Here is a 144,179-nt window from a genome sequence, read left to right as displayed (position 1 = left end):
ATGTATTTCAGGTACCTACCTCTCTCTATCAAAGAGAAACCCACCTCTGACACCCCCCAAACTTTTCTGCACTCACCTTAAATGGGTGTTGGTCTTTGCCATCCTGGGATAAAGGGTTTGGCTGCCCACTCTCTCCATGCCTCTCATATTGTTATCAAGTCACCTCTCATCCTCCTTTGCTCTGAAGAGAAAAGGCAGCATCCTGGTAAATCTCCCTTCACCCTCCCCAAAGCTTCCACATCCTTCCTATACTGAAGTCACCACGACGGAGCACCATACCCTTAAGTGTGGTCTAACCTCAGTTTTAGAGATTTGCAACTAATCTGGAACACCACTAATTTGCAACTAATCTTGAACACGATCTCCCAACTAATGAAGGTCAATACACCTGCTTAACCACCCTATCAACTTGCACAGCAACTTTGAGGGGTCTATGGACGTGGACCCTAAGGTCCCTCTGTTTCCCCGTACTGCCATTAACCTTGCCCTGCACCTTTAAGTTCAATCTTCCAGAGTCTATTACTTCACACTTCTCTGGATTGAACTCCATCTGCCACTCTTCTGCCCAGCTCTGCATCCTGTCTATATCCCACCGTAGCCTACCACCCAAATACCTTTTAAATGTTTCTGAATCTGCCACCTAATGTGGCAGATCATTCCATATATTCACCACCCTTGTGTGAAAAATATCTTGCTCGGGTCTCCTTTAAATTCCTCCTGTGTCACTTTAACTCTGAGCCCTTTAGCTAGTTGCTCAGCTCTTAAAGGTACACTCCAGCTTTAAGTTCCTCGGCATAAATATCACCGAGGATCTCACATGGTCTGTACTTAACCGGCTGTGCGGTAAGAAAGCACAACAGCGCTCCTTTCACCTCAGATGGTTGAAGAAGTTTGGTATGAGCTCCCAAACCCTAAGAACTTTCTACAGGGGCAGTGCCTGAGAGCATCCTAACTGGCTGCATCACTGCCTGGTATGGGAACTGTACCTCCTTTAATCGCAGGACTCTGCAGAGAGTGGTGCGGACAGCCCAGCGCATCTGTAGATGTGAACCTCCCACGATTCAGGACATTTACAGAGACAAACGTGTAAAAAGGTCTCGAAGGATCACTGGGGACCCAAGTCAGCTCAACCACAAACTGCTCCAGCTGCTACCATCCGGGAAGCGGTGCCACAGCATAAAAGCCAGGACCAACAGGCTTCAGGACAGCTTCTTCTACCAGGCCATCGGACTGCTTAATTCATGCTGATACAACTGTATTTCTATGTTATATTGACTATTCTGTTATACAATATTATAAATTACTATAATTGCACATTTAGACAGAGGCGTAACGTAAGTATTTTTACTGCTCATGTATGTGAAGGATGTAAATGATGAAGTCACCATCCGTTACGACTGCCAGTCCAGCTCCCCCAGGAGCCTGGAGACCGGTGCCTCTTCGGAAGCTGTAAGGACTCAGTGACAGTCCTGTCACGGAGCTGACTGGCTCAGACGAGTGGAGGACGGAGGCTGTGCGTTCCACTGCACGAGCAGCTTGAAGCTCTTCAGGAACAGTAACAAACCATCAGTGCCTCCCTTCATTCTGGATCCATTTGCTTTGGTTCATTGCTACTCACGCACAGATTGCAGCCCTGTTTGTGAAGCAGGATGCTATGTGCGACCGCAACGCTCCTCCCAGTACATGCAGGGATAGAGCCCGTGGCTGCTCTCTGTTCCCACATGCACACGTTAGCAGGACACAAATCCAGCGTGAGCAAACCCTCACGCTCGATCAAAGATACAGCAACCAGTTACTATTTTAATTTACACCTCAGTGAATTATAATACACAGTGATGTACTCCCTTCCACCTCCATTCACACTTCTCTTCCTTGTGAGCAGTCACGCACAGATTGCACGAGCTGTCTCTAGTGAGCAGAGTCACGCATAGATTGCACAAGATGACTAGTGAGCAGAGTCACGCATAGAGTGCACGAGATGACTAGTGAGCAGAGTCACACGTAGATTGCATGAGATGACTCTAGTGGGCAGTCACACATAGATTGCACGAGCTGTCTCTAGTGATCAGAGTCACGTGTAGATTGCACGAGATGACTCTAGTGAGCAGAGTCACGTGTAGATTGCACGAGACATCTCTAGAAGGAACCGCCAAGATAGCAGGATCCAGATGAAGGGTCACACCAAAAGTAGTTGACTGCCCGTCTCCCTCCATAGGTGACAACATCTTGTGTCTCCAGGGACCAGACAGATACCTGTCAGGTGGCTCAGCCCTGGATGGTGAAACATCAGTAGGGCAGAGTGAGTGCCAACAGGATTGTCATCCAATCCCCAATGGAGTCACTCGGTGTCCACATTCAGGACCTCGATGCATCTTCCTTGAGGGCACCATTTCACCTCCCACAGCTCTCAAGCAGCACCATCGCTCAGGCTACACAAGGTTTCTCCTTCAACTGGCCCAGGGCAGCTCCCTGAGGTTGTCAAGATTTTGTGGGTCATCAAGGATATCTGCTCGGACACAAAGTGAATGGAAGTAGCCGGACTGCGGGAGACCCTGGGATTCAGACATCAAAACCACAATTAAGGTCGTGAAGTGGTGTCAATGTTTTGGAGAAATGCCAATATTTTCCATTTTTGTGTTTTCCAAAATAGAGGGAGCAGGACTGGGCTCTATTTCTGTGGTGTAACATTGCAACAGTCACCCTATAGCCTATATAGCTGTGTCACCAGTACTAGGGCAGTTGAACTGATCTCTTTGAATTTATCACTGCAGCAGGTGGAAGTAGGGAAAGCTTGGCTCTGCAGCTGCAGTTTTTATCAGAAGTAGACAACTGTTGCAATGTATGATCGGCCAAAGGACTCAACTGATTGATTGCTTAGTTACTGGTGTGTGGGCAGTAAGCACGTCAGCTTGCTTGAAGTCAACAAGGCTGATTATTCCAGGCAGGAAGCCAAGAACAACTCTCATAAATTGTAACAAGAAACCTTTACTTTTTCTTCTCCAATACATTGGGAAGGAATGGATTATTGAATATGTTCACTACTTATTAAAGTTACCCCAATTTAACCCTAGCCTAGTGACCAATTAGCTTATCAACTGGCACGGCTTTGGACTGCAAGAGGAAACCGGAGCACTTGGAGGAAATTCTCATGTTTAAGGGGAGAACCTGCAAACTCCTTACAAACAGCATCCAGAGTGTTGCTGGGTTCAAGTCCCTCCGTGCTCTCGCGCCTCCATCGTCCATCATCAATGCTCCCTCTAAGCTGTGCGTGTGTGTGCGCGTGCACACCTCTTTTGCTACCGGCGCACAAGGGAATTTAAACCGCGCGCAACAGTTTGTCACCCTCTTCCTCATCGGCGCGCTGAGTGCATCTCATAATCGTACACAATCACATTTCCTTTTCCTGATGCAGATGGTGTGTTGACAACGTGGAGTCTGTGAGGATTTGTCTGCAGATTTTAGAACTGGCTTATTTATTTTAGAATAAATGTAGAATAGAACAAACAGATTTTTGAACTGGCTTTTTATTGAAGAAATTTATTCAGTGTGCACAAAAAATTGCACAGCACAAGATTTTGTGCTCAGGCTTCAGGCTCCTGAACTAAAGGGGCTAACGACACTCGTTAGAGGACTCTTTATCTTGTTTCATGCTCAATATTTATTTCTATTTATTTACATCTGAATTTGTTGTTCATTGATCCTGTTTACAGTTACTGCTCTGCAAATTTGCTAAGTATGCCTGCAGGAAGAAGAATCTCAGGGTTTTACATACAGTAAAATATTATTGAAAATAAATATTATTTTCAACTTGTGAACTTTGAACCACACTGGCTCCAAAGCTGCCTACGTATCCAGATTTTTGCATCTTCCCTTGTCCAGCCTCTTGGGATTCCTGATTTTGATTGCTGTACCTTCTCCTAGTTGGGCCTTAAGATCTGGATTTTCAAATGCCTTCTACCCCTTTTATATCTCTGCCCTTTTTTATGAACTTGTTTTTTTTTAAACCCAGAACCTTGCTCCTGCGAGATGTTTCCCAGCAGCTTCCTATGTTAAGAACGTGATACAATACTGCTAAGCTTGAAGTGAAATGTTGTGGAAAGTTACTGCAGTAACTCAACCCTCCAGAACCCTCTATTGAAACTGGCTGCCTGCCAAAGCAGCTTGTGACTGGAACTGCAATAAAATCAGAAATGAAACAATGATTCAGCACAAAGTCAAAGCCAAAGGTTAGTCAGCAGTTTCCTGTTGACAGGACTTTGGTCCATCGTGACTCAGCAAAGTTTGCTCAGCCGCTATTGACTCAGCAGAGCAAGGTTTGGATTTGTATCGTGTTCAGCAAAGAGTGATACAGCAAAAATAACGCCTAGTAATCTTTGCTAAATAAAGTGGCTGAAACAGTGAAGCAATCAGATATCATCGTATATGGGAGTGTTCTTGAACATTGCATGTGAACATATTTATCAGTGTATTGTCGAATGATATGCGTGACAGGGTGCATATGTGTATGTGTGTACATCTACATGTCTGATTCTCCCTTTGTGTGTCGATGCCTAATTTTCACTGTACGTCCCTGTGTCCACATGTTTTTTTTCCTCCAGATGTTTCTGTGTAAGTGAGGGAATGAGGCAGTCCAAGTAATTGAGGGGGCAATTGGGGAGAGGCGGTCCACAGGAGACTTTTTGGAGATCAGACAGGATCTAGTTAGAGCAGACCGGATGACTCCGTCTAATAATAACAATAATAACTTATTTATAGAGAACTTTCCACACAGAAGATGCAGTTCAAAGTGCTTTACAACCAGATAAACATAAAAACATGAAAATAAAATTAAAGAGATAAAAATGAACGTGAAACTAAAAGGCAAGATGTTGGTTAAAAGCAAAGGTTAAATAAATAGGTCTTGAGCTGGCGTTTAAAAGAGTCAACTGAGTCTGCGTCCTTTGTAATTTTAGGCATTGAATTCCACAGTTTAGGGGTGTTATTCAAACAAAAAGGCTGACCGGCCAATTATCTTTTAGGGGAGATTGTTTAAATTTGATAGACCGGCGAAGGAGATCTCGAGCAGGATTACAAAACAAAAAAAAATGTACTCCTGTCCCAGACCATTAAGAGCTTTAAAAACAAGTTAGAGAACTTTAAAACCAATTCTGAAAGATACAAGAAGCCAAAGCAGAGTAGCTAGGAGGGGAGTGATAGGTTCCCCCATCCTGGTTTTGGTTAAAAGTCTGGCAGCGGCGTTCTAAATGTGTTGCAGTTTGTCAATAGTTTGCTTTGGAAGGCCAGTACAAAGTGCATTGCTGTAATCTAATCTATTTGATATATGGGCATAAATTAGCCAATCAGCACCATTATAAGACCATAAGATCATTAGACAAAGGAGCAGAAGTCAGCCATTCGGCCCATCAAGTCTGCTCCGCCATCTCATCATGAGCTGATCCATTCTCCCCTTTAGTCCCACTCCCCCGCCTTCTCACCATAACCTTTGATGCCCTGGCTACTCAGATAAATCTCTACCTTAAATACACCCAATGACCCGGCCTCCACTGCCGCCCGTGGCAACAAATTCCACACATTCACCACCCTCTGGCTAAAAAGATTTCTTCGCATCTCTGTTCTGAATGGGCACCCTGCAATCCTTAAGTCATGCCCTCTCGCACTAGACTCCCCCACCATGGGAAACAACTTTGCCACATCCACTCTGTCCATGCCTTTCAACATTCAAAATGTTTCTATGAGGTCCCCCCTTGTTCTTCTAAACTCCAAGGAGTACAGTCCAAGAGCAGTCAAACGTTCCTCATATGTTAACCCTCTCATTCCTGGAATCATTCTAGTGAATCTTCTCTGAACCCTGTCCAATGTCAGCACATCCTTCCTTAAATAAGGAGCCCAAAACTGCACACAGTATTCCAAGTGAGGTCTTACCATTGCCTTATAGAGCCTCAACATCACATCCCTGCTCTTATATTCTATTCCTCTAGAAATGAATGCCAATATTGCATTCACCTTCTTCACTACCGAATCAGCCTGGAGGTTAACCTTGAGGGTATCCTGCACGAGGACTCCCAAGTCCCATTGCATCTCAGAACTTAGAATTCTCTCCCCATTTAAGTAATAGTCTGCCCGTTTATTATGTGATAGAAACTGATATACCTTTGCGACACTTAAGTGTAGAAATTTGTTCTGGTCACTATCTTTATATGTGGCATTTAAAATTCAAATCTGAATCAAGGATAACACCCAGGATAATCACTTCTGAATTTTACAAGTGGAGCCAAATTCCTAAGTTTATCAAGAAGTTTATCTCTTTTGGCTTTAGGGCCAACCAAAATTATTTAAGCTTTATCTTCATTTAGTTTTAGGACAATATTACTCATGCATTTGTTTATTGCAGCCATTTCAGAAGTCAGAGGAGATAGGATGGTATCATCATCAGGCACAATTGAGATATACAATTGTGTGTCATCTGAACGACTGCGAATCAAGTTTATGCTCTCTAAAGGTAACATGTATCAGGGTAAGAGTAGGGGACCAAACAGCTTCTCTGAGCACACTAGACAGTACATCATATCTCCCAATAGGTTAGTCCACCAAGACGGATAAAAAAATTTGTCTCTAAGATATCTGAGCGAAACCAATTATAGGCACTACCAGAGACGCCAATCCAGTTCTCAACGCAGTCTGGAAGATTGTTGTGGCCAATCATGTCGAAGTCAGCACTTAGATCTAGAAGGATTAGAATTGAGTACCAGTTGGTACCAGTGCTGAGCCCGATGACACTGACAGTTTTAGTAAGGGTTGTCTCTATGCTGTGGTTTGCTCTAAGACCTGACTGAAACTTCTCCAGAACTTTCTTTCTCATTCAGAATGTTGTTGAGCTAGTTGAAGGTAACTTTCTCGAGAATCTTGCTCAGGAGAGGAAGATTTGACTAGCTGGTCCCTCGCTATCAAGGTTTGACTGCTGCAGCTTTGAAGGCTGCTGGAAAAACCCCAGTTTCTAGGGACAACAGAATTGAAAACATTTTTGAAAGAGTTCTTAAGAAGTGTGGTAGGGACAGTGTTTACTCTTTACAGTATTTCAATGTTATAGAGTACTTAATCAGAAATACTTGACCTGCTTGCCATCTTCTTATGAGGTTGGCTGCAGAGGTTACCAGAATCTGTAGCTATTCTCTCCCTAATGGAAGCAATTTTCTTGATATAGAAAATATTGCTAATTCCTCACATTTTGTGGCAGATTCTTGACTGAGAACATAATAGGTTGGGGCAGGTTTCAACAGTAACAAGATTCTTAGATCACCTCTATTTCCTGTAATACTCTTGGGAAAAAGAGTTTTCTTTCAAAGCATGTTGCAATGTTAAAGGAAAGTGGCTTTTCTTTGAAAATATACTACTCGTCCAGTTTTTCTCCATTTTCTCTCAACCACTCTTCATGATCTCAAGAATTCACAGATAGGATTGTTTAACTTTATTACTAAGTGATTCTTTTGTTTCTAAGTGAGGCCACTGTGTTTAATATACTTTTCAAGTCATTGTTGAAAGAATCAACTATTTCATTTACCAAGTAGTTGAAGTCACATGGGTCAGATAGCCTAGCCAGCTCAGAGAATTTAAGTTGCATAAAACAGCACCTTTTGTGGTCTTGGTTACAAGCAGGAGGGCATCAGAAAGTACTGTACACAAAAATGAATTGGGTTAGTGCTGTCAGGCATAAGTTGTCGTGACTAAGTCAAGTGCATTTTCAAGTCAAAGGGTGGGCTCAGTGACATGCTGGGTAAGATCTAGGCTATCTAGAAAGCTCACGAACTAGCTGCCACAGAGTTCACAGTTGAGAAATCATTCATACAAATATTGAAATCGTCAGCAATGAAAATCCTGTCGTAGTTCAATAAAATAGAGGATAAGAATTCCAAAAGAAAGCTGGCGTTGGATTTAGAAGGGTGATAAATTACATATAACAATTACAGCATGGAAGCAGGCCATCTCGGCCCTTCTAGTCCGTGCCGAACGCCTATTCTCACCTAGTCCCACCGACCTGCTCTCAGCCCATAACCCTCCATTCCTTTCCTGTCCATATACTTATCCAATTTTTTTTAAACTGACAATATCGAACCTGCCTCTACCACTTCTACTGAAAGCTCATTCTACACAGCTACCACTCCCTGAGTAAAGAAGTTCCCCCTCATGTTACCGCTAAACTTTTGCCCCCTAACTCTCAACTGATGTCCTCTTGTTTGAATCTCCCCTACTCTCAATGGAAAAAGCCTATCCACGTTAACTCTATCTATCCCCCTCATAATTTTAAATACCTCCATCAAGTCCCCCCTCAACCTTCTACACTCCAAAGAATAAAGACTTAACTTGTGCAATCTTTCCCTGTAACTTAGGTGCTGAAACCCAGGTAACAGTCTAGTAAATCTCCTCTGTACTCTCTCTATTTTGCTGACATCTTTCCTATTATTCGGTGACCAGAACTGTAACTGTACACAATACTCCAAATTATAATGCAAAGGACTACAAATTTTAAACAAGTGTACCTCAAAACTTGAAGTAAATTGTTGGCAGACAGTAGGTTGCACCTAAAATGCTTTGTGAACATGGTGGCAAGCCTGCCACCTCATTTTGTAGGCCATGGGAGGGGGAATACAGTTCAGATAACTGGCTGCATCAAGGTCTGCAAGGGTAATAAAATGACTTAAGATAAAAGCCTTATTTGAAAGGGATCGCACATTTAGAAGAGGTAGCTCGGAGAGGTACAACAGAGAGGTACATTTAAATTTAAGACTAGGAGTTTACCTCTGCTAACACCTTTAATAGGATAGCTCAATCTGGAACACCCTTCCAGTGACAGTGGTCTGAATAGGATGGGTAACGTTTACAGAATGGAGGAAGTCATTGGGGATGGTAAATAGTCAGTAATGCTAGAGTGCAGGGGAATATATCTGTCGACAGCATCCACGAGCCCAGACTGTCTGGGTGAAGAGCATCAGGTTTGGAAAATGTGGCGTGTTCCCAAGGTAAATAAAATAGTCAACAAAGCCAAGGTTCAGCACTCTACATCGCCTCTGAAGCCAATCGCGCAGACCGAGGGGCCCGGGGAACCGCCCAGGGCTGCAACTCCGTGGGGGACTGGTCCGGAGATTTAAAACATACCTTTACCACGGATCTTTGGACATTCAGAGAGACTGCTAGAGTCGCGTTTCAGCAGCTCCGATCATTGCTGAACCAATGCAGACAACGATCCTCTTCACAGCGGGGTAGTCAGTTAGCCGGCAAGGGAGTTTGTCCATTGTATCAGAGATTTTAGTGCCGGGAAAACACAGAGTCATGCTCAGCTTTGACTTGCCCATGATGGACCACTAGTCTCCGTAGGATCCAGGACATCTTCAAAGAGCGAGGCCTCAAAAAGGCGGCGTCCATCATTAAGGACCCCCACCAACCTAGGACATGCCCTTTTCTCATTGCTACCATCAGGGAGGAGGTACAGGAGCCTGAAGGCTCACACTCAACAATTCATGAACAACTTCTTCCCCTCTGCCATCCCATTTCTAAATGGACATTGAACCCATGAACACTAATCACTACTTTTTTATTTCTGTCTTTGCACTACTTATTAAGTTGAAGTATATTTTACTGTAATTCAGTTTTTTCTATATTATCATGCATTGCATTGTACTGGTGCTGAGTTAACTAATTTCATGACAAATGTAGGTGTTATTAAACCTGATTCTTATTCTGAGTTTCCTAACGACGGAGTTGCTAAATATCAGCATTGTTGGAGGCAGGGGAGAAGACTTTAAAGACAGTGGAACAGCTGGCAAATGTGAGGCTTTTAAAAGGGTCCTATCAAGAGTTCTGGACAGTATATTCCTGAATAAAGGGAAACTATACCAAGTACATGAAACCCCGGCTGATGAGAGATGTGGAAACTCTAGCAAGGAACAAGAAGGAAACATTCATCACGTCGAGCACAGGGTGCGAATGAATCCTTCAACAAGTACTGTATAAAAGACGAGGCTTGAGGGAAATCAAGAGGGGGGAAAGAAAAGGGGTATCCAGGCAGGCAGTGTTAAAGATAATCCCAAGAGGCGGTTCAGTTACTTGAACAGTAAATTGGGTGCCTAGGGAAAGACCAGATCCTCTTAGTGACTTCCAGGTGAGGCAACACTTCACTTGTGAGTCTGTTGGGGTCATCTATTGCATCCGGTGCTCCCGGTGCGGCCTCCTCTACATCGGCGAGACCCGATACAGATTGGGGGACCACTTCATCAAGCACCTCCGCTCCGTCTGCCACAACAGACAGGATCTCCCGGTTGCCACCCACTTCAACTCTGCTTCACATTCCCATTCGGATATGTCCATACATGGCCTCCTCTACTGCCATGATGAGGCCAAACTCAGGTCAGAGGAGCTACACCCCCCCACCCCCATTCCTGATGAAGGGTCTCGGCCCGAAACATTGGCTACTCTTTTCTCAAAGATGCTGCCTGACCTGCTGAGTTCTTCCAGCATTGTGTACGTATTCTTTGATCCACAGCATCTGCAGTTGTATTTTTGTGTTTTGACCTCATATACCATCTGGGTAGTCTCCAGCTCCTTGGTATGAACATCGAATTCTCCAACTCCCGGTAATACCCTCCCCCTCCCTTCGCCCATCCCGGTTTCACTCTGCCTCCTCCTCCAGCTGCCTATCACCTCCCTTATGGTTCCGTCGCCTTCTTCTACACACAGTGCTTTCCCCTTACATTCCTTCTTCACCTTTCCTGCCTATCCCCTCCCTGCTTCCTCTCCCTCACCCCTTGATCTTTCCCCTTACTGGTTTTTCACCTGGCACCCACCAGCCTTCTCCTTCCTGCCCCTTCCCTCTTCAGTCCTGACGAAGGGTCTTGGCCTGAAACGTTGACTGTTCGTTTCTACAGATGCTGCCCGACCTGCTGAGTTCCTCCAGCGTGTTGTGCGTGTCCCTCTTAATGACCAGGAGGTCATGTATGACACTGTTTGGAGTTTTTTGAAGCTGTATCTAAGGGAATAGATAAAAGAAGAGCAGTGGATGTTGTCTTACATGGACTTTACTGTAGCCTTCGACAAGGTCCAACATGGCAGGTTGATCTGGAGGTTAGGTCTCATGGGATTCAGAATAGGCTGAATGATAGGAAACAGAGGATGGTGGCTGATGGTCAACTGAAAACCTGTGACAACTGGGGCGCCCCAGGGGTCAGGATTGGGACCTCTGTTATTCATGGGATTGGATGAGAATGCCCAAGGCACGAGGCGCAGTTTGCTGATGGATACTAAATCAGGGGAACTTACTGACAGTGAAGCAGGTTACAATGAATTAAAAGTACAAAGTAAATTTATTCTCAAAGTAATATATGACACCTGATATGACCCAGAGGTTCATTTTCTTGCAAGCATACACAGTAAGTATAAGAAACTGCACCCAACAGGATATGGAACAGTTCAGTGATGGGGAAAGTGAAGTTATCCCCTGTGGTTCAAGAGTCTGATGGCTGAGGGGTAATAAATGCTCCTGAACCTGGCGGTGTGGGTCCTGAGGCTCCTGTACCTCCTTCCTGATGGCAGCAGCAAGGAAAGAAGATGACCTGGATGGTGGAGGCCCTTGACGATGGACGCTGCTTTCCTGCGACAGTGTTCTTTGCAGATGCGCTCAAAGTTGGAGAGGGGATATACCCGTGAAGGACTGGGCCGTATCCACTACGTTTTGTAGGCTCTTCCATTCGCGGGCTTTGGTGACCCCATACCAGGCATGATGCAACACCAATGCCCTTGAATAGAAAGCCTACAAAACGTAGTGGATACGGCCTAGTCTATGCCGGAATCATTGGATGTTGGTTAGTTAAGGAGATGTGCAAAGTAATGGCAAATGTATTTCAACTTACGTATGAGGTAATGCTATGTGATTGGTCAAAGACAGGGGGTGGCTTATACAGTGAGTGGCAGGGCTCTGATAAGTGTTGTGGAACAGGGGGAGCTGGGAGTACACGCACAGTTCCCTGAAAGTGGCCACATATGCAGACAGGGCGGTGAAGAAGGCATTTAGCATTCTGGCCTTCTTCAGTCGGGGTATCAAGTTTAGGAGCAGGGTTTAAAGTTGCAGTCGTATAAAAGATTTACACGGATGCTGCCTGGACCGGAGAGACTGAGTTATAGGGAGAGGTGCCATGTTGTATCTTTATTCAGTGTAGAAGATAAAGAGGGGAACTCATAGCAGTTAAAAAGATTTACAGGATCAGGTTGACAGTCAAGGCCTTTTCTCCAGAGTTGGGGAGTCCAAAACTAGAGGGCACAGAGAAAGAAAGACCTGAGAGGTAATTTCTTTACACAGAGGGTAGTGTGTTCCTGGAATAAGCTGCCAGAGGATGTGGTTGAGGTAGGTACTTTTTTGGAGGCCCCCCTTTCGTTGAGGTTGACCATGAATGTTGCGTCCTACGTGATACGCAAGCCAGGGCTGTACGGTACAGAGAGCAAGCTGTTGCCCTTGTAGCAGGCTCCCCCTCCCCACACAGCTGATGAACCCAAGCGAACAGCCGAGACCCATACAGTCTGGCACCAGCAGGAGCTGACGGTCAACTTGAACCCAACGTCGGACTGCCTTAGGCACTCCAGCTCCGGATTTTCCCTCGGGGTTTACTCCCGAATCCTTCGCTGTGAGCGGGTAGAGTCGCAAGCAGTGGAGGTTTGAGATCAGAGTTTACCTTCTCCGAGATCAGCTGCCAACGGCTGATCAAGTCAAGTCAAGTCATTTTTATTGTCATTTCGACCATAACTGCTGGTACAGTACTTAGTAAAATGAGACAACATTTTTCAGGGCCATGGTGTTTCATGACACAGTATAAAAACTAGACTGAACCACGTAAAAAACAACATAGAGAAATCTACACTAGACTACAGACCTACACAGGACTGCATAAAGTGCACAAAAACAGTGCCGGCATTACAATAAATAATGAACAAGACAATAGGGCAGTAAGGTGTCAGTCCAGGCTCTGGGTATTGAGGAGTCTGATAGCCTGGGGGAAGAAACTGTTACATAGTCTGGTCGTGAGAGCCCGAATGCTTCGGAGCCTCTACTCTAGATCAACCTCCCCCTAGATTTTCCCACTCACCTGCCTTTCGGTCCAATAAAGCTGCCAACCTACATGTTGTTTGGGAAAGTGAGAGTAACTCGGAGCGCGCAGGGCAAAACCATGTGATCGTAGGGAGAGCGATCAGACTCCACATAGACAGTGCCCAAGGTCAGGATTGAACCCAGGTTACCGGAGCAGCGCTGCTCACCACGGCATTGTACCGTCCTAAAGTTCTTAGTGCACCGGGGTCGAGTTCCAAGCGCTTCACGTTCCCCGGTGTCAACGTCACCAACAGCTTGTCCCGACCCAACCATATGGATGTCACGGCCAAGAGAGCACACTGGCGCCTCTTCTTCCTCAGGAGGCTGAGAAAATTCGGCATGTCCCCCTCCACCCTCACAATTTTTATTGGTCGATCGTTCATTATGTGCCGTGATGCGGGCGATCAGTGGTCTTTCCATGATCATGATTGCTCTTGGCAGATTTTTCTACAGAAGTAGATTGCTCTTCCTCCTCCTGGCCAGTGGTCTGCCTCCCCACTTCCTGCCCGGTGCAATTGCTCTGCCCAAGATCACAAGAAACTGTAGAGAGTTGTGGACACCACAAATAAAAAAGCCTCCTTTCTGTCTTCACGTCTCACTGCCAATAACTAAAGACCCCTGCCGTCCTGCACCTCTTATTTCTCCCCACCCCTCCGGGCAGAAGATACAGAAGTCTAAAAGCTCACACTACTGGGCTCCAAGACAGCTCCTATCCCACAATTATAAGACCATTGAATGGGCCTCATACAACAAAATGACTCTTGACCTCACTATTTACCTCAACGTGGCCTCGCGCTTTGTTATCGGCCCGCCATGCACTTTTTCTGTAGCTGTGGCACTGTAATTTGCGACACGCACAAAGTGCTGGAGAACCTCAGCGGGTCATTTGCACCCTGTTACTACTTGCCCCCTTGCACTATCTCAAAGACGCGATGAAACGGTCTGTATGGAAGGTGTGCAAAGCAAAGCTTAATGCACGCGATAATAATAAACCGATTACTAGGGCAACCCGCACAATGTGCCGGAGGAACTCAGCAGGCCAGGCAGCATTTATGGAAGTGAATAAACCGTCGACGTTTCGGGCCGACACCCATCGTAAGGACTGGAAATGAAGGGGGAAGACACCAGAATAAAAAGCTGGAGAGGGGAAGGAGGGTGGCTGGAAGGTGACAGGTGAAGCCAGGTGGGTGGGAAAGGTAAAGGGCTGGAGAGGGAGGAATCTGATAGGAGAGGTGAGTGGACCTTATTATGGCCTTTGATCTCTCTACCAAGTACTTTCTCTGTCTTTAGACAGTTCCCGGATCTTCTGGAGTGCAGGCTCTTCCTCGGTCCACCAGAACCTTGCGGTCAGCATCCATGATTTACGCCTGTCCTACCAGAGGTTCTGCCGATCCCCTCGCTGCCCATGACTTCCAGTGGGAATCAGATTCACGGTTCTCATCCCTTCCGTGTGGGTGACCTCAGTTGCTACTGGTCAGTTTTGGCGGCTGCGCAGGATCATGAGCTGGCTTAGCTTCTGACACGGTCCTGGAAAAGGAATGGTGTTGGAAGATGATAGAAACATAGAAAACCTACAGCATCGTACAGGCCCTTCAGCCCACAATGCTGTGCCGAACAGGTATTTACTTTAGAAATTACCTAGGGTGGCGTAGGAGTGACACTGGCCGATCAGGGAAGTACGGCGGAGATTCGTTCACTGGGAGGTCTAACCTAGCCGTGAAGGTGATGTTCCACTGGTGTACTACTAGACTAGATCTGGTAGCAGGATCATGGCTGGCTAAGTCAAGGAGGTAAGCATGCCTTTGCTACTTTGTAGGTTATGCCACTTCGGGCAAAGACTGCACCCAACGAGGACGCCGGCAGCAGGGTGTCTGTGGCAGATGAATCCGAAAGGGTCAACGGTACAGCCACCTTGGTGGCACGCGGAGGAACCAGAGTGTTGGTCAACGGATGGCATCGCCAGACTGGTCAGTTGTCACTGCGGGGCAGCTTCCTTATCCGCTAAGTCTGTTACACTCCTGTGCACCACTTAGCGTCAGATTTGGAAGCCCAGAGGGACTGTATGGTGGGGACACGACACCGTCTGTCTTATCACTGTACAAGGTGTGTTGGAGTAGAGTTTCTGACGGTGTCGATCCAGTGCTGGTCTTGTGGCGCATAGACGTCCCTGCAGAGACTAAACTCTCAGCACAGTCAACATCGAAATCTTTTGTTATGTCACTCAAAATAGATCATCTCGTCATCATCCTGTTGCTAATTCTGAAACGGCACCAAGTCCAAAACCAGCTGATAAATATCCTGTGTTGCAATAATCCTTCCAGAATAGTTTTCAACCTTGTTGTGTACCACCTACTTAACACCAACTCATTTACTGTTGACACCCTTGCAAAATTCATCTCCCCAAGTAGCTCCCCAAAATCACTGGCACTCTCTGCACCCGATTATGGACCCTTATGTTGCACCACCCGAGTTACCCATCTTCCTCATGTCGTAGACAAACCCCACACTCTCTGGCCCATTCTCAACAAGACCTCTGCGGTGATAATGGGGGCGGCAATGTCAGGGAGGGGAGCCAGTCATGTGCAACACCAGCCTGGACTCTTGTGCACGCCAGGAGCGGTCAGCAACCCATTCTCCCCGTGCTCTGTCCTGCAGAGCCGTCGTCCTGTTCCATAAAGTGGTGGCACTGGCATGGCACTGGCACTGGCACTGGCACTGGCCTGCCAGCTTGACTCTGCTCGAACCTTGCAAGATTGTTTCATGTCATTTCCAGAAGTGTAAAGGAGAACAAAATAATTCTCACTCTAACTCCAAAGCAGCACCAAAAAAGAACATAATGAGATTTAAAAAATGCAATAATAAAATACACAATAAACATAAATTCAAAAGACAGCCTGTATAGGTAGATTGATTATATGCCCATAAAGTGACACTAGACACAGGAGCTTTTATATATAAGGTGACTCTGTCAGGAGGTGATAAAGTGATGGTGGTGAGGGGTGTGTTGGGGTGGGTTAGTGGGCGGAGGTACTGATCAACTTTACCACTTTCCAGCCAATCACAGCACTTCACGAAGACTGGCAAGCTTGCCTCCGGGCGGTGGTCACTTAGTTCCGAAGGTGTAGACTGCTTTGGTACCGGGATGATGGCGGCTGGTTTGAAGCACGTGGGGACAGCAGCCTGGATGAGTGAAGCGCTGACGATGAAGAGCTGGCGTTCACCCCATCTTCTTCATTTTCCTCTCCCTCCGTCATTCCAAAGGTCCAAAGCACTGAGGGTGGAGATCTCTCCTCTAGTTGAAAATGTGTAGAAATCAGAGAGCAGTGAATTTTTGGGGAATTCTCCACCCTGTTGGGCTGCGGAGGCTCAGCGATTCATAACTGAGATAGGTTTCAGGAGGTTAAGGGAATAGAGGGTTAAGGGGAAAGGGCAGGAAAGTGATGCGGAGGTACAAAATCAGCCATGGTGAATTGATGTTGCAGTTTTGAACCTCCTCCCTCTCTTTTAATTGGTTTATTTATTGGCAGGTGTACCAAGATATAGTTAAAAGTTTTGTTTTGAATTCCATCCAGACAGATCACTCTAACTAAAAGACAGCACAAAAGAAGATAAGAAACAGGAGCAGGAGTTGGCCATCTGGCCCGTCGATCCTGCTCCGCCATTCAATAAGATCATGGCTGATCCGGCCATGGGCTCATCTCCACCTACCTGCCTTTTCCCCATAACTCCTACTATGCAAAAATCTATCCAAGCTTGTCTTAAATATATTTACTGAGGTAGCCTCCGCTGCTTCATTGGGCAAAGAATTCCACAGATTCACCACTCTCTGGGAAATGCAGTTTCCTCTTCATCTCTGTCCTAAATTTACTCCCCCAAATCTTGAGGCTATGCCGCCTAATTCTAGTCTCACCTACCAGTGGAAACAACTTTCCTGCCTCTACCATATCTATCCCTTTCAGAATTGTATACATTTCCATAATATCTCTTCTCACCCTCCTGAATTCCAGTGAGTACAGTCCCAGGAAACTCCATGGTCTAACCCTCATCTCTGGAATCAACCTGGTGAACCTCCTCTGCACCGCCTCCAAAGCCAGTATATCCTTCCTCAAGTAAGGACACCATTCTAGCTCCCCCCTTACTCTTCTTCTTCTCACCTGCCTAACCCCTCCCTCTAGTGACCCTCCTCCTTCCCTTTCTCCTCTCCTATCAGATTCCTTTCGTCTTCAGCCATTTACCTTTTCCACCTATCACTTTCCAGCTTCTCGCTTTGCTCCCCCTCCCCAACCCACCCCCTTGTCTGGCTTCACCTATCACCTTTCACCCTGAACCTTCCCCTTCCCCCTACCACCTAATTCTCGGTTCTACCCCCTTTCCTTTCCAGCCCCGATGAAGGGACTCGGACCGAAAGGCCGACACTTTATTCCTTTCCACAGAAGCTGCTGACCTGCTGAGTTCTTCCAGCATTCTGTATGTGTCCCTGAAGAATCTAGCGTTACAATTACAGAAAAGGTGCTGTGAAAGTAGACAGTAAGGCAGTGATGTCAAACTCAAGGCCCACGGGCCATATCCGGCCCGGCGTACAATTCTATCCGGCCCACAAGATCATTTTAGATAGATCTATTATTTTAATTATTAATGGCCCGGCGATATGAAGCCTATGATTGTAAGTTAATACCAATCATAAAAATAATGCTTGCTCAGCAGTCTTCTTCATAAGAAACGGAATTTGTGAAGTGAAACACTTTGTAGTTATAGCAGAGACTGAGACACATGAGAACAGGCTGAAAAAATGGAGGCAATGAAAGCTGCGTTCGCACGCGCCCGACTGATCCGGCCCACATGAAGCTGCATTTTGCCCAATCCGGCCCGTGACCTAAAATGAGTTTGACACCCCCTGCAGTAAGGTATATGAGGTCACGGCGAAGAAATTCGAGTGATTGGGAGTTCATTTCTGTCGTACAAGAGGGCTTGTGTCCCTTTGCTTTCATTTCTAAAGTACTTTGTAAAGCCTGTTCAGTGCTCTACAGAGTCATATTTCCTGTCTCTGCCAGTAGACTAGCTTACAGCTGCTAGGTTCTTAATAGGTTAATGATAAATGAGTCCTGCTGGGGGATAGCACTGTGACTTTTGCTTTATATGTGGAAAATTAGCCTTCTAGGACCTTCTGGTATATCCTCTACCCTACTTGAGTCATGGTTAAGCTTACTGAGTTCCTCTTTCTCTTCATCTCATGCTGAGACCATTTTTGGAGAACTGCCAGGCTGTTGTCCTTTCAAAGTGACTCAGAGCTTCGTACCTCATGCACACGCCTGACTCTGGCGTGGTGCCCACAGTCCCCTGTTGTCCTGTGACTACTGAAGAAAAAGTTGGGAAGAGCTGAGTAATACTTCAGTTTTATCGCTGACTCGCCTCTGGCTCTCCCCACCAAGCTGACAAAGGATTCCAGCCCGAGGCACACCGGACACGTTCCACGTTTAACAAACTCGCTCTGTGAGAGCACTGCCCTGCTGAGCTTTGAACTACAAACAGAAGCAAGGGTTTATTTACCAAAGCGCCGCTGCTCCCATTATGGTACAGTGAACTATGTGAGTTCTGTTGCCTTTTTGATCCTTCAAATTATTAATTTTCAATTTCATAATCCCTCCAAGAGGATCACAAACTTACATAGAAACATAGAAAATAGGTGCAGGAATAGGCCATTCAGCCCTATGAGCCTGCACCGCCATTCAGTATGATCATGGCTGATCATCCAACTCAGAACCCTGTACCTGCTTTCTCTCCATACCCCCTGATCCCTTTAGCCACAAGGGCCATATCTAACTTCCTCTTAAATATAACCAATGAACCGGCCTCAACTGTTTCCTGTGGCAGAGAATTCCACAGATTCACCACTCTCTGTGTGAAGAAGCTTTTCCTCATCTCGGTCCTAAAAGGCTTCTCCTTTTTCCTTAAACTGTGACCCCTCATTCTGGACTTCCCCAACATTGGAAACAATCTTCCTGCATCTAGCCTGTCCAATCCCTTTAGAATTTTATACGTTTCAATAAGATCCCCACTCAATCTTCTAAATTCCAGTTTATATAAGCCTATTCGATCCAGTCTTTCTTCATATGAAAGTCCTGCCATCCCAGGAATCAATCTGGTGAACCTTCTCTGTACTCCCTGTATGGCAAGAATGTCTTTCCTCAGATTAGGGGACCAAAACTGCACACAATATTCTAGGTGCGGTCTCACCAAGGCCTTGTACAACTGCAGTAGAACCTCCCTGCTCCTGTACTCAAATCCTTTTGCTATGAATGCCAACATACCATTTGTGTTTTTCACCGCCTGCTGTACCTGCATGCCCACCTTCAATGACTGGTGTACAATGACACCCAGGTCTCGTTGCATCACTTGTCGTTAGATTTAAAGGCTTGTGTGCCTCAATGACCCAGAGAGCCATGTTGCCTTGGCTCTTGGTAGGGTCATCCATGCCAAACAGTTCAAAGGGTAAAGGCCAGACTAAAAGTGGTCCACCGCTCCTCCAGTTCGGTGGGGGGGGGGGGGGGGGGCGGGGAGGTTAACAACCCTGACTTGCAAAAGAGCAATGACGAACCCTTCTACATCTGAGTGTGACGGTATTCCTGAGTCTCCACCAGGGACTTGTGTGACTGACAGTAGAGGAAGATACTGACATAATGGAGGAACTCTGAACCAGAGGATCTTCATTGCTGCCCGAAACACCAGTGGCATAATGGGCAGTAAGTAATTTCATAATTAGACACGTTTCCTCAGGTTTAAACAAATCTTTATATCTTGAGCAAATGCACCTGTTTGTTTTAATAAATGACCTCAAAGGAAACGGAACTGATAAGAAGACAGGATGCGTGGAAAATGAAACCAATGGCTGAGAGCTCCAGCTGGCATGGCGCACATGTAGTGGCCTATTGACTGGGACAGCTCACTAACGATGGGTGGTGTGGGTGTAGGGCAGGCAGGAGAGACTCCAATTCTCAGACAGTCCCCTGGGATGACACTTCTACTCCAGTTCTAAAGATGCCTGGGTGTGAATCCTGGCAACTCTGAGTGACCTTTACACACCTGACTGGCTGCATCACTGCCTGGTATGGGAACTGTACTTCCCTCAGTCGCAGGACTCTGCAGAGAACGGTGCCAGGCAGGCTGTTTGGTGGATCCCAGTTCAAGATTTCCCAGCTTGATTCATCTTGTAGAAGGGGGAACAGCTTGTTAGGTGCTGGGGATTAAAGCAAGTGGGCCATTATTCTGGCAGGGCTGAAGTGAATGGGACATTAGGTTGATGGGGTTAGAGTGAATGGGGCATTATTCTAGTGGGGTTAGAGTGAGTAGGATGTTAGGTTGATGTGGGACAATCAGTGTCTGACAGTCACAGCAGGCCATTTTGCTCACATCACATTTACCTGTCTCTTTCCGTTTTGCTGTGACCATGAAGTAGTTGAAACCCCAACCAGACCTATCAGGCAGATTATGCATTGTTCAGCAAATATCAGTGGCACTATGGGGGATAATTCATTCCCCATGCAACCACAGCCCAGGGATGTCAGCTGTACAACCACATCACTGATCATCTGCTTGTGGAACAGTGAGGTCATCGTCCACACAACATTTGCTGGTACGAAACCTGTCATAATGGAAGGGTCTACTGTAAGTGCAAGTTCACTCCAACTTCAGGGTCTTCACAGGTTACAGTAGGGTTTCGTTCCTGTGAAGTGTTTGTAACCCAGAGTTTGAAATGCAGCTAGAAGGTGCCTGTAGCTTGCAGTAGCTGGCAAAGTCATCCCACCGGGCTCGCTGGCGCTAAATCATATGCTCGGGCTTTTCACACGCCAAGCAGGGGGAAAGCTGAAATCAGATTTTCTACATCTAAGGTGCTGTGGAGATGCAGGTTCTGATAAGCATCACGTTTTTCAGTTCTGCCTTCTTCTTCGGGGAGGTTTGTGTTTCTCAGCCGGTTAATCCAGTGACATGAAAGATAATGTGGAAAGCTGAGCTCAGCTCTCACTGGGGCTTTTGGGGAAACAAGTTAAATCCGCTATTTCGATTAAAATAGTTGTTTCACATGTCCCTTTTTTAGGGGGAAGGAAGACCGTGTTCTGTGATGAGCTGGCTCCCATGTGACTGAGTGGAAGACTTCCTGCTGTCCTTGTCCGAACTACGATTTCATACACATGAGGCCCGGTATGGATATTTCTCTGAGGAAACAAGCAGAGTGTGGACAGGTGTCTTTAATGACTGCCCATCAAGATAGATGGTCGGTGGCCTCGGGATTCAATTCTTGGAACTTTAGTAGTTTTTTTTTGGGAGGAATGATAGATTGGTTCATTCTGTTCTCTTCTTTTTTTTAATCTATAGCACATTACAGACCCTTCGGCCCACAATGTTGTGCTGACCATGTAACTTTTACTCTAGAAACTGCCTAGAATTTGCCCTCTATTTTTCCAAGCTCTGTGTACCTATCCAAGAAGCTCTTAAAAGACCCTATTGTATCCGCCTCCATCACCACTGCCCGCAGTGCATTCCACCACTCGCTGTGTAAAAAACTTACCCCTGACATCCCCTCAGTGCCTATTTCCAAGCACCTTCAAACTCCTGTTAGCCACTTCAGCTCTGGGAAAAAGCTTCTGACCACCCACACGATCAATGCCCCCCATCATCTTATACACCTCTATCAGGTCGCCTCTCATTCCCTGTTGCTCCAAGGAGAAAAGACCAAGTTCTCTCAGCCTATTCTCATAAGGTGCATCCTCCAATGCAGGCAACATCCTTGTCAATCTCCTCTGCACACTCTCTGTAGTATCCGCATCCTTCCTGTAGTGAGGTGACCAGAACTGAACTCTGTACTCCAAATGGGGGCTAACTAAGGTCTTATATAGCTGTAACATTACCTCATGGCTCTTGAACGCAATGCCACATTTGGTGAATGCCAACACACCACACGCCTTCTTAACAACACTGTCAACAGTTTTTAACAATGTTTTCAACAGTAGGTTACGGTAGGTTTTCAGTTGTTAATCTCCCAAGAACAAATCAGCTATCCAAACTTAGAGAAGTAGGACTAGTTTCAGCAAAGGAGAGCTTAAAGCTGCACGATTGCGGCAAAAAAGTACAGCCGGTTCCTTTGAGTCCTCAAGTTTAAAATCCATTTTCCTCACCCAGTTTGGCCTGTTTGTCTCTCTTGTCCTACAAGGAGCAACCGCCCTCCTAAAGCGGCTTCAAGAAGTCAGCCCTCAGTCATTTGGGGGACGGGATTGGTAACATTCACAGCCAATTAATGATTATTTTTTTTAATAATTATTTTAAAATTATTTTTTCAGATACACAGCACTTCCGGAGACGCAGGAGGATGCAGATGCTGGTATGTGGAGCAAAAGATCCCAGAGGGGGTAGCCGACATTCCCCTCGGCTCCACTGATGCTGCCAGACCTGCTGAGTTTCTCCAGCAGTGTGGTTTTGCAGGTAGTCATAATGCCCAGGCTGAGGGCAGAGTTTTAAAAGCGTTCCACAGCGGCACCCAGTGGCCAGAGGCTGGGAATGCAGGTACGTTAGTCTCAGCATCTGACTGCCAGCAGGACAGCAAACGGGACCCGAACTGATGAAAGTGCACATGGCCTATCTGACTGCAGATGTGAGACCTTGGCTGCACCATTCAAAAGTCCCCCGACACCTTTGAAAGCTGTCAATCTAAAAAAAAAAGTAATTCTCTTTTTTTTAATTTTTAAATTAATTTTTTATGAGTTTCTACAATACAACTACAAAAAAAATCAACAAAATGCAGATTAATAGTTGAAAACAAACGTGTCTAATATATAATTCATAACAATAAAGAAAAAGCACCCAAAATAAAATCATATAAAGTTAGTATCCTCCCCACCCTCCCACTACAAAACTCCAGGCCAACCATTACAATATGTTATAGAAAAATGAATTGGAGCGTTCGACCCCACAGAGCTGTAAGTATATATATAAAATATATAATATAATTAAAATATAATAATATGTAATATATATAATGTAGCGAATATTATAATAAAACTAAAATATAACAATATAATATATATAATTTATAATATAGCAAATATTATAATACAACTAAACATAATAATGTATAATATATAATTAAAGTATAATATAAAATACATAAAAAGTAATTCAAAATGAAACTTAAGATTTTAAATCCTTATAATTTTTTAAAAGATAAAATAGCAAATCAGTTTAAAAGTTTTAAATAACTAAAAACAGAAAATCAAAAACAAATAACCAGAAAAACAAAACAGAAAAGGATCTTCTTGCCTTTACCCCTGTCTGCTACAGGGTCTGAGAACCCATTCCTCGGCAATGAATCACAGCAAAAACTCCACCAAATACGGCAGTCCACAAGTGGGGCTTATTGAAACACAACACAGCAGGTTTGGCTCGGTAGTGCCCATGACCTGGACTTAGTTTTTAAATAAGTGGAGGCCAACCCTACCCAGATTTCACCGGGAATGTCAAATCCGAAAGCATCCAGCGGATGGGGGATTTATTTCCTTGCTAATAGGAAGGCTGAGCAATGCTGAAATAGCTCAACAAGTGAGGCAGATCTGTGGAGGGGAATAAACAGTCGATGTTTTGGCCCAATGCCCTTCATCAGGACTAAAAGGGAAGCGGGCAAAAGACAGAATAAGAAGATGGGGGTAGGGGAAGGAGTACAAACTGGTCGGTGATAGATGAGACCAGCTGAGGGGCAAAGTGCCTCTCACCTATCACCTGCAAGCTTGTACTCCTTCCCCTCCCTCCACCTTCTTCTTTCTTCCTTCTCAGTCCTGATGGAGGACCCTGACCCTAAAGGTCAACTGTTTATACCCCTCCATGGATGCCTGCCTGACCAGCTGAGTTCCTCCGGCAGTTTGTGTGCGTCACTCAAGATTTCTAGCATCTGCAAAATCCCTTGTGCCCACTTCTCACATAGATTTGTTCTTCAATCATTGCTTCATCAGCTGACTGCCATGTGCAGGGCCTTGCTGTGCATAGACTGCTTCCTTGACCACAGCATCTCCTACAAGCCACATTTCACTTCTGCTTCATCTCCCATGAAAGGCCACCTAACTGCAACTTCCCTCCTTACGGCAATCTCCACTTTTTATGCAATCTCTAGAGGAGGAATATTTTCATTCAGTTGGCTTACGGTCTGAGGCCAGTGGGACTGGTTCAGCCTAAATCCCGGTTGCAAAGGGTTAATGCACCCATGGATTGGAGTGGGAGTAGGATGGAGAATTAAAGTGACGGGCAATGGAAGCATTAATTCACATGCATTTCTTCCAGTTGATGTGGTCTTCCCTACACCGATGAAGCCGAGCAGTGACCTCCATCGAGAACGCAGCGCGAGCTTGACCTTCCAATCGTCAGGGTCTCTGCTATTTTCTTCAGCTCTGCCTTACACCGTGTATTTGGCCCAATGTGTTGGGACTCTCAGCTGGTACAAACAAAACAATCAACACAGCCTTCCCACTGCAAGCCCATACGTTCTTGGCAGACAACGTAGGGCAGATCAGACTGAGGTGACCTGAGAAATCGACCCGTGGTTGGCACGCTCTCAAATACTTGCACTAACGGCACTTTGTGCATTACTGTGATATTCTGGTGCTGCTGCAACTTATTTTCTGCTACTTATCTATTTAATACTGTTTTTCTATATTACTGTCTTGTTTTTATCTGCCGCTTTGTTTGATTGCCTGAGAGGAAACCAAACGGAGTCTCATTGTACCTGTGTATAATGACAATGAAGATCATTCAATTCAATTCAGCAAGCTGCATGCTCAGCCAAAGAAAACAGATTCAAATCGTTAGTCCAAGCTCAGTTTTATCTACTTTCTCCCATTGGGGGGGGGGCACAGTAGGGTAGCGGTTTGCACCACGCTTCACAGTACCGGTGGCTCGGGTTCAATTCCCACTGCTGCATGTGAGGAGCACCTGGAGTTTCCTCCCACGGTCCAAAGACATTCTGGATGGTCGGTTAATTGGTCATTGTAAATTGTCCCAGGGTGAAATTGGGGGATTGCTGGGCAGCTTGGCTTGAAGGGTCTATTCTGCACCGTATCTCAATCAATCATTAATTCAAATAAATAAATTGATAGATAAATAGACAAATAAATAAACATATACATACTTAAATCTGAAAGCACATACCACCGGATTTAAGGGCAGCACTGTTATAAGACTATTGTAATGTTTCCCTTGGACAATAAAATGGACTCTTGACATCATAATTTACCCTATCATGACTTATTATCCAAGCCCCTAACTTGTATAATAGTAGGTCTTTTCCTAGGATAATGGGATCTCAAAGAACTTTAAAACAGAAGGCCATTCAACCCTTCAACTCTTTAAAATAGCTGTCTCACTCTCCTGCTCTTCACTCCATAACCTGCAAAAATTTTCCTTCCAAGAATTTCTGTTTGAAAGTCACACCTTGATCTTCTTATCTCTCTCTGCAGGGAGCCAGTCAGAACTCGCTGCAGATCGCAGAAACAATGTGTGGAACCAGAGGTTGACACGGCACACGGAGGGTTAAGCCGTGGCTTGTAAAGGTTTCGAATTACCATTGAAGCTTTTTCATCAGTTTCCCAATAGTGTTGGCTGTGTTCTCGTTCATTGTGTCAGAACTCCCTATCTCATTTTAATACATACGACAAAGGAGCAGAATTAGGCCATTCAGCCCATCAAGACTGCTCTGCCATTCCATCACAGCTCCTTTACTTTCCCCCTCAACCCCATTCTCCTGCCTTTTCCCTCTAGCCTTTGATGCCCTTGCTAATCAAGGACTTTAACTATACATTTTTTTGCCTTGGGGGTTGGGTGGGACTACAACTAGAGGCCATGCGTTAAACGTAAAAGGTAAAATCTTTAAGGGGAACAAGGGAGAACTCCTTTGCTCCAAAGGGCGTGAGAGTGTGGAATGAGTAAGTGGTGCATGCGAGCTTGATTTCAACGTTTAAGAGGAGTTTGGAGAGGTACGTGGATGGCAGGGGTACGGAGGGCTATGCTCCGAGAGCAGGTCGATGGGAGTAGACAGTTTAAATAGCTCAGTATGGACTAGAGGGGCCAAAGGGCCTGTCTCTGTGCTGTACTTTTCTATGACTGACGCAGTGACTAGGCCTCCACAACTGTCTGTGGCAATGAATTCCACAGATATACCCCACTCTGGCTAAAGAAATTCCTCCTTATGACAGACACCAGAGACAGAGGCAGTGAGATTGAGAAAGGGGCGGGAGGTGTCGGAAATGGACCCGGTAAATTTGAGGGCAGGGTGGAAGTTAGGAGGCAAAGTCGATGAAGAAGTCAACGAGCTGGGTACGGGTGCAGGAAGCAACACCAATACATTTGTTAATGTAGTGTAGGAAGACTGGGGGACAGACACCAGTGTAGGCTTGGAACGTAGACTGTCCAACGTAGCCAACAAAATGGCAGGCCGAGCTGTAACCCTTGTGAGTGCCCGTGGCTACACCTATTGTTTGAGGGAAGTGGGAGGAGCCAAAGGAGAAATTATTGAGAGTGAGGACAAGTTCCAGTAGACGGAGGTGAGTGGTGGTGGAGAGGAACTGGTTGGGTCTGGTCCGAACAATTATGTGCTGGACGGGAGGCTGGTGGGGTGATAGGTGAGGAGGAGAGGAACTTCAGAGAATTATAGATAGATAGATACTTTATTGATATCGAGGTAATTTACAATGTCACAGTAGCATTACACGTGCGCGGATATACGAACACACACAACTGGATCATCCTTAAACCCTGGTTTCATTCCAGTGCTAATTCCACAAGTACTTCATTCTCAAATTCAGTATAATGAAGCGAACTGCAGATGTGGGAAGTTGCACATGGGAAACTAATGTCACTCCAGGTTTGTAAGTACTTTGATTCTGGCTCTTGTGCTGATGGGTAACCGGATCACACTGGATTGAGAAAAGCTGCAGACCGTTGTAAACTTAACCAGTTCTACCACGGGCGCTCGCCTCCCCACTGTCGAGGACATCTTCAATAGGCGCTGCCTCAAGAAGACAGCCTCCATTATTAAGGACCCTCGTCATCTAGGACATGCCCCCTTCTCATTACCACCACCCAGGAGGAGGTTCAGAAGCCTGACGACCCACACTCAAAGTTTTAGGAATAGCTTCTTACACTCTGCCGTCAGATTTCTGAACAGTCCGTGAACCCACGTACACTACCTCACTATTTTGCTCTTTGTCAAGGTAAATTTTATTATCAAAGTACTTACAATGACATGCAAACGTTTGGGCATCCCTGGTCAAAATTCCTGTTACTGTGAATAGCTAAGCAAGTAAAAGATGATTTGATTTCTGAAAGACATGAAGTTAAAGATGACACATTTCTTTAATATTTTAAGCAAGATTACTTTTTTATTTCCCTCTTTTACAGTTTCAAAATAATAAAAAAGGAAAAGGGCCCGCAGCAAACGTTTGGGCACCTTGCATGGTCAGTACTTAGTAACACCCCCTTTGGCAAGTATCACAGCTTGTAAACACTTTCTGAAGCCAGCTAAGAGTCTTTCAATTCTTGTTTGGGGGATTTTCACCCATTCTTCCTTGCAAAAGTTCTGTGAGATTATTGGGCCATCTTACATGCACTGCTCCTTTGAGGTCTATCCACAGATTTTTGATGATGTTTAGGTCGGGGGACTGTGAGGGCCATGGCAAAACCTTCAGCTTGCGCCTCTTGAGGTAGTCCATTGTGGATTTTGAGGTGTGTTTGGGATCATTATCCTGTTGTAGAAGCCATCCTCTTTTCATCTTCAGCTTTTTTTTACAGACGGTGTGATATTTGCTGGTATTTAATTGAATTCATTCTTCCCTCTACCAGCGAAATGTTCCCCGTGCCACTGGCTGCAACACAAGCCCAAAGCATTATCGATCCACCCCGGTGCTTAACAGTTGGAGAGGTGTTCTTTTCATGAAATTCTGCACCCTTTACTCATTGCGGCCAAAATTCAGCGTCAGAAGTTTCCAAAGGAACATCTAAACAAGCCTGATGCATTCTGGAAACAAGTCCTGTGGACATGAAGTTAAAATAGACGATATAATTGATTCTGATGCTAAATGGGTTTGCTCTGCGCTGCCGCGCTCCCTGCTGTTCTCCCTCCAGCCTGTAGAGGGAGCGCTAAGGCAATGTCCGTTCGGATTCCCCCCCCCACTCAGCGCCCACCCCTTCTCGCCCCAACCCCGTCACACCCCCTCACGCCGGCCGGCGACGGAAGTGACGTCTGACGCAACCGGGGACGGCGCGGAGGCTGGAGCCGCGACGGGGGTCGGTCCGATGGCAGCAGGTCGGTCCGGGGCGGCGGGAGACGCGGGTCGTTTGAAATGCCTTTGCCCCCTAACACCCGAGAGGAACGGCGCAGCGCCGTGACTTTGCACCTGGGAGTTAGGAGACCGAGTGGTGACCCCGGGGGCCGTCTTCGCCAGACACCGACACCCCGTCACATTTCCCCCGCGCCCTGCTTTGTCCTTTTCCCGATTCCCCACAGTCCTCATCCCGTTCGATCATGCCTGCTGTAAACGTCCACGCCAGATCGTCCCCCGACATTGGGGTCGTGGGTTCCCGTTCCAAATGATTCTCAGTACATTCCCCATCAACTAACTCCCTTTCCATTAACCCATTCTACCCGACTGGTTGATCTGTCAGTAAGTCTTGGACAGCATCAACAGGGGCAGTGTAACTGCAAGCATGTCCGAGAGCAGCACCCCCACAAACCACGGCCACATTTCTTTCTTTTTTTCTGGATATAAATTGAATTTACGTAAGTGAATTGTTTCCTTTAAATAATTTGATACCAACCGATATTAACCTTCCTTTGTAAGAAAACAATTTACATATTTGGGTGTAACAATCACTGAGAATTATTATAAAGATCTATTCCGAGAAAGATTTCTAACCTTAATGAATTATGTGAAAAAGACACTTTCTAATTGGTCGCCTTTCTCTTTATCATTGATTGGTCAAATCAATTCTATTAAAATGAATATTTTACCTAAATTTATATGCCTTTTTCAAGCTGTCCCTGTTTTTATTTCCAATTCTTTTTTTCTGTCAGTCCTGTTTTGGTCACATGAGGTTGCATTATGATGCTGCATGGCCAACCCAGTGGGGTGGGGGTACTGTGGGAGTGGTGGGTAATGGTGTGCGGGTTCTGAACTGCCCCCTCTCCAAGTTGGAGAGGGTAACAACAGGGAAGTGAGGCAGCACAGAAAAAGCCCATTCAGAATCAGGATTAATTTTATTATCACTGACATAGCTCATGAAATTTGTTTCTTTGTGGCAGTGAAATTCATAAAATATTACTATAAGTTACAATAAGAAATACAAAATAAAAATAATGTGCAAAAAGAGAGCAAATTAGTGAGGCAGTGTTCATGGATTCTCAGACTATTCAGAAATCTGACGTACCCTGAAATATTGGCATGGAATGTCTTTTACGTGAGTCTGCTGTCAACAATGTGGTCTGCCCCACTGAGCACAGTTAGTGTAATGGAGACTATGACGCTGGTTTGGAAGAGGACACTGATACTGGTTGACCATCCTTATGTGTATTTGGAGAATTTTACACTGGTGGTGTTTTAGTTATACGTTGTGCCTGCTGTAGGTTGTCCAGCCCTCAGAAGGTTTATTGGATGGCAAGGGTCACTGCTGCCTTGAGTTTTGAGCCCATTTGAGACCTTGACCTGCACACACCCTTTTCAGATGTAGGCTGTCCTGGTGAGTGGAAATTGATAGTGAACGTCCGCCTTCATCTGGAGATGTTGGAAAGGATCCCAGAACGCCACCACGATTCTTTATTGTCTTTATAGAGCAGCACTGTACGGCAAAGATCTTGTGGATGTTGACTGTAAAGTCCACCCTCGCACACTTCGGTCAATGAGCGGACAATGTTTGGGCCTTGCTGCACAAAAGCACGTCATCTGCATACTGCAGCTAGACTATTGAGATTTGTGTGACCTTTATCCTGAAGTGAAGTAAAATGTGGTTTTAACAGTTTCCCACTAGTTGCGAAGAACAGCTCCGTTTCCAGTGGGCAGCTTCTTGGAGGTGTACTGTGGCACTGTGGTGAGAAAGACTGAAAAAGTGTCAAAGCAACGACACATCCATGTGGGGCACCATGAAGCAAGAGTAAGGAGGAGACAAACTTTTGCAGGAAGCCGAATTTGAGGAAAGTCCCTACTGATTCATGAGGTGAAAGGGTTTAGTGAGGTCGAGCAAGGCCATGTGTAGTGTCAGACGCTGCTCCTGTTTTATTTACTGGAGTTGTCATGTGGTGAAGAGCACGTCCATTATGCTTAACTGGGTTCCACACCTTGCTTTGAGGAGCAGCTGGTTGGTCACTGGAAGGAGAGGTTGAGGACAACCCTCATCATTAGCTCCACTAATGTCTATAGTTTTGGCCATGAAACTATCTCCTGTGTGTTATGAAGTTAGGCAGGGTGCAGAGAAGATTTATTGCAGTGAAGCTAGGGTTGGAGAACTGTAGTTACACAGGGAGAGCTACCATGGTATGTTTTACTTAGGAACAGAGGAAATCATGGCTGATTTTCATTGACGTCTTTTATGGGAAGCCTAGACAAGATAAACCCAAAGGATCTATTAAAAGGCTAGTAACTGTGAACACACATTTGTCAATTGGTTAAGATGTTGGAGGGGAGTTGAGAAAAGATTTATTTCACTCAAGGAATATTTTGGAGTCTCGGTTTTACTACCTGAAAGAATAGTGGAGGCAGAACAATATTTTAGATGACCCTGGAAAAGCACCTTCAGAGTCAGCGACTACAAGGTTATGGGCTAGAAGTTGGGAAGTGGTATTGTTCAAAAGACCGTTCTTGGCTGACCATGGACCAAGTGGCTGCTTTCTGTCCATACTGGGCTTTGGGGAGAATCCATTCAGTCGGTGGAAGAAGGTTGATTGTGAAGAATCTTCAATGTTCGATAAACTCTATAGAGACAAACATATGTATTAAATACCAGTAATCAGGCTTTCAAGCTCAAGCTCCAGGGTCTGCCATGAAAATATTTTGATAAATTTCCTTTGTTCTTTCAGCAACAAGAGGCATCCGCAAAGGAGACACTGTACACTTATTCAAGGATATAATAAATTACTCTATTATAGAGTAACTTGAAAAAACACAAAAAGAAAGAAAAATTATTAATAAGCTAGTAAAAGAAACAAAATAATACTTACCAATCAATCACTAAGCAGTGCACTGCTGGAGGGAACTGCAAGTGTCGACATTTTCCCCCCATCCACCTTCCCCTCCCTCTCCCCTCCCCCCTCCTCCCGCCCTCTTCCCCTCCCCTCTCACCTTGTGTTTCTTCCTCCCCTTCCACCCCTCCTCCTAACTCTGACTCCTCATCTTTATTTCTTTAGTCCTGATGAAGGGTCTCGGCCCGAAATGTCGACTGTGCTCTTTTCCACAGATGCCGCCTGACCTGCTAAGTTCCTCAGGCATTTTGTGTGCGTCGCTCGGATTTCCAGCATCTGCAGACGTTCTCTTGTTCATCGTAGCGGTGTGGTTGGTTATTCCAGAGTGACCATTCTTTATGAGTGAGCCTAAAGCAGATGGATGTGAATTGAGGAGATCTCCAGTGTTGGGGGACAAGCTTTGAGAATCAGAGGCTTCCGATGAACTACAGGCCAGCAGTCTCAAATAACCAAAGCTTGAATAATTACCTAGCTTGATTTCTAATACGATTTTGCAAAACAAACTAGTGGACAGACTGAGTCAGACTGCGGGAGATATTCAGTCAGTGTTTGGGGCAGAGACCCTTCATATGGACTGGAAAATAGCCAGTATGGTGAAGTAAGAGGAGGGGGTGGAGCAGGAGCTGGCAAATGATAGGTGGATGTGGATGAGAAGGGAAAAGTGGAAATAGGGCAGAGGCTGTGAGGTGCTCGGTGAGGGCAACAAAGGGCTGCAGATGAAGGATGCTGATAATGAGGAAGATGGAGCAGGAGTCAAGGGAGGTGGGATGGCCGATGGGAACAGTGGAGGGAGGGAAAAGTGGGAGAGGGTGGGTGACGAGCAGATAGAATGGGAAGAGGAGGGGGAAGATACAAGCTGTTTGGAGGCAGAGGGGTGCTCAGCTGTCAGCTGCTGCTGGGAAGTTATCAGCAGTGAAAGTTGCACCCTGGACTTCCCGAAACTCACTGGTGTTGTCCAGGCTGAGGCTGTAAACTGCTTTGTGGTGGAGGGCCACGTGCTGAGGGTTGTGTTGAAGCTGGTTGCAGTCACAGCAAGGGACTCTGTGGGGATGGGCTTCAGTTGAGGCCTCTTCCACCATTGCACATTGAGGGGCTGCAATCGGCGTTGGAGCATAGAACAGTACAGCACAAGAACAGGCCTTCAGGCCAGTGATGATGTGCTGAATTAACTAAAAAGCTTACTAAATTAATCCCTTCTACCTACACAATTTCCGTATGCCTCCATTCTCTCCACATTTTGTGTGCTATCTAAAAGCTGTCTGAACACCTCTATCGCAATTGCTTCTGCCATTACCGCTGGCAACGGATTCCTAGTGACTGTGTATGAAAAACTGCACCACGCATCTCCCCAAACTCACTGGTCTCACCTGAAAAGTATATCCTCCAGTATCAGATACTTCAGTCCTGGGGAAAAAAATACCAACTGTCTACCTATGCCTCTCATCACCCCATAAACCTCCACCAGGTCTCCCACATGGACTATTTCTCAACAGTTGTGTGTCAGTGATTACTAATGAAAACAGCCCTTTCAGCCCACAGTGGCTTGCCTGTTTAAGTGTCTGCTCATGTTGTAATAATCGGGTGAACCAGACTTGTGATGAAAATGTGGACTTGAACTCACGTGATTGTGACTTAGTTGGAAGTGCCCCTGACCAGTGCCTGACATTAAGTCTCAAGGTGAATGTCTTTCTCTTTCATTTCCAGTTGGACGTTGATGGAGTGGGAGCAGCATGTCAGCATCATGGATAAGATGTATGCTTGGCACACTTGTGGCATTCATTGCCTTTTCCTCTTGGAGTGGAGCTGTACCATCAAACTACCTCCACCTTGATTACTGTGTGATAGGGGCAGGTCCTGGTGGCTTGCAGATTGGTTACTTTCTCCATCAGTCCCAAAGGCGATATCTGATCTTTGAACGTAGTAACATCTCTGGGAGCTTTTTTATACATTATCCTCGCCATCGGAAGCTCATCAGCATCAACAAGCGTTACACTGGCAAACAGAACAGAGAGTTTAACCTCCGCCATGACTGGAACTCACTGCTCAGTCATGATGACAATCTCCTCTTCAAGCACTACTCCAAAGATTTCTTCCCTCATGCTGACACCATGCTCCAATACTTAAATGACTTCACTAAAACGTTGAAACTGAAAGTTCAGTACAACACAGACATAAAGTGGATTGAAGCGGAAAGCGATCCCCAGGCCTGGAATGGGCATTATTTCTTTCTGACAGATCAGAATAACCATCATTACAGGTGCAGGTATGGTAGAGCATTGTAACCTTGGTCGGTTTCATGTTATGCTGAGGATAACGGGTGGTTTTGCTTATCCTTGGTCAAGGGTGCATGTAAAAACTTTGCTATTTCCTACCAGAATGTTTGGGTATTTCTCCAATTAGTCTCAATGGAGATATCAGTCCATTTCTCTTACAACAGTATAATCTACTCAGTGGGGATTTCTGTAGTTTTTATTAAGCGATCTATTATCTTCATGGATTTTTTTGTAGAGAGGTTCTTGTAATGAGATTTAAAGAAAGCAAACTGTTGGAAATAACCCAGCAGTTCTTTTTGTTGTAATTTTCTTAGTGTGCTGCTTACTTTCTGAGTAAATAGACTTTAAAGAAACAAGGAGACCATTTGAGTGAATCTGCAGATGCTGGAAATAAATAAAAACACAACTTCAATTCCACAGACCACTCCCACTCCAATATGTCTGCCCATGGCCTCCTTTACCGTCAAGATGAGGCCACACGCAGGTCGATGGAGCAATACCTTATCTCCCGCCTAGGTAGCCTCCTGCCTGCCGGCATGAACATTCAACTCACAGACCTCAGTTGATACCCCTGCCCCCCCCCACCCCATCCCTATCTATAAATTTAGTCTGGTTCTCTTTTTTCCCCCCTCACTACAATCTCCCCCCAGATCCTACCTTTCTTTCTCTTTTATTTCCCATAATTCTCCACCTTCCCCCTAGCCCATTTCCCTCCAGCCTATCACTTCCCAGCTCTCTATTTCATCCCTCCCCCAACTTCTTATTCCCCCTCGACCATCCCATGTTACTTCACTCCTGATGAAGGGTTTCGGCCCGAAACGTCGTCATTACCTCCTCCCATAGATGCTGTCTGGCCTGCTGAGTTCTGCCAGCATTTTGTGTTTTTAAGGAGACCATTTGGACTGTTTGCCTTGTCAGACTCTAAGAGCAGTTTTACTGAGTTCCTAAACCAAAGTATTCATCCTAAACTCTTGTTCTTTATCTTCAAATACCTGTCCAATTCTCTTCTAAAATTATTTCAAGGAGAGCGTAACAAGTTCCAAAACTTTGATTGGAATTTTGCCCCATTTAATCTTTTGCCAATGATTTCAAATCCTTGACCTCTGGTTACTGACCCATACAGTAGATGAAATATTTTTTTCATTTTTTTTCTTTTTAATAACCAACTTCATCATCTGAAATCTGCTCATCACATTGTTTAACCTTTCTTTGTTCCGGTGAGAATAATCCAAGTATTTTCAATTCATTCTCAAGTCATGCATCTCTGGTAATGTCTTTTTAATTTCTTAGGAACTGAATGTTACAGACAAATTGCCTGCTCTTAATTGCTCTTCAGAAGGCGGTGGTGACACGTTACCTTGAACTGCTGCATCCCACTGAAGGTGCTCCATAGTGAGGTTAGAGAGTGAGTTCAGGATTGATAAGCAAGTGATGAAAGAATGGAAATATTAAAGTCAGGATGGAGCGCAGTTTGGAGAGGAACCTGATTAAGTTGATGTTCCCTTCTACCTCTTGCCTCCATCCTTGGTGCTTGAGACCAGGTTTTGGAAGGTGCTGTTGGAATAAGCTAAACGAGTAAATAATGCATTTAGTAGATGGTGCAGCCACTTTGCTCAAGGTCTTGAGAATAAATGCTTGGAGCATTAGAGTGTCAAATCTGTGGCCTCTGCCTGGATAGTGTTGTGCTTCTTGAGAGTTGTTGGTGGTACAGTCATTCAAACATTTGGATGATATTCCATCGCGCTTCGGACGTACCTGAGGGACAGTGGAAAGGCGTTGGGGTTGCAGAGATGAGAACCTGAGTATGCAGGGATACTCAGGTTCTGCTTGCTCTTGTAGCCATGTCATTTATTTGTTAATGTCATTGAATGTCAGGGGTAGGCAGTTAGTTTTGCTCCCTTTGGAGACAGTAGTTGTCTGGCGCTTCTTTTGTCCAAATGTAACTTGTCACTTATTAGTCAAGTCTGAATATTGGCTTGGGTTTAATGTGTACAAGCATGAACTGTTCATTTGTTGATAAGTAACAAATGGGATGGAACATTGTAGAAACATTAGCAAATATCTCCACTTTTGCACTTATATTGGAAAGAAGGTAATTGATGAAGCACCTGAAGTCTAGGACATTATCCTGAGGAACTTCTGCAGTGATGTCTTGAGGTTAGAATGATTGGTCTCCAAGAACTACAGTCAGCATTGTTTATGTGAGGCATGACTCCACTGGAGTGTTTTCTCCTTGTTGCCAGCTGATTTTCAGTTTTGTTTGGGCTTCTTGCTGCTGTAGAGGTCAAATGTCACCTTGGTGTCACGGGCAGTTACTCTTGCCTCACTCCTGGAATGATGTTTGGGTCAAGACTGTGATGAAGGTTGGAGCTGGTTTGTCCTTTCAAAACCCAAACGGATCACCGTTGAGCAAATTATTAATGAGTAGATGCAGTTTGATATCACAAATGGTGGTACTTTTCATCAACCTGCTGATTGATTATTGTTCTTTATGTGAACAGGACAATTAGACAATTTCTTTCCACGTCTGATGTTTTAACTATGTTGGAACAGATTAACAGTACAGCTGACTTTAGAACTTGTGTCTTTGGCTGTGATGTTATTTGGTCCCAAAGCCTTTCCTCTGTCTCGTTCTCTCAGCTTTTTGTTGACATCACATGTAATAAATTGAATTGACTGAAGACTGGCACTTGTGATGGAAGGATTCTTAAGATGAAGGCAAGTTCAGCACTTCCAGCTGAACACATTGCAAATGCTTCAGCCATTTCCTTAGCAGTTGTACGCTGGACTTGGTCACTGCCGTTCTTGGTGCTTTTATCCTCTCTGGCCGTTTAAATGCCCATGACTATTCACAGCTAAACACAACAGGAGTGTGGAGCTTCCATCTGTTCAGTTGGATTTTGATTGCTTGGCTTTGCTGTGTTTTGTTTTCCTGTTCATCGAAAAAAAGCAGTCCAGTGTTGAGCTTCAGCTGGCTGGCATCTCATTATATGTACTCCTCTGCTACTCCAGGCTTGTGCTCTGTTCTCCTCACTTGTTTGTGTCCTGGATTCATAGTGTGGTAGAATGAGGGAAGCACCAGGCAATGAGATCACGGATCCTATCTCCATATGGAATTGTTATTCTACCACTTCTGTTCTAATAGACCCTCTGTGTTGAACATAGAAACCTACAGGCCCTTTGGTGCAGAAGGTTGTGCTGACAGTGTAACCTACTCTAGAAACTGCTTAGATTTACCCTACCACATAGCCCACTATTATTCTAAGCTCCATGTACCTATCTAGGAGTCTCTTAAAAGACCCTATTGTATCCGCCTCCACCACTGTTGCTGGCAGCCCATTCCATGCACTCACCACTCTCTGTGAAAAACTTACCCCTGACATCTCCTCTGTACCTACTTCCAAGCAGCTTAAAACTATGCCCCCTCGTATTAGCCTTTTCAGCCCTGGGAAAAATCCTCTGGCTATCCTCACGATCAATGCCTCTCATCTGCCTTTACTAAGGCCATCATCTGCCAGAGATGCAGTATCCAGAATTGTCTGGAATATTCCATCAAAGAGTGATAAAATTCTAATAAGATTTCTTTGTCTTTATTTCTGTTCTTCTGTTTATAAACCCAAATAATCCTTATGCTTGATAAACCGATGTATCCATGTGGTTTGTCTCCTCTGGGGATGTAGATGCCAAGGTTTGTCTCCCCACTTCAAAAATCATTCCATTGTCACACATGGACGTTACCGAATGTTTTCTTCCCCAAGGTGAATTACTTCACACTTCTCTTCTGAACATTGGTGAAACTTGAACCCAGTTTCCATCTCAAACCTCATCCTCATTGCTGTCTTGCTCTGTTAGTTTCTGTATCATTTGCGAAGTTTATAATGATAACAATATATACCAGTTAGTTGGTGTCATAGTAACAACCTTTAACGTTAGTAAGAGCTGATAGTGGACTTCAGTAAGGATAAGACGAGGGAACACAAACCAATCCTTTATAGAGGGATCAGAAATGGAGAAGTGGGCGTAAAAAATCTCTGAGGATCTAACCTGGTCACAACATATCGATGCAGCTATAAAGGAGGCAAGACAGCGGCTGTATTTCATCAGGAGTTTGAGGAGTTTTGGTTTGTCACCTAAAACACTCGAAACCTTCTACATATGTACTGTGGAGAGCATTCTGAATGGCTACATCACCGTCTGGTGTGGGATGGAGCTGTGGGGTACTGCACAGGATCAAAGTAAGTTGCAGAGAGTTGTAAATTTAGTCGGCTCCATCATGGGTACGAGCATCATCAAGGAGCAGTGCTTCAGAAAGATGCCGTCCATCATTAAGGACTCCGACCACCCAGACATGCCCTCTTCTCATTATTACCATCGGGAAGGAGGGACAGGAGCTTGAAGGTACACACTCAGTGATTCAGGAACAGCTTCATCTCTGCCAACCGATTTCTATATAGATATTAAATGCATGAACACTACCTTATTACTGTTTTAAAATTTGTTTCTGTTTTTGCATTACTTCTTCTCAATTTATCATGCATTGCATTGTGCTGCTGCCACAAGGTTAACTATTTTCACAACACGACATGTGCCTGATTCTGCTTCTGAAGAACCACGTCCCAGTTGTTTATAAAGGTTGAAAAGACTAATGAACCTTACAAATGAGATCTGGGAAACTGCATATCGTATTAGTCCGAAAAACATCTATCCAATATCATCCTCTGTTTTCTACAGATTCCTTTCCTGTTATTGCAAAAGCAACAGTTTTCCTTGTAAGTTAAAGAACATAAGTATTAACCAGGACATCAAAGAGGACTTAACTAGTCATCTTATAAAATAGTCAGATTTGATCTTTAATTCACCTGAGAGAGCAGAGAGCGTTGCACGATTGGAGTGAGTCAAGTCTTGTTCGAAAAGCACCACTCCAGTTGTACAGCTGTCGATTAGTATTGTACTGGAGAGTCAGTTTGGTTATCTTCCCATCTTATGGCTTTCTGTTGCAAATAAAAGCTTTACCAGTGATCCACTGCCAGTAAGTTGACAGAAGACTGCACGTTTTAGGGTCCCACTTGTGGTTGCTTTGGTAATAGGGGTGGGTGAGACTTAATTCCATAACAGTGAGGATAGAAGAGAGGAGCTTGGATCTGGAGTTTAGGAAAGGGGGTTTACAAATAAATTGGATGCTAGATTTAAGGACTGGACAGCTAAAGGAATAACAGTTCTTTGCAACATAATGAAAGAAGGAACACTGTTCAGTTTTGAAATGCTTAAGGAGAAACACTTATCAGAAAAACAAGATTTTTATCTGTATTTACAGATGCGACAATATGTTAATAAGACTCTTAAAAATGTAACCAAGGCAAGTACATGCTTGATAGAGCTATTTAGAAAAGCATATAATTCAGATAATGGTAGTAGAGTCATTTCAAGCATGTATAAGGGGTTAAAATCTTAAAACACATTCGACTTCATACATTAAAACAAAATGGGAGAAGGAAGGAGGGATAATTATATCTGAGGAAGAATGGACAACAATATGGAGATATCAAAGGAAGTGTACCAGTTCACAGAAATGGAGGGAGTTTGGATGGAAAAACTTGATAAGATATTTTATTATGATAGTAACCTCCCCGTTTGCTGGAGAAATTGTGGAAATCAAAATGTAAATCATTATCATATTTTTTGGGACTGCCCTGTTATCATAAACTATTGGAGGGGGATACACAATGCCCTACAAGACATCTTTAAATGTGAAATACCCTTGGAGTGTAAGACCATATATTTTGGATATATACCTCAAGAATGGTTGAAAAGAGATAAATATTTAATGAATATACTGTTGGTGGCTGCTAAAAAAACTCTTACTAGGAAATGGTTATCACAGGAGAGCCCAACCTTAAATGCATGGATGGAAATTACAATAGACATTTACAAAATGGAGAAGATAACAGCATCTGTTAATCATAAGTTGGAACAATTTGATTCATACTGGGGAAAATGGTTTAACTACATAATGCCTCATAGGCCTGATTTTATTCTCACAAATCAATGAATCTGTTGTTAAAAAAAAGATCACTCCCTACTTGTACATAGTTCTTTCCTTTTGCTTGTTTTTTCTTTCCACTCTTCTATAAGTGTATACCCCAGATAAATACTTTGTGGAGATTTGTGATATATATGATATATGTGTACAATGTCTGAAATACGTCTTACGGAAATGTTTGATGATGAACTTCAATAAAAAAGTTAATTACAAAAAAGGGTAGGGGATTTAAACTAAGCAAAGTTGCACGAGGGATTCGGAAATCTTAGAGAAGGATCAGTAATCAGCTGAGAAATAATATCTGCTTCGAAGTTGCATGAGGTATTACTCCTTACCCCAACGAGACATCATTTTAAAATCTCTTTGTTTACACAAAGAGACCTCACAACGTTTATGTTGCACTGAACTTCTGCTGCTTGCCGCAGGTCACCGATGTGCTGGTCTTTGGCATTAAAGGGACCATTGACCTGACAGCATCAGGAGCTTTCCTCCAGGCAGACAAGAGCTACGAGACATGTTAAAGTGTTCTGTCAAATTCTGGGAACTGGCGGGTACACTCGCGTGTCTTCTACTGTTACTAATGCCATGCTGTTATCTTTCTTGTTTCCCCTTCTCCCTCCAGCGTCCTGTTGGTAGCAACTGGATTAGGGGTGCCCCATGTGCCCAATTTTCCAGGCTCTGAATACATTGAGGGCTACGAGAGTGTTTCCGTGGACCCGGCTGACTTTGTTGGGCAATCGGTCCTCATCCTAGGTCGGGGCAATTCGGCATTTGAGACGGCCGACAACATTGCTGGAGTAACTAACTTTATCCACGCGTTGAGTCGGTCCCGAATACGGCTCGCCTGGGCTACTCATTATGTTGGAGATCTCCGGTGAGTCAAATAGGACACTTCATTCAGGGCCTTGCTTGGTGGGGAATGATCTGACTTATTCCTCCTGCACACGCTTTCAGAATTTCAAAGCTTTATGTTCTCATCATTACCATGAAGAATAGTTCATTTGATTGCAGCTAGAACTTCAGTAAAATAACAAATTGTATGAATGTTATTATACGTGTAATATTTACACATATAATTACTCTCTGCTTTCCAGTTTTGGCAACTTATGCATTCCCTGCAACGTTGATAAGAAGGCCTTCTGCTGCTTCATTCCCAAGACTTGGGATCTCTTCACTAAATTTCTTTTGTAGTGTATTTACTGTATTAAAACTCAGAACTTTGGCCACTTGTCCTAATATTTCTTGAAGTGGTTCAGTGTTGGGTTGTGTGCATACAATTCTTGTGACGTGCATTGAAATGTTTTACTGTGTTTAAGGTCCCAGGTCATTGAAAACAAGAGCTGAGAGTGGAGGTGGGAGATGCTCTTCGATAGCATAATTTCTGCTGGACGAGCTTTAAGATTGTGAAAGGGGAGAAAGCAAGAATAAGAAACTATTTGTGGAAAGTAAGCTTTATGTTTAGGTCACACACGAAGTGCTGGAGGGACTCAGCAGGTCAAGTGGCAAAATCTGAGGAGGATACACAGTAGATGTTCTGGATAGTAGAACTAGGCCACCTGGCCTGTTGGGTCTGCTCTGCCATTCCATTATGGCTGGTGGGGAGAGTGGGGCACGGCTTCAACTCCACCCACCTTTCTCCTCACCTGGTTTCACCTATCACCTGCTACCTTCCCTACCGAACCCTCTACCCTCTTTCTGGCTTCTGCCCCTTTCCTTTTCAGACTTGAGGTAGGGTCTTGGCACAAAATGTTGATTACTTATCCCCCTTTGTAGACGCTGCCTGACTTGCTGAGTTCTTCCGGTGTTTTGTCTGTGTTGCTCAAGATTTCCCGCATCTGCAGCATCTATTGTGTAAATGACAATTACTAATAAATCACACTGGGAATTCAGGGAGCAGTTCCAATGCAGCATTCACTATGTCAGAGAGTAGTTGATCAGGAAGGTATAGGTGCAAGTATTGAGGTAGCCAAATGGCCTATTATAGTGTTGTGTTTTTAATTTGACCCTTATGCTGTGCGATGCCTCAGTCTTAGGAGGGTATTTTTGTAATTGCATGTCAACTGTATCCTACACCCAAGATGGACAGAGGATGAAAGGCATTTGACTGTCAGCTGTGATAATCCTGGTGAGTTCCTGTTCACCTGACTTGGAATATCTGACAGTGACATGCCATCTTTCATACATCTCACAGGAGGTTACTTTAGCTATCCTGACATAGCCTACGTCCCATCCCAGGCAGGCGTGAAGCCTGCAATTAATGAACTATAATCCTTGGTCAAGAGCATTGAAATGGAATACCCTGAAGTCCTCTCTGTTATAGCTGGTGACTTCATCCAGGCCAATTTCAAGGGTGTGTTACCATAATACTACCAACATATATGTTCTCTCTGTTTCTACATGGACCCTCCAGATGATCCAGTTTTCCTCCCTTGTTCCAAAGATGTATGGTCAGGGCTAGGGTTAGTAAACTGTGGGCACGCTATGTGGTGCTGGAATATGACGATGCTTCAGGCTCCCCCAGCACATCCTTAATGCTTTGATTTGATGCAAATGATGTATTCCACTTATTTATTAATTTGTTAGTTTATTTTCTTTTTTTTTCTCTTTCGATATTATCACGTATTGCATTGTACTGCTGCTGCTAAGTTAACAAATTTCGAGACATATGCCGGTGATAATGAAGCTGATTCTGATTTCACTGTATGATTTCAGGTTTTGATAACATTTGACAAGTAAAGCTAATCTTTCCTCAACCTTAGTGCATTTCAATTTGCCACCCTCCCTGACAGATGCCATCTCCTTGGCCCTGCACTCAGCTCTGGAGACCTGGGACTGAACACTTCCCTTTTTCCCTTTGCAGCGAGATCCTTGACTTCCTCACTGACATTACAATCAGTAAGAACAGGCAACAACACCTCTGCCATGTTATCCTCAATAATCGTGCTTTATAAGACGGTGCCACAAACCTTTACTCCTTATACACGCAATACTGCATGTCAGATTCTGCTCTAATTCCATCCACAAATTTGTAGGTTACACCACCATAGTCCGTCAATTCTCAAATAACAAAGAGTCAGAGTACAGGAAGGAGATACAGAGCTTAGAAACATGGTGTCTCGCCTATTTCACCTGTCACACCTGGTCTCACCTATCACCTGCCAGCTGAACTCCTTCCCTATCCCTCTCACCTTCTTGTTGTGTCTTCTGATCCTTCCTTTCCAGCCCTGATGGTTCAAAACATGGATTGTTTATTGCCTTCTGTAGATGCTGCCTGACTTGCTGAGTTCCTCCAGCATTTTGTACATTAATATATATATGCCATCATTTGTCTGTTTTGTTCAGTCATTAAGTCGAGTCCGACTCTCCGTGACCTCATGGACCATAGGGTCCGTAGGGTTTTCATGGCAAAATATGGAAGTGAATTGCTAGGCTTTTCTTCCTCACAGATACTGCTGTTGCCCAGGTTAGAGCCCGGCTGGGTTTGAACTCAGGATCGTCGGCCTTGTGCTGAATTCAAGTCCACTGTACCATCAGTCCTATCTAGTTATCACTATTCCCTCTCAGCTGCGTGGTGCATGGTTGAGCAGTAACCAAAGTGCTCCCGCGACATAGTCTTTGTTGCTGTGCAGCTGGAATTAACTAATGTCACAGACTTTGATGTTGTGACATTTCAACCACGAAACAAAATAAGATGGCTGTCAAGATATTTTGCCATCACGGTTTTAATGGGAATGGTGAAGTTTTGATCCATTATTGCAAAGAGCAAGTTAATGAATGTAATGATCCTATCAGCAACCACTGCCTGAAGATTTTGATCAATTCATAATATCAAGTAGCATTAATTGTCTTTAATGATGTTTTAGAAGATCTGGCATCTCTTTGTAAATTTCTTCAGAAAGGTGGTGTGAATACAATTAAAGCAAGAGCAAAAAATTAACAAGTTTTAGGCACGGTATCTTGGCAACACCATTTACAGCATTAGCTTGACAAAGTGAGAAAGATCTGAATGCATCTATAAGTTCTGGCACCAGTACTGCACCTGTTATTCGATTCGTTCAATGTGTGTGTAATAACTTGGATAATAGATTTCCTGGCAATGCGTTAAGAGGATGTCAAGCTTTTGACTCTGTTGCTATTGCAAATGCAACTAATTTGGAATTTGGAAAAGAGAATTGTTGTACGACTGACAGAAAGTACTCAGTTACCATTATGAACTGTGCCAAAAGCATTGCTCCAAAAATGTTGCAGCAATGCTGTGACTTCAAATTTGTCGTTTCTGAGAAATCTAATACTGGTTCAATGATTACGTTCACTGATATATTGAACTATGTGCTTAGAAACAAAGAATTTGAAAAACTATCCATTCTGGTTGACATTGTTGGAACATTTCAAGCTTGTTAACGTGGATTCAGTCTTATGATTTCAAATTATTGCACTAGAAGTGGAACATTTGGATGATCTAATGAGGGTTAAGATCATATCTTTCATCTGGATACAAAATTAATTTTATTTGTTGAGTTACAGCACAGAATAGGCCTTTCCAGCCCCTCAAACCGCATCACCCAGCAACCAGTGATTTAACCAGCCTAATCACAGGAAAATTTACAATGACTAATTAACCCACCAACCACAGATTTTGGACTGCGGGAGGAAACCAGAGCACCTGGAGGAAACCCACGTAGTCTGGGGAAAACGTACAAACTCCATAGAGACAGTGATGAACCCAGGTTGCTGGTACTGCAAAACGTTTGTGCTAACCACTACACTATCATCCCTTAATCCGGACAGTGGATTTGTAATAAAGGAACTGTAAACAAAACATGAAAGATTTTCTTTGTTGTTCTGTATTTCATTGTACCCTTCAATTAATAGATAAAATCAGAAGCATGTGATTTTTCAATTTCCATTCTAAATATTCATTGTATTCTTACTACAAAAAAAATGTGAAGCGCTGCACAGTTTCCAGGCTGCATAAAGGTTTCCTGCTCAGAGCAATGATTGGTCTGTGCAGCCGAAAAAAATAGAGGAAATGTTGCTACTTATATACGTAATCAAATAAAGGGTCAAACCAAATAAACACTAGAAGTTTTACAGATCTTGTTAACTCCAGATTAAGTTGCACACGACACTTTGTGACCCTTCCTGCATACTTTTCATTCTCCCCCTCGATTTCCTGTGCTACTGCTCTATATTTCTTTCTAATTCATTAAACGTTCCATCACTTGAACCTAACCCTCCTAGATATTTTAAAGCCTTTTTACAAGCCTGTTTATGTGATTCGCCATTACTATCAAAAGCCCGTCCCAAGAGAACAGCGCTGTCTTTCCTCAATACTGGTATCATCTGCCCCATGAAGCAGAGCTCATTTCTCCTATCCCAGGTTTTAATTTTTTCCCAGCTACTCCTAATCCTTTAATAGAACCACCTTTCTAGTTCTACCTATATTGTTGGTCCCTATGTGGACCAGGACGACTGAAGCTTTTCCTTTTCCCACTTCAAGTTCCTCTCCGATTCAGGAGTGATCTTTCTAACTCTGGTACCAGTACTCTGCTGCCAAGAACAGTGCCTGTTAACTTACCGATGCTATCCATTATAACTACTACATGTGTTTTGTCTTCCTCCTTCCTCCCACTTCAAGAGCCACGTCTGCCTTGGACATGGACTTCTCTGCATTCCTCATCCAAGCAGGGAGCAAGAACCTTGTATATCTTGAATAAAAGAACGGACTAAGATGCCTCCAGGACTACTCTCTGAATCCTTCTGCTTGTCTCTTATGCAGTTAAATCATCATGTCCCTGATCAAACTTGTAATTAATCTAAGGGGTATAACTGCCTCTGGAACACAGTGTGCACATATGATCTAAGGCTACAACCACACTAGACTGGATAATTTTGAAAATGCCGGTTTTGCGTAAAAACGATAGGCGTCCACACAATGCGTTTTTGAAAATATCTCTATCCACATTGAAACGGAGATTTCGGCGAATCTCCTCCTACTGGGCATGCGCAGGACACATCTACCGAAAACAAGCGACATGTTTGGTGTCGAATCTCGCCGTAAAAGTGCGCGTTTGTGTAGTTACAGACTAGAAAAACTTAGAACAACGGACAGCTGTTGGCTTTCACGCAGGAGAACTTATAAGTAAAAAAAAAACAAATACTGGAGCGTACGGCGGCAACCGACAGGGAGATCACGGACCGATTGACCTGGCTGATGACGAACATTGAAAAACTGACTAACTGTTGCATTAATAAAGCACCTTGTTAAATATGTAAAACATGTCTGCATCAGTGTTATCTTGTATTTCCATACAATGTTACATTAGGCTGTTACACATCCTTTGTCAGAGAAGTACTTGCATAAATAGGTAAACCACCTTCATACGAGCAAGGACAGAAAAGCAGAGCAAAGTGAGTATACTTATTTATTCAGTAAGTTATGGGTCAAAGTATTTGGTGAGTACATTTCTAACTCTTCTGGCTTCAGTCTCTTTGCCGTCTGTTCTGAAATTGTTAGGTTGCCTTCAAGAAAACAATGAAATAGCACGCTGCCATCTGACAGCATTTTCAGAAGTCTCCGGTTACCCCGTCCACACGGATCTGCCCGAGCAGCATTTTCAGAAATACCCCCCACCCCCCGGAAAGCGTTTCTGAAAAGCTCTGGTTTCGGGGGACGAAAGCGCCGTTTTAGTGTGGACAGAGGGTAAAAACGAAGAGAAAAAGCTTGGGTTACAGATTTATCTGGCGTAGTGTGGACGTAGCCTAAGAGGTGAAGGCCAGATGACATTGGAATCTCATTTGAGAGCCATCTTTAAAAAAAGTGGAAGCCTCAAACCTCCCGAGGGCTTGTTACCCATCTATCTGACTGAGCTCCAACTCACATTCCTCGGATTCTTGTGCTGGAACAGTATTACCCTGTGATTGCCCGGCAGCTGCCATGGAAAATATGCCTGCTGAATTTATGCCAGTTAGACAGTTTCAGTGGGGAGTAAACAGCTTTGAGTGAGGGAAGTAAGTTTCAAGAAAATCAGACTTTTCTTAATTAATTTAAAAGACTTTCATTGTTGTCTTGCATGCAAAGATGATCTCATTGTTTAAAATGGGAAGGAGAGAATAGAACCTTAGTCAGAAGTGGAGAGGGTGGGGAAGGGATATGTCTGATAAGGTAAACAATGGATTGCCATAGTAGAATAACGAGATTATCCGGTCAGCGAGGGGTATAGCTAGGGTGACATGCAGATTTTTTCATCCTGAGGTTGGGTGAGACTAGACTAGGTTTAGAGTGAAAAGTGAAATATTGAAGGGGAACCTGAGGGAGAACTTCTTCACTCAGAAGGAACGGCCAGTGGAAGTGGTGGGATGCAGGTCCAGTTGCAAAATTTAGAAGAAATTTGGATAGCCACATGGATGGAGAACTATGGGTGCAGGTGAATAGGACTTGGCGTAAAAACAGGTTGCCATTGACTAGATGGGCTGAGAGGCCTCTTTTTATGCTGTAGAACTCTATGAGTGAGTGGGAGCTGATAGAGACTGAGAACATAGACAAAAGGATGTAAGTGCTATGGAATGTAGAACATAGACATTGCTATAGGTCAGACTGGAAATCTCTTCCACTCCCAAAGAAAAAAGGGAGGGTTGGGTTTTAAAAAAAACTATCAAATGACTGCTACAGATGGAGAAATCAAGTTATCTGTGAAAGTGGAATTCAATATCGAGTCCAGAAGGCTGCAATGTTTTCAAAGTTCAATGCTAATTTATTATCAAAGTGCATATATAACCCTGAAATTTACCATATACAACCCTGAGATTCATTTTCTTGTGGGTGTACTCAATAAATCTATAGATGGATGAGGTTTGCATTGGGCCTCATTGAAATGGTACTGGAGTATTAAAGTGACGGGAAGCTCAGAGATGCTTCTGTAGACTGACTGCTGGTGCTCCACAAGACACTCATCCAGTCGACATTCGGTTTCTTTGACGTAGAGGAGGTCGCATTGTAAATGTTAACTCTGTCTCTCTTCCCATAGATGTGGCTTGGCCAGCTTGAACATTTGAAACATTTTTTGATTTTATTTTAGACTTACAGCATCTGCTTTTTTCTTGAAATTACAGTTAGTTATTTTATGTGTTTACTGATGTTTAAGTGTTTTAATGTTTTAATTTTAATATTATAATATAACTAATATTATATTTAATATTATGTTAATAACGTTTGAATACTTCTGTCAAGAATGTTCGGTGACATTTTTGGAAGGTAGTTCTGTAAGTACGGTTTGAACTGCAGTCGACATATTTCTGGAAGTAGGGCTTGCATTGCCGATCAATACTGGCTTTGGGATACAAATTGCTGCTGTGGTTAAACATGATTTGGGGAGTGAGAAGGTTTGCTGAACTCCAAGACATTCAGAGCAGACTGAACTGTATCACTTGCTGGGTCTAGCCACAAGGCAACGTACAGTGAAACAGCCTGTTCGTATTATATATGGATTTAAAGATAGTTTGACCTCAGTGACATAATGTTTGTTCAGCTCTGAGGCACTTTCCCCAGGTTGGGTAACCTTTGACACAGGTTCTAACACCCTGATCAAAATTGGAAGAGCAGAGGAGCAAGCCAGCTTCTATTGCACAGATAGAACTGACCTGGCCTCGCTCGCAGGGTACTGCTTTTCCATAGAATCATAGAAACAGTCCTTCTACCTCTAATGTCCATCCCAACCACCAAGTACCTTTCTGTACTGATTCCATTTACCAGCTCTAGTCCATGGCCTTCCATGCCTTGGTGATTCAAGTACCTGTGAAAATGCTTAAATGTTGTGAGAGTGCCTGCCTTGGGCAGAGTGTTCCCCTCTAAACTTAAACTTATACCCTATGGTCTGAAAGACCCCTGCCAGGGGGAAAAGTATCTACCCTATTCAGGCCTCTCATAATCTTATGTACTTCTATCAATGCTCTTGTCAATTTCCTCTGATCTATGGAGAACAAATGCTTAACATTTAGCCTAATCTCTTCTCTGAAGAATTTCCATCCCATGCAATCTCCCAGTGAATCTGCTCTGCACCCTCTCTAGTAGGGTAGAGACCGGACTGTACGAAATATCACTGTCTGTCCATTTGAGTTCCTCAGGCTGATGCATGTAAAATTGTGTTGGTTAGTTGTCTGTTAAGTGGTGCTAGGTGAAAGAACCCTAATACTTTCACTACCTAACAGCTATTTAGAATGGAGCCACCTCTTTCTTCCTTATTAGGAGAGAGAGAGCCTGCAGCATGTCAAATTATCAGGTGAACAATGTAGTCTTTGGGGTAACTGCAAGCCTGTGTCTTTGCTCATGCTTGAGTGCTGGTAGCGGGTGCACTTTATTTTTGCCGGTGGGGAAAAGGGGAATTGTTGCTCGCTGCCTCTTACGCACGGGAGGGAAGGGAGCTTGGGGGGTGGGGACCTTTGGGTTCTAACTTTCAACGGTCATTCATTCTTTGAGGCACTCCTCTGTTTTGTAGATGGTTGCAAAGAGAAAGCATTTCAGGATGTATATTGTATACATTTCTCTGACATTAAATGTACCTTTGAACCTTTACAATTCTTGTGTTTTTCAGGGCAGTGAACAATGCTCTGTTGGACACCTATCAACTGAAGTCACTGGATGGTTTGCTGGAGGGAGACCTGGAAAACATTATGATAATCCGAGACAAAAAGGGAAAGTTCCACTTACGGCAAAGGCGTCACTTTGACCAGAAAAGCACCTCGCAAGATATACCCTATGACAGCAGTGTGTCACGCTTACTGTCTGAAGAATGGGCAGATAACCTAGCGGTGCGTCAACCTTACGATCGTGTTATCCGCTGCATGGGTTGGAAGTTCGACTTCTCCATTTTCAACAAGTAAGTGAATAGTTGGAGAACCATTCACTGGTGCCAAGTAACAACTACAGAAGATTCCCTCTCGCTATTACGATTATTATTTATGCAGTGCTCTGGTGCACTATTCCATTCATGAAATTCCGCATCTCCTTTCCCACACTTGTATCCCCCATAGTGCTCCGCCCTCGTATCCTTTGCTCCGGCTAGTTTGTGTTACAGACTTGTTCTCTGCTCCATATTGACAATACAGTACTGTTTAAACACTGAAGTTGCTGTAAATCTGAAATAAAAGAGAATGCAAGAAATGCCCTATCAGTCAGGCAATGTCTACAGAAAGAGATAATTTTGAGTTAGAAGTAGATGACAAACTGGAAAGACTACTTGTCTGAAATTTATTGTTAACTGTTGACAGTTGTAAAGTGATGAGTTAGAGGATGAAGTGACAGTCCTTGAACTTACACTGAGCTGTTTTGGTATAGTGCAAGAGGTCAGAGTGAGAAGGAATGTGGAATTCTTTTTTAATTTTATTTTTATTTGGATAAGGTATTCACAAGTATTACACAAACTTTTTTACATATAAAACCTTTTCCATTTTTTGTATATGTATAAATCTATATATATTTATACATTCACAAGTACACACTGAGATGATATTAAAAGAAAAATAATTAGACACTTAAATAGATATTTATGTGCAATTGTAATTCCACACTATTAAACTAAATAATAATAGTTGTTCAAAAAAATAGTAATAATAGTGGTTGAATAATAAATTCCATGTATCTCTTCTCGTCCATTTCTTTCTTGTCCAAAATAATGTGTGTAACCCTATGTAACTTCCATCATAGGTGTTTGTATCTTAAACATCCATAACCATACTTATCCAATTCCTGTGTACTTAATTCATTTTAACCTTTTTCCCCAAGTCTTTTTCTTTACTTGTGTTGACAGAATGAATGTAGAATTAAAGGTCTCAGTGACAGTGATCGAGGGGTACCTAGCTTGACTACTATGAAGACAGAAGGGACCTAAAATTCATTAAGCCACAGAGAGGTACAGCATAGACAAGGACCCTTTGTCCCACCAAGTCTATGCAAACCATCAGTCATGTGTTAATTTTTTTTATTCTCCCCGCATTTTTGTCAACTCCCCCCAGATTCCACCACTTGTAGTCTTGGGCCAATTAATCTACTAATCTGCATATGTTTGGGATGTGGGAGGGAAATGGAGTACCATGGACTCCATACAGATAGCACCCGAGGTAGAAATAAATTTGTTTGTGGCAATGTGAGGCAGTAGCTTTATTTACTTCACCGCCCTAAATTGCTGAAGCATTCATTTTGTTTTCCCAATGCTGTTGTCTTCCCAACAGTTTTACGAAGCCTCAGAGGGGTCAAGGTCGCATGAATAAGTATCCACTGATCAAAGCCTCTTATGAAGCAGTAAATCTTCCAGGAATGTTTGTTACAGGGGCAGCCAGTCATTCCATTGATTTTAGGAAAGCAGCTGGCGGCTTCATCCATGGGTTTCGCTATACAGGTACGTATCAGAACCAAACGCGGTTTGTTCGTTATGTGCCATGTCGAATGACATAGGCAGTCGTGGTCTTTGACCATGATTGTTCTTGGCAGATTTCTCTACAGAAGTGGTTTTGCTATTGCCTTCTTCTTAGCAGTGTGTTTCCATGACCGATGACCCCAGCCATTCAGAGATTGTCAGTGGTCACGTAACCAGGGCTTGTGATGTGCACCCGCTACTCATACGACCATCCATCACCTGCTCCCATAGCTTCACGTGATCCCGGACAGGGGCTAAGCAGGTGCTACACCTTGCCCGGGGGTGACCTGCAGACTAGCAGAGAGAAGGAGTGCCTTACACCTCCTTTGGTAGGGACGTACCTCCACCTCGCCACCCTCAATTGCAGTTTCTGAACTGAAAGAGTACATTAAGCTTGCAGCATAGATACAGAAATTCCACCTTACGAGTGTGTATCTGTGCTTCCATTTCTCATCACCACACCCATTTAGTACATCACTCTATTCCTTTCCCCCCCCTCCTGCTTGTCTAACCATCCGCCTCTCCCCCCTCAGCCCAGAAACATGCTGGTGCACTCTTTGTTCAGCTATGGTGTGGCAATGAGTTACAAATTCTCTCACAGAATTCCCTGTTGAATTTATTAATTTCCTAGTTTAGGTAACTCCGTATGTTTGGGGTGGTGGTGAATATTGGAGACTCGGGTAGAGGTGCTTGATGGTTCGCCGAGCTTGGCAGACAAGCCAGGACTGATGTAGGATCTCGGCCCGAAAAGTTGACTGTTTACTCTTTTCCGTCGCTGCTGCCTGGCCAGCTGAGTTCCTCCAGATTAAAGGGGCCTATTCTGATTGGCTGCCGGCGCCTAGTGGTGTTCCACAGGGACTGGTGTTGAGACCGCTTCTTTTCACGCTAACGATTTGGATGACTGAGTTGATAGCTTTGTGGCCAAGTTTGCAGGTACAAAGATAAGTGGAGAGGCAGGTAGTGTTGAGGAAGCAGGGAGTCTGCAGAAGGTCTTAGATTGGGAGAATGGGCAAAGAAGAGGCTGATGGAGTATAGTGCAGGGAAGTGTATGGTCATGCACTTTGGTAGAGGGGGAAAAGGTGTGGACTATTTTCTAAATGGGGAGAAAATTCAAAACAGAGGTGCAAAGGAACTTTGGAGTCCTCATGCAAGATTCCCTCAAGGTTAACTTGCAGGTTGAGTCAATGGTGAGGAAGGCAAATACATCTCATATTCCTTCTGGGTAGCCTCCAACCTGGTGACATGAATATCAATTTCTCTAACTTCCAGCAATTGCTTCCCTCTTACCTCTAATTTCCAATCCCCACTCTGGTTACCCTCACCTGTCCTTCACTTCCCTCTGGCTCCCCTCCTTTCATGGTCCGCTGTGCATTCCTATAAGATCCCTTCTTCAGCCATTAGCTCTTCCATCCATCTGCTCCTAACTCCTTACATTATCTCTACACCCCCACCCACCAATATTCCCCCTCCCCTGCTCTCACCTATCACCTGCCAGCTTGTACACCTCCCCCTCCCCCTCCCACCTTATTCTGGCTTCTGTCCCCTTCCTTTTCAGTCCCAGAGCAGCCCAAACATCAACTGTTCATTTCCCTCCATAGATGCTGCCTGACTTGCCAGTTCTGCCAGCGTTTTGTATGTGTTGCTCGAGATTTCTAGCATCTGCAGAATCTCTTATGTTTAAGGAACGGAAATACCCAACCGGTCAGGCAACAGAGAAACAGAGTTAATGTTTGAGGTTAATGCTGAGCATTTCTAGCATATCGGATTTACAGCATCTGCAGTTTCCCATTTTAAACATGAGTGATAACAAGATTTAGGGTAGACTATCCATAAGTTCCATGGGTCCTTTTGCAAATCTGTTTAATATTAAAGGTTCTACTGAGCCTGTCCGTAAGACTGGTGTTCGTTCAGTGATCTCCTAACTGTAGTAAAGCTTGGTGCCAAGTCCAAGATATTTTTCTAAGGAAGGTCAATGGTATGTGGAGACATAACTCACTAACTTAAGTCCTTCTTGATCTAAACCATCTTTGTTTGTGATGTGTTGTAACACCCACCACATTCAAAAAAGCTTAATCTGTTCTGGCTGTGAGATTTTTCCAGGTTGGCTGGAGGGTTTTCTCTTGAATAGCACTGAACCTGTGGGTTAACTCTTCTGCTGAAGTGTATTAAAGCTGCAGTTCCTCCTGCAGTTGTTACAGCTGTTGTTTCTTCAGAAACTGTCCTGTTGAACATGAGATGAACCTGATGCGGTCCGGGCCGGTCTGCCTCCTTGCACACTTGGTATATTCAGCTCCTCTGAAGCTTGCTAGTCCTAACATGATGCAAGTTCATCCTAACTTGCATCGTGTCCTGTTCACTCAGTGCTCTTCCATGTTTGGTAAGCTACTGTTATGATTTTGAATGACTTATGTGCAACAGCTCAGCCAAAGAAGTAGTAGGGAGGCAGAAACATGGCAAGAGAACTGGGGGGCTAGCTAGGCTGACCCAACCAGACCATCGGTACCACCACTTTTCCTGGCCAGCGTCCACTCACTAGATAATAAAATGGGATCACTGAGAATAAACACACAGAAAGAGATGAGAAACTGCTGCATCCTGGTTTTCACTGAAACATAGTTAAATAAGGCTCATTGTTTCAACTGGATGTGATGACTCTGTTCTCCTCAGAGGGAGTCCCTGTCGGGCAAATCAAAAGGAAGTGGAAATCTGTGTGGACATTTACAAAGGTCGGTGCTCTAATTCATCTGTACTTAGCAGTCACTGTTCTGGGGAAATCGAGTATCCAACAGTTAAATTCCAGCCACATAACTGCTCAGGGACGTTCATTGCTATTGTCTCTGTTCCCCTGAGTGTGATTGCCAATGTCGCACAGGGAGAGCTTTACAGTATCATCGGCTCTCTACAAAACAAACATCCGGACAGTCTCTGCATAATAGCAGGAGACTCCAATCATGTTAACCTGCAGGGCATTTTACCCAAATTCCACCAACACATCACCATGGCCACTAGGGGAGCAAGCAGACTCGGCCATGTTTATACAAACAGATGCAGTACTTATAAAGCCATTCCACACCCTCATCTTGGCCTCTCTGACCACATCTCCACAATGTTAATTCAGCATACTGACCACTGCTGAATTTGGAGAAGCCAATCAAGAGGACCATCACTGCATGTCCTAAAGAACCAATCTTTATACCCCTGGACCGTTTTGAACAGACCAACTAGCAAGTGTTAAAGGAGGCTCCCACAAATGGAGACGTTTCAGATCGCAAGGACTATGCTTCATCTGTAAATGTAGACAATATTGGTACCTCACGAATGATCATCTCTCGGCCCAACCACAAGTACTGGCTGAACTCAGATGTACACCCTACTGAAAGACTGAGACGCCTCAAGTCCGGCGATGGAATGGCTCCCAAAGCAGTGAGAAGATACCTCATGTTAGGCATCAGTAGGACAAAGGGCACCTATGCACAAAGCATTCTGGGACATTGTCCGATAACAATCCCTGATAATGAATGTACTTTGGATCCTTTGAATGAGGGGCATTAAACAAAGGAAAAACAGTGTTGACTGTACCAGTGGCACCCTCCTCCCTGATGCTCTAAGCAACTTCTATGCACACATCGAGGCATGTAACACAGTGCCAGCCATGAAGCTAGATGGGCAGGCACTGTGTAACAGCAGCAGATGTGAGAAGGACTCTGCAGAGAGTTCACCCCATAAGATGGCTGGGCCAGACAACATCCCGGCTGAGTGCTCACTGATGCCTTCACAGACATCCTCAGCACTTCACTCATCCAAGCTGCTGACCCCACATGCTTCAAATCAGCCACTGTCATCCCTGTACCAAAGAACTCTCCAACTTCAGAACTGAACAACAGCTGTTGTTTATCATCACAAGGTGCTTTGAATGGCTGATAATGACACGCATCACAAATTCCATTCCTGATACATTTGATACCAATATGTTTTACCAACAGAACCACTCTATGCACCTGGCCCTGACACACCTAGGAAACAAGGGTACTTGCAATACGTCAGAATGTTGCTTCTGGATTTCAGTTCAGCATTCAAAACTATTGTCCCATAAACCATACTGAACGAACTCCTGTTCCTCAGTCTCTGCAAGTGGGTGTTGGACTTCCTAGCAAATACACCTCAGATAGTCAGGATGCACAACTGCTCCTCCCCACCCCCCAGGGCTGTGGCTGAGCCCATTGTTGTACATTGTGCCCACATGTGACTGCAGGGCCAAACACCCGAGCACTCACAGCGTCAAGTTTGCTGATGACATGACAGTGGTGGGGCTCATCACCAACAATTAGATGGTCGCCAGAGGGGAGGTGGAAGACGTCTGCTGCCAGCCAAATAACCTCTTCCTTAGTGTCAACAAGACAAATGAGATGTTTTCCACTTCAGCAGAACTCGTACCGTTCACACCTCCCTTTACAGCGGAAACTGCAAGCAGTTTCAATCTCTTGGGAGTGCAGATCACACACAACCCCTCGAGGTCCCAGAACACACCCTACATAGTCAGGAAAGCTCACCAATGCCTCTACTTTCTGCGGAGTCTGAGAAGAGCTGGACTTTGCACATCCATAGTTAGTTCATTCTACGAGTGTACAGTAGAGAGCATCCTGACAAGCTGCAATACTGCTTGGTACAGAAGCTGTACTGCAGCAGATGGGAAGACTGCAACGGGTAGCTAAAACTGCCCAGCGCATCACCGGCACCAGCCCACCTAAAGTCAAGGGCGTATGTGCAGAAATGTGCTGGAAGAGGGCCAGTAACTTCATGAAGGACCCCACCCAACCTGCTCATGAACTGTTTGCCCCACTCCCATCAGGGAGGAAGCTACGTAGCATCCACGCCACAACCACCAGACTCAAAAGCAGTTACTTTCCCCAGCAGTAAGGCTGATCAATTCCTCTGCCCACTAACTCCACCACTACTTTTATTATTTTCTGTCAGTCGCCTTATATACAGCGTAACTTCACTTTATGTACGTACAATCAATCTATGTACGTACACGATCTTATGTATTTATACTCATTGTTCTTTATCTTTTGTGTGCTGCATCAAGGTCAGAGTAACAGTCTCATTCTCCTGTACACTTGTATACAGGAAATGACTTTAAACAATCTTGAACAAGCAATTCCCCATCAGGTGGACTCGGCTTCACTTTATAAGGAGATGACCTGTAGCATTGAGCAAATGAAGCGGAAAAGTGACTCATAACAATCAAGTGGCCTACTGGTCTGAAACGGGCAGGAAAGATGAGAACAATTTATCTTCTCCGCTAATAGCTTTTTGACATCTTGGCCAAGGTCTGACGTTACATCAGATCAGTGAGAAACATGAAACAAAGAGTACTTCCCTGTCCAGCAGAGACAAGACCTTGGGCTGAATATATATACCCTTTAAAGTAAGAGTCATGTGTATAAGCTGTCCCGGATGATGTAACTATTCTTTGACCTTTGGTTACGCTGCATTGGATTTGAGTGCTGAGAACCGGAATTCTCCAAGGTCTTTCAATTCATGTCAGGCTGCTCAAGCAATTAGTTACCTTCCTAGGCCGAGGAGACCATGAAGTAATTTTGTACCAGTTTTCTCCCGAGGATAACAGATTGGGCTTGGGAAGGGGTTGGGGAGGCTGGTTCTGTTAATGGCCAGCAAAGCAATTTGCAACTGCTGTATAATTCTGCTTTAGTTAGAGGGTATGACCTGCTGTGCAGCTCCTTCGGTTTCTTTGGAAGAAGAACTGGAACTGGATCAGCAAATTTGCGGATGACACCAAGATTGGGGGTATAGCAGATGGCAAGGAAAGCTATCATGGTTTGCAGCAATCAATACTAGCTGGGAAAATGGGCTGAAAAATGGCAGATGGAATTTAATGCAGGTGAGTGCGAAGTATTGCTCTTTGGTAGGACCAGCGAAGGTAGGTCTTACTGAGGAGTGAGGTAGAACAAAGGGATCTGGGAATACAGGTCCATAATTCATTGAAAATGGTGTCACAGGTAGACAGGGTCATAGAAAAAGCTTTTGGCACATTGGCTTTCATAAATCAATGCATTGAGTATAGGAGGTGGGATGTTATGTTGAAGTTGTATAAGACATTAGGAATATTGTGTGCAGTTTTGGTCTCCTGACTGTAGGAAAGATGCAAGTAAGGTCAAAAAAGTGCAGACAAAATTTTCAAGGATGTTGCTGAGTCTGAAGAATCTGAGTTATAGGAAAGATTGAATAGATTAGGATTTTATTCCTTGGAATGTGGAAGATTGAGAGAAGATTTGATAAAAGTATACAAAATTATGAGGGGTATAGATAGGGTAAATTCAAACAGGCTTTTTCCACTGACATTGGGTGGGACTACAACCAGAAGTCATGGGTTAGGGTGAGAGGTGAAAAGTTTAAAGGGAATATGAGGGGAAACTTCACTCTGAGGGTCATGAGTGTGTGGAATGAGCTGCCAGCACAAGTGGTGCATGCGAGCTCAATTTCAGGGTTCAAGAGGAGTTTGGATAGTACATGGATGGAGGGCTATTGTCCGGTGCAGGTCAACGGTAGTAGGTAGTTGGCATGGACTAGTTGGGCAGAAAGGTCTGGTTCTGTGCTGTACTTTTCTGTGCCTCTATGACTCTATAACTTGTGAAAGTTGGTCAACAATTACCAGTTTTGACATTATGGCATCAAATACTCTGGCACACGCAGTGTGAACCGTGATTGAGTTTGAGTGGGTGCCCTCACCAAATCAGTCAGATTTGCCATAGTTGTCAATATCATTTTCTTCAACATTTAAAAAAATATTTTGAACATGCCTGATCGCACTTGAAGCTTGGCTGCCACTTGTGGGTTATACTTGTAAAAACTTGTGTTTTTTGGTTGTTTCCACCAGCTCGTGCAGTCCACCGTCTGATGGAGCATCAATACCATGCGGTCCATTGGCCATCCACTGTCCAGCCCATCTCCCAGCTGACTAATGCAATCATCAGGCGCATCAATGAGGCCTCTGGTACTTATCAAATGTTCAGTGTCCTTGCTGACATTGTGCTGCTGCAAAAGTGAGTAAATGTCACTAATTAGAAGGGTTCATTATTCATGATCTCTCATCCTCGTTGTTGAATAAAAGCTCCCATCTCTACAGTTAAGATCACATCATCTAGTGTATATAAGAATGTAATAACATAAGAAACGGGAGAAGGCCATCTGGCCCATTGAACCTCTGGCCATGGACTCATCTCCATCTCCCTGCCTTTCCTCCATAACCCTTAATTCCCCCACTATGCAAAAATCTATCCAACTTTGACTTAAATATATTTACTGAGGTAGCCTCCACTGCTTCATTGGGCGGAGAATTGCACAGATTCACCGCTCTTCCTTCTCAGTTCCTTCTCATCTCCATCCTAAATGTTCTCCCTTGAATATTGAGACTATATCCCTAGTTCTAGTTTCACCTACAAGTGTAAACAACTTTACTGCTTCTAACCTATCTATCCCTTACATAATTTTATATGCGTATGTATGGGTGATGACACAATGCAGTTGTGTTTCTTCTTATAGACAAATCTAACCCCAAATCACAGTATTCTGTCTACCTCATAAATTTTTGCAGCACAAGTTGCTGATTAAAACTTCGGGATGGAATCCCGACTTCAGCAGGGCCTGACTCTGTAGAACACAGCTCCTTAAACCAAGCATTTTTTTTTGTCTGTAGGATCCAGTTCTTTCCTGTATTGCCTGGTTCTGCCAGAGACTACCTTTTTAATCAAAAATAAAACTTATTCATAATATACAGTGTATTTAAAAAAAAGATCAGTGCAAATATGTTAATGGTCTTTGCATTCAGTAATGTTAACAATTTTAAAATATAATTAGTAGTGTTGCCACTCATGTGGCCCCCTTGATTGATCCACCATTTCAACATTTGAGAAGTTCCCCACCTGACTCAGCCTTTCCATGTGAGATGCCAGAAGGAACCTAGATTGTGCTCCTTCCCCACAGAGTCTAGAGGTCCCTTCCCTGTCATTCATGGACCTTTGTGTCTGCAGAGATTGTCTTCCAGATTGAGGCTCACTCACTCAATGTAAGCATACTTAGACCCTGAGGATGTTGTGCTGCAGCTCTGAATATTTAAATAGGACACCGTATAATTATTGCCCCAGGACCTTTAATGTAATGAGATTCAGCAGTATAGCAGTGTGGGGGGGAGGGGGTTTGGGGTTGATGTTCTTGTTCTGTTTTGTTAGATTTTTTTGCAGAGGGGAGATTTGGGGGGTCAGTATTCCTGTTGCATTTTGTGTGGGGGAGGGGGTTGATGATCATGTTGCCATTTTTTTATGTGGGGAGGAGTGGGTTTGATGTTTCTCTGTGAACAACATCCATGGTTTTCTTAATTTCGTGGCTGTCTGGTGAAGATGGATCTCAGAGTTGTACATAGTTGCATACTTAGATAATAATGAACCCTTGAACCTTTTGAGTCTGCATCAAGTGTTAATGTACAGTAGTTGATTGTGTCCCAGAAACAATGGGTTTGCAAAGACTGATCTTCGGGAAGATCTGCTTAAGCCAAGTTTTGAGTGAACCTAGTCTCTTCTCTTTGCAGCTGCCTTGAGGCTGGTAACCCTGGAAACGTAGCATGAAATTAGCTGAAGGAAAACCAGTCAATTGCAAACCAACGTGATCGATTGATTGGATTAAAGAGTAACCTTCAGAGCTCTGCGCTTGTCCGCTTATCCGGAGGCATAATGCAGAATAACTACAGAGAAGCTGCCGTTAATTTTATTTTGACATAATGTCCTATATAGTTTCCTCAGCATACAATTCTAATGCTGTTGTTGGCTCGGTGGCCACGCACCATTTAATGAGTGAACTCAGATATTGCATGCCAGGAGACACAGTCTTGTCCTGATACTGTTCTGAGCATTAGTGATCCTCAGCAATGGGGGTGTAACTTGTTCTCCCCTTCTTAACCCACATTAGTGAAGGCAGGACCGTTGACTGGTTGAGACTGGCAAATCCGCCCTGTTTGGGGAAAGAAAGTACCAAAGTCACTTTCTTTCTTGGAGCTGCTACTACACGACTCATGAAGAACTCGCCTATTTTGTTCAAATGTGTTTATGTTGTTCAGTGTTATCTGGGTTAATACCCCACAGATCTAATCTGGGCTATTCTGGTTAGCAGAGAGAGTCCCCACAGAAAAGAGTGCAGGATGGATTTGCAACCTCTTGAGCACAGCCAGTGATTAACATTTGTAGAAATTTCCGACTTGTGCTCTCATTGTGGCATGTGCTTCTTCAAACCCATTCTAAGACTTGTTATCTTGCCCCATAATAACATGGCACAGGCCATGGTTTACAGTCACAGCCCTTTCTAGAGAATACCATGTTTCCCAAAAGGATCAGAAAGGAACAGTGACACCAGGTTGCAGTGTATCCGTCGACATGCTTGGCTTACCCACCCTGAATGATGTTTAAAATAGAATCGGGTCGAGAGCTGGTGGGGTGGGGAACATGCTTGTAAGAAGGAAGTGGGTTTGAAAGCATTTTTTTAAAAAGTTTTCTGGCAAAGGTCATAGATCTCCCAATTATTATCAGTGCACAGCAACTGGAAGTTGTGTGTTGGTGGGGATTATTGAAGATGAGGCTGGATTGAGGTGTAACTCCAGTCACGCTGTATGGATGGGAGGGGTCACTGGGGTAAGTTCAAGGGGCTCTGTGCACAGTTGCTCGATATGACCAGTGCCTGCATGAAAGAAGTGAAAATCCTAATATATATCCAGTCTCGAGGGGGAGTTCCTGTGTTCACTGGCTGTTAACATTACTCCTGCTTTGGTATATTTAGGAATGCCACCAAGTTTGAATATTTGGAAGAGTATCCGATTGGAATACTTCCGTACCTTTGGGAAAACACTGGGAAGCGTGCTGAAAACGGATTGTTCGTTATTAATTTGGAATATGGGAGCAACTTCTCCAAACCAGAGGCCGATGTTTTCCATCCTAGCCGTTCAGTGGGAGAGCCAAAGGATGCGTGGCTCTCGAACTTCCTCCACCCTGTCATCTACTTCTACAAACGCCTCCCAACAGGTCAGTATTTCATTCTTTCCTCTCCCATTTGTTTCTTCAAAGACCCTGAATGCCATTCAAATTCCTGTTTCCTGGCTCTCGTGTTGATACAATAGGTGTGTCAACTTTAACAAGAGAACTACAGCTGTGCTTCTAGACATCACAGTGTGTGATTGACTGGAGCTCCAGGATATTGCCTAGGATTGAATGCTTCAGCTACTTGAAGAGATTTGTTTTCCTAGGAGCAAAGGAGGCTGAGGAAGGAATTGGTAGAGGCGTACAAATTTATAAGAACAAAGATAGAGCAGGTAGTTTGAATTTTTTTTTCCAATAGCACTGGGATGCCTCAGACCAAAGGGAAAGAAGTTTTTCATCCAAAGGGTGGTTTGAATCTGGAACACTTTGGAAGCAGCGACCCTTAAAATGTTTAAGCATCTGGACAAGCACTCAAATTGTAAAGACAGCAGAATGTGGGGCACGTGCTGGTCAGTGAGATTAGTTCTTGATGTTTGACATAAATATGATGGGTCCCAAGTGCCTGATCTGTGCAGTATGACTTCATGGATCTTTGAGAGGTTTCAAGAGGTCAGCTAGATCATGTCTTGTCCTTCATGGCATTGAAACTGGCCAACATGTTTACCCTGGACAGGTCATATAGCACAGAACCAGACCCTTTAGTCCAACACATCCATACTAACTAAGGTGCCCACAAAGTGAGTCCCATTTTCCTCCTTTTGGCCCATATCCCTTTAAACCATTGCTATCCGTACATTTATCCAAATGTTTTTTAAACGTCCGTTATTGTACCCACCCCTGCTACCTTCCTCTGGTAACTAATTCCACATACGCACTACACGCTGTATGAACAATTTTCTCCTCAGGTCCCTTTAAAATTTTCCCCTTCTTACCATAAACCCCTGTCCTCTAGGTTTTGATTCCCTTTTCCTGGTAAAAATCTGTGTGCCTTCACCCTATGTCCCTCATGATTCTGCACACCTCAGTCTCCTACATTCCAAGGAATAAAGTCCTAGTCTGCTCAACCTCTCCCTAACAACTCGGCTCTTGAGCCCTGACAGTGTCCTTGTAAGTCTCCTTTACTCCTGTATCTTTCCAATTTAGTGTTGAAAGAACAGGGTGGCCGAAACTAAACACACTACTCCAAATGTCCGCAGCATAACATGCCAATGCCTATACTCAGTGCACTGACTGATGAAGGCCAGTGTGTGAAAAGCTTTCTTCATCTCCATTTTCAGCAAACTGTGTACTGAATGCCTTAATCCCTCTGTTACACAACACTGCCAGGGCCCTGCCATTCTCTATAACTCCTATCCTGGTTTGACTTCCCAATTGCTTGTACTTAACCGGACTGTTAGTTATTTGCTGATCTTTGACCCACTTGCCCAGCCAGTTGATCAAGATCTCCCTATGATTTTTTGATAGCCTTCTTAACTGGCTACGATGCCCCCTAGTTTAGCATTATCAGCAAGCATATCAACCGTGTCTTGTGCATTCATGTACAAATTGTTTACGGTGTATAAGGAATTCTGGGTGCATTGAGGTGGGTGTCCCAGGTATAGAGCCTCATGTGGGATATGCAGTCTGCCCACGTGTGGGGAATGCTGCCAGTCTGTGCTGAGAGAGCCCCCAGTATGGTTTACGGCCATGCAGTAGCCCAGGAACATGGCTGACAGTGGGAGCAGATTCTAAACGGGCAGAGTAGATGCAGCTTGTCTGTTTTTTGTTCACTTCCAGAGACAGAGATGACACAAAGGCCGAAGTTCTGGCCGCTGCCACGGCCGAGCCACATCCATCACATTGTAGAAGACTTCCTGACGGACTGGACGGCTGCCAAAGCTCACATTCTGCCCCTGCGACGCTTCCTGGAGACCTGCCTGGGCACTGACCTCAGAAACTTCTTTGCAGGTGTGACATCCTTTTGGAACAAAGGCATTTCCTTACAAATAAATGCCTTTAACTCCAGGTGTTTGCCCCAGGCTGGGGTCGGTTCCTGTTTCTGTGAATGCATGCACTCTCGGAATCTGTAGCAATAAGGAAACACAGGATGGGATGATACGCCATCACAGCCAGGAGTCTCTGTGTCATTGACTCCAGCTGTCCTCTACCTCTGCTACCTTTCTGCGCCTTCTCAGGTGAGCTATCGGCGTGGAACCTGGGCTGCAGAAGCCATTACCCCACTTCCCACCTGGCTGCGTCACGGGCTGCAGGGTAGTCAATGGGCTAGACTACCGAGTTCATTGTCTGGTCGACAGAGCTGAGGTAAGTTGGCAGGACAATGCCCTGTAGCAGAGCTTGTGAGGTTGGGGGGGGGGGTGGTTTTGGGGTGGATGGGTCACATTGCTTCATGGAGTTCCATGCTGTACCAGTGATCTTGACTTTGGCCACTTGGTTCACAGTCACATCTTTATTCGCTGTGCCTTGGACACGGTCTCAGATGCCAGTGTCTCAGCTGGTTCTCATTTACCAGGCCAGATTACCTGCATCAGAACCATAATGCTGTACAATTTATTCCCCTGCCCACATAACCATATAACAATTAGAGCATGGAAACAGGCCATCTCGGCCCTTCTAGTCCATGCCGAACGCCTATTCTCACCTAGACCCACCAACCTGCACTCAGCCCTTAGCCCTCCATTCCTTTCCTGTCCTTATAACTATCCAATTTTTTTTTTAAATGACAATATCGAACCTGCCTGCACCACTTCTACTAGAAGCTCGTTCCACAAGCTCGTGCACACTATTGCTACCCTGATTAGTTTCCAAAAGTGCAGGGGTTCCTGACCATTTTTATGCCATGGACCAATTGCCATTAAGCAAGCAGTCTGTGGAACCCCCTGCATTGGTGGGGTCTAGGACTGGAGGACACAACCTCACAACATGAGGACGCTCCTTTACAACAGAGATGAGGAAGAATTTCTTTAGTCATAGAGTGTGGAATTTATTGCCACTGTGGAGGTCGTCGTTGGGTATATTTAAAGGAGTGGTCGATTAGTTCTTGACTAGGAAGAGTGTCAAAGGTTACAAGGAGAAGACAGGAGAATGGGGTTGAGAGAGAAGGTCAATCAGCCATTATCAAATGGTGGAACAGCCTCAATGAGTTGAATGTCCTTATTCTGTTTCTATGGCTCATGGGCTTTGGGCCTAGATCAGATTGGGTAGTGACCCGCAGAGTTCACAGCTTTTATGACTTTATTCCATCGACTTGCAGTTGGCAACATCTTCAGAGACGGGGTTGAGGGTTAAATGTTTCTGTGGATTGAGGAAGTTGACAATGCGTCTGGTGAAAGCTGCAGAGAGACTCCCTGGCAGAATCTGCTGACAGTAGAGAAGCCTACACTCCTGGAGGAGGCCATCCTGTCAGTCACATCTTTGCTGACGCTCTTCCTGTCCACCTCACATTTGGTCCATACCCATTGTGATATAAAGGAACGGGGGAAGAAGGTTCATTGCGACAGGCCCGTGCAGCTAATGGTAGAGCAGATAGTTTAGTGTGCACTTGATCGGCAGAATCTGGTACAACCGAGCACTGGTTCAGTTTTCCAGTTTCCTCCACTCTAGCAGTCGAGCTGTTCTGAGGTTTGCCAATTCCACACAGGTTCAGGATAAACTGTGTGGCTAAGCTGTGGAATCTTTGTTCGCCGTCAGCAATGACCTGGAGGGGAGCTGTTCCCCCTGTGTCAGGTAAAGAGTTGACTCTTTATGTGCAGTCCTAAGAGAGTAGAGGTACTTCCTTGAGTTGAGATATTTAAAATCAAAGAAGCTTTGGACACAATTTTGAACAACAGATCTCTCTACGTCCTGACCAATATTTATTGATTATTCAACATCATTAAAACTGATTACCATGCCATTAATTACATAATTTTTGAGAGCTTGTAATTCTTAATGTTTGCTACACTTCAGAAGTACTCAATTCATTGTAAATGGAGCATCTTGAGGTCGTAAAGAACCCTTTGGTAACCCTGGGGAAGTCTCTTATTTGAAGAACGGATAGTTTTTGGACAAGAATGTATGGTAACATTTCATTCCAATGGGTTTCCATTCTCCCTGCAGAATCCTGCTTCAAGTTTGCCTTGACCAGCCAGCATCTGCCACCCAGCTGTCAGCATGGTTACTTAAACATGCAAGGGTTACTGGGCACCAAGAACGTGCAGCACACTTACAGGGTTGAGGAAATGGATTATCCTTCTCACGACACCGCCTCTGTCGAGGAACACTCACACCAGAGCTTGTCCAACGAGCAAGAGTTGGCCACAGTGACTACCTGAGCAACAGACTGATTAGAGGAGTTGCGATATAGTGGCCTGACCACCAGTGTACCTCAGCCAGGTGAGGCCCAAGCGCACTCACGGTTTCTCCAGTACCTCGCAGCGCAAACTTTTATACAGTAAAGCATTATGCTGCAAATAAGGGAACTTCAAAGCAAAAGCAGCTAATGCTGGAATTAGTCAGCAGGTCTGGCAGCATGAGCAGAGCCCAACGCAGCTCCTATACCTCTCCCTGGACAACTTGCCAGACTTGCTTAGATTTTGTGCAATGTAAAGTAACATTTATACATGAATTATCAAACCAAAAATATTTATCCATTTTAACAGAGAGACTGTTTTTACATTATTGGACTTGCTACTTACTAGGGCTTCCTTGAAACATTTTTTTAAAGAAGTTTTTTTATTGCAGGTTTGATAGATTTTTGTTTGCATGATAGACTTTTGTGTCCGAGTCACTCCTGGTATTGAAAGTTTTTTAAAAATAGGATTTGCATGACATATGGCTGATCGGTTAGCGTGGCTAGTTGGTGTATAGTGACGATTTGGCTTTAACCTGAAGTCACTAAAGGAACTTATGCATTCTCGCAGTTCTGTGTGGGCATGCCTGTTCGGTATTTTCTGCATTCCGTCAGGGACTGTACCTCGTGGTTTTAGAAGGCACAAATGAATGCAAGTCCTTTCTTGTTTCTGAGTTAGGGCTTGTTTTTACTTATGGCTGGAGGCCTTGTACAACAGGCTTGCTGAAACCATGGCTGAGTTCAGCTGGGACTGGTGCTTGTCAACAACATCCAGAGCAAAGGAAGCAGTCAGACAGACCTGGACCTGCCACCCTTCTCATCCAAAGCCCAAGAACTGTAATGCCATGAGGTTCCTGCAGAGGATGCCTCTGAGCTACTGTCATTAATGGACGTGGGTAAATTCTGAGCCGCTTGCCGAGTAATCTACTAACTGGCAGGATATGAATCAGCAGAGACTTGGCAAATGGAAGGGGCTGTAAAAGGCCTCAGGAAGTCACGTCAGTCGGAGGAAAAGGTACGAGGACAGCTAAGGCGACTGAATAAATGTGTCTTGGGCCCAAAAAAAAACCAAAGAGTCGCTATACAGGCAGTGGAAAAATGTCGCAGTTTGGATGAATCAAAAGCCCAAGTGTCTGAAATAGCTAATCCCCAAAGGTGAGAGAATCAGAAACTCTGCCCCAAGTAAAAACTGGGCAGAATGCTCCTTGTATTGCGTGCAAAGTCAGCAACTGTGTAAATCACAGAGACTTGTGAGAGATTCATTCAGAGGCCCTCCCTGATCTGTAATTTCTGTCAACCCAACCCAACCTACAAAAAGGTGTTCTCATCCTGGGAGGGGCGGAGGGAGGTTTTATTTCCTCACCCTGGGCTGCAATCGGTCAGCCACTGGGCACCTTTCCCAGTACAGGCCTTACAGTACAGTACCTTCCTTACATTCTCAGACCCTGCCAGCCTCGTGGTTTTCAACACGTTTGGATCTGTTTCCCTGTTTTCCTTGTCTGCTTGCGTTTCCTGTGGCTCACAATGTTCCAGGCTCTGCGTATGATCTGTTGCCCTCAAGTCATTCGCAGTCAGGTCAGACAGTTTCTTTTGTTCCATTTGTTCATTACCATCTTACACACTCCATTAAATCAATATGATCCTCAGAGTATGAAGTCTAGTTGGATTCCACCAAAGGAAGTTCTCCCGTTTTCTCCCCACTGCCTGCAGACGGTGTAAATGTGATCACAGGTTGAATCCTGTGACAAAAAGAGGATGAACTGCATGCTGACACAGTGCTGGACAATCTCAGTGCTGTGTCACTGGGTAAACATCAGGGAACTGATGACACCCCAGCCACACGGTGTTCTTCACTAGCGCAGTGTCCCTTACAGGATACGTCTACTCCATTCTCCTGTCTAAAATGTTTTCCACTCGAGTCCCCTGCCCCACCCTGTTGCTTTCATTTCCAGCCAAGGTGAACCAGATGCTCACCGCTCACCCATGCGCTTTTACCAGTGTTCCCTCTAATGACAACAGTACACAAAAATATTGCGCTGTGCAATTCTTTGCCCAGTGACAACATGTGCGCACTGAATTTCTGAGTGGATTTCTGAATGTAAACCTGAAGCTAATCCAAGGATAAACTATCAATTCCAGTTTGTTTAAAAGAAATAAAGTAACTGTCAATAAGAACTTTGATCTCCTCAAGGTTTGATTGTTTTCACTCTCGTTCATCTACACTCTCACAAAACCGATGTACCTGTGAAGGATTTTTTCACCAAGCTTTTACAGTTTCGTTAAGCCATTCTGCTCTAAATGAACTAGCAGTTCTTTTGAACTTCATATCATTTGCTTCTTTGGAATTTGACGTAGTGAATCAATAATTTTTTGAATAGAAACAGTATAAGTAAGCCAGTTCTAAAATCTGCAGACAAATCATCACCTTGTCAACACTATCTGCATCAGAAACTGGAAAAGAAACTGTGATTGTGTACGGCCTTGAAATCTACTTTACAAGGCAGAGGGTTGACAACCTTTTGTGCGCAGTTTAAATTCCTTTGTGCCCTAGTGGCAAGCGATGTGTGCGCGCGTAAATCCACGCACCTGTGAGAGAACATTGGTTTTTACCTACACAGAACAAGGGTGACGGCCCCAGGCAGAAACACCTCACCCTGCCAAACTGCACTATCAGCAGGATCACTACATGGTGAGCGGAAACAAGCCCACACCAATATTCCATCCCTTCTATCATTTCCCCCAAGCCCAGGAGCACTAACCTAACCATTAACCACAATTTTACACTAATCTTACTTCAGTCGCATTTTCAATCATTAACTCCCTTTGGAGATTCGACCAGTCACCTTCACACCAGGAGCATTTCACAGTAGCCAACTGTAAAATCCACACACTTCTGAGATGTTGGGGGTGGGGGGTGGAGGAGGGAAACTATATGGTCACAGGGACAATGGAGTTCAATGTTCAAAACTTTCAAAGTACAATTATGTCACTATACACAACCTTAAGATTTGTCTTCTTTTGGGCATCGCTTCCAAGCTGGTGCAGCCCTTACTTACCGCATGCCCTTGCCAGTGGGAGTCGGTGTTCTGGATGTGTGCCAGATGGTTTCTCCCTTGAAATCTGAAACGTTCTCACAGTTGTGACTGACAGCAAGCTTCACATGGGTCACTGACTAGCAGTGACCCACAGTGTGGCCAGTGGTTTGGATTAATTACCATCAATTCGGAGAGATACAGTTCAGGAACAGGCCTTTCAGCCCTTCAAGTCCATTCCAATCATCAACCATGTATTGACACTAATACCACGTGAATCCCACTTCTTATTCTCATCCAGTTAACCCCAGATTGCACTATCACCTACACATTAAGGACAATTTTTAGAGTGACCGATCTGCATGTCTTTGGGATGTAGGAGGAAACTGGAGTACAGTACCTGGAGAAAACTTGTAGGGAGAGTGTGTAATCTCCATGCAGACAGCTCCAGAGATCAGGATTCAACCCAAGTCTCTGTTGCTGAGAGTTTATACTAAGAGAGTACACAACAACTTTGGTTAATGTTTTCCAGTAACCCAACTTGAATCAGCCAACTCCAGCCGCTGCAAGCTGGGCCCCCGTGGCTGGTGGGGAGTGCCTTCACCTTCAGAGTGTGATTGTTTACACTGTCATGGCGGAGTGTGGCCTTTTGGGGCTCTGTGAGATAAGAGAACAAACACTCTTAACTTTCTGATCTGCTGAGAGTTAAAGCAGAAGATAAATCATGCTGCAACAATGCACGTTAATCTCAAAGGCTAAGTCTTGGCACGGACCCAAGGTAGTGACTGTAGCAATGGAGGGGTGCACCAGCCTGTCTCCGACTGCTGGTCATCCCTGTGGCTTCATGGCATACAGCTGGCCTTGGAGCAGACAAAGCTAAGAGTGATTTAGTATCGATGTTCAGAATCCTGCAAGGTTTTACCCACTCAGAACAACTCTGCAGTAAATGTTTTCCCCAGAGCCCTCTAAATATTTCCATAAAAAATAATTTTAACTCTCATTTGGAAGTTGCTGTCTTTGATAACTCCTCCAGGCAGCACAATGCAGATCAAAACCTCCTGTGAGAAAACATGCTCAGTTGCACAGTGAGTAGAGCTGCTGCCTGACGACACCAGAGGCCTGGCTTCAGTCCTGATCCCTGAACTCCAGTCTGTGAGTTTCCTCTGTTGCTTCAGTACCTCCCACGTCCTAAAGACGTGCAGACTGGTCACTCTAAATTGTCCTTAGTGTGCTGGTAGAATCTGAGGGTAATTAGATGTGATGAGAATAAAAACTGGGATTGATGTAGAATTAGCATATTAGTAATATAGATGGTTGGCATAGATTTGAAGGGCCTACTTCTATGTCATAGAAGTCAGTCTATGATCATTAATATCAACCACTGGTCACATGGGGGGGTCACCAGTGTCCTGACTACATGTCAATGGCCCACGTGAAGCCTGTTGCTGTCAGTCACAACAGTGAGAAAGTTTCAGAATTCGAGGGGGGCAGAGTGGACCATCTGGCACAAGTCCCCACCACAGACTCCTGCTGCCAAGTGCTTGCAGCAAGCAAGGGCTGCATTCGGGTTTGGATGTGATGCCTCCATTGTCCCTGCCACCGTGGCTTCTCTTCCCCCCACCCCCGACATCCCAAAGATATGCAAGTTGGTAGGTTAGTTGGCCTCTGTGAAATTCCCCTGGTGTGGGTGAATCTGGGAAATGAAAGAATGCATACAAGGTTAAACTAGTGTAAGTGTTGATTGTCAATGTGGGCCTAAATCGTGCTAGGTGACCTGCCTGGTGGCTTGCTCTTGATTGTTGACCATCCTATCATACCCTTAATGGGAGTTCTGGATATCATAGGGAAATTTCCCCTTTCCCCTGCTGCAGTAGCCTAGCTTTTGAAGTAAAAAAAACTTGTTCCCCTCTCACAGCTTCTCTTCTTACACGCTCATCACCTCCCTCTGGTGCTCCTCCGCCTTCCATTTCTTCCATTGTATAGTGTCCTCTCCAATCAGATCCCCCCCCCCCCTTCTCCAGCCCTGAATCTCATCCACCGCTCAACTTCCCAGCTCTTTACTTCAATCTTCTCCCCCCTCCAACTTCACCTATCTCCTGGCACCTTGTGCTTCTTCCTCCCTTCCCCACCTTAATCTGACTCCTTCCTTTTCCAGCCCTGAGGAAGGGTGGACCGTCGACTGTTTACTCTTTTCCACAGAGGCTGCCTGGCCTGCTCCAGCATTCTGTGTGCGTGTGCTTGGTGTAAGTGTGAGAGAATCAGAAAGCTGGAAACTCCCAGCGGGTCGAGCAGCTCCCTCAGGGAGAGGGGGCTGATGGTTCAGGTTTGCGGTCCACAGTAGCCTATTGCCTCATGCATCTCCACGTAACTGAGAAGGCTAAATGCAGGATCGATTTCTGTTTTCCCTCTTTTGAATAATTCTTCAGACATGAAATGTATACCTGTGTCGAGTGCTGCCCTGTAGTTCAACAGCCTGTAGGCTGACCAAAGAGAGGAGTGGTATCTCAGGCATGGTGGCAAAGAGGGTGGGTGTGTGGAAACGAAACCCAACATGGGACATTACTGTAACACACACAAAATGCTGGTGGAACGCAGCAGGCCAGGCAGCATCTATAGGAAGCGGTACAGTTAATGTTTCGGGCCGAGACCCTCCGTCAGGAATAACTGAAAGAAGAGGTAGTAAGTGATTTGAAAGTAGGAGGGGGAGTGGAAAATCCAAAATGAAGACAGGAGGGGTGGGATGAAACTGAGAGCTGGAAAGGTGATTGGCAAAAGGGACACAGAGCTGGAGAAGGGAAAGGATCATGGGACGGGAGGCCTAGGGAGAAAGAAAGGGGGGGGGAGCACCAGAGGGGAATGGAGAACAGGCAAAGAGAGATGGGCAGAGAGAGAGGAGGGGGAATTAATAAGGGATGGGGTAAAAAGGGGAGGAGGGGCATTAACAGAAATTAGAGAAATCAGTGTTTGTGCCATCAGGTTGGAGGCTACCCAGACAATGTAAGGTGTTGTTCCTCCAACCTGAGTGTGGCTTCATCTTGACAGTAGAGGAGGCCATGGATAGACATATCAGAATGGGAATGGGATGTGGAATTAAAATGTGTGGCCACTGGAGATCCTGCTTTCTCTGGCGGACAGAGCATAGGTGTTCAGCAAAATGGTCTCCCAGTCTGTGTTGGGTCTCACCAATATATAAAAGGCTGCACTGGGAGCACCGGACGCAGTATATCACATCAGCCGACTCACAGATGAAGTGTCGCCTCACCTGGAAGGACTGTCTGGGGCCCTGAATGGTGGTGAGGGAGGAAGTGTAAGGGCAGGTGTAGCACTTGTTCTGCTTACAAGGATAAGTGTCAGGAGGGAAATCGGTGGGAAGGGATGGGGGGACAATGGACAAGGGAGTTGTTTCGGGAGCGATCCCTGCAGAGAGCAAAAAAGGGGTGAGGGAAAGATGTGCTTGGTAGTGGGATCCCGTTGGAGGTGGCAGAAGTTACGGAGAATTATATGCTGGACCCGGAGGCTGGTGGGGTGGTAGGTGAGGACAAGGGGAACCCTATCCCAAGTGGGGTGGCGGGTGGATGGGCTGAGAGCAGTGTTGATGGTGGAGGAAGGGAAGCCCCTTTGTTTAAAAAAGGAAGACATCTCCTTTGTCGAATGAAAAGCCTCATTCTGAGAGCAGATGCGGCGGAGACGGAGGAATTGCAAGAAGGGGGTGGCATTTTTGCAAGAGACAAGGTTCCGCCAGTATTTTGTGTGTGTTGCTTGAAATTCCAGCATCTGCAGATCTCCTCATGTTTGGGACATTAATGGGAATGAGAGTAAAGAAAAGAGTCCTATATCTCAATCATGGGCTGATTGCTTGACATGTAATTGTGTTTTCTCATATGTCTACAGATATGCATGTGTAACACTTACCCAACAGGCTGGTATATGTCTAGGGGAAAAGGAGATCCAGCCACACACCAATCCCACCTCCCGTACACGCAGGTGCTGTGAGAATCGAGTTTATGCCTCGCGCCCGCCCACAGTATCAAACCCACAACAAATACCGTTATGAAATACACTTCCAAGAGTTTACTAAAATTAAAAGAGTATTAGGCAATACAATATATATACAAGGGAAAAAAACAAAAAGGCGCCATCTTATCAAAGTTCAGTCAGTTTAGTGCACATCGTTGGAGCTCAACCATCGAACCATTCGACCCCTCGTCACTTGCCTCCGACCTCCACGTCTTCGCACCTAGGAACACGCCCGGGGATCTTCCGAGCAGTGCAGCACACGTCCACCTTCCTCGACGTCTTCCTCCCAGATCTCTCCCAAAAGCCCGTGAAAAACCCCTCCCCCAAGTTCCCAGCCTCACAAGACAAAATAACATTCCCCATTGGTTAACAAATGAATACAATTACCATATCAACAAGTATAAAGCAAAAAAACTGCGAGAGAAACACTTATCAAAGAAGCATTCCTACTCTTAACAAACCAAAAAACCCATTTTGAGTAACATACACAGGACATTGTACACATGTATTATTGAGTTAATAAATGATCGTTCATTTTGAATAGCTTAAGTTTTTTTGGTTTAAAATTCTTGCATCTCATGTTTATTTTGAATTTATAGAATCATAAGAGTCACACACAGAGTCTGAAACAGGTTCTTCAGCCCACATGTCCAGCAGCCTTCATTAGGAGCCTAAAGAGATTTGGTACCTCACCAGAAAGTCTTACAGATTTCTATAGATGTAAGCTGGAGAGCGTTCTGTCCGGTTGCATCACTGTGAAGCCTCCAGAGACACAGGATCACAAAGTACTGTAGAGGGTTGTAGACTCACCCAGATCCAACATGGGCACAACCCTCCCCACCATCATGGATATTCAAAGATGCAAAGTACATTTATTATCGAAGTCTGTATACAGAATACAGTCCTGTTGAAGAATCTCGGCCCGAAATGTGGACTGTATTCTTTTCCATAGATGCTGCCTGGCCTGCTGAGTTCCTCCAGCACTTTGTGTGTGTTGCTTTGGATTTCCAGCATCTGCAGATTTTCTCTTGCTTGTGATTCAGAATGGAGCTCTGAGGTTCATCTTCCTGCAGGCCACCCACAAGACAGAGAAACACCATGGAACCTGCTCAGAAAAATCATCAAGCACCCAATGCGCGAGGGAAAAACTATCGTGCAAACGGCAAAATGCGAGTGAAGAACACTTAGAATATCAACATCAAACCAGGAGTCCAGGAGTATTTGATTTAGTTCAGTTCAGCACCGCTAGCCGACTACAGGCCCTCTGGATCATTGAGGCACGCCAGCCTCCAAACATGACAAGGTTGTGGGGAATTGCCTCCCAGAGCAGCCTGTAATTTATCCACTTTTAGGTCTAAGGTATCTAATACCTTTTTATGCTAACATGTTTTAAAATTTTACCTTTCCCCTCCTTGAATTCTCCAAGTATAATGGCCTTCCCCACATTGAAGTATATTCGTTTAAGAGCTTGCTCTCATAACCTGGCTCTGTGCACTGATTTCCATAACCCTCTACCCCCAAAATAAAATGCTTTTGTTTTTCCCTGATCTAGTCAACTAATGGTAACTTGGGCCCCTTCTGTCCCCTCCCCACTTTCTTTCAATATTACCCCCTACACTTCTACACTTACAAAAGGTCACCTGTGTCAATTCTCCACATTTGTTGCCTGCTTTCCCCCCTTTTTTATCCAGTGCTTGATATTCTTTGAAATCCAAGATTCCCTGGATGTTCTCCCTACAGTTCACCTCAATATCAGACATAGACCTACTTGTAAGTAGCTTATCCGATAACTATATTCATAACAGCCCCTTCAACTGCCTCAAAACCTCTTCCTTTGAACCTTTCACACCATACCAATCCCGTTAATACAGGGAAAGTTTAAATCCCTAATAAAATGCTATTATTCTTGCACCTCTCTGTAATTTGTTTACGTATCTAGTCCTTCATCTCTTAATCATTGTTAAGAAGCCTGTAGTAAAATTCCATCAAATTTATATCACCAAACCCAAGAGATTCTGCAGATGCTAGAAATCCAGAGTAACGCATACAAAATGCTGGAGGAGCTCCGCATGCCAGGCAGCGTTTATGAAAAGGAATAAATAGTCGACATTTTGGGCCGAGACCCTTCATCGGGACTGAAATGAATCTCACTTTTTGTTCCTCAGCTCCATTTATTTGAAGAGTCTTCCAGGATGTTTTTCTTCCCTCATCAGCACAACAATGGACCAACCTCTGAGCCTTCCCGGATATTCTCCCTCACTAGCACCCCTTGGTCTTTCACATCCCCATCCTTTCCTCCCTGTCACACCTGAAAGTGTTGAGTTGCCTGCCCTGCCCTCCTTTCAACCTTGCCTTGATGTGATGTGAATAAAGCTCTGATTTTCATGATTATGTGATTGTGTGCCTTTTGTAATCGCTTGTGTTCACAGCCCGTCACCACCACCTCCTGCTGGATTATTTCAACAGTTGCTTTTTCAGTCAAATTTCTGACAGAAATGGTAGGGCATTGAAGAATGCAGCAGAACAGAATGATCTAGGAATAATGGTGCATAGTTCCCTGAAGGTGGAATCTCATGTGGATAGGGTGGTGAAGAAAGCTTTTGGTATGGTGGCCTTCAAAAATCAGAGCATTGAGTATAGGAGTTGGGATGTAATGTTGAAATTGTACAAGGCATTGGTAAGGCCGAATTTGGAGTATTGTGTACAGTTTTGGTCACCGAATTATGGGAAGGATGTCAACAAAATAGAGGAAGTAGAGAGAAGATTTACTCGAATGTTACCTGGGTTTCAGCACCTAAGTTACAGAGAAAGGTTGAACAAGTTAGGTCTTTATTCTTTGGAGCGTAGAAGATTGAGAGGGGACTTGATAGAGGTATTTAAAATTATGAGATGGTTAGATAGAATTGATGTGGATAGGTTTTTCCATTGAGAACAGGAGAGATTAAAACAAGAGGACATGAGTTGAGAATTAAGGGGCAAAAGTTTAGGGGTAACATGAGGGGGAACTTGTTTACTCAGAGAGTGTAGCTGTGTGGAATGAGCTTCCAGTAGAAGTGGTAGAGGCAGGTTCGATACTGTCATTTAAAAAAAAAATTGGTTAGGTATACGGACAGGAAAGGAATGGGGGGTTATGGGCTGAGTGCAGGTCGGTGGGACTGGGTGAGAGTAAGCGTTCAGCATGGACCATAAGGGCCGAGATGGCCTGTTTCCGTGCTGTAATTGTTATATGAATGCTCATGAACGGCCGGGTGTCACAATTAATGAAACTGCTGCGTCCCAGCTCGAGACACGGGGTCAGTCCTGACCTTGGGTGCTGCTGCCTGTGTGGAGTTCCAGCGCTCTCTCTGTGACCATGTGGATTTCCTCGGAGTGGCCAGCGTACCCTCACTTCCCAAAGCTGTGTGAATTGCTCAGTTAACTGGCTGCTGCAAGTTACCTTTAGTGTGTCGGTGGGTGGTAGAATATAGGGGGAAGTTGGCAGAGTGTGAGGTGACACTTGTGGGCTGCCCCCCACTCATTACACCCTCAGGTGTGTAGGTTATTAACACAAATGACACAATTCGTTCTATGTTTCAATGAGCGTTTGATAAAGAATCCTGAATCTTAAAAGTTGATGGGAATAGTGGAAATTGGTTGTTGATGATTGGCGTGGACCCAGTGCACCGAAAGCTCTGTTCCCATGCTGGATGTCAAACAATGAGCAAGAATGGAGGTCACACAAGGCAAAAAGATCAGAAGGAGGCCACTTGGCCCCTCAAACCTGTCCTGTCATTCAGTTTGATCATGGCTGATCAGCCCCAGGTCTCAACTTCTATCCCAGTTCTAAATAACCAATGGTTCTCCAGTCTTTCAAAAATGTATCCACTCCCTCATTAAGTTCCTCCAGTGACACAACCTCTACAGCTCTCTGGGTTAGTGAATATCAGGGATTCATTATCCTCTGCAAAATTCCTCACTCCTCAGTTTTAAATGACTGCACTCGTTATTCTGTCCACTCAGTTGAGAATCTCTCAATGCTGCAAACAACTTGTCATACCCCCTGTACCTTACATATGCCTTAATACCCTTCAGACAATAGGTGCAGGAGTAGGCCATTCAGCCCTTCAAGCTACCCCGTTCCTGCCTTCTCCCCAAATCCCTTGACTCCATTATCTTTAAGAGCTCTATCTAACTCTCTCTTGACAGTATCCAGAGAATTGGCCTCCACTGCCTTCTGAGGCAGAGCATTCCATAGATCTACAACTCTCTGGGTGAAAATGTTTTTCCTGAACTCTATTCTAAATGTCCTACCCCTTATTCTTAAATTGTGGCCTCTGATTCTAGACTCCCCCAACATCAGGAACACGTTTCCTGCCTCTAGTGTGTCCAATCCCTTAATAACCTTATATGTTTCAATCTTTATCTGTTTCAATACTGACAGGATTCAGAAAGATTCACAAACAGAGGGCAGGGTATAGCGCTGAACCAATGGAATCCAATTAGTTGGGCCATCGGGACAACTCTTAAAGAACAAAAACTAATTGATAACGCAGCTGGGATTCCCTTGGTGTATTTGGGACACTGCCCCTTAATTGGGACAGGAGATGTTGCACATGTGTGACAGTTCAAGTCAATTCACTTTTTTTGTTATTTCAACCATAACTGCTGGTACAGTGCTTAGTAAAAATGAGACAACTTTTTTCAGGACCATGGTGTTACATGACACAGTACAAAAACTAGACTGAACTACGTAAAAAAAAACAGAGAAAGCTACACTAGACTACAGACCTACACTGGACTGCATAAAGTGCACAAAAACAGTGCAGGCAATACAATAAGTAATAAACAGGACAATAGGGAAGGTGTCAGTCCAGGCTTTGGGTATTGAGGAGTCTGATAGCTTGGGGGGAAAAACCGTTACATAGTCTGGCCCTGAGAGCCTGAATGCTTCGGAGCCTTTTCCCAGATGGCAGGAGGGAGAAGAGATTGTATGAGGGGTGCATGGGGTCCTTCATAATGTTGTTTCCTTTGCGGATGCAGCGTGTAGTGTAAATGTCCGTGATGGCGGGAAGAGAGACCCCGATGATCTTCTCAGTTGACCTCACTATCCGCTGCAGGGTCTTGCGATCCGAGATGGTGCAATTTCCGAACCAGGCCCTCCTGAAGTCAACAACCATCTCTTTTGTTTTGACACTACACTAGTGCTTACACTAGTTAGACTCTGCACCGTGCTTAGAGCAAACAGTTTTTAAATAGTATCAGTTGTGTATGTTTGTATTTTTAAAAAAGTGATTTTTGTTACTGATAGTTGGTGAGAAATAAGCAGTAAGACAATCCGGAACAGTTTTAATCACTGTGGTTTCAAGCATTCAGGCTTGGAGATGCCAGAAACTGAGGGTAGTGAAGATGAAGCAATTTCACTAATTCAACAAGTCAGGAACCACAAAGGATTTGAAGGTATCAACAAACAACATGAATGTTACAATGAAAATGAAGATTTGGAAGATGCAATTGTCGATAGCATTATATGAAGGCACTGGTACGTTCACAGTCAATCAAAACACAGTAGCATATCCTCTGTTGATAACTATTAGAAACCAATGCAGTTTCATAGTACTGTAGTAGTATTGGTAATGTTCTTATTTGTTCTGTATTTCATTTAAATACACAACTTGTTACTCAATTAAAAGGTAATCTTTACATACTTTTTTTAAAAAACTATTTCCATAAAACTTTAGCTAATTGGAGCAGCCGCTTAATTGGGCCAAAATCTACGGGTCCGGATGTGTCCCAGTTAACTGGAATTCACTGATCAGTTCAGAGGGACAGTGGTGGATCGTCACGATAAGTCAACAACCACAAAAGTGCCTCCTCCTGGGCAGGCGGTGTGATAAACCCATTGCCCCTTAGGCACAGGCTTCCATTGAAAAGCAGAAAATGAACAATATTGACTGGAAAACATTGTGTCTACACCATACATTGATTCTAAAATATGTGCCTGCCAGTTCTTTGAACTGCAATGATCCACTTAACGTCTTCAAACCTTTCAAGTGACCCAACCTATGTGAAAATCACAAGGCTGCCGCTCACCCTTAGCTCAGCTTTCCTTGTCAAGCAACACTTAAACTTTTCTTTTTTTCAAAACGCCAGCTTAAATGCTTAATATTAAATACTTAAAGGGGTTAATTTCAAGGCCACAGACTAATGACTCTCATTCTGAATTGCGGCAATCTTGCTCTTGCTGCTTAGCAACCGGAGGCCGAAGTGCAGACAGAGGGCAGCTGTAAATTCCAAACTTTGTTGCATTCCTGAAGGCTTTTTTAAATGGTCAGTTAATTTAGGACAAGAGTCACCCAGGGTCTGGCCCAGCTGTTTTGCAGGGTCAGAGAGCAGCAGCTGGTTTTATTACACTCATTCCAATGTAATTTGAACCAAGGCTTCAAGGTAGGTGTAGATCAGGGAAGTTAAACTATGAACTGCAGATATCTCAAAACAATTGGCCCATTTACTGATTGAAGCTGTACACCGCCTCCTTGTTCTCTGTGGCTTTAAGTTTCGCACCAGGGGGTTGGGCAGAGCAAATAAGGGGCAACTGATTCTGACAGATGATTCAAGGAGTTTTGTTCAAGGAATTTCACAACAGAACCAGGGCAGATGAGAATTATTTTTAAAAGGCGTTGGTCATTACGATCTTAAACAAGAATGGATTTGTGATTCACAACAGTTTGCGTTTTTCCCACTCCTTTAAACTATAAATTATTCCCTATCACATTTCTAATGGGCTGTAAATAGTTTTGGATTTAGCCAAGGGTTATAAAAGCAGCCACAGAAATGCAAATTAAAAATAATATGTATTCCAAAATTCTTCACGGGAGCACGATCAAAGATGTAGGACTAGGTGCTGTGGGACGCACTGAAGCTTGGTCTTATCACCACAAAGGCTCCAGGGGGAAGGATCACAGTCTAGGGTCCTGTTGTCATTAGCATTGAGGAGCTGAGCCTTGGGTACCCTGTCTCTCAGACATGGATGCAGAGTTTAATGAGGAAGCATCATGCGCTGTTACTACAGTGAATGTCGAGAAAGACGTATTGCTTGTGTTTACTGCATATAATCTAAAGCATGCTTTTGAAATTAAAAAGAAGCATAATCTGATACCAAGTCCTGCTGAAAGATCAAATGTAAGGTCAGATGGCTTTTAATGGGGGTTCAAAGGGGGAAAATTTTAAGAGGATTTGGAAAAACATTCCAGAGCCTCTGCACCAACGCAGCTTAAGTTACTGGAGCTGCAGCAGTGAATGTCAGGAATGGAAAGATTCAAGATTGTTTGGAATAATTTCCTGTACACAAGTGTGAAGGAAAACAAAATAATAGTTACTCCTGATCTGATGAAGCACAAAAAACAGACTAGGAAACTAAACAGAGGAGATTCTGCAGATGCAGGAAAGAATGCTGGAGAAGCTCAGCAGGTCAGGCAGCACCTATTGAGATGAATAAACAGTTGACGTTTCAGGCTGAGATCCTTCATCGGGCCTCTTCTAGATACTGCTGTCAAAACTTCAGGGCTGGGTGTTCAAATCCCACCACAAAACAAAAGCAATTTTCAGAATTCTGACCTTGTCAGGGCAAGCCCAGAGGAAGCTGCAGGTACCATGGAAACAGAATTGGGTCACTCATGTTCTTCGGGACAAGAAACCTCTCTGGTGTATATAGGTGGGGCTCCTGTGCCACACTCTGTGTACTAAAGCAAGCAGGGATGGGCTGTTAGCCAGCCAGGCTAATATTGACACACCCTGACACAACTACAATTAAGCTGGATTCAGATCAAAGTTTGCTGCTCACCATGTCATTACAACACTGTGTTGATGGCTGTTACTCTACCAAGCTGCTTGCATCTGGCGTGGCGTTGTGTTTTTTGTTTTTTTTGCGGTGAGGGGAGTGGATTGAGTTAGGGGGGGGGGTTCAGTCCGAGCTGCTGGACCCATCTCCGGGTGGCAGAGTGCCTGTAAAAGTATAGATCTGCGTCAGCAGGACTCGGTATCACAAGGAGTAGAGAAAGTTAGAACAGAGGAGTAAGTGCACATAGCAATCCCATTACTTAATGTGGTTACAGTTCTGGTAGTCAGCATTCCTCCGCCTGTATCTTGCACAGCAGTGACAGAAGTTGGGCCAACAAACCTGGCCCGTTTCAATGTAGTCAGTGATACAGGGGTCTCCATGGCTGTCTGCAGGGCCTATTCTCCAGGATAATGAGGCAGTTATCAGAACTCCTGCCTCTCAGCACCAGACTTGCTGGCACTGTCTGTGTGGAGTTTATTGCTCTTTCTGTGACCGCGTATGTTTCCCCTGCATGCTCATTTCCTCCGGCATCCCAGAGCTGTGTAAATTGGCCACCCTAAATTGTTCTTAGAGGGTAGGTATGTGGTAAATTTGGGGCAGGGGTTCACATCTTGGGGTCCACAGACCCCTTGGTCCCTGGTATTAAAGATTGGGAACCCCTGATCTGGGACAGCGGAGGAAGTTGATAAAAATGTGGTGAGAATTAAGAAGTGGGATTAACACTATTTTAATGGAAATGGATGCCAGAGACACAATGGGCTGAAGAGCCAGTTTCTGTCCTGCATCCGTCTATGATTCTCTGAAAACTAATCAAAACTGCTAGCTGCAATCTGGGTCACCACTTTCCTGCCTCTTAACTTTCTTAGAAGTTTCCGTATATTTGGCTTGTCATCTAAAGCTCTGACAAACTTCTACAGATGTGTGGTGGAGCATATAATGACTGGCTGCATCACAGTCTGGTATGGGGACACCACTGTCCTTGAATGGAAAGTGCTACAAAAAGTAGTGGATACGGCCCAGCCCATCACAGGTAAAGCCCTCCCCACCACTGAGCACATCGACAAGGAGTGTTGTCGCAGGAAATCCATCATGAAAGAACCCTCACCATCCAGCCCATGCTCCTTTTTGCCAGCTGCCAGCGGGAGGGAGATGCAGGAGCCTCAGACTCACACCATCAAGTTCAGGAACAGTTATTACCCCTCAACTATCAGGCTGCTGAACCAAACTTCACTCACCCTGACACTGAACCTCAACAACCTATGGACTCCACGACTTGTTCTCAATATTTACTATTTATTTATTTTTCTTTGTGTATCTGCAAATCTTGATGCCCCTTGCACATTGATAATTTTCCCGTCTTTGCTGTGAGCAGATTTTCATTTATTCTAATGCAAATTTGTATTTGCGGTGATAGCAAGGAAGTGAATCTCAGGTGGTGCATGGTGACTTTGAACTTTGTCTGTCAGTCAATGACCCACATGAAGCATACTGCTGTCAGCCACCGCAAAAGTGTTTCAGAGTTCAAGGAGAGACTTTCTTAAGCACAAGTGACTCTGCAGATGCAGGGAATCCAAAGCAACACACGCACAAAATGCTGGAGGAGCTCAGCAGGCTGGGCAGCATCTGTGGAAAAGAGTCAATGTTTTGGGCTGAGACCCTTCTTCAGGACTGAGAAGGGGGGAAGATGCCAGAATAAAAAGGTGGGGGAGAGGGGTAAGAGGCTAGCTGGAAAGTGATAGGTGAAGCCAGGTGGGTGGGAAAGGCAAAGGGCTGGAGAGGAAAGAATCTGATAGGAGAAAGGGAATGAGGAGGGGATGCAGGGAGAAGTAATAGGCAGGTGAGAAGAAGTTAAAGGTCAGAGTGGGGAATAGAGGAGGGAGGGGTGGAATTGTTTACTGGAAGGAGAAATTGATACTCATGCCATCAGGTTGGAAGCTACCCAGGATGAATCAAGGTGTTGCTCCTCCACCCTGAGAGTGGCCTCATCTTGGCACAAAAGGAGGCCATGGACTGGCACGTCGGGATGGGGATGGGAATGGAAATTAAAATTTTTGCCCCCCCCCCCCCCCAGGAAGTCCCACTTGTGGCGGATGCTGCAGAGGTGCTCGACAAAGCAACTAGTTTATGAGTTTCCCACTACTGGTCTCTTGCTGACATGTGGGTGTGGCAAGTAAGGAGGTGTTGGGCTTGAACGTGATTAAAGAACCAACCTAACTGCACAAGGTGGAACCAAAATGCTGGAATGCCGATGGTGGAACAGGATCCCAGCCAGTCTCAGCCCCCGTGGGGGTGTGTCAGAGCCCAAAGGGCTTATTCAGTTATGAATCGATGTCAAGGGGCAGGAGGACGTAAAATGGAAATTCTCTGTCTTTGTACGACCGTCCTCAGCTGTAGGTTCTAAACTCATCACCGCAAGGGTCAATGTGAAATGCCATCGAGGTCACTGGGAACACAGGTGACTATCCCATTCAGTACTGACATGTTATGGTGCCCGCTCTGTAGAATATCCAGCCTGGAGGTCCTGACCCTGCAGGCTCCGAGCAGAGGTTTTGCTGTAGATCGGGCAATGGAGGTGAGGAGTGAACGGTGGACTGGATGAAAGGAGGTGTCGGGGGGGAAGAATGCCAAAGAGTACGGTGCACAAACACACAAGGGAATACTGGTCGACGTGAAGCCCCTTCTCATTCACTCATTCATTCAATCAATTCGATCTGCTGCCACATGGACTGAATGGTACTTGCTTTGCAGCTCACACATACGGATATCACTTTATCAGTATATATAGTCAGTCTCAATACCACAGCTGAATTAGTTAAAGATGTTGAGTGTGTTGGCCCACTGTGAAGGAAAGGGCTCGGCTCAGCCCATGTCTGTGCTTCTGACTGATGTCACTCTTAAGCTAAGAAGCTGAAAAAAGATCAGCTACTCTTGGAAGCTGAGGACTGCACACTGAACTGGGATTTAAAAAAAAACAGGGACTGCTAGGTTGCTCATTACAGCTGACACAGCTCAAGGATGTCTGCTCTAATCCGTCTACACTCAGCACAGCTTCAGTGACTTGGCACCTATAAAGTTGCTGGTGACACCTCGGTTATTGGCAGAATCCCAGATGGCAATGAGAAGGTGTACAGGAGCAAGGGAGATCAGCTGGTTGAATGGTGTTGCACTAGCAACCTTGCATTCATCATCAGCAAGACCAGGGAGAAGATTGTGGAGCTCAGGAAGGGGAAGTTGGGAGAATGTACCAGTCCTCAGTGACAGGTCAGTGGTGGAAAGGGTGAGCAGCTTGAAGTCTCTGGGCATCAACATCTCAGAGTATTTAGCTTGGGCTCAACATAACGATGCAATCATGAACAAAGCACACCAGTGGTTCTACTTCACAAGGAGCTTGAGGTGATTTGGTACGTCACCAAGAACTTGCAAATCTCTACAGAGAGCATTCCGACTGGTTGCATCATAGATAGTCTGGTATGGAGGCTCCAATGCACAAGATCGTAAGACACTGCAGAAGGTTGAAGACTCAGAGAGCTCCATCAGAAGCACAATCCTCCCTACCATCAATTCAAAAGGAGGGATTCCAAACCTGGAGTCTACAAACCCCTCGGTTACAGGTGGGGGGTCCATGGCATAAAAAAGGCTAGGAACCCTTGTTCAAAAGTCAGTGTTTCAAATAGGCGAAAGCCATCATTAAGGACCTGGACCATCCAGAACATGGCCTCTTTGCATTACCAGCATCAGTGAGGAGGTACAGGAGCCTGAAGACCCAGGCTCAACAATTTAGGAAGAGTTTTCTCAAATTTCTGAACAATCCATGAACCCATAAACACTACCTCATTATTCCTCCTTTGCACTATTTATTCTTGTAATGTAGTAATTTTTTTTTTTGTTTTGCTTGGTACTGCTGCTGCAAAGCAACAAATTCCATAACTTACATCAGAGATAATAAACGTGATTGAGTAGACCGCAACAGGTAGGGTTTGCGTTGATGCCGATTGCACTACACAGGCTATAATCACGGGCAGGAACAGGGACTGCAGCTGAATAGCTGAGGCTGCCTACACAGTATTGGAAAATCATCCTGCTGTTTGTGGTCTTTCAGATCAGACTCAGGCCAAGTTTCTTCAGCCCTGAGCTGTGCGTCTGATTAAGGTGTTCCTGGCAAACCCATGAGCATTTGCTCTCTTGAGCAGGAGGGAGCTGCTTTGCATCCAACCTCTTCAGCAGCCTTACATGTCTGAACTTCCAATCTTGCCAGCCTGAAGCAGTTTTAAGGCCTCCTTTGTCTGGAAGCAGTGTTCCTGTTATCGATTCGGTGATGTGATTCGGCGGGGGAAAGCAGCATGATAAATGTGTTAATTGTGAATGTGAAGATGTTATTTTGACATTCCGGTTGGCAGAGGAGTCACTTTTTCCTCGTTTATGGAGGTCACAGGTTGGAAGGTCATTGCACTGGCCAGATGCCAACATATATTAAAACGCGTCAGTGCGTTTAATCAACTGGAACTGCTCAGCCCTGCTTGGAGTGTGAGCAAACCTGACGGCAGATTATTCAGCTGTGGCAGATGTGAGGACTGATTTCAGAGGCAGTCAGTACTCCCGGACACAGTCTGACTCAATAATTAGGCAGTGAATGGGAATTTTCCCACATAAATCCAGCTTACACTGCCATCTTGCTCAGTAGCAATGCCCCATTAGAAAGAAAAAGCTGCTTGGCTTTGTTCCAAAATTTATTTGGATCATGGCTGACTTTTCATGTTCCTACCTTAGTTTTATAATTCCAAAAAGCACAGGGTTATCACTTCACCCCGAGAGGAAATAATTCTTCATTCATCTCCAAAACAACACACATAAAATGCTGCAAGATCTCAGCAGGTCAGGCAGCATCTATGGAAATGAACAAATTGTTGATGTTTCAGGCTGAGATTCTTCTACTAGGGGGAAGATACTAGAATAAGAAATTGGGGGGGGGGGGAAGGAGGATAGCTAGAGGATGATAGGTGAAGCTAGGTGAAGATAGGAGAGTGGACCATAGGAGAAAGGGAAGGAGGAGGGGTGCTAAGGGAGGTGATAGGCAAGTGAGAAGAGGTAAGAAGCCTGAGTGGGGATATTAGAAGGGGGAGCAGAGAGGGTATTGTTTTTACCAGAAGGAGAAATCAATATTCACGCCATCAGGTAGGAGGCTACCCGCACGGAATATAAGGTGTTGCTCCTCCATCCCAAGGGTGGCCTCATTGTGGCACAAGAGGAAGGAGAACAGGAATCAAAATTAAAATGCTGAACCGGCAGGACGTTCTGTTTTTGGTGGATGGAGCAGAGGTGCTTGATGAAGCAGTTTACGAGGAGCCTCACTGGTGCAGAAGAGGCCACACTGGGAGCACCAGACACAGTAAATGATCTCAGCAGAGTCACAGGTGAAGTGTTGCCTCACCTGGAAGGACTGCTTGGGGCCTCTGAATGGAGGTGAATGGGCAGGTTGTCCACTTTCAGGAATAATTGTCAGGAGGAATGAATGGACACGGGAATCTTGCAGCGAGCGATCCCTGCAGAAAATGGGGCGGGGGAGGTAAATATACGCTTGGTAGGAGCCCTTTGGAGATGGCAGAGGATGATGTGTTGGATGCAGAGGTTCATGGAGTCGTAGGTAAGGGCAAGAGACTGTTGAGGCAGTGGGAAGATGGGGTGACACGGATGTTTGGGAAAAGGAGGAGGTGCGGGTGAGGGCTGTGTCAGTGGCAGAGGAAGGGAAACCCTGTTAATGGTTGTTCTACTCTTCCAAATAATGTGTTAAAATCACCCCTCCAACTAAATTCAAGTGATCAGATCAGCACCTAAGGAAGCTGCCAGCACAGTGCAGCACTGGTAGAGTCCAGCAACCTTGGGCTCGACCTTTGTGGAAGTTTGCATGTTCTCCCTGTGGCCACACTGATTTCTTTCGGGTGCTCTGGTTGCCTCCCACACTCCGGAATCCAGGCTGGTAGATTACTTGGCTGCTGTAAACTGCTAGAGAACTTTTCCAACTGCAGCAATGGAGGAGCCCAGCTTTTGTACACAAAAGGCATAGCTGAAGGGTTTTCAGATATGTTTGACCACAAGTGGTAAATAGATGATCCGTTTTGGTTTCTTCCTGCAATTGCCACCCTCTCTCTCTCTCACACACACACACATTTTCAGTCCATTCCGTTAACCCCACAAGACATCAAGGAGCAGCAGAGGGCAGTGTGTTCAGTCATCATCCCAGCTGTACTGCGCTTCCAAAATAAGCTGAATCTCTAGACACACTGTTCCAGCAAGAGAAGCAGCCACCCACCAAAGTGGAAAATTGCTCAGGTGCATCCTGCTCACAATAAATTTAACTTGGCTGTTTACGACCTAGTCCATTCACTCTCATTCGTCAGCAGGTGATGGGAGGCGTCATCAAGTACCATCAAATGGAAATTATTCATCCGCTCATCGATGCCTGGTTCCGATTACACCAAAACTATTTAGATTCGCTCTTCATTGCAACCTTTCTCCAAACATGAACCAGACAGCTGAATTCCTGACATGACTGTTCTTGCCATTAAGGCAAAACTTGATGCATTTATTTATTTTATTGATACTGCATGGAATAGGCCCTTCTGACCCTTCGAGCTCAGTAATCCCCCAATTTAATCCCAGTCTTATCACAGGAAATTAACAAAGACCAATTAACCTACTATTCGGTATGTGGGAGGGAACTCGTGCAGTCAGAGAGTGAACGTACAGACTCCTACAGGTCAATGGTGGGAAATGAACCTAGGTCGCCTGCACTGCAGAGCATTGTGCTAACCACTACTTGAATGTGACATCAATGAGCCCTGATAAAACTCGAGGTGATTTAAGTTTGAAGCCACCTAGAGAGGCTGCGGGATGGGATGGGAATCTGAGCAGTACGTCAGCAAGCGTTAAGGGTTAATGTTACGACCATTGAGCTTGAAAGGAAGGACAGGCAGGGACAGGTTAATGACATGGTGGGACTGATGGGTTGAAGAATGTTTATTTCTATTCAAGTAATTTGGGTAAAGCCGGTGAACTTAAGATTCTGTATCAGTACATGGAACCATGATGTTGCGGCCATTACAAATGCTCGGTTGCGGGGGAGATAGGAGTGGTAGCTTAATGTTCTCAGGCTTCGATGATTTTGATGTAATGGGGGTAAAAGAGGTGGAGAGTTGCATTACTAATAGGGAAACCACAGCTGCACTCAGGATGACACACTGGAGGGCTCATCCACTGAGAAGAGCTTAGAAATAAGAAAGGTGCAGTCACTCTGACGGCATTATACAATAGGTGCCCCAATGACTAAATGAGTACTTTGTGTTTGCATTCACCAAGGGAGAGAAGTGGCTATGGCATTGCTTATGTCAGTGGACGGGCCGTGTTCAAGGACTCATCAGGTTATCTGAATGAACACACCATGACTTTCTAAAAAACAGTCATAGATGAGTGTTTCCCCACAAAATCATTCAGAGTCTTCCCCATCCAGAAGCCACAAGATCCACAATCTGCTGAGGGCCAGATCAGTGGCATTCAGGTCTGGCGACCAAGTAAAATACAAGAGGTTCAAGAGCAAAGTGGAAATTCAGCAGTAAACGTGAATCACTGAGGATGCTCGACAGCTGTAGCAAGACTTGAATGCTATCACCTCCTACAAATTGAAACCTAACGACTTAAGTGACAACAAGCCTTTGCTCCCAGACAAGCTCAATGCTTTTTATGCTCACTTTGATCATTAAAACATTGAGGAATCTTCATGAACAGCCCCTCATGGCCCTGTGATTGCAGTCCCTGAGCTGACGTGACAGCATCCTTCAGGAGGGTCAACTCACAGCAAGCATCCAGTCCAGAGGGTGTACTTGGCTGAGTACCCAAGACCTGTGCTCATTAACTGGCTGGATTATTCACTGTCACCTTTAACCTTTCACTTCGGGATTCTGCAGGCTTAAATTATATTGGTGTTTCAAGCAGGCTTAAATTATATTGATACCCAAGAAGAACATGGTAACCTGCCTCAATGACCACCATCCAACAGGACTTACATCCACTGTAATGAAGTGCTTCAGGGAGTGGTTGGTGATGAAACATGAAACTCATGCCTGAGAAGTGACTTGCATCTATTCCAATTTGCCTACCGGCACAACAGGTCAACAGCAGATGCAAGACGCAAGGGCTTTTCACTCAACCCTAGAACATCTGGACAGCAAAGACGCGTACATCAGTATGCTTTTCACTGACTATAGCTCGACACGCAATACTATCATCCGTTCAAAGCTACACAATAAGCTTTAAGACCTTGGCCTCAATACCTCCTTGTGCAACTGAATCCGGTTTCCTCATTGCAAACCCCAGTCAGTTCAGATTGACATCTCCTCCACAACATCCCTCAGCAGAGGTGCACCATAAAGTTATATGCTTAGCCCCCTGGCTCTACTCATTTGACTTTTATGACTGTGTGGCTAAGCACAGCTCCAAATGGCAAATTTAAATTTGCTGACACCACTGTCATTGGTGGTGATGAATCAACATATAGAAGGGAGATTGAAAATCTGGCTGAGTGGTCTCACAATAACTTCTCACTCAATGTCAGCAAGACCAAGAAGCTGATTATGACTTCAGGAGGAGGAAACCGGAGGTCCAGGAGCCAGTCCTCATCGGGGGATCAGAGGTGGAAAGGTTCAGCAAATTTAAATTCCTCAATTTACAGGATCTATTCTGAGTCCAGCACGTACGTGCCATTATGAAGAAAGCATGGCAGTGCCCCTACTTAGAAATTTGCGAAGATTTAACATGTCAACTAAAAGTTTGAAGAACTTCTACAGATATATGATGGAGAGTATATTGACTGGCTGCATCATAGCCTGGTATGGAAACACCAATGCCTTGAATGGAAAGGCCTACAGAAAGTAGTGGATATGGCCCTGTCCATCACAGGTAAACCCACCCACCCCTCCGCTGAGCACGTCTGCACAGAGCGCTGTCACAGAAAAGCAGCATCTATCAACGACCACCACCACCCAGGCTATGCTCTCTTCTCACAGCTGCCATCAGGAAGGAGGTACAGGAGCTTCTGGAGTCACACGCCAGGTTCAGGAAGAGTTATTACCCCTCAACCATCAGGATCTTGAACCAGAGGGGATAACTTCACTTAACTGTTCCCACAACCTATGGACTCACTTTCAAGGATTCTTCATCTCATGTTCTCAATATTTATTGCTTATTTACTTATTATTATCTCTTACCTTTTCTCTTTCTTTCTGCCTTTGCAGTTTGTTGTTATTTACACCAACTACCATCTCAGGTGAAATACAAGAGGCTCTTACACTATTAGGAGACAGCAAGATTGAGGTATGTAAAATTAAGGGTTCTAGATAGGGAATATTGTAGAAAATTCCTCATTTCAAATGTAGATAAAATTAGAGACTGTAGGATTTTGACTGAGAGGAAGAAAGTCAAATGAGATACAAAAGAGGACTTTCTTTGGTCAAAAAGTGATAAGTAGTTGGGGATATACTGCTGGTGAGAGTGGCTAAAGCTGCATCACTGAAAGCATTTAAGTGTCTAAATGAGCTCTAATCACTTGGGTATAAAAGGCTAAGGACTAAGTGCTAGGAGATGGGAAGAATATGGAAGGGTAAATAGTGGTCACCATGGGCCAAACAGCCTTTTTCCATGCTGCATCATTCTATGATTCCACTTGAAAAGTACAGTACTTCTGATAGTGTTTGGTAACTATTTATCACTGGCAAGATCACTCTGCTATGGAGAGTGGAGAATGCCTTTTTAAATCGCTGGCAAGATTGCTCTGCTACGGAGAGGGAAAAGCCTGCTGCTGTGCCCACAGACATTACACAGGTTTTCTATGTTTTCGATATGGACTCGGCCTATTGACTTTTCTCCCCCTAGTCTTACATTCAATGTGCCTGTTCCATTTTTGTTTTTTTAGGGGTTTGTGATTTGCGATTTAGGGGTTCTTTTCTTTCTTAGTTTTGTGGCTATCTGGAGAAGAAGAATTTCAGAGATGTATACTTTAATAATAAATGAAATGAACCTATTTATTTTCGGCTAATAGGAATCAAGGATAAACTGATTATTATCCTGATTCGTCTTGCCAAGGAGAGATTGCCTACAGTACATTGTTATATTTCATCCTCAAGGACCAAGTCATCAGGATTACTGAAGCTAATACAATAAAATTACCAGAATTTCATTTCCACTGAGATGCTCCTCACATCTTCCTTCTTGGATCTTTAGGTCCCAATATCTCATCAGCCTCAATGTTCAGTTGCTGTTTCAAAAATGCAAGTTTTGATCTAGTTTCATGCAACTTCTGAATATTTCCATAAAGACATTGGGAGATAGGATCCTTGCCAACAAGCTTGCAAGACCCAGGCTCAAATGAGCAAAGTTCCAGTCCTGCGAAAACCCCATACTCAAAGAGATACAGATGGTGAGTGTGGGTGTGTAAAAGCAAAAATTTGGGGGAAAAGATCATTAAAATCTGTAATTTGCTGGATTTATTTGATATAAATTTGTTACATTGATGGCAAAATTTAAGACTGTAAAAGAATACCAGAATTCAGTTACAAAGTGATCAGTTTATGAATGATAAGTTAAACATTGCTAATTATTTAGCCCTCAGCTTCAGTTCTGCTTCATCCAAGTGATGTGCCAAAAGAAATTTTCCAGTTGGTGATAAAAGCTGGAGTTTCAAGATGGTGCCGGTGAACCACGGTGATATTCTGTGGGCTAAACTTTGTTTCTGCAGTAGGCAAATGTATTTCAGAAGCTGGAAGGAAGCAATACTGGTGATGTTGGTAAGGACCCAATATGTAATTTAAAAAAAGGCAGGGGATAAGCAGTAGGTCAGACAGCATCCATGGAGAGAGAAACACAGGTATCCTTTCAGGTAAATAATTCTTAAGAAAGTTTACAGTTTACTTTCTACAGATACTGCATGACCTCCCGAGTACTCACGGCAATTTACTTTCTGTTAAATTCCTTACTACATGCAGTTGCTTAGAATCCAGCGATATTCATCCCACTGACATTAAGCACAGAGTTTTGGGAATCTGTTCTTATAGTTCTAAGAGTTTGTCGGGTTAAAATATTGTCACTTGCCACACAAAGCTGCTCACTTCCCTCTGCAATTCAACTGCTGCTCTTACTCAGTGATTGCCAGAGATCCTTTGGGCTATGTGGTGATCCAACAACAGGACTGTAGACATGGATGATTTCCACCTCCCCCTTTTTCGTCTCCGTTGATCTGGAGAAGGAGCAGAGGCAAGTTTTACAGGGAGCATCACTGCTTAATTGGACATGAACATAATTTAGTTTCTACTGGTGATTAAATCCAAGGATCCTTTCACTCTTATGAAAGATAAGCTGGACAGTTCCTTTTGACAAAGGAACCAAATTATATTAATGCATAACCATAGCACCATTACAGGTCATCCTTGGGTGACGAACGCCTGACTTACGGACAATCCTAAATATGAACAAGCTCACATGATGTATTAAAAAGTCCAATGTACATACATATATTAATTTCTATGAATGGCAGAACAAGTTTCTATTCTCACACCATATTGTTCTTTCTTCTATGTTGATCTGGACAAGGAGTCTTATGCTTTTGATGTTATTCATTACTATTCTATGGAAGTGCGGTTAACATAATCAAGTGATTTTCTGACTTAAGGACAAAACTATCTTTAGGACAATTTTAATGTTTAAATGGAACTTGTTACCCATGGACAGTCCATAATAAGCTCCAAATACTTTCAAAATGAAAGCCTGATTTTCATCTACATTTAACATTGTTCTACGAATACCAGCAGCAACATTCAGATCCAGTCAATTCTGCGTCCGTGGAGCAGTGAGGCTACAGGATTAATTGCTGCACCAATGTACCGCCTTCATCTCTCTTTGACTTTGGACCTGCACAGCCATCAGCCTTCCAAAACATCCAGGTTGAGACAGGATTCCTAAATCCTCAATAAAGGCAAATTTTTATTTGCAAGGAGTCACTGTGTTTCATTACAAGGAGTACAGCAAGGCAAGAAGTATACTAACTGCTCCATTACATACAAGACAGAAGGCACAACCCAAAGCAAGTAGGCAAAACAAATTAAGTCACTAGGCTGTTTCCCAGAATTAACAGGTTCTTACCAAATGCACTCACTCAGTGCTGATGTGCAATTCAAAGCAAGGACAAGATATGCAAATCATGAGGGTGAAATTTTGTTTTTAGAGTAAGATTTGGGAGACAATGTGTTTGAGTTAAGTACCAATCTTTTGTTTCACCCACTTTGTTTAACCTACACTTCTACTGCAGTTAATAAATCAGTAGATTCCACCAGCAACAACAGTCACCTTACTGTACCGAACAATCCAGGATTATTTTTACTTCGTCTCATGTCCAGTCGTGAGTTTGATTTTAGCAATACAGAGGCCCCTGTTTTGTGTTCTTCAAAAGCCATCTCTAATGCAAAGCCCTTTTTCACACTACCTTTCTGCCTGCTGAACAGTGAAATAAAGGGGCACGCCACAGGAAGCTCAAACACACAGAGGACACAGTAACAAAGCTTTACATAGCCTTGTCATCCATGCTGCAGCTTTCCTTTTCTCTATCAATTATTTTTCTTCCTTTCCCACCTCATACCGACTAGAGATGCCCTCAGTTTATCCAACAGTCATTACAGACAAGACAGACTGCGGGCATTGATACTTTGCATGACAGAATATCTCTTGTATCCTCTCCCTAGTCCAGGTTTTTGAAGGCAGCTCCAGCTGCTGCCAAACCAAGATCAATGAGCTCTTATGCAGTGACTGAAATCAAGACAGTTTACTTCTGGAGGCCAGTCTTAGACCCAGCTGTGCTTCATGTTTATGGGCTCCAGGATTTACAATACAAACTGCAGCCAGGTGGCTCTGTCCACTGACACACAGAGTTGGACTGAACACAGCTGCTGTCATGCAGTTTTCTCAGCTGTGAATTATGCAGAATGTCACATCTTGGGTAACTCGCCAGAACTTTTAAAGGGTGCAGGAAACCTCCTTCCTCTGCCAGGTTTCACTTCCTCAACAGTACTGCATTTGTGTGAGGACATATTCCTTTTGGTGGTTAGAGATAAAACAGAAGAGAGTTGATGGTGAATGTATTACAGCAAGGCTCTAGCCTAGCGGAACAACTTCTCTGGGCTGTCAAATTTATGATATACTGCCTTTATTTGTAAATTTGTCATATTTCACTTCTTCTTGCTTATGTGTTCAATACCCAGGAAAGTCTTTTTCCCAGCAGTACCCAGCAGCTCACTACTCTCAGAGTAATCAAAATAGATTAAAATGGATTATTAAGCGAAGAAACAGTTGTGGCAGAAACCCTTTTGAAAACCAAAAGAGACAGAGCTAACAGCACAGTTTCTGAAGTAACCTGATCACTGATTCTTAAGATACAAACCCTTCATTAGAGAGGAGAACCTGAATCATTTCATGAATTTTTTTTTAGAAGTCTGATTCCAATCTTTCTAACAACTTTGCATTTTGTTTTGCTGACATGATATTTTTCAATACGTGGTTTGGTTTCAGTTGCTGCCAGTGATCCTACGCAAGTTACGATGGGAAAATGGAGTGGAAAGAACTCATAGTTCCAGCAAGTAGGGCATGGTGGGTGGAGCAAGGGAAGAAAAACAATGACACTACTAAGTTAAGGCTCTTCAAGCCAGAGGCTGCTACAAGGTAATTGGAGCCAGACTGTGTATCATGTGTGACACTGAATAAATGCTTTAGAATGTGACAGGAGACAGCTACAGGAATTTCTCCCAGCCATCAGCAGCATTTAGGACTTCACTAAAAATAAACACTTAGTTGAGAAATGGAGGATCACGTGGCCAACTCAGACCTTTACGGCTCAGTCAAATCAGCTTTTTGATAAACACTTCCAGGTCATCTTCACATTTAACGCCTGTGAATTGGTCCACAACGTTGCCATCCTTAATAGCGATTACAGTCGGGACTGCGGCCACCTGCAAAATATTGGGGAAAAGAAACAATATTACGTTTTTATTTGTGCAACCAAAACTCTGGAAGTGAAAACAAGTCCCAAAATCATTTTTGGTGTAACTCCTTGATTAGAGTCTGTTCTTAATAACACTCAGTTTCAACTCAGTAGGAAATGATGTTTGTGCAGTATGCACCACCACAAATAATTATGCCCACTCCCTTGACACCTACAGGTTTGTCCCCTTCCTAATCTAACACATTCCTCTTTGAAAATTTCTTCTAAAACAGAATCCACCTTCCTTTCAGCATAAAACCACTAATCCTTTTCTGCCAAAAATGTCAGATCTTCATCTCATTACTTATCAAAACCCTTCACGATTCTAAACATATCTTAAGGTTTCTTCTCTCCCCTGAGGGGAACAATCTCAGCTTCTTCTAGTTTCCCCTTTTGTACTAACAGGGATTTCACTAGCTCGGTACTCAAGATGATTAAAAGCAGCCCTGAAGAAGGATCTCAGCCCAACACATCGATTGTTTATTCTTTCCCAGCAATGCTACCTGACCTGCTGAGTTCTTCCTGTGTTGCTTCTGATAAAAAACAGATCCAGTTTTATTGTCTACCATTACATTTTCAGTATAGATCAAGTACAACTGAAAACCCTCCTGCACCAAATGACACTGACGTTAGTTCAGTTGCTAATTTTAAATTTGTGATTGAATCCAATGCTATTGAAGGTAAAAGTGAGAATACAGAGTGATATAGATCAGTTCTGATCTTACTAAATGTAAATCTTAAGAGCTGAACAGTCTACTCTTCTACTTCCTATTTTCAGCACTGAATTACTTTTATTTCTAATCATCAGTTCAACCAAACATGGTAGAAATTATGTACAGAGTCAGTTCCCAGATATAGTGATTCAATAAATGATTCAATTGGTGTTGATGATGTTAAATAGAGGAGCTATGTTGGAGCAATGTATAAATCACTCCCTGTTCAAACCAACAACCCCATGGGATCGTGTACACCCACTAAATTAGATTAATAGTCCATCTCCTGCTGTTATCATCTCACTCAAATATCAGTCTTTATATCTCATTCATCTGCAGAAGCGGTTTACCGACGCCTTCGAAGCAGGCAGCAATCAAACACTTTTGAGTTTATATGAAAAATGTCACCAACTTGTGTCAAACCTGCACTAAAATTAGAACAGAAAATGCTAGCAACACTCGTGGGTCAGGCAGCATCATTTGATCTGAAACGTTAATTATTTTCCTCATTTCACAGATGCTGGCTGATTTGCTGAGAGTTTTCAGATTTTCAGCTTCCACGATTTTACTTTCATTACAGTAAAATTACAACAGTGGTGCAGCTCTTTAACTAAAGAGTTATACATTTTCCATTTCTAGTTCTGCAACAGCCAGTCTGACACGTTGCTATATGCCCATGTAGCAGAAGATACGAGCGCTGGAGCTCTCAGAAGCAACCTACACTTGCATGGCCAGACTCCTCCAGACGTACGGTGTTGGGGGGGAGAAAAGGAATCAAATGATCAAATCACTTCCCTTTCCTAGCAGATTCCTTTTTCACCATTCCCTCTCCGACCCTCATTAGATCGGTATCCTCACACTGATCCACCTTCCCCTCACTTCTTGATACTGATCATCTCCACTCTATCTTTCAGACCAGTTGAAGGGTCTTCACCTGAAACAGTGACCTTCCATTTCCCTATACAGAGATTTCCCTGAACCACGGAGTTCCTCTAGCAGCTTTTTTTTTGTAACCTTTAATTGTCCATGGTTTAAACATTATATTTATCCTTATAATAGATTTTGAGGTTGGCTTACAGGTTGAAAAGGGAAGAACAAGTTGCCAGCAACTGGCAGCTCTAACTCGATTCAGGAAATGCAGCACCACACAAATCTCAAGGGTTTCTGTTAACCCCCTTAATTCACTGCAAATTTGGTATTTTTATTACTTTTTATATATTCAGAAAAATAGCTTTGCTTTGAATTACACAGCCTGAAAACAGATTAAACATTAACTTTTCAAAAGGAATTAGAAATATGACTAACTACTTGCAGGGATATACTGTAGGTCAAAGAAAAGCAGGATTACGAAAATGGAGACACAAGAATGCAGATGCTGGAATCTGGAGTAATAAAAACAAACAGCTGGAAGAACAAAACAAGTCAGGCAGGATGCCCAGAGGAAAACGGACAATTGATATTTGGGTTGAGAACCTTCGTTTGGATTATGGAAGGTTCTTTCAAAGAGTTACCATAGGTACAACAGGCCTTCTGTGCTGTACGTTTCCATTCATTTGTCCAGAGTGCTTGAGGACCCAGGATGAACCTTAGAAGAATTACAATTTATTTTAAACCTTCCCTCTGCTTTAGGAGGTCCAGTCAAGGTTGCTGAAGTCAGCAGAATGGGGGAAAGCAAATCAGAATCATTTGATCAAGTCTGCTGTTTACCTCAACACTTAGGAATTCAGCTCAGGTCAAAAGCCAGTTTTCTGCCCTTCCAAATTTACCAAGCATTCCATTCAGGAATGTCAGAGATAAAGGTGAACAGGCTATATTAAAAAGGTCTGTTTAGCTGCTACTGAAAGAATCAGTGAGTTTTGATTAGGGGCAAATCTGCATTCAGGCAGATGCAGATTTAAGTTAGCCGAGTCCAATTTACACAAGAATGCACAGGGATTCCTGGCCTATCTCAACATATCTAGATGCAATATGCATGACTAGTTTCCATCTCTGGTTCAATAAAGTACAAAACATGAATGCAGAATGGAATTCAGATGTGTACAGAGACCAGCAACTAGGCACTTCCATAATCAAAGTACATCAGATATATCACAGTAAAAACTGGGCCAATAGAAGGCCCAGCCCCTGAGATCAACTGAACTTTGTACCTGGTGACGAGCTCAAAATTTAACCCTTTTACCTTGATCACCACTCTTAAATATTACCTGCCTTCAACAAAAGAACAGAACTTTCCAATTTCTGATCACAGAGATAACCAAAAGTGAAGATCCTGTTTTCCAATCATACCAGACAGACGGATGTTTTAATAGCACCAAAAGTTGTTCTGGTGAGCTGTGTGAACCCGATCTCATCCAAAACTCACACTTCTGTGATCTTATATGCTCCCATATCTTAGCTCCTCCAATCGCCAAGACCTCTGTACTCCTCCAATTTCAGCTTGATAATCAGTAATCACGCCAGAGATATTGATCAAAGCCAGATACAGATGCCATCTAAACGGAGATGGAGCAGCAAGCATCAGGAGTTGGATAAATGTTTTGCCAAGGAGAGGGAACAGGAATGTGTAGTATTTACTGCACCTCTTCCCCAGAGCACCACTGCTCAGTACAAGAGGACATGGCTTTAAGGTAAGGGGAGGGAAGTTCAAGGGGGATATTAGAGGAAGGTTTTTTACTCAGAGAGTGGTTGGTGCATGGAATGCACTGCCTGAGTCATGGTGGAGGCAGATTCACTAGTGAAATTTAAGAGACTACTAGACAGATATATGGAGGAATTTAAGGCGGAGGGTTATATGGGAGGCAGGGTTTAAGGGTCGGCACAACATTGTGGGCTGAATGGCCTGTACTATGCTGTTTTGTTCTTATTTACTCTCATGGGAGGCAAATACGCACAGAATTTAACCTAAGAATCAAAAAATTGCTGGGTTCCAAGGGGAAGATCAAGTCCTATAAATATGTTGGTTCTTGTATTTAAAAGTTCAGGATAGCAACCAAATGTTAAATCAAGGTGTAGAAAAAGATGCATTTTATAAACAAGCCCCTCCACCCAGCAGTAATTAAATTGTATGCCCATACCTTGTACTCAAGGGCGAGGTCTGTGTGATCATCTATGTCTACTTTGGCCATTACAACTTTCCCTTTCTGTTGTGCCACCGCTTTCTCAAGCCTTGGACCCAGCATACGACAAGGGCCGCACCAACTGCAGAGCAGAAAGAAATCAAATGGAGGTGAATGTATTAACAAGAATAACGGTGACATATGTCAGCAGCATTTCTCTCACGAGGCCACTAACAGGATTTCAAAGAACTGCAGAGTATCTCAAGCAAAAGGTCATTCTTCCTATTCAAAGTACGTATGCAGTCCACAACCCTGAGATTCATCTTCTCCATAACCACAGAACAAAGAAGAACTTGGAACCCTTGTAAAGAAAAAACATCAACCAACCCCACCTCCCCACACCCAATAGAAAACACAAGTTGTGTAAACAGGAACAAGAGCATCAACCCCATGAGTGAAATTGCGCAAACAACAAGAAAGAACAAGCAAAAACAAGGAATATAAGATTTATACAAAATTTAAAGACTCCAATTGAACTACAATCCAATCCACAACCCACAGACCCAGAACTTTGGCATCATCCACCGACAGCGTCGGTGGGGGAGAAGAGACCAATCAAACGCAGGGATCTTCCCTCAGAAGCAGTGAGAGACCACCACAATCAGACATCTCCCTCCGGCAGCAATGAGCAAGAGGATGGGAGGTGGCACTGAACACGCACTCGTCTTCTGCACTTGCCTCAATCTTCATCGACGCTTTAATGGACGAGAAGTGGAGTCAATCATGATCAAGAGGAATATGAGGGAGAACTTATTCACTCAAAGGTGGTGAGAGTGTGCAATGAGTTACCAGTGGACGTCCGTTCAATTTGAACACTTAAGAGAAGCTTGGACAAGTCAGAAATGGAGGGATAGGGTCTAGGTGCAGATCAATGGGACTAGGCAGAATAACAGTCTGGCACGGATTAGATGGGCCAATGGGCCTGTTTCACTGCTGCAGTGCTCTATGATTCTATAACATTCCAAACATTGCGGCCTCACCTTTGGTTTATCGGTTTTAGATCATATCTATACTTTATGTTTTATACACCCTAGGTTGTGTTTCACTTGGCAACTGCCATGTAACAATGAAGTGATGTCAGTGAACTTTAGTCTATTCTTGATCTTTGCTGTTACACCTAGTTACTCCTTAAGAACAACTTGATTTTCTATTTTTAGTACCAGTGACCCACCTTTCATTGAACTACAGCAAATAGCTTCATCACAGACCAACCACATTCTGCACTTTCAGTATTTTTGCTGAAATGAAGGAAGCACTGATTTCTGGGGTAAGTTTGTAACAGGTAGAACAGTCAGCTTGTGGGATTGAACAATTAACATCAGAACTGGAGAGTGGAATTCCAGATATCACCTCTCCAATTCCGACATCTTTTATATTTCATTTCTGGTACCATCATGCATACATCAAGATTAACATGTTGTGCAGCAAAGCTGATACTGAGACTGACAACTGCAGTAAAAAGATAGTGAAAAGCAAATTCAATCAAAACTTTCAAGAATTAAATGGATAAATACAGAAAAAAATTATATAGTGCTGTGAGGAAAAGAAGCACGAGTGGGACAAAAAGCAAACACAGATATGAGGAGCTGAATGGCCCATTTCTGTTTTGTACAAATTCACAAAGTGTAGAAATAACATCACACTTCCAGAGGAACTGACCAGAACTACAAGTTACAAGGTTTCTTACTCCTTCCTCCATTTCTCACACAACATTTAGCAATACATGCGATTGATTTCTTTTTGTGTGCCAATATTGATGCCTTTATAGTAATAGTTCCAAAGTTTGGCCACTGAATCCAAAAAGCCATACTATAGAGTGAAGGCCTTGGTGAGCAGGATTAAGGAAAACCGCAAGGCATTTTACAAGTATGTGAAGAGCAAGAGGATGAGCCCTGTGAGAACAGGACCAACCAGGTACGATAGTGAAAACGTGTGCATGGAGTTGGAGGAGGTAGCAGATGTACTTAATTAATACTTTGCTTCAGTATTTACCAGGGAAAAAGACCTTTGCAATTATGGCGATGACTTACAGCGTACTAAGCATATAGACACTAAGAAAGAGGATGTGCTGGAGCTTTTGAAAAGCATTAAGTTAAATTAGTCACTGGGACTGGATGAGATGTACCCCAAGCTACCGTGGGAAGTGAGGGAGGAGATTGCTGAGCCTCTTGCGATGATCTTTGCGTCATCAATAGGGACGGGAGAAGTACCCGAGAACTGCAGGGTGGCAAATGTTGTTCCCTTGTTCAAGAAAGGGAGTAGAGATAACCCAGAAAATTATAGACCAGTGAGTCTGACTTCAGTGGTGGGCAAGTTGTTGGAGAAGATCCTGAGAGGCAGGATTTATGAGCATTTGGAGAAACATAATCTGATTAGGGATAGTCAGCATGGCTTTGTCAAGGGCAGGTTGTGCCTTAGAAGCCTGATTGAATTATTTGAGGAAGTAACAAAATACACTGATGGAGGTAGAGCAGTGGATCTACAGTATTTGGATTTCAGTAAGGCATTTGATAAGGTTCTCCATGCAAGGTTCCTTCAGAAAATAGGGAGGCACGGGATCCAAGGAGACCTTGCTTTGTGGAGCCTGAACAGGCTTGCCCATAAAGGACAAGGGTGGTTGTTGATGGTTTGTATTCTGCAAGGATGTCGGTGACCAGTGGTGTTCCACAGGATCTTTTCTGAGACTCCTCCTCTTTGTGATTTTTATAAATGACCTGGATGAAGAAGTAGAAGGGTGGGTTAGTAAGTTTGCTGATGATACAAAGGTTGAGGGTGTTGTGGATTGTCTGGAGAGTTGTCAGAGGTTACATCAGGGCATCAATAGGATCCAGAACTGGGCTAAGAAGTGGCAGATGGACTTCAACCCAGATAAGTGTTATGTGGTTCATTTCGGCAGGTCAAATTTGAAGACAGAATAAATATTAATGGTAAGACTCTTGGCAGTGTGAAGGATCTGAGAGATCTTGGGGGTCCGTGTCCATAGTGTTGACAGTGTTGTTAAGATGGTGTAAGGTGTGTTAGCATTCATCAACCGTGGGATTGCATTCAAGAGCCATGAGGTAATGTTATAGCTAAATAAGACCTTGGTCAGTCCCCACAGAACACAGAAATATGTGGGTACTATAGAGAGAGTGCCAGTGGTGGCGGTGGAAGCAGATACATTAGGGCCTTTCAAGAGTCTCTTAGATAGGTACATGGAGCTTAGACAAATAGAGAGCTATGCTGTAGGGAAATTCTAGGCAGTTTCTAGAGTAAATTACATGGTTGGCACAATATTGTTGGCCGAAAGGCCTGTGATGTGCTGTAAATGTCTATGTTCTGTGTTTACTGTAAGTGTCCAATCAAATAAGCAGCTAAGAGCTAATTGATCATGGGAGACATTATAGTTCTCAATGATACCCTTAACCAAATAGAAAAAAAACCTGAAGGTGGTGTCCTCTGGACCATTCGTCTCCTTTATCCCATCAGCCACTCAGATGTCAGAAGCAGGTTATAATAAGACCATAAGACAGGCTAACTCTAATCCCTCAAATGCGATTTTGTTAACTCAGCAGAGGCTGCACTAACCATGCAATGAGCTGAGCCTGTATCCTCTGGACAACCATCGTGTCCTTGATTAGCTACAGTCTACCCACCGGTGAAACTGAACACCATACAAGCTAAGAGCATTTTAACAAAATGCCATCCAAAGAGCTTAAACCATATTTATTTACTGACATGCGGCGTGGAATAGACCCTTCCCAACCTTCAAGCCACACCACCCAGCAACCCCCAATTTAATCCTAGCCTGATCGCAGGACAATTTACAATGATCAATTAACCTACTAACCGGTCATCTTTGGACTGTGGGAAGAAATCGGAGCACCCAGAGGAAATCCACGTTGTCACGGGAGAATGTACAAACTCATTACAGGCAGCGGCAGGAATTGAACTCAGGTTGCCTCGACTGTAAAGTATTTTGCTAAGCACCACGCTACCGTGGTGCACAATTATTGTCTTTTTCCTGATCCCAATCCATCAAACAACAGGAAAAGGGGTCTTAAAAACTAAATCAACTAACTCAGTTAACTTTTAGACTACTAGATCCAAAAACATCCTCGTCATGACCGTTTAGGTGATCACAACATCACTGAATGGTAGTGAAACAATACAGGAACATCTCCTACATGTCAGGAACTACTATGGCTTGGCATCAGATTGCCAAATACCGTGTAACAAATAAAGTTAATTTATTTACAATTAGAATAGAAACATACAGGAAGAAAGTGGAGTTAAAATTTTTCAGAAAAGTTGAAAGGGTAAAATAACCATTTTAGTTCACTATTCTTCAACAGATTTTTTGGATGTAAACACTGTAAATTTCAGCTGACAAAATGCATCATGGATGATAATCCCAATGTCAATAATGATTTAAGATTGGGAGTTGAGCAGTTCAGTAGTGGCTAATTCCAAAATGGTGATGTCATAGATGTCGGTGTTAATTCACAGACTTCCTCTGCCTTCCTTTCAAACATTCTCAGCAACTGTGTCAGAGATCACATCTCCCTCTTTTTCCTGCCATGAGGATCTTTTGAGCCAATTCATTTCTCTTCTATAGACCCATATTCACTTACTTGCAAAAAAATTATATGATCCACTTGACATACTTACTATTTTTGATAAGGTAAGTGCAGAGAAACTTTTTTTTCTAGCCAGGGATTGTAGAACAAGGAGGCATTATAATATTAGAGCTTGGCCATAAGTACTTCCCGGCAGTAAATGAAATCTGGAATTCCTTCAAAATGCAGTGGCCCAAATTCACTAGCAATTGCAATTTTCAAACATAGCGCTAAAAGCCTGTTAGCCAAGGGTATGAGAGTTACTGAACTAAAGCACTGAAATGCAGATCACCCTTAGAAAATAGAACATAACAGCATAGTACAAGATCTTCAGCCCACATAAAACCTTCCCTCCTACATAAACCTCCAGTTTTCTGTCATCCGTGCCTATCTAAGAGTTTCTTAAACACCACCCTGGCAGAACTTACCTCTGACATCCCTCCTATACTTCCCTCGAATCACTTTAAAAATTATGCCCCCTCGTATTTGCCATCTCTACCCGAGAAACTGTCTCTGGCTATCAACTCAATCTACACCTCTTATCATCTTGTACACCTCTATCAAGTCATCTCTCATTCTCCTTCACTCCAAAGGGAAAAAACCCAGCTCACTCAACCCATCTTCATAAAACTTGTCCTCTAGTCTAGGCAGCATTCTAGTAATCTCCTCTGCATCCTCCCTAAAGCTTCCACATCCTTCCTATAAAGTTATAGGTGACCAGAACTGAACACAATATTCCAAGTGTTGTCTAATCAGGGCTTTACAGAGCAGCAACATTACCTTCCGGCTCTCAAACTCAATCCACTGATTAAGGCCAAAACATAACAAGCCTTATTAACAACTTTCTTAACTTGCGCAGCAACTTTGAGGGATCTTGCGGACGTGGACCCCAAGATCCCTCTGTTCCCCCACACAGCTAAAATCTCCACCATTAACCCTGTATTCTACCTTCAAGTGTGCCCTTCCAAAATTAATTATGTCAGTTTTCCCAGTTGAACTCCATCTCCCACTTCTCAACCCAGCTCTACACCCTGTTGTTGCAACCTACAATAACCCTCCACATTATCTTCAACTCCACCAACCTTTGTGTCTTCTGAAAACTTACAAACCCACCCTTCCACTTCCTCATCTAAGTCATTTATAAAAAAAATTCATCAAGAGATTCCTGCAGAACACCACTGGTCACAGACTTCCAGGCAGAATAGTCTCCTTCTACTACCACCCTCTGCCTTCTATGGGCAAGCCAATTCCGTATCCACACAACCAATTTTCCCTGGATGCCATCCTGACTTTCTGAAAGAGCCTATCATAGCTTGTGGAATGCTTGTTTTTTATTGCTCCCATGCTTCCTATCCTGGGGCATAGCCCATCTAGCTATGGACTTATCTATCCAATGTTTTTCAAAAGCTGTAGCACATCCTCTTTCTTGACATCAAGATGTTCAAGGATATCAGCCTCTTTTAGTCACCAAGACCTTCTCATGTCCCCTTCTAGCTCTCCCAAGTCCATTCTTCGGCTCCTTGCTGGCCACCACTGGCTGCAATTTTACCCTATCAACTGCTTATCCTTCCTCACAGACTCCCCACACACTGCATCTACCTGTACACCAAATGCCCCATCCTCTGACCTAACACTCACATTCCCATACCCTGCCAAACCCTCTCCAACAGCTCTAGCAAATCTCTCTGCAAGGATATCAGTCCCCCTCAAATTCAGGAGTAACTCAACCTTTTTTTTAAAAAAAAACAGGTCATATCTTCCTCAGAAAAGATTCCAATGATCCGGAAATCAGAAACCCAGTCCTTTGCACCAATTCCTCAGCCACACATTCATTCGTCTGCCAAATCATCCTATTCTTACCCTCAATTATGCAACAATCCAGAGATTACTACTCTTGAGGTCCTGTTTTTCAGCTTTCTAACTTAGCTTCCTATATTTTCTCTTCAGGACTTCATCCTTTAACTATGATCCAATGAACCTTGTTCTAATGAAAACGGCAGAACAGGTTCAAGCTGCTGAATGGTCTTCTGTTTGTATAACAGAAGGACATCATTCACAGATCCTTGTGGATCAGCTGGACAGATAGTTGTGTATTCTAACCACAAACGTTTAAATTTTGTAAAGGATGTAAAGCTGAAGAAATGGTTTTGAAATACTATTTATCTATTTCAACTCAAACCAAAACATTACAAAATCTCTCACACCCTAAAAAACTCACATATTTCCAACAACAAGTTATTCAGAGTGCTCAATGGCCACCTTTTTTCTACTTCCCATTTTAAAGGCAATTTCAACAATGTTGTTGCAATATCAGCTCAGATCAGCAAACCAAAGATGAAACTTGCAACTTTTCGGACAGCACTATTCAAAAGATCATGCCACAAAGCACACTTTTATAATTAGAAATATCACCTCAAAACTGTGCATCTTCAGAACAAAATTAGTTCGTAACAATTCAAAAATTACAATGGTGCCGTGTATTTTTCTGCTTTTTGGGTATTACTTTGAACTGGGATCATACTTATCTGCACAAAATTTATGAACATATATGTCATTATTGGTGTCACCACAGTACACTAGAACAAGTCCATGCACTGTGATGTTACCATTAATGACAAATATGTTCAACATAAAGATAAACCGTGAAAGTTAAAAAAGGAAATTAACTTTTTATATAGTATTTTTCATGCTATCAAACATCCCACAAAGCGAAGCTGAGTTAATTTAGTTCCGAAGCACAGACAATCCTGCATTATGTTGGGGGCGGGGTAGAAACATACTGTTGGAGGAACTCAGGAGGTCAAGCAGAAACTGTACAGGGAAAAAATTGTCAATGCTTCAGGTTGAGACCCCAATTTAGGACTGATACAGGGTCTCAACCTCAAATGTCCACAATTCCTTTCACCCTCGCAGATGTTGCACAGCCTGCTGACTTCCTCCAGTAGTCTCTTTTTGCTCCAGATTCCATCAGAACGGCAGGAAATCCAGCAAATAATTAATGTACCTCAACTTTGCTCGAACAACTGAATCACAATAATCAGGTTTTATAATATTCATTGAGGGATAAATTTTGGCCAGGACACTAGAGAGAGCTCCCTGCTCTTCTTCAAAATGAACTAAGTATCTTTTAAGATGAGAATGCTGGAGTCTCCTCTTAAGAACTGGACCTTCTGCTCTGCAGCAGTCACAACTCAAGTGAAGTTAATGCAACATTGCTGTGTTCAATGGATGAATGAGTCTAACTGCTGAGCTATATATGGAGAAGCAGGTAAGCGCAAACCTTTTAGTTCTGCTTGCAAGAAATCTGAAACAAGCTTGGAAAATTATATAAAAATTGGTGGGCATTAAAAAAACTCATCCTGTCAAACATCCTGGCATTGTTTACTCTTTAGGTATGTTCATACTAAATACTTACCAGATTGAACTTCAAATTTGCTGCTTATTGCTACACATAGGGTTGATTGAGAGTTAACCACACTTCCAAATAACGTTATCAGACCCATCACTTTCAACCAAGACATTAATGGGTCAATTATTTAACATCTAATCCTGGACTTTATGTTCAAGCCTGGAAAATTACTTAGTTCAAAGCCCACATCTAAGATTGCAACCACTAAGCAATGTTTAACACTGTAGACCTCAAATCTTCTTACCACAAATGAGTATGCGGTCAACTTGCATGAAATAAAAATACTTAGCAGAAAATTTATATTATGCATAAAAGGTAAACACAATACCTAGTGGTAAATAAATAGGGGCAGCATGGTACCGTAGTGGTTAGCATAATGCTATCACAGTGCAAGCAACATGCATTCAATTCCCACCAATAGGTTTCTTCTGGGTGCTCTGGTTTCTTCCCACAGTCCAAGGATGTACAGATCAGTTAGTCCGTTAATTGGTCACAAAGGTAATTGGGAATCATGGGATTGTTGAGGCAGAAGGGCCTGTTACTGTGATGCATCTCTAAATTAAAGTACAAATGGAAAGATCACAGAAATCAACAAGGGGTAGAGGCATTTAAACCTTTTGCACTATTCAATATGGTCACAGCTGACCCTAGTTCAATTCCCCTGTACCTACTTTGTCACTGTATTTCTAGACTACTCACTTTGATTATTGCTTTGAAACAGGTTAAGGCATTTTAAGGATGTATATTGAGCATTTAGCTTCTTTAGACTAGTGCTCTCAGGAGGTAGTATTCATATTCATCATTGTCTACACTAAAAGCCATTTAACACCATTTTATTTCTTAATGTTTATAATGTTATGCTTCCATCCACACTGAAATGTCACCCGTCCTTGAGTTATCAAAATTAAATGTGGCTCTGTCTTGCCATATAGTTATTTGTAAGTAATCAATATGGTTATATCTACATGAAACCCTGTCGTAGGAAAGCAGCATCCATCATCAGAGATCCTCACCACCCAGGCCATGCTCTTTTCTCGCTGTTGCCATCAAGTAGAAGATACAAGAGCCTCAGGACTCGCACCACCAATGTTCAGGAACAATTATTACCCCTCAACCATCAGGCTCTTGAACAAAAGGGGATAACTACACTCAACTGCCCATCCATGGAGGTGTTTCCACAACCAATGATCTCACTTTAAGAACACTTTATCTTGTTATTTCATGTTCTTGTTATTTATATTTGCATAGTTTTCTACCTTCTCCACTCTAGTTGATCTTTCATTGATCCTGTTACTATTCTATAGATTTGTTGAGTTTGCCTGCAGGAAAATGAATGTCAGGGTTGTAAGTGGTGACATGTATATATATATTTTTTTTGATAATAAATTTACTTTGAATAATAAATAAGTAATAAATTTACTTTGGTTGTGGCCCAATGCAAATTGCTGTGGGATGCCTTAATCATATCCCTCTAATTAAAGTAACTGCCCATTAATACTACAATTATAAATCTGACCCACACTTTACAAATGTTCCCATGCTCTCTGATGAGCTACAAATGTTCAAGGTGCTCAGACGTTCATTTCTTAATACTAATTCAATCAATTTACAGACAGCAAATGCTTGGCTAACTCACTGCTTGTCATCCATCAATGTTTCTACTTGGCTTGCTCCAAGTGGCACCTTTGCTCACTTTATCCCCATCCAAACCAATGTCATGAAGCCAGCTCTTTGTGCAGTGAACTTGTCCACAGCAATCCCTGCCTGCTTAAATCACACTTCTTAGTCTACCAGCTGTCAAAATTATCAGAGGCTGCAATATCTGAAAAACCTCTGTGACATTTTAAACAACCTGGCTTATCATTTCCCACTTTCTTGAAAGGACAGCATTATGTTTGCAGCTTTTAAATCTTCTGGGATTTCACTAGAATTCAGAGAACGTTGGTAGATTACAACCTTCAAATTCAGCTCATTGGAAACCCTAATATGCAGATCATCAGGTCCAAGGTAACTTGTCAGGTCCATTTTACCTGGCATTTTTTTCTCCCAACAGATAATTTTATTCAGTTCTTCCCTTCATAAGCCCTTGATTATCTACGTGAAGCCATGGCAGCAGGTGGTGGATGGTCATATGAGCAGCTGATGTACAAGTCCTGGTTACATGACTACTGATGCCAGGTGGAGGATCTCTGAAAAATATTGTTAATAGCTGGTGTCATCCATCTTATAAAGACTCGGCCCAGAAGGCAATGGCAAACCATTTCTGTGGAAAAATTTATCAGGAATAATCGTGGTCATAGATAGACCATGATAGCCCATGTCATACAACACGGCAAATAATGATAATGATAAATATCTGCTTCTATGAACAATAATCCAAAATAATTTATTTAGAATCTCTGCCATTTCTCAATTCCCATTGCAATTCCTCAGTCTTGTCCCTTAAGGGACCAACATTTTCTCTACCTTTTCATGTATCTGCAGAAACCCTATTATAGTCCTCTCCAGGTTATGACAGGGTTCAGTTCCTGTGAACTGTCTGTAAATCTGAACAGTTCATAAATCAGAAATGTGGCCATGAAGAGAGTTTCCACACAACAGAAGAAGCCTGCAGCCCCAAAGCAGGTAGTAAAAAATCCATCCTGCTGGTGTTCCACTCACTCACTTATATTTACAGATTGTACGTTGGATGTCATATGCCTGTGAAGACCTCATTCTTATTTTACCTTCTCAATATTTTACCATCTTCCTGTTTATTTTTAGTTACTTTAATGATTTCTAAAACTGTCCTAATCATTTACTCTGCCACTAATCTTGCACATTATGCACTTTTCAATTTGACACCAATCATCCCAACTTCACTAATTAGTCATGGAAGTCAAATCCTTATTGAGTAGTTCTTCTCAATGGAATACACCTTGATTGAGTTTTGTGAAATACCTTCAGAAATGTTTTGGATGCGGATCTCTATCTACTTCTGCAGTTAACTTTAGCCAAATCTGTCCTCATACCAATGGAATTGTACTTAAATTTACGTTTAGACACTCATTTCAGTGTGTTTTTCCACATTTAACTGAATCTGAAATTCTACCATTCTCTTTCCTAGGGGATCCTTTAGTATGAGATTATTAATGAATCCCGTCCCATTAGTCCCGTCCCATGAATCCAATACTAGATGTAAAAAAGCCTGCTCCCAGGATGGTTACCACTGGTAGAGCTTTAATTTATTTCACAGATGTACTCAATAAATAGCATAGGCAAGAGGCACAGAAACACTTCTTTCTTTGTTGTTTTTCCCTCACAGCATATTTAAAAGTCCCTCTTTATATATAAAGATATGGAACAGCATTGGTTAAGGAGAAACAAAAATTGATAGGAACCATTGAAATCTGATCTAACTATACAAAACACTCTATTTTCACAAATTAAACTTGTCAAGGAAACAAACCTTCCTCTGCTTATTCAAACAAAACAATTTATAATACAACACAAAAAATTGCTGATTTCCCCAGTGCAGCTGGTTATTCAATCTGAATAGCATAAGGGTGCAGAACATTCACTCTTTCTGTAAGAACATGTTAAGCGTCATTTCCAGGACACAGTTTTCGACATTCCTGCCAGCAGACCTATTATAAAGATCTTGGTGTTCTTTTAATTGATTGTGCTATGTGCTGTCAGGCTTGGCTTGAGTGACTGCACTCTCCTTTCCAATTTTGGAAAGCTGTGGGTATGTTCTCTCCAGAGATATGAACTCAATCTAGACTGGAGAAATTATAATTGGATTAGTTAAGAAATGACAGAGCCTAGCAGACCTGGCTATGCCTTCTTTTGGGGGAATTTTTAAACAGATATACTGCCTACACTTGCAAATGTACATAAACAACCCTATGTTCTACAATAAAAGAACATAACTTTTCTCCTTGGCACAAGGGCCATCATCATTCCTTTACAACAGGGGTTCCCAATCTGGGGTCCACTGATCCCTCTGTTAATGGTAGAGGTCCAATAGGTTGGGAACCCCAATCCACAATCATTACTGTTTCTTGGAAATTCCCATGTCTACACCAACACCTTTCTAACATTACAAGTGAGAATGCTTCAAAGAACATTTCACTGGCCATGTCAATTTGAGTATCCTAAAGTTTGATAGGTGCTTTACAAATGTAAGTTCTCCTTTCATAGCTCAGTTTGAATACCAGTACATTCAAAGCAATTGTGTCCCTTTCGTATCATTACACATTCATCATGAGACCAAGATGCTATGTCATAGTTGCATTCTGTTTTCTTCATGGTGGTTATCAGCAAGAAGCAGGGCTCAGCTATAAACACTCGTTTGCCCCAGTATCTAATCCAAAGGCACAGCACACTGAATTGTCCTAATTTGTTTGGACTTGCTCTGGTCAATAAACTGAGGAAAAGATTCTCCAGGAAAACTGCAGTCTAATTATTCTTTCTTAGATATAAGAAAGAAGGTCAATAGCAGGACTAAGGAAGGATGCAGATGTGGAGATGAGTCAAAACAAGTTCTGCAGTCAGTAAAGTCCAGGCTCAAACTTTTAATATCTATATGATGTGTAGGCACTCTTGTTTGATGTTATGATTCAGTCAAACGAAAGCAAGAGCCCAGTGTGGTACAGGTCGACCTTCACTAATCTGACTACCTGTAATCCGGTTCCTTCGATAATCTGACACCAATATCAAATTTTCTGCGCAACTGTAATTTCAAATTTCCCGGGACACCGTACCAATCTGCTGCGCATTGTTTTGGTTGCACTAGATCTGTTCATGTGTTGGCGCGCTCTTGTAAGCACAGACAGGTGATTCCTGCTTGTTTTCCTGCATTTATTAATATCATTTGCGTGAGGTGCGGCTGCCCAGCACCCGCCTGCGTGTCGGTAGTCGCGCACTGCCCTCCAGCATCACCCATCCGGCGCTCCATTCTCTTCTGCCTAAGACCTCAGATCAGACGTGGCGACCCGCTGAATTTAAGCATATTACTAAGCAGAGGAAAAGAAACTAACGAGGATTCCCTCAGTAACTGCAAGTGAAGAGGGAAGAGCCCAGCGCTGAGTCCCTGGTCGCGTGAAATAGAAGACCTCCTTTCTCCAACTTCTGCTCACCCAGAGGTGCTGCCACCATCAACAGTTTTTGAAGAAACTGTTGTACCAGTTACAGCACCAGTTCGTGATGCTTCACTCATTTTTCAAGATGGCGATGTTGATGACAACCCCACACCTGCAGACATGTAACTTTGCCTGAAGGTATATTAAACATCCCACTTTAGAAGCGGAAGTGCTCAACTGTTCTGTATAAGTTAATTGCTGTATATTTACCTGTACCCTTTATTTTATCTGTGCCTGTACAGTATATTACTTTATTAAAATTTCACCTGCTACTCATTTAATATTTCTGTTTCATTATTATCTAACTTGTACTGATTTTCTAATATTTTAAAGATATGATGAGGCAGTTAGCTATTGCTTAATGTGATCCTTCTCTAATTCAGCATTTTCACTAATCTGGCACTCCTCTGGTCCCAATGGTGCCGGAATATAGAACGTCGACCTGTATCTGTGTGTACAAAAGCTAGATCTGGCTTCATCCATTGTCAACAGTTAATTTGACTTCAACTGGACATGCATGTGGAGTTAATCTGTTAACAGAAGAGCCAAAACATGCTCCATCAGATCAAAATATTGCGCTTGGAGAGCAAGATAAAAAAAAAGTTATGGCACTGTGTAGGAAGCTATTCTAATGAGGTTAATTATAGTTAATGGCAAATTAGAGAAATAATTAGCTTTGTAAAACAACTCTTCTCCTAGCCCTGTGTTTCTTCCCTATTAAACCTGCTTTGTACTCCCTAATTTCACCTTCAATGTGGGACCAATGCTGCAGGGGGATGTGGTATCCCTTTAATCAAAGATCAGGGATCTGACTCTAGCTTAGGCAGCCAGCTTTATTTTTCTGCACACCACAACAGCCCAAATGAGTTCAGACATGTTGTACAATGAGTTGTATAACCATCTGACCACAGGAGAAAAATGCATGCAACTCACAAGAATGTACTTGCCTAACAATGTGACTGCATGGGAAATTGAAAGGCTGGAATTCTTAACCAGATACTTTGTGTAGCTTAGTTGCAATGCAGAAGATATGGCAGCCAAAATGGGGCAGAAAGCAATATAATGTCAGAAATACTTTCCCACTCTTCAAGAAGTACTACGAGATCTGCTGTGTGCATCTGAGGGGAGATGCAGTTTCAGGTTCTCAGCTATATTTCTGGGATCAAAAGTGAGTTCTATATATCCTACTCATCTATCTCAACCACGAGAATGCATTCAGGAGCTGAGCTCACAAAGTAATAAAAGAAAAGAAAACTTAGTGAGGAGTGGAAAATGGGACTGTTTGATGCCCAAATCCAAGCATGGATTGGCCCAAAAGGCTTCTTTTTCCTGTGCTGAAACGGATGCATGTACAGACCTGGATGAGTTGTAACCTCCTACAACATCAGAAATAATGCTGGATGTGATTTTTTTGGGTCATTCGTTGGGCCTTGACACAAATAACATATCCAGGTCAGGGTACTACACTTGAGAAACAATGTCAAGATCTCTAACAGGGTTTAGAAAGATCTATGAAAATGACACCAAGGAGCGATTCCAACTTTGGCCAACTCCAGAATTCTGCTTATCCATTTTTTTCTTACTCATTCAATGGAAATGGGAAACTTGGCCCATGTGTTACTCCTCCCAAATATTTAACAAATGGCCAAGCATCCAGAGAATTCACCCCTGCAAACAGTTCATCTGGTATCAGTTATTTTAAAGAGAAAATAAAGATCTTTTCCTGGTATCTCTGAGTAATTGCAACATGTGTTGTAGCTCAAAACCGCTGGAAAACTAAACAATACAAAAAGGGAAAAGAACATTCCTGGCAAAAGTCAATACACAAGTTATTCATTAGTTGTTTACTCTGACATTTTAGTGGCTTTTATTTCCGCAAGTTTTTTTCCAGTAAGTACCCAAGAAGCCTCAGGATTGATACATGCTCTGTATCGAAATAAACACCGTCTTTCAACGATATGGAATTAATCATCATACATTCCATTTACGTCAATAAACTATATATACATATACATATATGGTGGCATCCGTCGGTCTCGGGAGACCATGGATCCGCACCTGGAGTTTCCAGGATGCAGGCCTGGGCAGGGTTATATGGGAGACCGGCAGTTGCCCAAGCTGCAGGCCTTCCCCTCTCCACGCCACCGATGTTGTCCAAGGGAAGGGCACTAGAACCCATGCAGCTTGGCACCAGTGACGTCGCAGAGCAATGTGTTGTTAAGTGCCTTGCTCAAGGACACAAACATGCTTCAGGTTACTAGTCTGATGCCTTGCCCACTAGGCCACGCGCCAACACATGTATATATACATATACATTATATATATATAGTTTTTTTATTATTATTATTGTGTCCTTTATCTTTTGTGATTTTTTTTGTGCTGCATCGGATCCAGAGTATTTCATCCTCCTTTACACTTGTGTATTGGAAATGACGTAATCATTCTTGAATATAGAAAACACAACCGTGCACCAATCCTGATGCATGTGCATATCCGAGGTGAGCTGGAATAGGTCAGTGGAAAACTCAACAAGGTCCGAAACGAAAAACATAAACTCACCTTGCATGGAAATCCACCAAGACTGGTTTTGTACTCTTGATAACTCGTTCAGTGAAATCTGCTTGGTTCTGTATGTTGAAGGAAACTTCATTGGTAGGAGATGCACAAAATCTTCTGGCAATAGTTACACTGGCTAGGTGATGAAAGGAAGGCTTGATGCCATGCCAGCAAAGGGAATTCAAAGCTGAGAAGTATGCTGAGGATTGAGACTGCAGTGACCGAGGAGCCTCCCTCAGGGTCATTGATGCGAACCTTCTCAACAAAATTCTATATGCCATCTGCAAATGAAGACCATTAGAGTTATGATGTGCAAATGGGAATTATATTAAAATATCATCCTTCAGTAAACAAAATGCAAGTCACCTCACCTATAACAGGAACAGGGAATTATTCAGCTGCTTGGACTTTATCCACCATTGAAATAGCACAATTAATCACGATTATTATGCTAGGTTGTGCAGCGTACAGATAAAAATAAATTTATTAAGCCTTTAAGCAGAAAAAACTTAAGTTCATAAAAATAAGGAAGATCCATAGATCAGTTCTGTGCTCACTTAGCTACACTCCCTGTTGGAAGAACAGTCAGTTGTAAAAGCCTGACATCAGCATCCCATGACCAGATGACAACTAGGAAATCACCAGACATAACTGTAAACAAATAGAGGGCAAACAAATGAAATGTCCAACAGCTTATTTCTATCAACCACACACACAAGATGCTGCGTTCTACTAGCATTTTGTGTCTGTTGTTGTTTGAATTTCCAGCATCTGCAGATTTCCTCGTGTTTGAGCTTATTTCTGTGGTCATTTGTGAAACTGCTCCCCTGACAAAAAAAATAACTTCTTCAAATAAAATGTCAAGTATATGCAAGAGAATATAACATCCAGAAGCAAATGCCTTCTAAAAGGTTTAGGAAGTAAATATTTTGACAAGAGTAATTCAGATCACTTCTACCACCAATATCTGCACAAATGTTGTCTTGATAGGAGGCAAGTAAGGAGTGAAAACTAATCTGTGGAAGGATGAGGCCCATTTAACCTGGACAATAAAATGCACTTTCACAGATCATGACAATAGCATCTGAATATACAAAGACTGAAATACAATTAGATCAACACACAGTACACCTCTCAGTGGAAATTTATTGTCCAATTTTCTCCCCCTCTCCACAAAAAATGGAAATCAGAAATAAAGAGTAGAAATTGAGACAGCCCCATTTGGGGAATATCTATTAGGATTGAAACATCTAGTCCTTGGGATTTGGGTCTGAAACATCAACTCTCTAAAGTTTGATTTACTGAATACTTCTGGGATTCCTTTTTATTTCTGCCCCTACTCCACCATTTCTGATGCTAAGGCCTGAAAGCTGTGGATCCCCAATTACTAATCCCGTAAAAAAACTCACAAGAAATGGTTTCTTCTCCTGCACCCATGTACCAGCTTCACGTCCCCACTTCCAGTGATTTCTCACGTACTGATATCCCCTTTGATAATATGCCATCAATTTCCACATGTATACCCATCTCATCCAGTTTACCTCATTTCTCAGCCCCACCAGTGCCTCCAAATTACCAAAAAGCTTATCAAATATACACGATGAAATAATCAAGAAGTTCCAGCACAAACCTTCAGACCCCACCACAAGTTTCATTCCCTGGCAACCAACTCCATCCATCCTTACCCTTGACAAATCGGACTTTGACTCAGGACTCTGCATTCACAGTCAAATACTTTATTGAAGAGTTTTGGACATCATATCCATGCCAGCTATTTCTACCTGACTCACACCATTCAACTCCAAAACCTTCTCCTAGTTTGCCTCTCAGGCGCTAGGGTCCGGGATGTTTTGGGTCACGTCCAGGATATCCTGCGGTGGGAGGGAGAACAGCCAGAGGTCATGGTACATATTGGATTCAATGATGTAGATAGGAAAAGGGAAGAGGTCCTGAAAAAAAAGACTACAGGGAGTTAGGAAGGAAGTTGAGAAGCAGGACCGCAAAGGCAGTAATCTCAGGACTACTGCCTGTGCCACGCGACAGTGAGAATAAGAATAGGATGAGGTGGAGGATAAACGCGTGGCTGAGGGATTGGGGCAGGGATTCAGATTTCTGGATCATTGGGACCTCTTTTGGGGCAGGTGTGACCTGTACAAAAAGGACCAGTTGCACTTGAATCCCAGGGGGACCAATATCCTGGCAGGGAGGTTTGCTAAGGCTACAGGGGAGAATTGTTGGGGGTGGGAACTGAACTGAAGAGACTGGGGAAGAGGAGGTTAGCTCACAAAGGGAAAGCTTGTAGACAGTGCGAGAGGGAGGATAGGCAGGTGATAGAGAAGGAATGCACTTAGACCGAAGGCTTGAGATGTGTCTACTTTAATACAAGGAATGTTGTGAACAAAGCTGATGAGCTTCGAGCGTGGATCAGTACTTGGAGATAATGATGTGGTGGCCATTACAGAGACTTGGATGGCTCAGGGATAGGATTGGCTACTTCAAGTGCTGGGTTTTAGATGTTTCAGAAAGGACAGGGAGGGAGGCAAAAGAGGTGTTGATCAGAGATAGTGTCACGGCTGCAGAAAAGGTGGACGCCATGGAGGGATTGTCTACGGAATCTCTGTGGGTGGAGGTTAGGAACAGGAAGGGGTCAATAACTTTACTGGGTGTTTTTTTATAGACCGCCTAATAGTAGATATCGAGGAACAGATAGGGAAACAGATCCTGGAAAGCTGTAATAACAACAGAGTTGTCGTAATGGGAGATTTTAATTTCCCAAATATTGATTGGCATATTCCTAGAGCAAGGGGTTTAGATGGGTTGGAGTTTGTTAGGTGTGTTCAGGAAGGTTTCTTGACACTGTATGTAGATAAACCTACAAGAGGAGAGGCTATACTTGATTCAGTATTGGGAAATGAGCCTGGTCAGGTGTCAGATCATTTTGGAGATAGTGATCATAATTCTATCTCCTTTACAATAGCATTGGAGAGAGAGGAACAGACAAGTTAGAAAAGTGTTTTATTGGAGTAAGGGGAATTATGAGGCTATCAGGCAGGAAATTGGAAACAGATGTTCTCTGGGAAAAGTATGGAAGAAATGCGGCAAGTATTCAGGGGATATTTGTGTAGAGTTCTGTTTCAATGAGACAGGGAAGTTATGGTAGGGTACAGGAACTGTGGTGTACAAAGGCTGGAATTAACCTAGACAAGAAGAAAAGCTTACAAAAGGTTCAGAGAACTAGGTAATGTTAGAGATCTAGAAGATTATAAGGCTACTAGGAAGGAGCTTAAGGAGGAAATTAGGAGAGCCAGGAGGGGCCATGGCGGGCAGAAATAAGGAAAACACGAAGGCATTCTACAAGTATGTGAAAAGCAACAGGATAAGATGTGAAAGAATAGGACCTATCAAGTTTGACAGTGGGAAAGTGTGTATGGAACCGGAGGAAGTAGCGCAGGTACTAAATGAATACTTTACTTCAGTATTCACTATGGAAAAGGATCTTAGTGATTGTAATGATGACTTGCAGCAGACTGAAAAGCTTGAGCATGTAGATATTAAGAAAGAGGATGTGCTGGAGCTTCTGGAAAGTATCAAGTTGGATAAGTCACCGGGACCGGATGAAATGTACACCAGGCTACTGTGGGAGGCAAGGGAGGAGATTGCTGAGCCTCTAGCGATTATCTTTGCATCATCAATGGGGACGGGAGAGGTTCCGGAATATTGGAGGGTTGCAGATATTGTTCCTTTACTCAAGAAAGGGTGTAGAGATAGCCCAGGAAATTACAGACCAGTGAGTCTTACCTCAGTGGTTGGTAAGTTGATGGAGAAGATCCTGAGAGGCAGGATTTATGAACATTTGGAGAGGTATAATATGATCAGCATGACTTTGTCAAGGGCAGGTAGTGCCTTACAAGCTAGACTGAATTTTTTGAGGATGTGACTAAACACAGTGATGAAGGAAGAGCAGTAGATGTAATGTATATGGATTTCAGCAAGGCATTTGATAAGGTACCCCATGGAAGGCTTTCTGAGAAAGTAAAGAGGCATGGGATCCAAGGGGACATTGCTTTGTAGATCCAGAACTGGCTTGCCCACAGAAGGCAAAGAGTGGTTGTAGATGGGTCATATTCTGCATGAAGGTCAGTCACCAGTGGGGTGCCTCAGGGATCTGTTCTGGGATCCTTCTTCTTCATGATTTTTATAAATGACCTGGATGAGGAAGTGGAGGGATGGTTTAGTAAGTTTGCTGATGACACAAAGGTTGTAGGTGTTGTGGATAGTATGGAGGGCTGTCAGAGGTTACAGCAGGACACTGGCAGGATGCAAAACTGGACTGAGAAGTGGCAGATGGAGTTCAACCCAGATAAGTATGAAGTGGTTCATTTTGGTAGGTCAAATATGATGGCAAAATATAATATTAATGGTAAGACTCTTGGCAGTGTGGAGGATCAGAGGGATCTGTGGTTAAGAAAGCATATGGTGTATGGGCCTTCATCAATAGTGGAATTGAATTTAGGAGCTAAGAGGTAACGTTGCAGCTATATAGGACCCTGGTCAGACCCCACTTGGAGTACTGTGCTCAGTTATGGTCGCCTCACTACAGGAAGGATGTGGAAACCATAGAAAGGATGCCGAGGAGATTTACAAGGATATTGCCTGGATTGGGGAGCATGCCTTATGAGAATAGGTTGAGTGAACTCAGCCTTTTCTCCTTGGAGCGAAGAAGGATGAGAGGTGACCTGATAGAGGTGTACAAGATGATGAGAGGCATTGATCATGTGGATAGTCAGAGGCTTTTTCCCAGGGCTGAAATGGTTGCCACAAGAGGACACAGGTTTAAGGGGCTGGGGAGTAGGTACAGAGGAGATGTAGGGGTAAGTTTTTTACTCAGAGAGTGGTGAGTGCATGGAATGGGCTGCCGGCAACAGTGGTGGAGGCGGATACGATAGGGTCTTTTAAGAGGCTTTTAGATAGGTAGGTAGAGCTTAGTAACATAGAGGGCTATAGGTAAGCCTAGTAATTTCTAAGGTAGGGACATGTTCGGCACAACTTTGTGGGCCAAAGGGCCTGTACCGTGCTGTAGGTTTTCTATGTTTCTAGCTCTCACCTTTGTTACCTCTTCCACATTCATTCCAACACTCATGACTAACTTCTTCATCCCATTCACCAAGGTCATCCAAAATGCTGCTTCCTATGTCATAATTCACACTAAGGTACGTTAACCTATCAGTCCTGTGTTTATGTGAACTAGAATGGCTTCAGCTTCAAAATACCTCTATTTTTAAAATTCTCACACATTTTGAAATCCATTCAGGGTTTTGCTGCATCCTGTCTTCATTGTTTTGAAATTATCTGTGCTCCCTTGATCCTCTGCACGTGTAATGTCTCCACCAGTTGTGCTACTCCTTCAGCTACCAAAGCTTTAACCTCCCCCCGCCAATGTTCTTTAAATTTTCTATTTTTATCAATCTTTTGATCACTTTCAGTGATATAATATCCAGATTTTTGTCCGGTGGTCCTGTGGAAAGCCTTGGGGTTTTTTTACTAGATTAAAGGAAGTGTACAAATGGAAGAACATCCAAGAGGACCACAACATTGTCATAGGGTTTGGAGGCTCGCCTTCTCTCAATGACCTGGAGGACAATGCTGGCTGGAATCAGGGCTTTATGCTTTGCCTCTTGGTAGCATCACCCATGCCAAACAGGTCAAAGGATAAAGGCTGGACTACGAGTGGTCCACATGTCCTCCAGGTTCAGGGGTTCAGCTCTAATAACCCTGACTAGTAAATCAAAATTGTTACAGAAACAGCAATGAAGAATCCTTCCACATCTGAGTGTGACGGTATTCCTGAGTCTCCATCCAGGACTTGCATGACTGCCGGTACTGAAAATCGAGAGGAAGCTACTGACAATGAAGGAAGCCCTGTACACAAGAGATGGGCCTTCAAGGCTGCTCTAAATGCCGGAGGTGTAACATGCAGTAAGTGAGCACAAATGGAAAAAGTTGCATTTGCAGCTCTGTCTTTTGCTGGATGGAAAAGACTAAATGAATGGAGCAATGTAATTCAGTCAATCTAAATTATAACTTCAGGAAAAATCCATTTAAGGTCACCAAACTCGATAAAGAAGAACCTTGATTTTCATATTCACTTGTCTACCTGGGTTAAATTTAGTGCAGTACCAGTTGACTGTAAAATCAGTAATTAAGCTTAATTATTTGGTAATTAATATTCTTGATCTGTAGATAATTGCATTGCCCATCACAGTGGCACTGCAGATAATACTGCTGTCTCATAAATGCACCAACCCAGATTTGATACCAACCTCCAGTGATCACTGTAAAGTGCTATAGAACAAAATAACAAAATAAACATGAACAAAATAAAGCAATGAATTATTCCTAATAACATTGGAGAAGGCCAGTCATCCACTGAGGACACAGGCTTGATGAATTGAAAAAGCATCCTTTTATTTTGAGCAACACGAACAAAAAGCTGGAGAAACTCAGCAGATCAGCAGCATCTATAGAGAGATATAAATAGTTGAAATTTCGGGCCAAGAGCCTTCATTAGGGCTGGACAAGAAGGGGGAGGGGAGAGAACAAAAGCTATAAGAAGACATTTTTATTCTTAAGAAATACAGACCGTTTTCAGTCCTTTTTTAAAAAAATTAAAAGATGGACCCTTCAAAGCCCTGCAGAGAATTCCAAAGATTCATACTCTGAATGAAGAAATGTCCCTTCATTCCCACCCTAAATGGTCTACACTGTATTCTGAAATTGCAACCGCTAGTTTCATTCTTCTCTGCTGGGAGAAACATCTTTACTGCATCTAATCTGTTGGATCTGCAAATTTTTTAAGTTTCAGTGAGATGTCCTCTTGTTCTACAAAATCTGAGTGATGTGTGTCCAGTCTAATGACTCCTCAGAACGCGTGACAGCTATCCACAAAACCAGTCTACTGAATCTTCACTGTGGTCTTACTTTGGCAAGGATATCCTAGTTTTATTCAGCTTGTCTATTTCTAAAAGCCTGCTTTCCTAACAATTCCACAACAGAGTTTAAAAGGAAAATTAAAAATAAACCAATTCCAATTTAGCCTAATCATTGACATGGACTGCAAATATTTGAGACCCAAAAATCAATCCCTGAATCAATTCCTTCTGCCATCTCAAAGATGTGTAATCAATTAACCCAGTACTGCAAGTTATCCCATATTAAGAGGCAAAAAATCAGACGTGTATTGATAGACATGCAAGGCAAAATAAGTATGGGAGAATGAGACAGATAAGATCACTCTGTTGAGAATATAGACAAACAGGCTGAATGATCAACTTTCTAAAGGGATAACTAGTCTGTAAAATCCTATTAGTACACAAACTGCCAACCCTTTATTCCCATACGTTCCTAATCAATAACCGACTCTCAATCTATGTCTGTGTATAACTCCCAACTCAGTTCCCTAACCTTGTTGACCATCGTCCTGTGTGGAACCTTGTCGAGAGCCCTCTGAAAAATGTAAATATAACAAGCATCACAATGAATCCCTGATAATCACCCCATTCTTTTCGACTAGCAGCCGCTCTCCCTTTGATCCCTGCTTGTAGCCCTTCTCCCCAATCCCCAACTCACCTCGTACACGCTGCCACAGGCGCTGCTGGTCTAGTCCCCCTCCGTCACTTCCTGGAAACGGATTCCCAGTCGCCTTCGCGGTGTGTCGCTGCACGCTCTTTTGCCTTTCTTTCTGCGGAAGACGGAGCAAGCTTTTTTTTAAAAAAAACTTGTTTCGTCTCATGCGGGCAGTGGAAGATCACAGATTCCCCTGAAATTAGATTATACAAAAGCTTTCTGTCTGGTCGCCATCTTTGTAAAGGAGACCGCAGTCGGAAGTGGGCGGGAGGCGGCCGTGGTCACGTGGGACATTGCTTGCAGGTCCGACCGCGTTGACATTGTCGTTTTTAGGCCTTGTTCTTCCTTTTGAAGCATGTGGATTTAGTAAATTGTGGGAAAAGGTCTAATTTCTCCCTGCACTAAATAGCTCCACAAATTTCTTTCTACAGGAAAACCACTGAAAATTTATTTTATATAATGTTAACATAAAGAGCTGCGCAGTTTTCAGGCCCTATTTAAAAATTCTTGGTCATTCCAATGACTGGTCTGCGCAGCTGTGTAAAAAAACTAGAGGAGCATTGTTACTATCCATGCTTCCTCTATTCATATCAAAATCATTCACATATATTACTAACAGTGAGGGTCCCATCACTGATCCCTGTGGAACACCAAAAGCCACAGTCATTCAAGCACAAAACCACACTCTTTTCTATTACTTACTGCCTGTTTACAACGCTAGTGTTCAATTCGGCAATGAAGGCCCTCCATCTCTGGTGGTATTCAGGGCTCCTTCATCATGTCTATAGCTTCCTCTCAATTTTCACTCCTGTCAGCCATGCAAGTCCTGGATGAAGACTCAGGAATACTGTCACACTCAGGTGTAGAAGGATTTTTAATAACTTTTTGTAATAGTTTTATTTTACCAGTCATATTTGTTAGCCTGGACCTTAACCTCCAAACCGAGAAGACTGGTGGACTATACTTAGGCCTCTACCCTTTGATTCCCCATGGTGATTCTACCAAGAACCAAAGCATAAAGCCCTGACTCAAATTTGCTTTCTGGGTCATTGAGACACGCAAGCCTCCAAAAGATGACAAGGTTGTGGTCTTTTTGGAGGATGTCTCCTATTGCAAAGAGAATTTTGGATCCAGTTTGCCAACTTGTTCTGGATCCCATGGTCCATAATCTTCTATTTCCCATTTGGTAAATTGTCAAAGTCTTCCTGAACTCCATCTAAACCACATGTACAGCACTGACTTCATCAACACACTTTGTTACCTCCTTGAAAAACTGAAGTCAGATTGGTCAAACAAGTCCTGCCCTTGACAAAGTCATGCTGGGTGTTTCTGATCAGTCTCTGCCTCCCCATGTGATCATTAATCTTGTTCCTCAATTTATATCAATAACTTTCCTACTATTGACATTAGGCTCAGAGGTCCCAGGCTTTTCACTGCTGTCCTTCTTGAAAAGTGGGACTACATTTGCTGTCCTCCAGCCATGTGGTTCCTCATTTGTGGAAACAAAGATTTAAAGATCTCAGCCAGCACCACAGCAGTCCTTTTCCTTACAATCCATAGTTGCTTGAGATAAATTTCATTTGGCCATGGTGATTAGTTCACCTTCAAGCCCACAAATGCATCGAGTATCTTCTCTTGATTTATGGAAATTTTCCCTTTTCCCTTTTACTGAGCTCTTCAACTACAAAGTCTGTTTCCTTTGTGACTACTGATTAAATATACATTTAGGATCTCACCTGTATCTTCTAGCTCCACATACAATTGTCCCAGTTGCCCCTTACTCTTTCCTTTAATGTATGTAACGTCGGTGCTCCCAATTTACCCCCCTTCGCCTAGGGTGAACCGCCGTCGCCCCACCAACAGTACAATACTTTGGTGTAAATACAGTGTAATGTCCCCGTCCCCCCAGTACACGCTCACAACACAAATATCAGACAATACAACAAAGGCAAGTAAATAATTACAGCTTTATACAGTCAGCCCTACTTATCCGCGGAGATTGGTTCCGAGACCCCCACTGATACCAAAAATCACCGATGCTCAAGTCCCTTATTTAACCTGAATCAGTGTGGCGGTCTTTATGTAGCCCCGGACTACATAAAGACGGAACCCCGGACTTTATTTAACATGTTCAGAGTGGTGGACATTAGGACCCAGTGTAGCTCTGAATCCGCGGAGTTTCTGTTCACGAAAATAATCACGATCGCGATTGAAAATAAGGTGGAAGTAATAAAGCGATCGGAAAGAGGTGAAATGCCATCGGTCATTGGAAAAGCATTAGGCTACAGTTGGTCAACGATCAGAACAATTTTAACGGAGCATTTGAAAGGCCCTGCCCCGATGAAAGCTACAATCATTACTAAGCAACGCAGTGGTTTAATTATTGAAATACGTTTGTTTCTTAAGTGTTTTATATGCATAGAAAGGTAAAATATGTACTATATACTAAGAAAAAACACTCGACTAACTGATGCTAAATAATACCGGATGTACCTGTTCCGACCTCAAATCCGACTTAAAGACGGACTCAGGAACGGAACTCATTCATAACCCGGGGACTGCCTGTACATTTAAGTCATTTCTAGATTACTTATAGTACCTAATACAATGTAAATACTATGTAAATAGTTGTTACACTGTATTGTTTAGGAAATAATGGCAAGAAAAAAATAGTCTGTACATGCTCAAACAATGAGTGCTGGAGAGAGAACTTCCGGGTTTTCTCGATCCGCGATTGGTTGAATCCGCGCATAAGGAGGGCCGACTGTAGTTATTTCTTAGTGATGGGTTAGTAAAAATAGATCATCTAAAGGCACCAAATCAGTAAGTTTAACAGTTTGTGCACATAATATTTTAATACATTGGAGCTCACGACCTTCCGAGCCTTTGGCCACCGTCCGAACCACCGACATGCAGTATCTGCCACCCTGGAGCCTCTGTCCGCTCCTCACGTGTCTGTCCTCCTCACTCGCCTCCCGAAAAAGACCGCGAACTCCCGCTCAGCTCACACATACAAGATAGCATAACAATTCTCCATTTGTTAGTTCCCCCCCCACTTATCTGCAATTATAACCCAAACATTCCAGCTACAGAAACCCATTACAGCATTAAGTAACATTACAGAGAAACCATTTCATTATAACAATACAGAGAAGCCATTTTGTTAGCCTGAACAGTTAACACCACAGTTACTGGTACTGAGAGCCCTACATGTACATATAAAATGCCTTCATATTAATCTTCATCCTGCCTGCTGCTGATACCTTATGACCTTCTCTTTGTCTTTTTTTTTCCTTTTTAGGCATCATCCTACGTTTATTATACTTTAGAGGGACCTCCCTTGTCTTTACTACTGTAAATGCTGTATGCTTCTTTTTTCCCTTTAACCAACCCTCAAAAAACATACAGGATTCCCTGGACTTGTTAGCTCTGGCTTTCAGCCTTACAATAGTATGTTGGCCCTGAAATCTTCCTGTTTTTCCTTTGAATGATTCCCACTGTGCAGATGTATACTTACTTCAAATAGATGCTCCTGATCTACTTTCAACAAATCCTGTCTTATTTTGGCAAAACTAGCCTCACCTCCCATCCCCCCAACCCCTTCCTCATTTAATACCTCTACTTTTGGTCTATCCCTTTCTTTCTCTGCTTCTTTGGCATAAAAACTGACTACCTTCCACTCGAAATCTGTACGTTCGGTGATGAGTCCTGGTTGGGGTCTGTAGTCTCTCCTACATGTAGAACAAATAGTGTTTGACAGAGCAGAGGATGCATTGCTTGATCTGTAAGCTTCATCTATATTCTTCTTGTGCTCTTACAATGAGACTTGAGGTACTGTTTGTCTTCCTGGATGCTCCTTTTCCATTTTTGGTGGCCACAGTTTAGACCATTTGGCCCGTCAAGTCTGTTCCACCATTTTGTCATGGCTGATCCATTTCCCTCTCGGTCCCAGTCTCCTGCTTTCTCCCCGTAACCCTTCATGCCCTGATTAATCAAGAATCTTATCAACCTCTGCCTTAAATATACCCAATGCCTTGGCCTCCACACCTGCCTGTGGCAATGAATTCCACAGATTCAGCACTCTTTGGCTAAAGAAATTCCTCCTCATCTCTGTTCTAAATGGGCACCCCTCTATTCTGAGGCTGTGTCCTCTGGTCCTAGGCTCCTGCACCACAGAAATACATCCTCTCCACATTCACTTTATTCGATAGGTTTCAATGAAATTCCTCCTCATTCTTCTGAATTCCTGCTAATGCAGGTCCAGAGCCATCATATACCCCTCATATGATAAAGGTTTTTGTTCCAGGAATCATTTTCATGAACCTCCCTTTGAACCCACTCCAACGTCACCACATTCTTTCTTAGATTAATTGCTCACAATACTCCAAGTGAGGCCTCACCAGTGCCTTTTAAAACCTCAAAATTACCCCCTTGTTTTTATATTCTACTCAAGTTAGTGAGAATAATACTTTTTTTTCAGGAAATCTCTTGTTATTGCTGGTTGAAAGTGCATAGAACCTCAGCTTTAGGAACTTGACATGAAAGAAAATGGTGACATTGTTTATCTTGCCAATGGATTTGGAGGATTTAATGGAAACAGCTTTGGTGGCACCTCTGCAGTTTTTTGAAGTAATCTTTGTAAGATATTTCAATGTCATAGCCAGGGAGTTGACTTTATGCATCCCTTGTCTGAATTTTCATTTTTCTTTTTTTTGTAATTTATTTTTTTATTGTTCATCAAACAAACATTTCCATAGGATGTATTTCAGACATTGTACATATACATCATATAATCATATATATCACAAATCTCCACAAAGTATTTATCTGAGGTATACACTTATAGAAAAGAGTAGAAAGAAAAAACAAGCAAAAGGAAAGAACTATGTACAAGTAGGGAGTGATCTTTATTTTTACAACAGGTTCATTGATTTGTGAGAATAAAATCAGGCCTATGAGGCATTATGTAGTTAAACCATTTTTCATTATTTATTTTACTATATGTTGATAATTTTTATAGTTCTTTTTGCCTCTATAAATCATTATTCTAATTCAGTGAATTTTGGATAATTGGGCCATTGCTTCATTGGGGCAGCCACTTATCTGGGACGACCCATAAAGGTAAAAACTTATTAAGAAAATAGCCAGGATTTTCTTCATTTATTTGGGATACCATGCTGCTTTATTGGGGCAGGAGACTGCTGCCGGACGGTTTTTAACTGACGTCAGTCATGTGCACTTGCATGTCTGTTAGACACTACATCAAACAGTTTTTCAATAGTGTCAGCTGTGTTTGTGTTGAAAAAGCAGTGATTTCTGTCACTGATAGTTGGCAAGAAATCAACAGTAAGACAATTCTTATTTTGTCTTAGTATCTCTCCTTTCAGTTAGTCCTGATGAAGGGTCTCGGCCCGAAACATCGACAGTGCTTCTTTCTATAGATGCTGCCTGGCCCGCTGTGTTCCACCAGCATTTTGTGTGTGTTGTTTGAATTTCCAGCATCTGCAGAGTTCCTCATGTAAGACAATTCCTGCCTGTTCTGTTCACTGTGGTTTCAAGCATTCAGACTTGGAGATGTGAGGATCAGCCGGGAATGAAAATGAAACAATTTCACTACTTCAGCAAATTAGGAACTGCAAAGAATTTGAAAGTATCAACAATCATCTTGAATGTTACAATGAAAATGTGAAAATGAAGATTTGGGGGATGCAACAGTTTTTAACTAACATCAGTCATGTGCACATGTGGGCTGTTGGACATTACACCTAGCTTAAAGTGAATAGCTTATGCTTATGATATGTCATTCATTTAGGCCGACTGACAGCAAATTAACAAGCAGTGTTTTTGACGCTACCTCATGCAGAAAGGCAATGAAGACAGTCCATTTTCTGCACTAGGTGTCTCCAGTGATTTTGTTCATTTACAGTCAATCAAGAGAACATGGCAGCGTACACTGTACTAATTCTTCCATCAATCACTATTAAAAATTAATACACAGTTTTATAGTTTAGGGCACCAATGAAGGTCCTCCATCTCTGTCTATCCTTAGCCATCTTCTCTAATGTGACCTAGGTTTTGGTCAGGGTCCTCATTTCTACTTGTACAATACAGTGCCAAGTTGTCTTTGGCCTCCCGCGTTCCCTCCGTCCTTCAACGGTCCAATGAAGTGCTCTCTTGATGATGGAGTTGGCCTCTCTTCTCAACATCTGCACAATCTATCTCCAACATTTCCTCATGAAGGAGCAGGGCACGGTTGGAGATCTTTCTTGGCCAGAAGATACAGAGGGTCTTCCAGAGGCTCATGGTGTGGAATAACGACAGCTCTGCAAGGTCACTCCCTGTCACACGCCAACATTCTGACCTATACAAGAGTTTGGACAGAACACAGCTCTGGTATGGACGCTGTACTTGGTTAATCCGCAGATGTTACTCGTTGATTTGAAGTCATTTCTAGCTTTGCTGAGTCTGCACTGGATGTCGTCCCTGGTCCCATCCTGCCGAATGATGTTTCCCAGGTAGGTGAATCTGCCGGTGCTGGGTAAGTCAATGGGAGAAGGAGACTCCACATTGAGGGTCATGGTCTCAGACTTTCCCTGGCTTACTCTGAGTCCAACCTGTCCAGCGAAGGTACACAGCTGCTGAGTTTTCTCTTGCGTGTGCTGGCGTGTATGTGATAGTAATGCAAGGTCATCTCCAAGGTCAAGATCCTCTAAATAGAGAATAGAGTCCACCAAATGCCTCTCTGCTTGTCTTTTTTTTTGCCTCATAACTCAGTCAATCACCCCGTTAAACCTTGCCTAACTCCTGTCTTGACTTCAAAGCTCAAATTGCAGCCCCCAGCTGTGCAGGTGAACAAACTCCCATTTAACCGAGGAACAAATTATATTAACTGAAGTGCAGAACAAATTAGAACACTACCTTTTTTTAACTACAGTACTATAAAACTGCAACTTTCACCTGCACAATTTTACAGTTCTGTAGTAAAAATGGTAGTATTCTAACTTGTTCTGTATTTCATTTAAACACATAATTTGTTACTCAGGTAAATAGTAGTTAGTCTTTTTAAAACTATTTTCATGAAACTTCGACTAATTGGAGCAGCCATTTAATTGAGCCAAAATATACTCAGTGTCCCAATTAATCAAATCCACTGTATTTCTATATCATTTTTGTCCCTTTGACCTCTTACTTTAGTGTTAGCTTTGTATTTTTTCTCTTTATATCTATCCTGTTAGTTATTTAGGTTGATCTTGGTTTTAATAGAATATACATTCAGTGGCCACGTTATCCTGTAGACCTGTACACCTGCTCATTAATGCAAATATCTAATCAGCCAATTATGTGGCAGCAACACAGTGCATAAAAACATGCAGACATAGTCAAGAACTTTAGACCAAACATCAGAATGAAGAAGAATGTGATTTAAATGACTTTGACCATGGAATGATTGTTGGTGCCAGACAGGGTGGGTTAAGTTTCTCAGAAACCGCAAATCTCCTGGGATTCTCGCATACAACTGTCTCTAGAGTTTACAGAGAATGGTGCAAAAAACCAAAAACATCCAGTGAGTGACACTTCTGTGGGCAAAAACACCTTGTTATTGAGAGAAGTCAGAGGAGAACGGTCAGACTAGTTAAAGCTAACAGGAAGGCAAACACAGAAAACTGAAATAATCACACAGTACAACAGTGGTGTGCACATCTGGTCGCGCCAAACCCTGAAGTGGATGGGCTACAGCAGCAGAAGTCCATGAACATACAGGAGGTACCTAATAAAGGGGCCAGAGTCTATCTTCTAACTCTTGCTCACCTATCTTACCAATGTTTTAGCTCTCAATTAATATTTTTTCCACTTCATCTTATCATATCACAGTTAGGTATTTTTCACAATCTATCTGTTTGGTCTTGTAGCTTATTCAAAGGTTTAAAGGTTCAGTTATTATCAAAGTACGTATCCATAAACAACTCTGAGATTCGTCTTCTCCAGATAGGTTTTTTAATCATTGTCTGGAATATTATTGTATTATGATTACTGCTGGCTCCTTATTCCCTTGCATTTACGCATTATCAGTTACTCATAACTCAATACAATAGTTCAAAGTCTTTTGTTCAGTTTCCTTGTTAAAAAAGGAGTCCTTTATCTCTTCATTCTCCCCCTGCTTCCACTGCTAGATGGCCTGCGCTCTCTGTGAGTTTAATCCCTTAATGAACCATTCCAAGTATTATTGTCTGATTGTGGCTGTCCTTTAGTGCATTCTTCTCCCCATGCCTCAAGGGAAAGTGCCTGAAAAACAGCTGAAGTTTTTGTTGTGACTCAAGGTCTATTACATGGGATAATTGTCTGCAGACAGCATTAGTAACACTGCCTCAGAGACAATAAGTTTAGGACAACCCAACCTTTTGGATTAATCCCATGCAGTTTTCTATTATGAGGAGGGGTTTTAAAAAAGTATTTAGGCAAATGGTGATTGGTCCTTTGGATTTGTATATAATGATTTTTATACACCATTTATTCCTTGGTATTTGGAAATCCTTCTGGAAGCCTGATGGGAATGCCGCTATGTGGTGAAATATTAAAAGATGGAGATTATTTGTTGCTGAGATGCTATATGGAATGTTTAGAGGTTTCAGTGAGGCTCCATAGTGACTCACTGAGATGAGGAAGTATACAAACAAGCTGCTGGGAAGTTCTAGTCTGCAAGGAGAGCTTATTTTGACAAGTTCAGCATCTCTGGACGAGGGAAGGAAAAGTCAATATGAGAAAGGCTGAGAGGATCACAGGGAGCATTTATCGGAAGCACTGCATATGCAGGGCCCTTAGTATTATTAAGGATCCCACCCATCCATCCATCAACCTCTCTGACTTTCTACTGTTATGAATGTGCCACAGCTCTGAGGGGCCGAAGGGTGCAGGGTAGCCCCCTCCTTTTTGAGAATCACAAGATCACTATTGAGTCAGTTCAGGAGACCCAGGAAATGAGAGAAGGACACGCAGAATCCACAAAGAGTTTGGAATGTGTCCTGGCCTCTGAAAGGCAGAACCATTGATACCAGCTATTGTGTATTGAATTGTGTATTGTGTATTGAATCCTGTATGATGCATCGAAGCCCCCAGGCAATGAACCGAGGGGGGGGGGGTTGGTGGAGGGATTGCATCATCCCAACCTGATTGATATCTGAGACCCTGTGAGTCAGGATAAAAGATGGTCTGTGGGAACAGCCCCTCAGACGCACCAGAAGAAACGCTAGCGATCCCATAATAGCGAAAGCCGGTGGGAAGGCAACGTGTGTCCATTTCCACTTGCCCCGGAATCAGTGGGCCTTTACCATGGAAGAACGGTTTTTAGCTAACGACGGGGAAATCAACTCCCAACGACTCTCGAAGGATTGACATCATAAAAGGAATGGGCAAATTTTAACCCGTCTTTCTCTCCAACCAAAAAGCTGCAGCTTGAATGAACTAAAGTGACTTCTATATTTCCATCGGACAATACATTATCCCCTAGACAACGATAGAGCTATTCCTTATTGATTATTATTATACCCGCGCTTTTAGATTTAGTATTGACAACATATATTATCTGTAGGTTTGCATTGATATTACTTTTGTGTATTTTTATCAATAATTACTGTTAAAAATAGTACCATCAGACTTCAACGGACCTCTCTATCTTTGCTGGTAAGTGACCCAGTTATGGGGTATGTAACAGTACCATCAGGCAGGAGACTATGATGCATAAAAACAAGAACGGTCAGGATGGGAAACAGTTTCTTCCCTCAGGTCACTAGGCTTCCGAGCTCCCTGACACTGGTTAATTTGTTCTGTGCCTTACGATATTTAATATTAATGCACTTTAGTTTGTTATTTATGTGCGATTCATCTGTAGACATTATCCTTACCTTCACAAGTTATCACGTGTTATGTGAGTTATGTGTACTACTGTGCTTTACACCCTGGTTTGGAGAAATCTTGTTTCTATATAAATTATATGGTTATGTATGTTATATACATGTATGTAGTTAAATGACAATAAACTTGACCTTCCATTTCTGCTTAGAGTGGCTGCATTGATATTGGTTGTGGTATATGTTGGGTGAACGGAACTAAAGTGTTGTTTTTAGTAATGGTGTTGACCATCGGTTATCCTGTGAGCTGCTAGGTGTCAGAAGAAAATATGCAGAGATCTCATTATTCAAAATGACGTGTTTAATATGTATTGTAATTATAACAGAAAGCTAATCAGGTAATGCTTCTCGAACTTTGCAACCCCCCCCCCCCTCACCATTTCCCATTCCTTTTGACTTCACTCACCTCACCTCCTTACCTGCCCATCACCTCCCTCCGGTGCTCCTTCCCCTTCCCTTTCTCCCATGGTCTTCAAAGGTTCATGTATTATCAAAGGACGCAATTTGAAATTCTTCTTCTCCAGGTAGCCATGAAACTAAGAAAGAAAAGAAAAGCAGCACAATCAGTCCTCCAAATCCCCCCCCCCGCGCAAAAAACAAACAAAAACAAAACAGGCACATTGACCCCCAAATCCCCCCCCTCAGGAAAAAAAAACAAGAAGATTTGGCAAAAATCACATTATATAAAAAAGATAAGATTGAAAAAAAAGCCTATAGTCCAAGTCCACATCCAAAACGCAGAAAACCTGAACAACCCTCTCTGGGCACAGCGGTAGGCCTTTCCCTCTCCGAAGCAGAGCAATCAAAAGACAGGCAGCTGGCATTCACCCTCTGCACTTGCTTCAATGTTTCGATCTCCCTCGTCACTTCAATCGATGAACAATGGAAGCTTTAATCAGCAAAATGGTGTCAAACATTGGCTTGCATTCCGTTCCGCAGCCTACCCGCCATAAGGTCCGTGCATGCTGCCTCTATCTCCTGGAATCCTCTCAGAGACTGCAGAGTGCTGAAACAATCTCTAAGCTTCCGCATTCATCTTGATGTTTCAATTTCCCTTGCCATTTCAATCAGAGAACAATGGGAGCTTTAATTGGTGAAATGGAGTTGAATGTTGGCTGGCACCCTGTCCCACAGCCTGCCTATGCTTGCCACCTCTGCTTCCCAGAATCCTCTCAGACACTGCAGACTCCAAACGATCTGCAAATGCAAATCTCAGGCTCCAGCAGTTCCATAATCATATCCAAGACAAAAAACATAAATTAAGTGAAAGGCAAACATGAGGAAATCTACAGATGCTGGAAATTAATGAAGTGAAAGACATAAAAGAAGTGAAATATATGGTTTCACGATCTATCCAGAAGATGTCAACTAAAGGAACATTGGACTCAGGCGTCATCTTGACTGGAGAGTCTTCTTCCTCCCCTGTTGGATTCCCTCTTCTCCAGCCCATTATCTCTTTCATGAAGCAACTTCACCCCTCTCCCCTTGCGTTTTCACCTATCAGCTACCACCTTGTACTTCTTCCTCCCCTCCCCTCACCTTCTTAATCTGACTTCTCATCCTTTCTTTCCAGTCCTGCTGAAGGGTCTCGGCCCAAAACATTGACTGTTAACTCTTTTCCATAGACGTTGCCTGGTCTGCTGAGTTCCTCCAGCATCTTATGTGTATTCGTCAGACATAATGAAGGGTCTCGGCCTGAAACGTTCCTTAGATGCTGCCTGGCCTGCTGAGTTCCTCCGGCATTTTGTGTGTGTTGTTTGGATTTCCAGCATCTGCAGATTTCCTCGTGTTAGTCAATGCTTTGAAAAGTTTATTTTTGTGTTTGCGTATTTACTGTGACAACAAACTGAAGAAAAACTTCCTTGATATCTAACAACGATCAAATTAAATAATAATAATAGCAGTCGGTGCAACGCTATTACCGCTCCGAGTTCAAAGTTCACTTGTGACGTGTCTGTAAGGAACTTGTACACTCTCCTTGTGACCGTGTGGATTTCCTCCCATGGTCCAAAGACAGACTGGTTAGTAGGTTAATTGGTCATTGTGAATTGTCATATGATAAAGCTGGTGTTAAATAGGTGGGTTCTGAGCAGCGTGGCTCACTGGGCTGGAAGAGCCTGTTTCACGCTGTGTCTAAAATTGTACCTGACTTCATCCACCCAGTTATTGCCATCATCTGGTAACTTATTTACAGAGAGGCCGAGGCATTGGAACAAAGTGGAATGAATCTGAATTTTTATGCAGCTAGAATTTCTGCACTGCGTCAAATATCTGGAATGCTGAAAGTAATCACAGTGACCTTTGGTGAGAAAGAAGGCACAGCGGCGTAGGTGTGGAGAGCTATATTGTATGGGAATTTGACAATAACATTCACCACATTCACTGCAGAAGGTGAGCTCATACAGGAAGTGCAGTCAGTATTTGTTCTTACCTCACACTCCTGCATAAAAGTGGCTGTATTGGAACACTGCTGTTGTGAATTCAAGGTGTGGTCAGACATGCAAACTTCCATAATAGGTGTGTTTTGTGGATCATATTTCTGCCTAACAAGAATCAAGTCATCACGTTGGTTTGTATAAACAATTTGATGGATTTGCAGGCACAGGTTATCAAAACTGTTGGAAATAATAATCCAGGGGTTAAACCAGACTCTGGGAACAAACTAAATGAGTAGTTTGCTCTCATGAACAGCTTTAATGCTTTAGGAACTAATTATCTATGTTTCCTAATGATCTGCTCTGAGCAGGTAATAGAAACTAGAGTTCTAAACAATTCTGTCTATTTTTCAGAACATATTGTCTGTTTGTTCATCAGGGAACCATCACAAATGATTTAATTTGCCATCTCCTGACATCCAGTCATGCATTTTTCCAATGAATAAAGTTGGCAATTTGTTTTTATCTACACCATTTACACTTTTTCCAGTAAACGATCACCGCAAACAGTAGCCTGTAACTTCCCTGTCAGAGTTGAGCATTTGAATTACTTGTACGGCCTGACATTTTAGCAGTGGGAACTGAAATCATGAAGGTGGAGCATGTTTAGATCAAATTGAGCTGGCGAGGTCCAAGTCAGAGAGCGAGGAGTGAGCCAATGTTCAGCCATTGCTGGAGTGGGGAGGCAATGCAATGTGGCAGACCTGAGGCAAGGCAAGGGAAGTCGAGGCAGAGCCTGGGTGTGAGAGTGAGGAAAGATGCACGGTTTGATCAATTTAAGCCCGGAGCTGAATTGGAAAGGTCGGGTACGGGCCAAATCAAGGCGGCAGGGCTCGGGCCTGAGAGCATATCAATGCGGCAGGGCCCAGGACCGAGAGCGAGGAACCACCCACAACTTGGACAATTTAAGTGCCGGGCTAGATTGAAAAGGTCAGGGAGTCGGGTCCGGAGGCAAGCGTTGGGCTGGTGTTCAGCTTGCTGCTCTGTGAGGTTTAGTCATTCCTGCACTGAATTGAGGCTGTGGCCTGCAACTAGCTCACTTTCATGAACTCCAATTCTCGATGCTATTTGCTTATCTTTAATGGATGTTTGACACTCTTCTTTTGTTTAGATTAGATTAGATTATGAGGACAGTCTGTCCTCGTTTATTGTCATTTAGAAATGCATGCATGCATTAAGAAATGATACATTTGTTCCTCCGGAGTGATATTACAAAATAAAAAAAAGGACAAACCAAGACTCACACTGACAAAACCACATCATTATAGCATATTGTTACAGCAGTGCAAAACAATACAGTAATTCGATAAACATAGACCATGGACACGGTTTAAAAGTCTCAAGGCTCGATCGACTCCAATCGTCCCAATGTCAGGCAGCAAACGGGAGAACTCTCCCTGCTATAAACCTCCAGGCACTGACAATGCCATGGAAGCACCCGACCACAGCAGATGCTGAGTCCGTCCGAAAACTTCAAGCCTCCGACCAGCCCCTCTGATACAGCCTCCCGAGCGCCATCCTCTGCCGAGCGCCTTCGACCTTGTCCCGGCCGCCGAAACAAGCAAAGCCGGGGACTCGGAGGCCTTCTCCTCTAGAATTCAGCCCCACGATGAGGCCTCCATTAGTCAGGGTTGACCATGGATGTTAGGTCCTAACTGTCTAGATACACAGTATGATATGGAGAGCAGGCTAATGCCCATGTAGCGGGCTCCCCCTCTCCACGCATCTGATGAACCCAAAGGAAGAGCAGAGACTGGTGCAGTTTGGCGCCGGCAGCATCACTGGAGTTGCCAGTCTGCATTGAGCGCGCCTTAGGACTGCCTTACGGACTCCCAACTCCAGATTCCCTCAGGGTTTACTCCAGAAGCTTTCCCCCCTCATGGGTGTAGCTGCAAGGCGGCAGAAGTTTGAGCTCAGACTTTTCCTTCCCCTAGATGAGCTGCCAACCATCGCTTACAAGTCCCATTTGCCCATAGTGACTGGTTTTAAGGTGCCAGTAACCTGCTTTTGTCCCTTCTTCCGTCAGTAGAAAAGGTTCCACCGGGCTTAGTAGCTAAACCACACGTGAAGGGCGGGAGCTGGACTTGGTTATCAGAGGCTATTTGAGCAGTGCGCCATTGTGAGCATTTAATAAGTAGTGGGAACTTGTCTCCATTACCACCCCTGTCTATAAGAACCTTAATGTGTCGCAATATTTAATAAAATTGTTGCTCACTTAACCCTGCACAGAAAATGAATTGAAGCGGTGTGCCTCCTGGTCTGAAAATATTGTGCTTTCAAACCAAGGTGGCAGTTAAACTCAGAAGACTAGGGTATATTTAAAACAGAGGTTGATGGGTTTCTAATTAGTATAGGTGCCAAATGTTTTGGGGAGGAGGCAGGAGAATGGAGCTGAGAGGTAAAATAAATCAACTGCGATCAGACTCGATGGGCTGAATGGCCTCATTCTCCTCCTATGTTGTACGGCAGGGGTTCCCAACCATTTTTTATGCCATGAAGCAAGGGGTCCGAGGACCCCAGGTTGGAAACCCCTGTCTTATGATCTTAATAACCTACAGACCTTGAAATTAAATTAAGTCCATTGTGAATTAACTCTCTAAAGCAATACTGAAAATGTGCTCCATTGTCGGCTGCTAGAACTCAGTAGGTTCTATGGCATCAGTTGGAATTCTAGCAGTTGATTTGGCCAATATTTTCACCAAAACAAAGCACTGATGCTTCAGCTCACTGCCGCTGCAATATACAAAATGGTGTGATTAGGAAGCACTCAAGATCTGATCCTCGTTCTGTGCTTAATGAGTTACTGCAGCACTTAAGATGGGACAGTTTATCTGAAAGAAAAGGAACCGAAGCTTTTCACACAATTGGTTCAGCAACCTCCACTAAAGGTGTCAAAAAAAACACACAGAGAGACAAGAAAATGCAACTTCTCTGTGATCAGCACTGTGAGAAAGAATCAGCATTAAAAAAAGGAACAATGGAAGGGGATGAAAGTCATGAAATAAGATCCGACAGAACAAAAAGGTGACTGTTTCCCCTTCCACGGATACTGCCTGGTCTACCGAGGGTCGCCAGTATCATCTGTCAGCATTATCTTATTTAAGATGTAGCAGTAATAAAAATATTAGCTCAAGAAATCTCTCACTCTGTGGCTGGAACTCACACAGTTGGGTTGACACAGATGAAATGCCCCCCCCCCCACCATAGACCCATAGCCAACCCCAGTCTTTGGATATGTAAACAATATCTTCTCAGTAAAGGTACTTTATCAAGGTTGGGAGTGAAATCTGGGCTGGAGTGAAAAATGGCACTTAAAAACATTTTTTTCATTAAAAGAGTTAATACCGTTTTCCCCCAATGTGTTTTTTATTAGTGTTTTTTGACCTGGTGCCTTTACATATTTTAAAAAGTCGCAAGGTTCTTTATAAAATTCCATGTTTAATCTTGTTCAATTCTCTTGTCTTTTCTCATCAATGGGCCGTGAATCTATTTTCTTCCATTTATGGTTGAAAGACTGAGTATTAGGTGCTGCAGTGGGAGGGACTGTGGTTTCCTATTGCGCTAACGTTGTTCCTTCTGACAACAACCGTTTCAGAGATCAACGTAACTAACCTCTGACACAAGTTATTATCAGGACTCTCCCAGACTGCTAAAGACAAACTGTGACACACTGACTGCATTCCTCGCATTCTTGTTTCCCCTGCAGCTGGAACCGTAGGTTCTGAGGCCTCAATTCTGCCCTGTCATTGGCTCAAGCATCACCTTCGCAGTTCTTTCATTTAAGTTCATTTTTTCCTTTTTAGGACAGGAGGCTCGAAAGGGTTGGCATTATGCTGTTAGTCATTAGGAGTAGTGTGGCAGTATGGGTGTGTCATTGATGATTAAACTTTCAATTAGCCACTTTAAAAAAGACTAGGATTTCTACAGTAATCAAAAGGCTGCAGCTGTACAAAATCTGAAATAAAGATTATTTTGATATTTTATAACACAGTCAATGTCCTGGTATACACGTTCCAAACTATATCACAGCCAATGAGGCAAAGGTGGATGGGACACTCCCTCGCCATAAATAGCAGGTGATTAGGTACAAGATACTTTGTAGAGTAAAGCGGAGCTATGTGAAACCTTGAGAAATTTAAAACAGAAAGCACGCTTTGGAGAATCATGAAGCTTTTATTTGGCAATGCATACAAAATGCTAGAGGAACCCAGCAGGTCAGGCAGCATCTATGGGAGAAAATAAACAGTCGCTAGTCAGGGCTGAGATCCTTCATCAGGACTGGAAGGGAAGGGCTGGAGGCCAGAATAAGAAGGCGGGGAGAATGGGAGGAGTACAAACTGGCAGGTGATCAGTGAGCAACACACACAAAATACTGGAAGAACTAGGCAAGTCCGGCAGCATCCAATGGAGAGGAATAAGCTGTTGACATTTTGGGCCAAGCCGCCATGAGTCCTGATGAAGGGTCTTGGCCTAAAACATAAATTGTTTTTTTCTCTCTCACCATCGATGCTGCCTACCCTGCTGAGTTACTGTGTGTGTTATTCTAGATTTTCAGCATCTGAATAATCTCTTGGGCTGGTGATAGGTGTGACCAGGTGAAGGGGGGACAGGTGGGTAGTCAGGGGAGGGGAACAATGTAAGAAGCTGGAAGGTGATAGGTAGAAGAGGTAACGGGCTGAAGAAGAAGGAATCTGATAGGAGAGAAGGAAGAGGGAACCAGAGGGAAGAGAATAGAAGGGGTGAGAGAGCCTCTGCAATAGGGGAAAAATTAAAAAAGGGAGTGGGAGAAACAGAGGAGAGTGATTACCAGAAGTTAAAGAAATCAATGTTCATGCCATCAGGTTGGAGTCCATCCATACAGAATATGAGGTATTACTCCTGCAACCTGCATTTGGCCTCATCATAGCAGTAGAGGAAACCATGACAAATATGTCAGTGTGGAAATAGGAAGTTGAATTGAAGTGGGCGGCCACCTGGAGATCTTGGCTGTTGCAGCAGACAGAACAAGGGTGCTCAGTGAGGCAGTTCTTCGAATCTGTGTTGGGTCTCACCAATTTAGAGGAGGTCACAAGGGAGCACTTGATACAATAAATTACCTCGTCAGCCTTGAGGAAAAGTGCAGCCTCTCCTGGAAGGTCTGTTTAGTGTCCTAAATGGTGGTGAAGGGGTTGTGTAACATTTGTCATGGTTGCAGGGACAAGTGGACATTTTTGACTCCCCGGTGGGCTGAAGGGAAGCAATCAACATACAATTCCAGAAGTTCTTCATCCTCACTTGTTGAGAAAGCAACAAGAGAGCCAGAATGCAATGTACCAAATCCAGGAAAGGATACAGAATTTGCTCTTCCTGAGGTCAATGGGATGGATGTTCAGGAAGAGCTCTAAATTACATCAAATTTCAGCCTTTACCTTGGAGTTCTCTAATCCAGAGCACACACCATGGGACAGGATAAGGCATACTTGATCTCCTTCCTCCAAAAGTTTTGTGAAGCAAGCGCTGTGGTCAGCCACCTTGAAGAAGAGGACAGCTCAGTCAAATCCACTCAGCCTAGCATGTGAAGGATCTATAAATCCTTTAGTTCTGGGCTAAACAATTTGAACAGCTCACACAACACAGCTGCCCAGGGCTTTCTGTTCTCTACCGCAGAGAGTGACAGCTGATGAGAGAGTCTGAACTACTATTAACTCTAGATGATATGATAAAATCTTTCCTTTTCCTCCTGGAAGTACCTAGTTAGCTAGGAAAGCTTATAATATCATATTTCATATGAAAGGCAGGATCTCCAAAATTGGGTTTAAGGAGTCTAACAGGAAGAAGTATAACAATTCCATACAACTGAGGCAATGGGCACTAAGCTACCCTATACATAGATAGCATCTTCTGTTCAGAATCACTGTGCTCTGCAGATTAATGAGCCTCTGCGACCAATTTGTGCCAGACTCCAGAGCTAGAGCCAATCATTGCAAAAACAAAACCATTTTATATGTCAACATGTCCAACCAATTTTGAGATTATCTGCAGCTGCTTGAAAATGGCTTGTAAGAGATGTGACATGCTATAAGAAATGATCTTACAGTATAGCTGAAGTGAAAGAAAAAAATGTGGTTGTGTCAACAGTACTGTCTTGTTTGTGGAAGGGAACCTAGTCATTAGTTGTGCTGTACTCTAGTGATTGCAGAAGATGTAGTCTATAATTTAACTTTGATTGCTGTTATTAAATGGGTGCAAGTGTATCAACACTCCTTTGTAGTTCATTCTTGATATGTGATTTTATAGAATTGAGTATAGCTTTGATGATCAAGGTTTAATTTCTTCAGTATTAATTATTTAGAGGTTCAAATGTTCTTTTATTATCGAAGTATGTATGCAATATACAACTCTGAGATTCGTCTTCTCCAAATAACCAAGGAACAAAGAAAACCATGGAAGTCGTTCAAAGAGAAACACCTTCTAAGTATTTTAGAATATCTGTAACTTAGATAGTGCTTGTGTTGTTCAACTTTCAAATAAGCACCAAAACTCATCTGGAGAAGCTCTATAACACAAGACTATATGCTACAGACTGATCCCAAGAACCACACGAAGGTTGAAGGCCATATGCTGAAAGAGGCACTGAAATTAGTTGAAAGCAATACAAAAGGTAAAGCCAATGTTTTAATCAGTCTGGGATATTGAAGACCTCGTCAGACTGAGAGAAGATTCACTTCAGCAGTTACCAAAGCCCTTTTCCAGTTCTCGAGAATGAAAATCTTTAGATCTCCCGGAGGCAGGGAGAAATGGGTCTGCTGATTGTCGCCTTTGAGTATGACTCCATTAAGCTGTGCAAACACTCTAGACATAATGCTATCAAAGGTTAGCAGGTGCTACAGCTCTATTTGTCCCTGGCGTTGTGATGAATGGCTCTGAACCCTTTCAACTGACTCGTGCTTTAACATCTGTCCTTTATACAAAAAAAACTGTGCACCTGAATGCTGGTAAATTCTATTAGATGGTTCCTCAAGTAGAGTATCAAGGTCAGTTAGCAGAATGGCTCATCAGCAGAACTTTAAAATAAGCCCAAGCCTAAGAAGGATTCTCCCCATCAGGTCTTTCACGTTAAGTGAGAGTCAGAAACCCAACTCATTCTGCGTTTGCACTGTGACACAACACAGTGCTGTTCCCAGGGATGTGGACTTTGACAACTATTAACCTGCTGGAAAACCAGTATCGTGCGAGAAGGTATTTTCTTGTTTGCCTGAAACTTGTTGGTCTTCCATTGTCCATTCCACTGTCCAGGACTGACTGTTGCAGGATGCCACATTCCAAAATATGGGACGGCATCTTTAGAGATGCACTGACGTTTGGTGCAGCCACCACAAACGATCTTTGGTGAAAGGCCACAAGATCCACTGAGGGCATGGAGCACATTAATAAATACTTCCAAAAAAAAGTGCAATATTGTGCAAAAGTCTAAGGCACATTTAAAATATTCTGTGGAGCAAAGATGCTTTCAAAAATAATGAAATGAAAAGTTTCTAAATATCAAAAAAATACTATAAAAAACAGTAAACAGTTTAAAAAAACGAAATCAAATCAATATTTGGTGTGACCTCCTGTTGCCTTTAAAACTGCATCAAATCTCTTGGGTACACTGTTGTGCAGTTTTATAAGACAATCAGCTGATAAGTTGTTCCAAGCATCTTGGAGAACTTGTCGCGGTTCTTCTGCAGACTTTGCGGCTGTCTTGCCAGATAATCGCAGACAGCCTCGATGATGTTGAGATCCGGACTCTGTGGAGGAAACCATATAAAAAGCTAGGTGCCTAAGACTTTTGCCTTCTATTGTATATAAGCAAAATTAATTTTATGACCATTGTCTGAACCTCAAAAAAATTAGTGTGAAGAAAAATGCTGCCTTTTAACTGAATACATTGAACTTCAAAGAACAGATAAATTTTGCCCAGTGAAACTGAACTAATGCAACAGTAAGTTAAAATCTAAGTTGTCCTCTCCATGTTCAGTGAAGTAACATTGCATGTGTTTCAGAGATGCAAGAGATTCTGCAGATGCTGGGAATCATGAGCAACACACAAAAAATGCTGGGGGAACTCAGCATCTGTGTAAGGAAGTAAGCAGTTGGTGTAAAGGGCCAAGACCCTTCATCAGGATTGGAAAAGAAGGGCACAGAGACAAACTAAGAAGGTGGGGGTTGTAGGAGGAATACAAGCAGGGAAAAGGTGGGCAGGGGAGGTGACAAGTGGAAAAGAGAAAAGGCTAAAGAAGATGGAATCTGGTAGGAGAGGACTGTGGATCCTGGAATAAAGGGAAGGAGGTGGGGAACCAAAGGGAGGTGATGAGAGGTGTAAGTGTTTGCTCTGTGAATGTTATTTCTCTTCTGCTGTTAACATGTATAGCAGATTATCTTATCATCTACAGTAAGTGTTTTGTGATACAGAGAAGTTTTACTCTCATTCCTATGGGATCTGCAATGGTCAAATCTAGCTTAAATGATGACCTCCCCAGAGTATCTTTGGACTGTTTGCTAAAATTTTTGTTCCTGTGTCACAGAATCAGAATCAGGTTTAATATCACCGGTATATCTTATGAAGTTTGTTAACTTTGTGGCAGAGGGACAATACAATACATGATAAATACAGAAAAAAACTGAATTACTCTATATATGTACATTAAATAGTTAAATTAAGATAAATAGTGCAAAAACAGAAATTTTTAATAAGTAATGAGGTAGTGTTCATAGGATCAATGTCCATTTAGAAATCGGATGGCAGTGGCACAGAAACTGTTCCTGAGTCGCTGAATCTGTGCCTTCAGGCTTCTGTACCTCCTACCTGATGGTAACAAGAAGAAGAGGACTCGTCGTGAGTGGTGGGAGTCCTTGATAATGGAACCCGCTTTTCTGAGGCACTGTTCCTTGAACATGCCTTGGATACAAGAGCTGCTAACTTCATCATTGATCAGCAAATTTATGTTAAGTTCTATGGAATGAAATATCAAGAGAGAAATACAAAGGATAGTTGATAATCTGACGATCTAAGTTATTACTCCCATGTAACAGCATGATATCATGATGTAGGTGTTTAGGTTTCTCCCTCCCTACTTCCCAGTCAGAATTATACCTTCTCTCCTTGCTGTGAAAGAAGTGTGGAGGGAGGTAATGACAAATCCCGTTTAGTAAATGATGTAAAAGCAAATCTTGTTCCTGGATTAATGGGGAGGAGTTTAGCTACAGTTTAATGACAGCTCACCTAAGTAAGCACACTCACTCTTGAAACATGCATAAATAAATATAATCTCCAGATAATGCACACCATGGCAGACTGATTAATATGAACTCTGCTCTCACCTATGAACTTGCATCAACATGATTAGAGATTTATTGTTCCGTGCAAAGGAGTTTTATTTTACCTGAAGCCTGTCTTTTTCCCTCTCAGCTAAAATTGCCGTGTACTCAAAGGTGTGAAACTATCAATTGCACCTCCTTGTATGTAAACTCATTAGAAATTCTGAGGTAAAAGAATTGGTGCTTGCTCACTGTGCTAGCACAACTTTAAACAATAGTACATAATTAATGTGCATCAGCTTGTGATGCAAACAATGCTCACTTCACATAGAATATCTTAAATGCTCATTGTGTACAGAGAACAACCTGGGAAAGATTAAGTCCTTGGTTCAATATATTTGATGAATTCAGCAAAATCAGAACAAAACAAAGACATTTATAAATACTTCCTAGCTATCCTCCAGAGTTGGGAATAGTTTTCCCTCTGATTCCCTTTCCAACTCTGTTTAGATCCTGGGGATCTGATTACAAAGCTTCTGGCTATTCTTCAAGAATTTATATGAAAATTTATGTAGTCAGTATTATTTAACTGCAGCAAAAGACCACTCCTGACCCTAATGCTGTCTTCGGCCTAGTCATCTATAATTTACATCAGCCATCCAAGCGTTGCTAACCTGCTAACACACAGCCAGAGCATTCCAAGATTTAGTTCTTGCTCCATTCCTCCTCTGTTCTCCATAGTGTCATAGAAAAGTACAGCACAGGAACAGGCCCACTTGTGCTCGCTTGAACCACTTGTGCTGGCAGCTCTTTCCACACTCTCAAAACCCTCTGAGAGAAGAAGCTTCCCCTCATGTTCTCCTTAAACTTCTCACTTTTCACCTTTAACCAATGACCTCTGGTCGTAGCCCCATCCAGCCTCAGTGAAAAAAGCCTACTTGCAATTACCCTGTCTATACCCATCATCATTTTGCATACCTCTATCAATCTCTCAACCTCCAATGTTCTAA

At 43.3% G+C, this 144,179-nt stretch overlaps 2 protein-coding genes and 2 long non-coding RNA genes across 7 annotated transcripts; 2 read left to right on the top strand and 2 right to left on the bottom strand.

The window, feature by feature from the left end:
- The first annotated feature begins 18,578 nt into the window (after window positions 1-18,578).
- LOC132382764 (uncharacterized) lies at window positions 18,579-24,833 on the top strand. The gene is made up of 4 exons (XR_009508456.1): window positions 18,579-18,711; window positions 21,219-21,322; window positions 22,459-22,499; window positions 24,446-24,833. It is a non-coding gene; the product is annotated as an uncharacterized LOC132382764 (long non-coding RNA).
- A 3,562-nt stretch (window positions 24,834-28,395) lies between these two features.
- Window positions 28,396-67,732, top strand: foxred2 (FAD-dependent oxidoreductase domain containing 2). 4 transcript variants are annotated; one of them, XM_059953781.1, is made up of 9 exons: window positions 28,396-28,460; window positions 33,090-33,648; window positions 40,321-40,572; window positions 49,289-49,573; window positions 50,925-51,091; window positions 58,008-58,173; window positions 60,953-61,194; window positions 62,926-63,096; window positions 65,245-67,731. In XM_059953781.1, exons 2-9 carry the CDS (start codon window positions 33,116-33,118, stop codon window positions 65,457-65,459), a joined length of 2,031 nt encoding a protein of 676 aa, XP_059809764.1. In that variant the 5' UTR covers window positions 28,396-28,460; window positions 33,090-33,115; the 3' UTR covers window positions 65,460-67,731. The 4 variants fall into 4 exon arrangements, 3 of the variants coding, with proteins under 3 accessions (XP_059809764.1, XP_059809763.1, XP_059809765.1); XR_009508536.1 differs by lacking the exon at window positions 28,396-28,460 and having other exon boundaries at window positions 62,926-63,323; window positions 65,245-65,382; XM_059953780.1 differs by lacking the exon at window positions 28,396-28,460 and having other exon boundaries at window positions 65,245-67,732.
- Window positions 67,733-72,556: 4,824 nt separating this feature from the next.
- On the bottom strand, window positions 72,557-88,497 carry LOC132383057 (uncharacterized). The gene is made up of 2 exons (XR_009508535.1): window positions 80,119-88,497; window positions 72,557-73,630 (listed from the first exon to the last, which is right to left on the bottom strand). It is a non-coding gene; the product is annotated as an uncharacterized LOC132383057 (long non-coding RNA).
- A 2,353-nt stretch (window positions 88,498-90,850) lies between these two features.
- txn2 (thioredoxin 2) lies at window positions 90,851-121,727 on the bottom strand. Its single transcript, XM_059953778.1, has 5 exons — window positions 121,554-121,727; window positions 113,931-114,208; window positions 98,200-98,323; window positions 94,257-94,380; window positions 90,851-91,622 (listed from the first exon to the last, which is right to left on the bottom strand). The coding sequence occupies exons 2-4, from the start codon at window positions 114,206-114,208 to the stop codon at window positions 94,270-94,272; spliced, it is 513 nt and encodes a 170-aa protein (XP_059809761.1). The 5' UTR covers window positions 121,554-121,727; the 3' UTR covers window positions 90,851-91,622; window positions 94,257-94,269.
- Between the last annotated feature and the right edge of the window lie 22,452 nt (window positions 121,728-144,179).

This window comes from Hypanus sabinus, chromosome 29 (assembly GCF_030144855.1).
Source record: "Hypanus sabinus isolate sHypSab1 chromosome 29, sHypSab1.hap1, whole genome shotgun sequence".
Lineage (NCBI taxonomy): Eukaryota > Metazoa > Chordata > Chondrichthyes > Myliobatiformes > Dasyatidae > Hypanus > Hypanus sabinus.
This window is presented reverse-complemented; position numbering and strand designations above follow the sequence as displayed.

Bases quoted from the DNA above. Each gene is read 5' to 3' on its own strand.
- txn2 (XM_059953778.1), bottom strand. From the start codon at position 114,208: ATGGCATATAGAATTTTGTTGAGAAGGTTCGCATCAATGACCCTGAGG. The intron at 98,324-113,930 runs GTGAGTTTATGT...TCTGCTCTGCAG, and splicing joins TTGGTGGATTTCCATGCAAG to TTGGTGCGGCCCTTGTCGTA. The intron at 94,381-98,199 runs GTATGGGCATAC...AATATTTTGCAG, and splicing joins ACCTCGCCCTTGAGTACAAG to GTGGCCGCAGTCCCGACTGT.
- foxred2 (XM_059953780.1), top strand. From the start codon at position 33,116: ATGTCAGCATCATGGATAAGATGTATGCTTGGCACACTTGTGGCATTC. The intron at 40,573-49,288 runs GTGAGTCAAATA...TGTGTTTTTCAG, and splicing joins CATTATGTTGGAGATCTCCG to GGCAGTGAACAATGCTCTGT. The intron at 63,097-65,244 runs GTGTGACATCCT...TTCTCCCTGCAG, and splicing joins CCTCAGAAACTTCTTTGCAG to AATCCTGCTTCAAGTTTGCC.